The 144,179-nt window shown below is 42.4% G+C and overlaps 1 protein-coding gene and 1 pseudogene across 1 annotated transcript; both read right to left on the minus strand.

The window, feature by feature from the left end:
- Positions 1–18,846: 18,846 nt before the first annotated feature.
- Hhip (hedgehog interacting protein) lies at positions 18,847–111,722 on the minus strand. Its single transcript, XM_048440107.3, has 13 exons — positions 110,957–111,722; positions 105,282–105,474; positions 98,611–98,767; positions 97,576–97,777; positions 52,278–52,429; positions 51,638–51,811; positions 50,972–51,115; positions 46,971–47,092; positions 44,584–44,707; positions 43,373–43,503; positions 40,963–41,044; positions 28,201–28,349; positions 18,847–25,580 (listed from the first exon to the last, which is right to left on the minus strand). The coding sequence occupies exons 1-13, from the start codon at positions 111,233–111,235 to the stop codon at positions 25,387–25,389; spliced, it is 2,103 nt and encodes a 700-aa protein (XP_048296064.3). The 5' UTR covers positions 111,236–111,722; the 3' UTR covers positions 18,847–25,386.
- A 20,637-nt stretch (positions 111,723–132,359) lies between these two features.
- LOC125404263 (large ribosomal subunit protein uL6 pseudogene) lies at positions 132,360–132,918 on the minus strand (annotated as a pseudogene).
- Positions 132,919–144,179: the final 11,261 nt, after the last annotated feature.

Genomic DNA, 144,179 nt, shown 5'->3' on the forward strand with positions numbered 1-144,179 from the left:
AGAAGCCCTGTTCTTCAGTGAGTCCTCCTTGTTGGCTGGTGTATATTTTCAAAAGAGAGGGAAACGCCCAAAGAAAGAAAAGAATCTTCAAAAGCAGATTCTTGGAGAGAACAGAGCACCCAAGAAGAAAGCAATGGAACCAGAAAGGATAAAACTGTACATTTTCTGGCATGTGCAGATGTAAAATTTGCCTACATTCTTCTTATCTCCCAGTGTAGAAAATGATGACATCAGCTCCACAATTACCAATGTGCATTCATGGGACTTCCCAGTGCTTGCCCATACTATTCAGTGTAAAGAAGGTATGAAACACAAGGAAACAGTTTAAAGATTTATTTTTATTCATGCATGTGTCTGTGTATCTCTGGTTTGCAGAGCCCTTATCTTTTCAAGCATCCAGCTAGCTAAGGAAATAGTGCTTTCCGCGCCACCATGTCTATTCTGAAACAGAAAATTCTCTCTGAAAAGATCTCTCTCTGTCTTTCTGTCTCTCTCTCTCTCTCTTTCTCTCTCTCTCTCTCTCTCTCTCTCTCTCTCTCTCTCTGTGTGTGTGTGTGTGTGTGTGTGTGTGTGAGAAAGGAGAGAGAGAGAGAGAGAGAGAGAGAGAGAGAGAGAGAGAGAGATGTAACTGCCTCACAACATAACCAGGCTAACAGGCATCTCTACAAGTCGGGTCTTCTTGAATGGAGCTCTGACCAGGAGTAGCCACAGTCTGCCCCTGTAAGTGCTTATGTACTCTAAACAGGAAAATGCAGAATTAACGTGCCATGATTTAGGGCAGCCCACTGGTAGTGTGTGTGTTGAGAGAGAGAGAGAGAGAGAGAGAGAGAGAGAGAGAGAGAGAACAGAGAGAAAGGGAGAGGAGGGGAGAGAGAGAGAGAGAGAAATGGCAGAAGGGAGGCAAAGATCTTAAGAACAGGAGAACAAAAAAACTGATTTGACAGGTATTTCTTCTCTAACTTGAGGATGATGGTTCTTCTATTCATGTCTTTTTATTTCATGCCTAGGAAATCTTAATACTGATATGACAAACTGCAAGTGGTGTGGAAGATGAGAAAAGGCGAAAAAATCCTGTGAGAACATTGTCCTTTGTGGAATATCAGTTGGGGAGTTTGCGTCTCCAGATCCACGTTTCCAGAGTTCCAAGAAAGAGGCGGAATGTAGTGTGTCACAAGGGGCAATCTAATTCTCTTATCCATATCATTTGCTTTTTGTTAACTTTAGTAACTTAAAAAATTCATTCTTTGGCTGGGTGGCAGTGGTGCACGCCATTAATCCCAGCACTGAGGATGCCTATCTTTGTGAGTTCAAGGCCAGCCTGGTCCACAGAGCAAGCTTCAGGGCTACACAGAGAAACACTGTCTCAAAAAAAAAAAAAAAAAAAAAAAAGCAGATTCATTCTTTGGAAGCCGGGGAATGGCTCAGTTGCATCAAACACACGCTGCTCTTGGTCCCCAGCACCCCACATGGCAGCTGACGTCTGTTACTCTAGTTCTGGGTGATGTGACGCCCTCTTCTGGCCTCTCTGGACGTAGTGAACATACATACATGCAGGCGAACACATATACACATAAAATGTAAATAAATGAACAAAAATACTTTCATGGATCCTGCTTTATAAGCAATCATTTTAAGAATTTTTTAAAAAAAATTTGGAGTAATTTCAGAAAAGTTTCACAGATAATAGAGGACTGACTGACGCTCCCTGGCTTTTGCTTTGGCATCTACTTTACGACAGCACATTTGTGGCATCTAAGGGGCCAATGCTGGGTTTGCTAGGACAGAAATTCTAGACGTCTGGCCAGATTCACCTTCTTCAATTCGTGTCCCTTTCCTCTTCCTGGGCTCAGTCCAGGATCTCACAATAAATTAGACCAGTACTGCATGAAGGCAAGCAGAGGCTTGGGGGAAAGACCTACATCCATATTTCTTCAAAGAGGGCTGTCTTTTATTGGACGTTGTTCTGCTGACTGAGAAGTGGTTGCCCAGAGCACATTTGCCTGTTCCTATTGGATGGCATCATTGGCCAACCTCTAGCTGTGTGATCAGTGCACAAACTCCCATCTCATTCACAGGTGATGGGGGCCAGCTAGCATCAACGCTTCATGTGGGCACACAGGCATAGAAGGGGTGGTACTGAGGAGGGGTACACTGGCACCCCTCTTCATAGCTAGACAAGTACCAACCCCCACAGCATGAGGAACGGTGTCCGTTTTGCTGCTTTCCCAGTCCACCTGGTTCCGGGCACATAGTAGGCTCTCAATAAACATTTGTTGAATCCCCAAATGTGTGGAAAGACGAGAGAAGCTGCAGAGCTGTAGGGGCGCCAGCAGAGACAGGGAACACCACGGCTGGCGAGGCGAAGCTCTTTGGCTCTCCCCATCCCACCCAGGCGGCCTTGGCAGCGATGGGAAGGAATCCTCTCCAGTGGGGCAGCTCGGCCCTTTTCAGCCGCTCTGGTTGGAAGCCTCCCTTCACTACATCACACCTGGCTAGATTTCAGAGATTAATGAACAGCATCTTGTCAAGTTTAATACATTGCACCTGGGGAGTTTACTCTGCCGATGTAATCATAAATCCCCCGAGCTGTGGCTCACACCTTAAAGACTTCAATGAAGTTCTAGTGGGAACCAAAGAGACGGGAATCGCTGTAAAATGTAAAAAAGTGATGGTTTTGAGAGAAAACTGTAAATTTTCTAGGACATTAGGTTTCAAAAGAAGGATTACACACAGACTAAACAAAGTAGAAGTCATAAAAATTTAAAGACACCACAAAACATAACAAAAATAAGATCCTTTTCAGTTATGACAGAATTCTAAAAGGAAACTTACACCAAATTATGCCACCCAAGCAGAGCCATTAATTAACCTAATGAGAAAATATGTTCCATGTCCACGGCCAGAGCATGTCAAGAAGCCTTTGACATTTTCAAATAGGGAAGAGGAAGGAGGAGGAGGAAGAAGTGGTTCAGGAGATGGGTGGGAGGGGGAAGAGGAAAAAAAGGAGGCAGAGGGCAATTAAGGGATTTAAGTGACTTTAGCTGTTAGCCTACAGTCCAGGATCTCTGAGGTAGATTTGATAATATCCTCCATGACCTCCTGGGGAAGTTTCTGCAATGGCTGAGTAAATAAAATGAGGATTTCAAAGGCAACACTGGGGAGAAGTTGGAGTCAAGGGACCACAAGGAAAGACTGAGCGAGCATTTTAAGCAGAAGTGGGGCTTCTGGAGCAAAGAGGCGCTGAGTTTCCCGACAGACGAAAGTACAAATGGGGCTGCAAGATTTGTGTTCCGAGACAAAATGGGAAAACCCCAAATTCATTCGTTCAACCCCAGGCATGGCATTTAAAAGTCGGCGCTTTTCTATTTCTTAGTAATCCTGTGGTCTGTAAGGTCAATGTTGCTTATGTCTGTTTAGGTTCTCTCCTTCCTTCATCTATCTCCGTTCTCTAAACCCCTGGAACCTTTCCGGCTGCTCTTGGCGAGCCTCGAGCTCACTGTGAGCTCAGAGTGACACCCCGATAGTCCATGTGCTTTCTTTCTCCTCCTGAGAAATGGAGAAGTTGTCTTGAGGCTTGGTGAGATCATATGGGCAGGGTGCTCCGAGGCCTCGGATGAAGAGCGTCACAGTCGCCGAGCATGATATTCATCAGCATTATTCAAACTGCAGCCCATCGCCCACTCACAGCTACAGTCAAGACGGCATTAGTAGGGCTTTATGGATTTCTCTCCGAGATTACTCCAAAAGCCGAAACTGCGAAGTGGTCCCCGTTGTGAAAGTTGAAACCGGCGTAGAAATGAATGTTCCGCGCCAGTTCACAGAGGTCCCAGGTGGTGTGACGTGGCCTGGACAGGCTCCAGGTTCCACCTTCTCTGGTGACCTGTGGGGTAACCTGCCCTTCTGCACTTTCAGAGGTGATAGACAGTTAACGTGGTCTTGGCGGTTCTGAAAATTATGCTAAAAGTCCGAGGTCTGAGATGCTTTTCCAGTCAATGGTGGGGAGGCAGCATAATTATTATTAGCCTTATTGACCTAAAATGCCAGTCACTGTAGCAGGCTGGCTCTGCTTGAGCAGAGGGAAGTGAGTCCCGTGCCTGCAGTATTTCAGTCTGACAGAATACCCAGCTTCCGTACCATTTCCCCATGGCAGTGGGATGACGGGAATGCTCAGAGATGGGCCTGCACTTTAGGAACGCCAGCATCCTTTGACCTGGGCACTCCAGGTTTTAGTGACTTATCTTAAGCGCATATTATTCTGTACAAGGCTTTTGAATGAAGGTTGAAGAAATCTGTCCTTTTTATTACATGTTCATTCGTTTATTATATGTGTGACACACACACAAACACACACTCGCATGCATACATGTACACACACACACTGCAGTGCTCATGTGGAGGTCAGGGGACAACCTGGAGAATTTGGTTCTCTCCCTTCCACCAAATGGGTTTCAGTGATTGAGCTCAGATGGTTAGACTGGGAGGCAGGTTCCTTTAGCAACTGAGCCATTCTACTGGCTCTGACCTCATCTTTTAGATGGAAGTAATTGCTGAGGATTTTTATGTAACCATTGTCCTCTGGTGAGGGCGCTACCGTAGATCTAGAGCTGAAATCTCTACATCTGAAACAGCCTGACTGCAAAGCTTCTGCCTATGAGAAGGAAGTCTGGAGACAATGGCTGAAGCTCTTTGATCCCTCTTTGCTGTTGGATGTCAGTAACCGTGAGTCAGAATTCTCTGAGGCGTCCTTGAGAAAACAGCCCCCTAGGGCGTCCTCTAGAATAGGTGATCCTGATCCAGTAGTGTTAGCGTAGGGGCCAATGGTCTGCACTTACCACCAAGTTTCCAGGTAAAGTTGATACTGCTGGAACTGAAGTTATACCTTCTCCCCTCCCCCTGTGTGTGCAGGTGCACATGGAGGCCAGAGGTCATTCTCTCTGTCTCTGTCTGTCTCTCTGTCTGTCTCTCTGTCTCTGTCTCTGTCTCTCTCTCTCTCTCTCTCTGTGTGTGTGTGTGTGTGAGAGAGAAAGCTCACTCTCTGTCTCTCTCTGTCTCTCTCTCTCATTCTTATGTGTGTGTGTGTGCAGGTGCATGTGGAGGTCAGAGTTCACTCTCTCTCTCTCTCTCTCTCTCTCTCTCTCTCTCTCACACACACACACACACACACACACACACACACACACGTGTGTGTGTATGCAGGTGCACGTAGAGGCCAGAGCTCTACGTTCGGTGTCTTCCTCCATTGTTGCTCCACTTTAGTTTTGACAGTTTCTCACTGAACCGGGACTCACAGGTTGACTGACTTGTCAAGGATCTAGCTCTCTCCACCTCCCTCCACCTCTCGTTCTCCACCTCTCCAATCCCATATGCTTGGCATTTTACATGGGTGCTAGGGGTCCAAACTGAGGTCCTCAAGCTGAGCATTTTCAGCAGCCCTGGCAACTACTCAGGAATTCCTATGCTCAGACTACGAGATGGAGAATCTGAGTCTGACCTCCACCGGTTTGGTCTGTTCCCACAAACTTGGCACACAGCCTCACGCTCCACTCCCGACATACGGCACTGGAACCTGTATTTTTCACAACTCTAGGTGGTTAGTACAGATCCGGAGTCGAGAAGCAGTGCTCTGAAGCCTCCCGTGGGTTTCTTATGAAACCTGTGGGTTGTTTTAGATGTCCCAGGATGGAGCCTTCCAGCTGAAGACAACTCTGACTGTGGCCAGTGACCGTTGAGCCCAGGCTTCACTCATCTCCCTGGTGTTTTATCAGACAGTGAGCAGGGACCCAGATTGGCTAGAGAGCACAGACAAATGGCTCATGAACACTGAGAAGCTCGCTCCAGTACAGGAGCCCCAAAGTCCCAGAGGGCGGCATGCTAGGATTCTGTGGGAGCAGAATCCTGTGACCCACAGGGAGCCAATGGTGCTCACTGCACAATTCTCCAAATTCTCTGCAGCAGAAATGTCAATACTGCTCTTGGCAGAGCTGGCTGCGGTGCTGTGTGGAGAGGCAGGTGTTTAACATCAAATAACACTGTCTTGGACCTGAGCAACCCAGAGAAAAATGTAAATGAAATTTAAACAGTTATGATAAGAACCAGTCAACCACCCGGCCCACACCCCATACCCCTCACCCTCCCTCACCTGCCACCCCCCCCACCTTCCTACCACCCCCCCTTCCTACCACCTCTTTGCACACAGAGCTAGAAGCCTTCGGAGTCTCTTTAGATTTGTAACTGTTGTTAAAAAACAACAAATAAACAAAAGCCAGCTGTGACGGGATCTGATTAAATGAAGACTTAAAAGCCAAAGGTGTCACTTGGAGGGGTTGATCAAGATTTACAGTTAAGGGTAAGGTTAGATTGCAGTTTGCTAAATGTATACATTTTTTTCCTAATCAAATATTTAGTAAGTCTTTTGCTACTTATACTGTTCCAGACACTGAGGGCTAAGAACATGGAGAGTTCCAAAGCAAAACTCCTCAGGAAGGAAACTTACAGAAAAAAAGCCCAGAGTGTAAAGTTGAAAGACTTTAGAGAGAGATGTCCTGCTGATCAGGAGACCCTGTGAGGACAGAATTCCTCCTCCCTGAGGCCTGGAGGTGAGGGCCACAGCAATGTGGGCGGAAAATGGTGAGTGTGGTCATGTGGATACTTTCTCTGGATGCCACCCATTTGATCTCACTTTGGAAGCCTCTTCTTTGGGCTCCCACACATCAAGAACAGTGCAGAAAGGATGAGGGAGCCAAAGCATCTGGAGTGATGGGTGTGAATTTAAGGGTTCCTGAGTCTTTAAACAATCCCAGGGCTTTTCCTGCACTTACAATGAAGCCCAAAGTCCTTCTCAATTCCCAAAGACCTTATGTAATCACCTCCTGACTTCATGTCCAACTTCATTCTTCCTTCCATTGACAATATTGGAGCTATTTTGAGGCCATACCTATGCGCATTTTTTTTCTCTCCCTTTGGGTCTTGGTTTCCTCCTGGGATGCATTTCCGTGACTTCCTCTTCTCTTTTCCCTAGGCTGTGATTTCTGAGGCATCCTGTTTAGAGAGGTTCTTGTTCCTAGCAACTGTCCTTTGTCATCCTGTTTGTCTCCTTCATATCTGTTCTATTGCCAGTTTCCATGCAAGGAGAAAGCACTTTCAAACTGAGTTGTTTAAATCAAAAGCAGTAATTTATGCCCAGCTTACATTCCATGTGTTGGGACAGAAATTGAAGGTGTGGTCAGGTGCCTTCATTTTGGGTCTCCCACCCAATTTCAGTTGAGGAGAGTGGAGCTAAAATAATCTGAGGTTGGGAAGTCTAGGCAGCTTAGACACCCTGCGTCGTCAATCGCATGGTCTCTCCACGTGAACCAGTTTTAGCATCTTCATAGTTTCATAGCCTTAGAGCAGTCTAACAATGTTCACAGTAGCTGACGTCTTCCGCAGCCAAATGTTCCTGTGGGCAAAATCCAGACATTGCATTACTTTTTTGACCCAGCCTGGAAAGTCATTTACTAACATTTCTGATTTTCTACTGGCTCGAGTATATAGGTGAAGGAATAGAGTCAGGGCTAACTCTAAGAAATCTCTCTCTTGTGGTCTCACAGTCTCTAGCCCAGTTTTAGCATCTTTGTAAATGTTCTAGCTTCCTTTGAAATACACAGGTTTTCTAAGGCTCCAGAAGCCCATGCCATTCTCCTGCCCCTTGGAGTTTCCTGCTCGCTTCCTCCCCGTCTCCTGCGCTGAGTTCTCCAGTTCAAGGCAATGAGCATGTGAAAGAAATTCTCTGCTACCAACACTTAATCTGAGGATTATTAGTTATTGATTGCCTAACTATATATTAGTTACACTGCCTTGTAATTTTTTAGGTATTGGGTAAGGAGCAAGATTCTGAACATTTCCTGACTTCAGTTCCTTTCTTTAGCCTGACTTTCTACACATTTGCCACAAGTGTTTTGTTCAACAAGCAGAATCCTGTATGAATGACCCAAGGCAAAATCTTCCGAGTGGACGTTTGAATGCCGGTGAGGGGTGTGATGGCCACTCGAAGGGATGCTGTGCACACTCCTCTTGGAGCACCTTCCTAAGGAGAGTAATGGTGGATCTTTGTGTGGGAACTTCCACATGAGGATTCTTCACAAACGATTGCTCTTCTTCCACACTGAGACTAGGAGCTAATTGGACCGTGAAGTCCGCCTGACGGCCTAGAGTGCTGATCTTGAGAAAACATGGATTTCAGGTTTTCGTCTGTGGCAGCATTCACATGTGTCTTTGCACTGGAAAATCTGACTTTATCATAAGTTAGTTGAACACACTGTTTCAATAGAGTGCAGAAGCCGTACAGTTACCGGTCCAGGCTGCCTACCTTCAACTTTCCTAAATCTCAGTGAAGTAGCTTATGCACCAAACAGCCAAAGAGAGGCAGTGCTAATGGAACCGAGGCATTGGAGTTAGAAGCTGGAAGGCTGTAAGAAGGTGTTGCTTGCTGGCCCAGGGCTCCAGCAGGCTGCCCGTGGCATATGGTGATAGCAGGGAATCTTAGCAACGCCCAGAGTGACAAATGGTGTTGGCCTCATCTAACGGACTAAAGGAAAATCTCACCTGGAATCTCAGCCGTGACATAAGTAAGATCTCACCCTTTTCTCTTGACCCGGTACCCAAACACAGGACTTAAGTAAATAACCAAAGTGGACTGGATATAAGCCAAAAGTTTCACTTTGCCTGCTAAGTACTTTTAGACACTAATAACGTTTCCTTTGCATGTCTGGATATTGTTTCTCCTCTTGGATGCTAAGCATTGTGAGCCTGAAGAGCCTGCCTTGAATACCTTTATCTCCCAATAAGGCCGGTCTGGTCTCCAGTAAACCATCTATCAGTTGAGTGGCAGATTGTGCAAGTGTTCTTCACATGACTATGCAGTGAAATCAGTGTTTCCTGGCCCCGATGCTAGGTGTTACTGTGTAAAGGGAGAGACAAACTCTATTAGAAGAAGCCTGCAAATGCCCTCCTCTCTCCTTTCTCTTTCCATCCCTCCCTCCTCCTTTCTTCCTTGACTCTTTTTCAGTGTAGAAACACAGTGTAGGACCGTGTTTATTTTGCATCTGTTTTCTCCTAAACACCCTTCACACGTGTAGAGATTCTAATGCATTCAGTTAAATGTTTTGCTTTAAATGTTGTGTGACAGGAGGTTGGAGCTGGCTCGGTGTTTAAGTGCTTTCCATGCACACATATGGACCAGAGTTCAGATCCCTAGAAAAAGGCAGGGTAGGTATATTTATCCTACCTGTAACCCCAACATGTGGGGATCAGGGATGGGAACTCCCTGGGACAAGCTGGATAGTCAGACTATCCTAGATGAGCTGTAAGTTCAGCGAGAGACCCTGCCTCAGACACACACACGCATGCATACACACACACATGCATGCACACACGTATGTACACAATGCATACTTGCACTTGTGCACACACACACGCACATACATGAACAGGCGCACATGAAACACAAATACTCCTGGGTTGTACACCACACAAACATACATATGCAAAGCATGTAGTGCCATAGAGAGGATGATAATTAGTGGGGCCATTGCTATGAGATCCTAAGACAGAGCAAGTTGAAGAGAAAGACTTTAAAGCGTGCTTCTAAGGGGCTGAAGAGACAGTTAATACGTTTGCTGCTCCTGCAGAGTTTGGTTTCCAGCACACACACGTCAGGGGAGCTGACGCTCTCTCTGACTCTGCAGGCGCTTGTACTCACACGCTCACACCCCCACCCTTCACACTCCCATTCACATCATTTTAAAATAAATCCTTTTTTAATCCTATTTTTTTTTAAAAAATTAAATAACCTTCTAAGAGGCAAAAATATGTAATTTCTTACCATGAAACAACAGAGGCTGGTCTTTGCACAGAAGCGTGAGAGAGGATGTTGAAAATGAATTTAGACACTTTAAGACCCTGCCGGAACAATATCACAAGCTTTGTGAGGTAAACGCAAGGGAGCCTCCACATGACTGCTGTTTGATACTCAACATGCTTTATGGACTCTGTTTTTTTTTTTTTCCAAAGTTGGGAATGCAGTGCTTTTCAACCAGATAAGGGCAAACTTACCGACGAACTGTGCCCGTATATTAAACTCATCACCAGAAATAAATATCTGAGAAAGATGAAAATAGTCATTAACTTGGCAATCTCATTATAGGAGGCAACACAGATATCCAGGAATTTTAAGTAATTAAGTAATTGTGGCCTTAATTAGCTTACAAAATGCTAATTGGACCCATTTAAATAAACTTCAAATCTCCATCCCCTTTTCATCCTAACCAGAAAGAACTGATGTTAGTTCTTCTGCCTATGAGAATCTAGGCCAGTTTAATCTGTCAGACTTTTAGCAAACCCATTTTTGTGGATGGAACTCTGTCCTCAAAATGACTTCATTGTATTATCTCATTTGATATTGGCAAAAATGTGACAGCTATTGGTCTACTCATTCCATCAAAAATGAAATAAAGTAATAATGATGGACGCTGGTGTTTCAATGTCTCTTGAGCATAAAAAGACACCAGAAAGGCCACCACTTCAGGAAGCTCAGAAGCTAACATGACTTCGTCCACTACTGGTCAAGGATCTTCCTGCCAAACCAGCATCTGGTCCATGTGACTGTGAGACAAACTATGGACACAGAAGAGTTTAAGAAGACATTAGGTCAAGACTAGCACTTGACCTCAGTTTCCATCGTGAGGTCAAGGGCATGGAAGACTTGATACGCTATCCCATTGTGAGGTCAAGGGCGTGGGTGGAAAAATTGCCCTACTAATTCATTGTGAGGTCAAGGGTGTGGAAGAATTGCCTTGCTATTCCATATACCTATTATTTTTTTTGCTGAAAATATGTTCTAGAAGAAGAGCGTGTTCTCTTTGACGCCATCTTTTTTTTTTTAAAGTTCAGGTGTATTTAGTTTACACAAGGCTTCAGGTCTTTCTTCTTGCACATGTTCTCAGGAGAAAAGATGGCAGCATATCACTTAGCTTCACAATTCTCTATTCTAACTTTCTGGCAGTTTCTCTGTAAAGAGAAGTCATCTGACTCTGTCCTGGGAGCTTCATGAGTTGCATTTTAACATGACTCCCAGTTAATGGTTGGTGGGGATGAACTCTGAGAAGCACTGATTTAAAATGAGTACTTGTTAAGGGAACTGGTAAGGGTGTCTGAGGTTGAGGAAGCAAGGGGGTTTGGTTAACTGCGTGTACTCTAGTGGTAGTGAGGCCTGCAGTTCAAGGGTTTTGGCACTAGAGGGAGATATTGGGTTACATAGATAAATGAGTAAGCCCCCTCTAGGGAAAAGAAATGCCATCTTGAAGATGGGCTACATACGTTTGGTCATCCAAATTAAATGTATTCTACTTACTAATAATGGCTAACACATATTTACCATGAACTATATGCAGACACTATACTAGGCTTCTCACATAAATTAACTTATTGGTTATTATTTATTATGACTCTAGTTTAAGATGAAGAAATGAGAGTTTAGGGAGACTAGGGAATATGTTTATCATCACACATCCAAGAAGGGACAAGAAATAATGGAACATGGGTCAGATTGATGTTGCCTACACTGTGACCTTCCAATATGATTGTTTCTCTCCATAGCCCTTGGGGGCAGACATGTTAACATAAGCAACTGCGACTCTGTGAAGTGATAGAAAAATGAAGAACTGAGTTTGAATTGTGGGTATTTTAACTCTTCTTTCCTCGGGAGGCAGGTGACCAGAGAATGTGCCCGGCTCTGGAGCAGCAGTGTGAGCCTATGGGTTGAGGTGATCTCTTGGCAGACCTCTAGCTCCAGAAATATTTCATTGTGGTTCATAACAGTAGCAAAATTATAGTTATGAAGTAACATGAAACTAATGTTATGGTTGGGGTCACTACAACATGAGGAGCTATCTGAAGGGTCACAGCGTTCGGAAGGCTGAGAACCATTGCTCCAGAGTTTTGCTGTCTAATTCGGAAGCCTCTTTGTCACACGCGGTTATTAGGCCCAGGAAGGAGGCAACTTTCACTCTAAATGGACTATTTAAATGGCTTAATTTTCTATAGTTTGACTATAAAAAGGAACAGTTGATTCCATAATCAGCTGAAAAATTTTTGGGCATGATTATAGTATTGAGTGTATGTGAACCTATTTTTTTTTTTCAGTGAAAAACTTCCCAATTAGATAGCAGTCAAATACTTCTAATGAAAATTTAGTGTTCAAATTGAGATGGGCCGTAAATGTAGAATATGCAATTGTTTTTAAAGATTTATTATACAAATGTAAGGTGTTTTATTAATAGTATTTATATTGAGTATATGTTGGAACACTAGATGTGTAGTGAATTATAGAAAATAAACCATTAAATTTGTTTTATATATTTCTTCTTACTTATGGAATGTATTTAGTAGGTTTAATTACACATACACACATGTATACACATACATGTCATACACACAAATGCACACACATGCACTTTTAAACCTAGCCATAGGTATGTCTCAAATGCTCTTTCTAAGGAACGATGCTTCCCTAGAGCCAGATTGCCTGTGATAAGATCTTAATTACAACCAATAACTGGGGGAGTCTATATCCCCTTCAAAACGAGCTTTCTGGACATCTTTTTGACTTTCCAGATATATTTGCCATTCTGAGTACCATAATTATATCTTTGTGTCAAGACAGAATTATAAAACCTCCTTTTTGAAAACGCAGGGCACACTGGCCAATTCAAATGCTGGCCAAGATGTGAAAACACAGGAACTGCTGTTTACTTAAATAATATTGATAAATTGATTGACTGACTCCACCCCCAATCCCATGTGTGTGTGCATGCGCGCACGCATGCAAGCAGCCAGTTATCTGTCCTTCTGCCACGTGGGGCCCAGGAATCAGACTCAGGTCATCAGGCCTCTTTACCCACTGACGCGTTTCACTGGTTCAGGAATTACCTCATTGCTGGTGAGGGAGGCATGAAAAAGTAGAGTTTGGCAGCGTCATATCAAACTATATGTGCTTTATGGCCACACTCCAATAACTGAACTCTTAGGTATTCACCCAGAACAGCCCACAAACACACCCCCACAAAAACTTGCTCACAAATGTGTGTAACCTCTCTGTTTATAGTTACCAAAGTTTGCAAGCAAATACGGTCTCTTTCAGTGGGAGTGGAAATAAATAAATTGTGTTAGATGGATGTGTGGTGGGATACTGCTGGGCATGAATATGTAATGAGATGTTGAGTCATGAAAATGAGACAGAAGAAAGTTAAATGGGCACGACAAAGAGAAAAGTCAACCCACAGCAGCTTCATGCTGCATGAGCCCAAGTACAAAGCAGTCCAGAAAAGGAAAACAATGGAGATACTAACAGGCTGGTGACAACAGCCAGGGCTTGGTGGAGGAGGGTTGAATGGGTGGAGTCTTTGTGCAGCCGTGAAACTGCTCTGTGTTGCACTGTCGCTGTGGGTCCCTGTCACGCCCCATCTTCCAAAAGCCATAGGATGTGAATACCAAAAGCAGACCTTAGTGTGAACCATGGATGAGGGACACAATGTGCCACTTGTGGATACATTATGTCACTTGTCACATCCGTTGTGACAAATGAATTTCTGGGGAGCAAGTAGAGATATTGGTGCAGGCAGTGCATATGTTCAAAGGGGATATTTCTGTACCTTCCGTTAAGTTTTGCTCTGAACCTAAAATAACACTACAAAATACAATCTATGAAGGGAATGTGTAAGGAAAATTGGATGCTATTGAAAGTCTGACTTCTGTTTCCCAAGCTCTGCCTTTTCATTTAAGCATATCAATTTATGGTGATACTTACCTTTTTAGCTTTCTCCTCTTAGCAAGAATCCTTCTTCATACTACATCCTGCTGGCACAACTTAAAGCTAATCTCAATTGGGGGCCCACAGAAGTGGGTTCATTCCGCCTGGACCAAAGGTCAGAGAATTCAAGACTATTCCTGATCCTTCAAGGATATGACAGGGGGCTTGACCCAGAGAGTGGCTCCCTACAGGATGCTTGGTCTAAGCTGTGGTCACTTCACCTCCTGCCTAAACAACAGAATACTTAACTGAGGATATAGTTACTTGATGCTTCAGGCATCGAAGCAGGGAATTGCTCTGTTTGTTCTTTGTATTGTATTAAAGCAGTCTTTTGCTTTCTTTCCCCCTTTTTGGATTGGGGTATATAAGCAGATAGAAAATAAATGCAGGCAAATTCAGTATTCACTGGATTGCCCTCCTGATTCTATTCTGTGTCTCTGTTCTTTTTCTTTCATACCTTTGTTCCTCCTGCCTAGTATTTCTAATCCTCGTACCTCAACTCTGGAACATGCAATCCCCGTTGAGGCTGAACCCCAACAATCAAGCAACCCAGCAGAAGTTTAGCTCAGGTGCAAGAACAACTCCAGCATGTTGATATTGCATGTTTGTGGGATCGTAATTCCATGCTGAGAAGAACGGTCACTGTGGTGGCCTCTCTTCCAGGACCAGGATCCTGACAACTGTCACCAGCACACTGACTTGGTCCCACCACATATTCTACTTTGTGAGCCCAAGCCTGGAACCTACAGTTGCACTGGGCTGTAGTTCAGATCTGGAAAGGGATTCAAACTAAAGGCTTCGTCCTTAGCTTGGAGCTACTGAGTGCTTATCAAGGCTTTCCGGGGTGGGATGTAGTGGGGGATTTAGGTCTTTAGGGGACCCTCGGCTGTAGTTTTCTCTGACCTGTTATAACTGACAGAGGCAAAGTGGACGTGAAGGACCCTGGAGGGAGCTGTTGTTGCTTCTCTGTGACCACACCTTGAGGAAATAATAAGCACAGATCAGACACGATAGGACATGAGAGGGAATCAGAAAGAAATATTTAGGATGGGAGAAGCAATAGTAACAAACCCAGAGAAATCAAAGACAGACCCACAGAAGGGAGGAAGAACTGTGGGGGAGGGGTGGAAAGAAGAGGAAGATGAATAAGGATGTCCTTTAACATTATTTTACATACATTTGTCTGTGTGTGTATGTTGTGTGTGTATCTGTGTGTGTCTATGTGTGTCTCTGTGTGTATGTGCGTATATATTGTGTTTGTGTGTGTGCGCGTGTGCATGTGTGTGTGTGTTTGCATATGTGTGTGTGTTGTGTGTGTATCTGTGTGTCTCTGTGTGTATGTGCGCATATATTGTGTTTGTGTGTGTTTGTGTGTGTGTGTGTGTGTGTGTGTGTGCATGTGTCTGGGAAGCATGCTTGACTGTAAAGGCATGCTGACATTCAGTGTCTTCTTCCATTGTCTTTTCACCTTATTTATTGAAACAGAGTGTGTCATTGAGCCTGGGGGTTGGTGTTTTGCCTATTTCATTTGGAGTTGCTGACCTGATCAGGGTTTCACTGGAGTAATAGATGTGTCCTGATATGATGGGATTTTGTGTGGTGCTGGGAGTCCAAACTCAGGTTCTGAGACTTGAGTGAGCAGGCAGCTAACTTACCTAGGTGTCTCCCCAGCCCCAGCTTGGAAGGAACCTAGTTCTCTTCTCTTTAACAGAAGAAAGCTTATTCCCAAGTGTAGTGAGAGGTGTAAGAACACCAACTAGGTAATCCATTCGAGATCCAGACCTGGCATCTGCCTCTCACAGCCTTCCCCCAGGGTTCTTGTCAGTGTCCCTGGCATGCATGGTTCTGGTAGCTGGAGATCATGGAGCAGAGTGTCTAAGATAAGCGAAGCTGCCGTCCATGAAGCACATGGATTTTGCATCAAGGGGTCTTAATTACAAGGCTGTAAATATGTCAGAGGAATCTGACAGCACCTTATTAAATTCCAAGCCTGAGCTCAAGTGGCTTCTGATGCTGGCACAGTCCCCAAAGGAGCCTCACAGTCACTGCCAACCCAGCCTTTCGTTCCCTTTCCCCGTCCCCCTTCCCTTTTAAATTCTGTTAATTATAAAAAATGGTGCATAGGAATGAACTATAAATCAAATTATGAAAGCATATTAGAAACACTTCATTCACAGTGTTTGCCTTATTTTTATCCTTTCATTTCTTTGAAGGATGGTACAATTTAATCTCTAAAGACACCTATTTGAGTGCTAAATAGGAAAAAAAGGTAAATTTTAAATGAGACCCTAACTTGTGGCTGGTATTTAAGGTTATATTTCTCAGGAAATAGGATATCAGTTTCAAATATGCTTTGTGTGTATGTGTATGAGTGAGCATGTGTGTGTGCATGTCTGAGTGTTTGTATGAGTGTGTATATGTGTAAATATTTGTGTGTATGAGTGAATGTATTTGTATGACTGTGTGTATATATGTGAGTGTATGTGTCTGTATATATGAGTGAGCATGTTTACATGAGTGTGTCTATATGTACATATGAATGAGTGTGTATGAGTGAGTGTGTCTATGAATGAGTGTGCTTGTATGGGTGAGTGCACTCGTGCGCACACACATACAAGTGTGGAAGCCGGAGGCTAACTTGGAAGCATCTTTTGTCACTCTCTACCTTGTTTTTATGAGGTAAGATCTCCCTCTGCACCTAGTGCTTCCCTTTTCAGCTAAGCTGGCTGACGATCCATGTCTCAGCCTCTCCAGTGCTGGGGTTACAGGCATGTGTAGTCATGTTCCGGCTTTTTATGTAGGTGCTGGGATCCTAACTCATGTTACCTCTGAGCCCACTCCCCAGGCCCAAATGTCCTTTCTTTTCTATTTTTTAAAATGTAAGTGTAAAGGGGCAAGTGCATAGAAAAAAACACGCTGACTGTGATGCCCAGAGAAAGCTGAAGCTGGTAGTTGCATTACAAATACAGGCTGTGCAAATCTTCAGTGATGGCTACTGGCACCTTTGCCCTCAGTAGAGACTTTGGAAATGTACAAGTTCCATATTTTCCTAACCTCATTTTACTGTGCTCATACTGGGGTTCGAGAGAGCAGATTCTTATGACATACCATGTCTTCTCCTCCTCTTCCTCCTCCTCCTCCTTCTCTTCTTCTTCTCTTATTTTTCATCTATTTATTCTACTCTCATCTTTTTGTGGTGCTGAGGATGGAACCCAGAAAGGGGCTTGTGCCTGCTAAGCGAGCACCCTGCTGCTTAGCTACAGCCCTACCCTGCCATGTCCCATTCTCATTGAGGAACACCATCTTGCTTCCCACCCCTCTCCAAAGCACATGTTAACGTATGTATCAATTGAGATCTTTAAAATCAGCATGGAAGAAACTTTAGATGTTCACAGATTATGGAATTTCAAGCAAGGAATTCATTTAGCCAGTGATGGCAGAGCTGAGAAGCTAAATGAGGGATTCAGGAGGAACCTAGAGAGAGCAGGAAAAGCCAGACAGCTTCCATGTCTAGCTGTGTGCATGCTTTCTTAAAAAATTTTATTTGTGTGTGTAGCGTGATGGAGGAGGGTCATCTATCTATTGTGTTACTTTTATTGGTTAATAAAGAAACTGCCTTGGCCCTTTGATAGGACAGAAAATTAGGTAAGCAGAGTAAACAGAACAGAATGCTGGGAAGAAGGCAATGAGGTAGTCGCCATGACTCTCCTCTCCGAGACGGATGTAGGTTAGGACCTTTCCCGGTAAGCCACCACCTCGTGGTGCTACACAGATTATTAGAAATGGGTTAGATCAATATATAAGAGCTAGCCAACAAGAGGCTACAGATAATGGGCCAGCCAGTGTTTAAATGAATACAGTTTCCGTGTAATTATTTTGGGGGTAAGCTAGCCAGGATCTGGGCAGGAACACAGCCCGCCGCTCCTTTTACAGTAGCAAGTCTTCCAGGCCTGTCAGGGATTCAAAATGTGGCAAACACATGCAGGAGTCACGTGCTCTGTGTGCTGAGACAGGGGGATGTGCTCTAACAGCTGGAAGTAAAGTGACCGAAGGATGTTTCTGGTGCTTCCTGGATCCCTATGGGAACCAGCTAAAAGGTGCTTTCTTGATCTCATTTTGCCTGAACTTCTAGGAAGCAACCTAAGTTCTGGGTTGCTTTATGAATGGATCTTACTACATGTTTTATTGTCTTCGCAATAATCTTTTACAAAGGCTGCCATTCAGGAAGCTAGTGAGCTGTGTTTATTTAGAAACATTTATTGAGATAGGTTGAGATGGAAGTAGATTGCTCTTCTACTATCAGCTCAAATTCACTCATCAGTCTTTTGAAAACACGTATGTGTGATTATCTGCCAGATGTGCCCACATGTATCACAGGCACACCTGGCTCCTCTGGAAGTCAGAAGAGGGTACAGAAGCAACAGATCGCTGTGAGCTGCCGCCTGGGTCCTGGGGATCAACTTTGTGTCAGGACTCTCAACCACTGAGTCATCTCTCTAGCTCTACCAGTCGGACTTTTGACAAATATAATTCTGCTTCAATTAAGGTAAAAGCCACATAACAAGGCCACAGAGCTGTCGGGTACCTGCCTAACCCCTGTTTCCTGTCCCCACGTGCTTCTTCCTTCACTATGGGGCCCTGTATCACACATGTTCTTCTTTGTTCTCTGTGTCTTAGCTTTCACTTGACCAGTAATTCATACTTAAAAGGATTAGGTTTATTTAGGTCAGTTGTAACTTAGAACAAATGTATACCAATGAACTATCTTCTGGTGCCTAATATAGCTAACTGCACAATGAAACTGACCCTAACATTAGATATAATTTGGATGGGAAATAATAAAATTGGAACATAAATAATGACAAAAGACAATAACATTTACAAGCAGCTTGAGTATAGACTATTTCAAAACCAGTGTTTGTATAACAACCAGTCTGAAAACTTAGGAGAAACGTTTTAAAAGTTTAAAATAAAAACAAATTTTGAAAGGGCACATAACATGAAGTCATAAGATAAAGTTTAATACATTTGATCATGTTAAGACACAAAACACAGCCAATCTAATCAAATTTCAGGCATGCATTTACATAAATATATTAAATTAAGAAAAGACATTATACACTTAAAACATCCTTTCACCTAAAAAACATTAAATCCACAGATCAACAATAAAGCCAATTCTCTGCATTTACCACTTTTCAAGATACAGTTGTTCCGTTTTAAAGATAACACAAATACACTTGTTAGAATTTATATGCATTATACATATATTATATATTACATAGATAGTGTGTATACATATGTAGTGTTTGTACAGATAGATAAATATATATATACATGGTGTGTGGACATGTCCAGACACATAGAGATGTACTTGAGGCCATCTGTACCACTCATTGCTGCTGGGGTCTAAGGCTCACACAGGCTGGAGCAAGTTGGAATGAAAGTCTCTTTTGTTTTGGACATCTTAATCATCCCAGTGAACTTCCAGCCCTGTCCTTGCGGATGCCCTCGCCTCTCAACGGTGGGAGATTATACGAGGCACTTCAGCATTTATATTGCATTAATGAATAGATTGCTGGTTGAATCAAGGAAAACTGCATATTTTTACAGACCGATTTAGAGAAACCAGATTAGTTCAAATTCCGGAGGATCATGTGAGTCAGTAGCCGTGCATATTAAGTTTTAGAATGTTCTAGAAATCACAAATAGTTCCTAGCCTAGTCCTGATCCTTTCAACTTGCACCTGGGCTTCATATTCGTTCCTACTATCTGCTGCCTCTTATTAACAGAAACCCAAGGATGGATTGGTTCTGAAATGCGCTGTGACATATGGACAGACCGCTTTAACTGTCAATAACCTGAGGGGAATAGACAACTCAAAACACCAAAATATGTGAGAAGAATCAAACACAAAGTCACCCCTTAACACTTAACAAAAAACTTAACAATCACAGATAAATCCAAAGAGGACACCAGATTTTCCTATTACAATTCTTTTGTGCTTATGGTCACGACTCAATAATTTTTTTCACTGTAATTAGGTAGATTTATTTCAAATAGTAGTCTGTTAGCCTGTCCCAGAGAATCAAGTTTCCCGAATTCTACAGTACTTCAGTATGACTGCTGCTTCACGGCTCTTAGCAGCACGCAGGGTCATACACATCCTCTGAGTAGAAAAGGATGCGGGGGTATCTGACATCATCAGAAAAGGATGCGGGGGTATCTGACATCATCAGAAAAGGATGCGGGGGTATCTGACATCATCAGAAAAGGATGCGGGGGTATCTGACATCATCAGAAAAGGATGCGGGGGTATCTGATATCATCAGGGTGTCAGTTTAGCTTCTCCGATTAATACGATGAAATGAACCCTCTGAACATGGATTCTTAGTTCATTCCAGAAAAGTCATGCCCAGATTTTAAGATTATGGGATAAAGAAGCATCCAATGTTTATTCGGACACAGATCATACCCGGCCTAATCACACTTCATTCATGTGAATGGAAACGACTGATTAGCCAGCTTTCAGTTCAGAGAGAAATGTTCAAGACTGAATTTCTAACTGTGAAGAAAAAACTTATATTATTTGGCCACTGTGAATTTTCCATCATAATATATAGTGTATATATATTATTGAGATATAGTATACATATACTATAGAGAAAATTTAAATATATACATTAGATTATATATATTAGATGATAAAAAGCTATTCTTTTTACTTAAAAGAATGATAGCCAATTGAGATAATATACTATGTATAGGTATGTTTACTTGCCAGGACATGGACATATGTATCTTAAATCTATAAAGAATACATATTCAGAAAAGAAAACCCTGAATAAACAATAACATCTTACTTTGTGATGGACATGAAAAATTACCTTAGAATGAATGCTGAATTAGGACGATTTTTAAAAATTTTACTGTTGATTGACAAAAACAAATGAGAAGTTTTCGGTATAAGGCTTTTTATTGATGCAAGAAATCTATTACTTATTTGCATCTTTTCAATTGGCTGATACATGCCCTAAATAAATTGTATGGGAAACAAGGTAAATAATGGGTTGGATCTTGGCTTCACACTTAATAGAACTTAAGAAAATGCCAATCTCATAAATGAAGAAATCTCTCCAAGGCTGCTAGAATTTTGGGAATCAAGCATCTAGCTCCACTTCAGCTTCCCATGAGTCCTTTGTACTCTTCTAGAAGGCGACCTCAAGCCCATTCCAGAAGTTACTCAGAGGAGATGGCACCAAGGAAGACAGGCAGGACTTGCTAAGACCCATACCTGACAGGCTCCAAGACCTTGCTTTCAACATCTAGATGTGTCTTCTCTTAGACTTTGTATCTCATTTCATGTCATATTTCTAATCGGATGTGTGCCCCATTTGTGCTGGTGTGACAAAGAAAGACAGAGCAAATGCATGTCTCAAATATGGAAAGGGGAGCTTGCTGATGGAACTCCATCAACGTTCCCAGAAACAGCTCCACCACTTTCCCCAGGGAATAAAAATGTGTTTGTTTTCTGGTCATATAAATTTGGTTGAGTTCTCTGACATGCAGACCTCATGGCAGGGAGGGTAAGTGTCTGAGGTCATCATCACCAAGACTCTAGTTTCCTGCCAAATAGATTTGGAATAGTGTTCTTCAAAGTAGACTCTGTAGAGATGGTTGTCACTTTGATAGGAAGTAGCTAGGAGTGTCTCTCTGTCATCTCAAGCTTTCTACTACAGTGGCTCTCCTCGTCTTCCTAGTGACTTTTCCGGAAGACTGGCATGGGGCACCTACGCTGGTGGATCTGTGTGCTTTTCGTCATTTCTTTCAATGACCACAGTAGACCAGCCTGCCTGCTATTTCTCTACTCCTTAATGATACTGAATTTAAATCAGGATGATTCCAGGAGAGAAAACAAAAGAAAATAAGTCCCAACAAAATGTATAGGTATCTGTCCCAGGACAAAGTCATGACAGGCATACGTAGTGGGTCTGTTTAGGGAAAACCAACATAAAATTCAGGAGAGTGGAGGAAGAAGTGATCCAAGAGAGATGACAGAAAGATACAGGTGGAGGAGCAGAGAAGGGTGAGGATGGAAAAAACTTAGGTAACATTCTAGGCAGAGGCCCAGAGAGTAAAGTGGTATACCTCCTTGACTGCTATACTTCCTCCTCTTACCAATTTAACCTGGGCTTCTTTCCTGCGCTAAGAGAAGGAAGAGGGACTCCTAGCTGATTGGTGTGTGCTTGGAAGGACCTCAGCTGCACAGCCCACCTCCTACCTCATTTTCTCACCCTGAGTAGATTCGCTGGATCCTTTGTGGTTCAGATATTAAAACAAAGGTCAGAAACAAACAAAATGACAGTATGTTATTCTGTAGCTGTCCCCAAGACAGTCACTAGGGAAGCCACCACTACTCAGAGGTATGCAAATGATAAGGAAATAGTTTTCTAGCTGGGTTTTGTAGACATGCATAGATTTCTTGGCCCATCCTTCATGAAACTGATCAGTTAAATTGTAGGAACTTCCAAGTAAGCTTGTGAAATATCTTCCAATACCTTAAGTAAGATCCTAACATGGAAAGGTATGAACGGCAGCATTTTTTGCCATCACTCAGTTTTCTTAAGTGTCCCTCCTTTGCAATTTAATGATATTTAGTTTTCATATCATTGATATATGTGCTTTGAATTAGGGCAGAAGTTTGGCAACTGGTGGAAAGGTTATTTCACACTCAGCTGGTACCTGGAGCTTAAGCTCTGGGATGGGCAGGGAATAGTAGCTGCTTATTTCTTCTTTGTCATACACAACAGTCTTCACATAAACGACATTCTCCCGTTTTAGATTGTGTGCTTTGTTAGGTGGGTAGATTTTGACTTTTAAATGAATAAGCACTTATTTTTCTTAGCTCATACTTTTTAACCAATTCCCATCTATCTCTCACAAATCATTTGTGGTAATCCCCAGTCATACATTTAAAAAAAACTTCAGGGAAGAGGTCAAAGAAAATTTTGGAATTGGTCATGTAGTCTAAAACACACAGTCATCTATAGTCATTGTTATCTACTTTCCTCCTAAGGACAGAAAGAGAGGAGTCTAAAGACTGTTTGGGTTAAATATCCTATCTTCTATAAAGAGAATTTGGTATTACATTTGGATAACTCATTATAGGAAAGGCAATAGCATTTCTAAGTCACTTGAAAAAGAGCGATGTAAAACAGCTCCGTCTAGGTCAGAAACAATGCTTGAGTAGAATGCCTACCAATGGAACATCTTCTCTTTAAGATGTAAAAAGAAGCACTTGGGCTTTAAGACTTTGCTGGATTTCCAGGGGTATTCCTGTTGTGTTTGCTCAAACTGTGAGTGGGAGTATGTGCAATAAAACTGTACGATTTGACAGACTTAGACAGCTGGCTTCTTCATGAGACATTTGCATTCTGCCAATGTCACCCGTGCTGAATAAAGGACGATCTGATAGGAAGGCCCACTTACAAAGATGGTGGTCAGGGCAGGTTTTTCTTTCTTTCTTTTTTTTTTTTTTTTAATTGTAAACCTTTCTGTGACGGAATTCAGTAAAAGGACTATAAAGAGAAAGCCACAGAGACAAGGGATTGCTCTTAACCTACAGATGCAGGCTACTGCATGGTTCATTGCGAGATTTGTCACAGTGTTGGGCCAACGGAGAGCTGGTGCGACTGGAGGAACCACCCTTTTTCTGGGGTAAGAGGGCGATTTGGCCTCCATGCTCATTTAGTCCCAAGACTTCTCTGAATAGACTGTCAATTGAAGCTAAATTGTGCACAATTATGCGTGCACTTTTTAATGCAGGCTATTGTTCACTAAGCACCAAGATTTCTCAACCCATTTCCATTGATATGAGGTCACTGGAAGCCCAAGTTATCATATATGGAAGACAGGAGTAAGTGGAGCCAACGAAATGGTTCTATGTTGTGGATTCCTTAGAATTCTTTAGAATCCACAATGTAATTGCAACTCTCTCCCTTAAAACAACAGAGGACTACTGTCCGGGAGACTGCTGTTGTTGTTTCAAAATTAGGACTCATATTCCTGAGGATGGGGAGCCTGTGTGCAATATCATCCAGTGCTGAGCACTTACATGATTCTACAATTTGGATTCCAGAGGAATGGATGTCAGGGTAGAGGATGTGTGCTCATCACAGTCAGTAGTACAAAAACCCTTATACACTGTTAAAACCCAAACATGAAAAGATGGCAAATGGAAAACCATTAAGAAAAACGCCTGTCAGATGCTTGTAATTTAAGTTTAGAGTACATTATTTCTTTAAGAAAATCTGAACAGAGCATTTGTAGGAAATTGATCAAAGCAAGAACCAAAGGGTGTTGTCCCAGCATTGTGAAGGGAACCTATGCACTGAGAGTTTGTGTTGTCAAGAATGAAGATCCTAAGAATCTGCATTTGGCAGCTTATACAACCTGAGCTGGCTATGAACAAGCAGGCCATTCTCCATGGAGGGTGGATTCAGAGTGCACGTTGTAAGCTTTTAATCCCTCAGACTGACAGAGCGGCTGTGGCGAAAGCACTTCACGAGTGTGCAACGCTGGTGCTCTGGAAGGACTGGCTGCTTCCTCGCTTTTCCGTCCGACCAGGGTGATTACATGTTGGCGTAAGGACACTCTACTAGACTAGATCCACAGCACATTAGAGGCTATTTGCTTTCTTGCTCTCCTTCTTTCCAATTAAGCTGGTGAAAATGTAACTTTAGTATTTTACAGGACAGGGTAAAGGTGTCTCTAGGTGATGTCTATATTATAAAAATAAAATAAAAAATATAAATATGTAACACAAACCCAGTGCCTATTGTTACACAAAATATACAATAGAAGCAGTCTATTCAGGAAGATTGCTTTTTCGAATGGGTCATTCTGATTTAATCATAAAACATTTGAAAACCATCTTGAGATTAAGCTGATGTAGCTAGATTGATCTATCAAATAAAAAGGTAAATGCGCAACATTCTGTACTAGACACATCACCCGAAATGAAGCTGACAACCTTACATCAAGTTGCTTGTTCAGAAATTCACCAAGGAGTTTGGAAACATGCTCTCTTATTATAGACCTTTAATATAAAAATATTTCCACCACATTGCACAATAACATTCCAAAAGCCTACTATGGTTGACTTTAGTAATTATAGACAGAAATTTCCCAGGAACTAAAAGAATATCTTCTGATACCATAAACATTCTGTGAACTGCCATGGAACTTCTGTGTGAAGCACTCCACACTAGGAAGCACATATTAAAAAAATAAAAAAAACAACCCAAAACATCTGTTATACAACCTTGAGTTTGGGGATTGTGTGTGTGCACACGTGTGGATGTGTGTATGTGAACAAACGTGCAACATACACACGAAGTCTGCACATTTCTGGAAGTTGCTTTTAAGTTACTAAAGGAGAATGAACTCACAGGAGTGTGTAGCAGGAGGAGAGTCTCTCTTTTTAATGACAAGATCAAATAAATGCCCACCAGGAAGGAATATTCAAACTGTCCCAGAAACTATACAATGTAACTTGTAAGATCCAGCAAATAAGATGTCATGTCAATGATCTGATCCAGAATACCTGCCCTGGCAACTCTGCGGATGCTTCTGTCCACTTGTTCACACTGAGGACCAAGATAGCCTTTCTTACAGAGACACTTGTTCGGTCTCACACAGACCCCTCCGTGACGACATGCTGGCTCACATTTGGCTGCAAGAAAGAAAACAACATAGTATTTTTAATCTTCACGTCAGAAGCCATCCACGTATGAGGTCAAGTATTTGATTAATATGGAAAGGAAGAAAAGGAAGGCGGAAGACAGTCACAAGATGATGGGCAGAGGAATATACAAGCAGGATAGTTACCAGACAGGAAGTTTTTTAGGGGCAGGAACCGAGCTAAATGTCCAGGATGTTAGTACACTGAGAAGTAGGGTTCATGAGAAACTATTGTGGTCATTTGAAGAACTGGCACTAACAAAAATGTCAGCCCTTTCAGCAAGGGGCATTTCAACCAACAGCAATTCCCTTCCTTCAGGGTACGGCTGCATGGGAGGGAGAGAGGCTGGCCTTGAGAAACGGGACACCGGCTGGAGCACTTCCATTGCGACACTGAGATAAAGTCAGTTTGGGACTGAAGCTGCATGCAGTATCCGGCATCTGGTCTCCCTGGCAATCCCTGCTTCCCATGCTAAGATGGGATGAACAGGCACATTGGTCTCTGATTATGTCTGAAGTCCATCCTGGGCTCAGTGCAAGAGACTGGCAGAGGGCCTTCTGAACGATGCTCTTTAGGGCTGTTTTCTAGCATAGAGTCTGCTTATTAAATCATTTTTCTACTGTCATAGAGAAAGAGAACATAAAGGTTTACCACTAAAATGGTACGGAGAGACACAGTTTGATAGAGTCATTATTTGTCACTTATTGGCAAGTCTGGGGGTGGAGCCAACACAGATAAAATAAAATTCTTTGAATACATTTCCTTGTCAAGATTGGGATCACTTTTGCCTTTTCAGATACAGTATTGAAAATTCATGACTCTGGGACTGACCCATGGAAAAGAAAGCATAAAGAAAAAATGAAAATAATTTTCTCTTTCAAATTTATGGAAGATGTGTGAACCACCTGGGTGTATAAATAAAATTCTTTATTGGAGACATCTCAGTTTACTTTTATAAAGTGTTTTGCTTTTTCTTATTTATCAAAAATATTTAAACTTAGTCAGGAGAAAATCTTAATTGAGAAGATTCTATAGTAATAAAACAAATGTTAACCAAAATGAACATGTTTCTCTTATTGTGAATATTAAGACAAGACATTGTATAATGTATTGGTAATTTTTTCACCCCCAGTTTAAGCATGCAGCCCAGAGAAGATGCTCAGAAAATATTTTTTAACCTACATTTGTTCGAAGTAACATAGCAGTTAGACAAAGTGCAACGAAGCTAACAGAACTGGCTGCTGTATGAAGAAACAAGAGGTCAAGAGGAGCACATATCAAACACAAAAAAAAGTGAGGAACAATACTCGGGCATATGACTATAATTGCATTTGTACATTGATTCTTAATTTTGTGCTCAACTGACCAAGAGGGAGATGGAACTGGTCAACAGAGTGGATGTTCTTGTTCTGAATAGCTACCTGGATTCTGCTGGGTTGTAACTGTGTGTCTCTCACTTTGGTTTGTCGCTCTAATTCTAATCAGATGTTAGTAATGTTACTAAATGGCAAAAACAATTTAAGCTAAAATATGTACTGTCTATGTGAATCTCAAGTCATATAGTCAATTAAATGTTGACTGTTTTTGTTAGGCAATGTGTGAGAGGACAAGTCATAATTATAATATATCTTGAAACAAATATATCTTTAGAACAAAAAGCAGTATTTATGAGCCAAGAGAAAAAATATTAAATATTAATTTGGATTTTGGTTTTCATTGGCAGGGTATACTTTGGTGTGTGAGACCATACTGGTCAAGATCACTATTGATTAATGTGTGCTCACTCCTTGCTGAATTTGTATTTAAGTTTCTAAGTTCATTCACTTTTCTTTTTTATTTATTTATGTATCTGAGTGCTCTGTCCTTCTCTATGTGTGCAGGACAGAAGAGGGCATCAGATCCCCCTATAGTGGATGCTGGGAATTGAACCTAGGACCTCTGGAAGGGCAGCTGGTGTTCTTAACCACAGAGCCATCTCTCCAGCCCTTATTCATTTTTCTTAACTTCACACCGATTAGCATTTAACATAGCACAAAATGGAGGGAATCTCGCACGAAGGGCTGGAGCCTTGCACACAGATGTGCTTTGGTCCCTTTGAGCCGCCACACACTTTATGACGAGGCACAGGGGCAGAGCAGAGTAGAAGAGTCCTTAACAAGCGCCTAGATAATTGCGTTTTTCCCTTTCAGCCAGAATCCCCCCCCCCCCGAGAATCTCTGCTCTCAGCATGCCACAGTGAGATGCAAGCAGCGAAGCTAGAGTGGGTATTGGTGGGGTGTCTGGAAAATGCTTGCACTCGGCCAGGACTTTGGCAAGCACTAACTCTTTAGCAGGTGTGAACACTGCAAATGTAACTCTCTGTGGTGTGCTGTTTTCATTTTTCTTCTTTTGTGAAAGGCTCCAGTCATTTAAAGATCTTTTATGCTTATGATTAACTGAAATATATGAACAACCCATTTTAAAACAGGAAAGATTCCATTTGTACCTTCAGAAAGTGGTGCTGTAAAGCACCAGCCTCTTGTACACTAGACGGCTCTAGAAATTGGTGATGCTAGTTTCTCAAGCACCAAGGGCCACTTTCAGTGTCCCAGATGATAACAGAAACACTAACCAATTCTGCAGAAGTCTCCTTCCCAGCCTGGACTGCAGCAGCACTTGCCCGTGGGGGTGTAGTAGCCATTCCGACAGAGCCGGGAGCAATCCGAGGTCAGGGTCTGTGCAGGTTGAACCGTGACTCTGCATTCCTCAGGCATTAAAGGTCTGCGCCCCAAAACAAGAGGTGACATAGCACATCAGTTGAAAACCAGTATGATGAAACCGAGTGATCTTATAGCTTACCAAGGATGTTTGTTGCTTTCAAAAGAGATCTTTTTTGTCAAGTGATACAGTCGACTCACAGCTTCAGGAGAACAGAAAATCACACCAGTGATGTGAAGTAGCCTAAGAAACTTTATTACCATCAAAGTTCTCCCTAAAAATATAAGAAGAATAATACAGCTCTTTCATTTTCGTTCCAATTCTAGAAACTGTAATGCTAAATATTTAAAATTGTTATTTGATGGTATGTGTGTTTGTGTGCATGCATGTGCGCAGATACGTGTGTGTGTGTGTGTGTGTGTGTGTGCATGTGCCATGGCTGTGTGTAGGTTGGAGGCCAACCCTGTGATGTCAGGTCTCTCTTTTCACCTTTCCATGGTTTTGGGGATGGCGCTCATGCCATTAGGGTTTCTCAGTGAGGGCTTTTACTCCCTGAGCCTTTTTGCCAGAACTCAAACTGCACTTTTAAAAATAGATGGGCATGACTATTTTGAAGCTTCCTTCCACCCTGATCCATAAACACTTTTATAGATAGCACCTGGGAGTTCCTTCGTGTGATTGGCCAGGCTGACACTATCCCAGGGCTGGTTATGTCTGTCGTAGTGAACACTGGCTGCCTAAAAAATGGGAATGAATCCCTTCGGTTCCCTTCTCTTGTCTTTCTTTTTAATGGTTCTTGGGGTAAAACCCAGGGCTTTGAACACATTAGGTGCACGCTCTTCTGCTGGGCTACATGGCTGCACTTCTCTCTGCCCCCCACAGTCTTGTCTTTTGGGGCAGGGCCTCTTAGTACCTCTCTCTTTCTTGTCTGTCTGTCTGTCTCTGTCTCTGTCTCTCTCGTTCTCTCTTTGTCTCCATTTGTGGCAGGGTCTCCCCATCTCTGTCTCTGTCTTTCTTGCCTTTTGGGGAAGGATCTTACTGTAGTTCAGGCTGGCCTCAGATTCCTTTGTAGATTGGGCTTTAACTGGAAAACCTCTTGCTTTAGTCTCTCAATTACCAGGGTTACAGTTGTGTGCCAATGCACCCAGCTCATTTTATATTTATTTTGAGATAACAGCCTTCTGATTTGTTCTCCTTGAAAGATATCCTAGCATGCATGTGCAGGTGAATATTTATGCTACTGAGTAAAAATTTAAACTATTAACGCAAAGAAAGATATATAGAATGGAGATTTTATGAATTATATAATGTCAAATTAATTTATTGTATATAATAATTTAATTAATTCCTGTTATAAAGAGAAAGAGTGTTAATAACAAGCACAAATATATCATTTGTGATGTGAAACTTCATGCATTTTGCATTAATTGTTCTACACTGTTGTCATTTATAGAGAAAGCTAAGCCGTCAAAGATTTTTAATTATTCTTCTGCTTCCCTTTCCTTAGTTCTGGGCTTAAAGGTGTCCATCACCACACCCTGACCAACTGATAAACTTTTATGTCATCAACATAAAACTAACCCCTTTCATAAACCCCCCAAAATTTAATGTATTTTTCATTTATTTATTATATATATTATTATAGCATTATATATACTAATATAAATGATGTGCTTTTATATTAGCTACAATATTAGTACATCAAAGGCTAAAATGTTAAGGTCAGCACATCCTAAAGACAGGGATTTGTTTCCTTCTCCAGAGAAGAGGCAAGCCAACGTATTTAAATTAATCTCTAAGAAGATGTTTGATCAAGTCTGACGAAGATCTTTGGTAAAGTCACGTGCTCCTTCCCCTCCCCATGATGTTTTTACAGTTACAGCCTCCTCTCCAGTAAATAAACAGACTCCTTAACATGGACTGAAGTAGGAGGAGGGACAAGGTAGTGCATAAATACCGCCTAGCTATACCTAGAGGACAGCTAAGCAGAAATAGATAGTATTTATCCGTTATACGGTAACTAATTCGAATATTATTTTCATTGGCCTAGAAAACTGTGTATTTAGTATATAATCTAGAATCATTTGAATAGTTCTGTTCTTTTAAACAATCATTTTTTTAAGCCTCTGGGCTCTGAGTTCTACTGAATGAAGTTAGAAGTAACTTTCAAAACAGAAAATATAGCCAACAGGGTGTTTGGCCTTGCAATAAAAAAAAAAAATACATTGAGTCTATGTGTTGACAGCTATCCCCACGGCCCTTCAGCTTAATTTGAGTCAGAAAAACATATTTCCTCATCTCCTGACATGACAGATAATAAAACACTGAGGGGCTATCACAGAAAATTGTCCAACAGTCTGCAATTTATAAAATATTGTTTTCAGAAAGTTAAGAGGCATTTTCTCAGAAACTCGCTGTGGCTGGGTTTGTGCAGTGATGCCAAGGTCTGGACACTTCTTTGAATGAAAGGGACAATGGGAAGCATAGGTCATTTCCAACACACATTGTCTGTATTGAATTTCTGGGACCAGAAAAGGCCAGCAGTGGCTGTCTCTGGATAGTGGGATTTTGGATTTTGGGTGGTTTTAATTTAATGCCATTTAATTTAATGAATAAAAAAATAAGTTAATAGATGAAACATCTTCTGTCAGCGTGTGTTGAATCCTCTCTTTCTGAGTGAGTAGTGTTGACATGCATTTTGTATTTCACCAAAAAAGGCTCATTCTTAATTTTTTCAACAGTATACACATTTCAAAATCATTCTGTTATAAAACCAGACACGTAGACCTTAAATGCAGCTTATTTGTAAAATACTGACCCACTGGAGGTTTTAGCAGATTGGGTAGTTCCATGGCTTCTGTTGGTGACTTCCTGAAGGGGTGGGGATATAAGAACTGCCTCACTCCAGTCACTTACAGTCATGCGGAACACAAGAGAAAGTGTCTCCTAGCTATTGTCACATTTATGAAAACCGTTCCTCTTCCATCGTTTTCCCATTCTCAACAGTAAAGAGAAATCAGTTGTCTAAACCTTTGTTACAACAGTCTAGGCTCAGACGAACGGCAGCTAGCAGGATGGCCGGAAGAGTCAAGGCTAAGTAGCTATTCTAACTGGGGCCATTTCCTAACCAGAAGCAACTAATGCAGTCATTATTAATTAGTGTGTTCAGGAGCTTCCGGACAGAAAGCTTTGGAATCTTATAATTGGGTGGAGTCTGTTCTCGGCAGTCATCTTGCTATGCCATAGTTTAGTGGATTCCCCAACTGTGTGATACCCTGCAATCACCTCACTGCTCCCTGTGTCTAAAGGCAGTCTCAACTCTTCTGCTTCAAGAGGGGTACGGGAGGGAGGCTGCTTACGATGGTGTAGATTTGCCTGTGACCCATTTGTGTAAGTCAAGGCAGAGAAATGACCCCTGAGCGCTGTGCTATCCTGTGAAAACCTTGTCTCAGTGTCATCTTCCAAGGCCAATGCACACATCAATTGCTTTTCTTCCTACAATGGTCTTCAGTCGGGTTAGTCAGTGCGACATTTGTCCTTTTACAGGACACTCATGAGGCTAGAATTCTAGAGAGCAAAGGATTGACAGCAATGTGTGACTGTCCACAGACACTGTGTAACCCATTTTGAAGTTGCCCTTGACAATTTATCAGTTTGGTTGGGCTGTGAGGGCTCTTCCTCGTCTGGAGCACAGTCATAGTCCAGGTTCAACACAAAGATGGACTCTTCCTGTGTGAGCAGGAAACAGCCATCTTCTTGGGCTATGGGGTCCGTGGGAGCAGGAAGAGGTGCTGTTTTTGGTTTTGTTTTTGCTTTTACCAGCGTTCTCCTCTTTGGAGCATAATGAGATCCTGAATGCTTTTGAGGCCCTGAGCATATTCCTGTTTCCAGTCATTCCCGAGCCACTGACATGTGCTCCCGGGGAGAGGAGACTTGAGTTCTTCAACTCAAGAACAACTATAATTTTGCATAGGTCATATATGTAATCCTATTGCAAGTTTTTAGCTTGTACTGTGTTTCCTAAAGCCATAATTTAGATAGCTAGGCTCAATGTTCTGTGTCATTTCTAAACAGCATATAGAAATTTCTCTTCAGAAATACATTGAACAAAATAGGTTTGGGCAGTCTGAGGGTTCCTGGGGTCTAAAGCTTCTCCCTCACAGCCCAGATTCACCAGCTTTCCTGACATGCTCACTAAGAGGGCTGAGTGGCACTAACACCTATTAATGTGGTGACAGTCGGTCACTACTCAATCCCACAGATATCTAAAATGGCATGGGAATCTCTCATTTTTTTGTTTGTCTGTTTTTTCAAGTGTGGTGTCACACACTTTTAATCCCAATATTCTTTGGGAGGCAGAGACAGGTGGAGCTCGAGGCCAGCCTGGCTTACAAAGAGAGTTCCAGGACAATCAAAGCTACACAGAGAAACTCGGTCTTGAAAAAACAAAAGAAAGAAATTGTAACCTTTCTTACTCTTGGCAAAGTAGTTAAAACTGAATGATAATGTCATTTGCTTTTAGATGGGAAGACAAGCTTATCAAATTACCTTAGATGTTTGATACATTTACAGCCTCCTGACTCTAGACAGTTATAGATTTATCGTAGGATTGGAGGTTGGGAGAGAGTTTTGGCAGTTCAGTTAACAGCACAGCTAGAGCGGGAAGCTAGCTCGCTGCCTTCGGGGAGACTGGAAACACACACAACCAAACTGTGATGGATGCGAAACTCTGAGCTCAGGAGGAAGGAAAAATCAAAGAGCCAAATCAGGGTCCCCATGGGAGTGGGGAAACTCAGATTTTATTTTCACCTGATCACTAAGGCAACAACTAATGATAACGTAATAAGAATAAAAACAGAATAAGAATGTAAGATATTCAGGGGATTGAATACTATCAGGTTCTAGCACCGAGCCAGAGGGAGCTGGTGGGTGAAAGGAAGATATATTAATTTTAGAATTGCCTTTAAGAATCTTGAGCTCTTAGTAAATGAATCCATTTCTGAAGGATAAAATTTTCATTATTCATACTCTCCATTTTAAGTATTTGTAAATAGAAGCCATTTGTAGGTGACAATTTAGTCAAAATCTCATGGCAGTTGAATAGTTATCATAGGGACTAATGGTCCAGCATTCAAAATTGATAGATTAAGAAAGACTATAACGGAAAAAAATGGGAAATTCCTTTGAATGTTTGGTAATATGTCAAATTTATAGGATATAGGGAATATATATGTGAGTGTGTGTGTATGTGTGTGTGTGTGTGTGTATGTGTGTGTGTTCTCACCATAAAAAAATCAGTATGAGAGCTAGTGGATATGCTAATTAGTTTGACTTAATAATTTCACATTACTCACATAATTATAAAAAATCAAGTTATCCCTACAGCTTTCTTTATTTCTTTTCTTTTTTGTTTTTTGTTTCTAGTGGTCCAAAAACGCTAATGGAAAATTTCAGAAATGAACCAGTAAAGCTTTAAACTCTGCCATTCTTGCATGTTGTTACAAGTTTTCTGCTTTGCTGCGAGTCATTGCTGCGACTCTCTCTGCTCCTAACCTCTGCGTTAGCCTTTACCAGGGGCGTGTGCTGGAGAAATAAATGTTCGCAGGGTAGATGCCTCTGCAGTTGCAGACACCCAGTAGGGTTCTTGAAACAAATCCCCAAGGGTAAGGCTTGGGGTGTGTGTGCACCATAAACAACTACGGTTCTTGTTGGTCAGTGAATTATGTACTAACAGATCTAGGGAAAGCAGTTTAGATTCATTGTGATGGCTATAAAATCAAGGAAAACCTCAAGAGGGGAAGAAGCAGAATTAGGTTAGCATTTTATAAATATAAATCTGTCATCATTTTAAATAAAGGCATGATTATTTTCAAAAATAGGACCCAAACAGTATTTAAAATAACATGGACATATTAGTTTTTCTTGGGTTATGCAAGACTTTGCTGTGAAGCAGGTAAAGGTTCTATGCAACACTGCAGGGGATCACACATGTCTATCTAAGTCTGCCTGTAAATACACACATGTATACATGTACAACACTGCAAGGATCACACATGTCTATCTAAGTCTGCCTGTAAACACACACATATGCACATAATCAAATCTTGTTAAAGTTTGAGAAAATTTTAGTCATATCAAAGTTGTTACAATAGATTATGCAACCATGATAATCCATTCATTAGAAGTTTTTACCTTGATTTTGTCTATTTTTAAAAAGAAAACATCTTCAAATTTTCAGATGATCCATGGCAGCTTAGAAAGATTTGTGGGGCCAAGGACATTTTTTTAAAACCACACATGAAATGAACTTTATCAGTAATGAAAAGAAATGCAGGGAGATAAGTGTACACACAGCTTTGGTTATCTGATATACATAATAAAAATAATAGCAAAAATGTGAAAAATGCTTGCCTGTCTTTTAGACTTCAAATTGACCATGCTGGATGGATTTTTATAGGGCATATACTTGTTCATGACCCCTACTGTTAAGAAATTCTGTCCTGTTTGGGAACTAGTCCCTTGTGGATCCTGTATCCCAGTTAATAGCTACAAGGTCAATGGAGCCGCTAAACAGTTTGTATTACTGTCAGGGTGGCCACGAAAACACCACCTGCCACAAGAGGACTTGGCAGCTGGGTCAACAGGCACTGTGGGAATTTATCAACTTAGGGGGCCACTTGCATAAAACCGACTGATGAATTGGGACTCCACTGGCGTATCGGACCAAAGCTGCTCTATTATGCAGAAGTTTCTGGAGGATGACAGCTGCCTCTGGACTCCCAGACATGTGCAAAGGGTAAATAGGACTGGCTTACCCTTGTGATTTTTTTTCTTTAAGCAATACTTTAGCATCCTGCATAATGAGAAGTGGGATGAAGGGGTTAAGAAAAAAAATATCAAAACAGGGGGAGTAAGTGGCACCTCGTGGGCATGGAGAGGCAGCAGAGAGATAGGTTTTGATACTGGTCACATAGGAGTTTGGGGACACAGCCTTCTGAAGGATGACCTCTCAAGCTTGGAATTTGTGTTGCTAATTTATAGATCTCTAAAAGGGAAAGTAGTCCCCGTGTCATGGTTGGAGAAGAGCTAAGCAAGGTGTTGAAATACAGGAAGAGTGGACTCAGAGAGGGGGAGCAACAGGCACAGCAAGGCCTTCCACCTTCCTGGACAGTTGGCCCTGGGAACATCTCAAAGTCAAAACAAAGGCATTTTCGTTTGAGTTCGTTTGAAACAAAATCGGAGTCCTATGTTCTACAGCAGTAAAACTTCGAAGTCACTTAACTGTGTCAGAATTTTGGAGTTTCCACCATTGCCAGAGAGTGTTTGACCCTGATTCTTTTATATTTTATTTATTTATTCATTCAGTAATTTATTTGAGTGTGCGGGGGTTTTATGTCACTGCTCCTATTTGGAGTTCAGAGAACCGTTTTGTAGACTCTCCTTCTGTCTTTAGATTTATGGGACTCGAACTCAGGTATCAGACTTGTGTTGCAAGTGTCTTTGCCTGCTGAGCCATCTCACCACCCCCCACCCCAACATTTGGTTAAGTTTGAAAAGTTCAGAAAGAGCAAGCACGTAAGGAATGACGCCCTGAGAGCATTTGTTCAGAGCTTCGCTAAGCTCCATGGACATCTGCATCCTAATTTTAGAAGTGAGAGAAACTTAAAAGTTGAGAAATCACCTGAAAATGATTATGGAATTCCAAGAATGAGGTCCTACAAGACTAGAGATTAGAATACACTTTAAATACACTATTCATCTCACGTCAGAAGCCGTGGAGCCAAAAGGCAAGAGGCAATGGTCATGGGCAAGTCTCTGATGGGCCCAGGACACAGCACAGAAGCAATCTCTGTGCTGTTCAGCTTCAAGGAGATCCGCTGCCCAAACTGTATGCTCAGTGCGTCTGTCTAACCTGTCCCCTGGAATATCAGCTAATGGAGCCTCCAAGGGGCACATTGAACTGAGTACAAGAGAGTTTGGGGACCCAAAATTGACTGAGCTGTTGACTTGATCCCTACTCCTTTCTGACATGAGAGACAACTTCCCAGCTTTGAAGATATCCTTGAAGTGGTTAGTGTTTTGGCATAAGACAAATCCTTTTTTTTTTTTTTTCTGGTTTCTCGAAACTGGGTTTCTCTGTCTAGCCCTAGCTGTCCTTGAACTGGCTCAGGCTGGCCTCGAACTCCTGACATCCACCTGCCTCTGCCTCCTGAGTGCTGGAATTAAAGGCGTGCATCATCACTGCCTGACTTTTTTAAAAAAAATAATATTTTTATGTGTATGCATATTTTGTCTGTATGTGTATCTATGCACCTCATTATGATTGGTACACACAGAGGCTACAAGGAAGGTATTGGATCCCCTGGGACTGGAGTTACAGACAGTTGTGAGACGCCAACTGGGTGCTGGGAACTGAACCCATGGCCTCTGGAGGAGCAGCTAGTAAGTACTCTTAACCTCAGAGCCATCTTTCCAGTCCTGACAAATCCACTCTTGTCCTGTCTCCCCAGGGAAGTCTCTTCCCTAGATAGCTCAGGGAAGCTGGCTGTTTTTCATTATAACTGATGACCACTTGGAGGGGAGAGGGGATGGAAGAAAGGCAATGAGAGAGGCAACACAAACACATATGAGTACAAAATGTATAAGAAGCCCCATTATTTTATACACTAACTTACAAGTTAATTAATTAAAATTTAATGACCTTTACTTTTTCTAAAACACCTTCTTTTAAGGAGCCGTTACACTGTAAATAATTTAAAACTTACAAAATGATTCTTCAGTTTATAGCCTTAGACCAAACTGTCCTTACCAACTGGAGTGACAATCCCGGGACCTCATAAGTTTTGCCAAATTTGGTTGAGAGTTATTACATTTTATTTCTAAGTTCATGTGTGTGTGAGTATGTAAGAAAATAGAGCATAAATACTATGATAAGTATGTAACTTCCATGATATCTTATATATAGCAAATTGCAATTTACGACCCTCTTCCAGGGTCATAAATCAATTGGCATATGAAAGCTATTTTAAAACTATTTTAACAAGTCTAGGGGTTTCTCTATAAGAAGACAGAGAACTTAACTGTTCAATCTGAGTTAGACTTTTGAAATAACAAGGAATAACCATATCTGCATACGTACGAATATTTAAATTTGGTGATGTTCTTTCTTGGGTTTTAGAAAAATACTTCTACTCTGCCTGAACTCTGGAGCATGCCTATGCTAACAATGAACTTGTGTTGCTCCAAATAATCCTGTCTGTCCAGAAGGGTCTGCTTATATAGCAGTCCGTCTGGGGAAAACACTGTAATAATAATCGCTGGTATTCACACCAAAACAGTAAGAGGCTCGCAACAAACGCTGATGAAAACACTAACTTCTCACACCCGCTGTAGTTAGAATATGCTGCTGTCTGTGTAGGAGGATGGGGTCTTCGGGGTTCTATTACTTCCCCCATCTCTGCAAAGCAAACACAGATCTTAACCCTGGCCCCACACATGACATGAATCACCAGAAACAGGCCCGGAATGAGAAGCCAGGCCTTTGCGTATGTCACTCTGAGACCACCCTACTAGAGGGGAACCTAGGATCACAAAGCCAAGGTCACTCATGGCAACCCTGATAATTAGATCCTAATAATAGATTAAAGGTGTAAAATTCACCTCTACTCACCGACAGACTAAACAATCCAGCTCAAGAGAGATTTGAGCGTGGTGGTGGTGGTGGTGATGGGGGGGGGGGACGAGCAAGGTGTGGGGGATGGGCAAGGTGGGGGGAATTCATTTCCCTGCTAGGGGAAGCTTCAGAAGCTGATCAATCCCGACAGCATAATGGAGCAACAGTGACCATTGGGAACTAATTGCCACAGGAGCGGGTGAAATTCCTTGCCTGTGCTGCAGGTCACTAGCACACTCTCTGTCACTAGTTCACACTGGCTTGCTTTGTATTTGCAATGTTGCCAGTTTCAGCACACTCTTGGGTGTCTGATAGCTTTCCATTTCTTTTTTCAAAGAAGACACCGATTTCACACATAAAGAGGAATAGCCGCTGCCGCTGCGGATGGAATGGCAAGCACGCCTCTGACTGTGAAGGAGGGAGGTCACGCTCTCGGTGAGCAGGGGACGGAGACCGCTCCCCGTTTCTCATGGTTCGCCATGCTGTGCGGTGGCCAATGCTAACCTGTAGCTTTCTCAGGAAAGGGAATGTTTTATGGTTATAGAAAAGGTGGTCTGACCAGTCACTAGCCCATGACTTTCTCAGGAAAACACAAACTGACAATTTACAAACGATTGTAGGAGCTGAATGCCGTGGGCTAACTTTTCTGATCCTTAAAATTGATTCTCTTTAAAAAGACTTGGAAGGAGTTTGAAGTTTGCAGCATGGTGCTGGTGAGTAACGAGTACTAGTTAGGTTGCCACTAACTAATTGTATCTATAAGAATGATTAGGGTCTGTATGGCTAAAATCCATGTGGCTGCATATAATTTTAACAGTTTCTGAAAGTTCAGCTCTCATATTTGAAAGACATGACCGATAAAAGATGATTGTAACATCAGGAAAACTGTTCGTGCCAGCATTGAGAGGGGTAGCTAGGGAAGGAACAGCAGCAGAACACACACACACACACACACACACACACACACACACACACACACACGTATTTTAAGCATATATCTTTGTATGCTTGTTCACATGTATGTGGGTATATGTGTGTATGCACGCGTGTGTGGATGTGTGTGAGGAGGCCAGATGCTAACACTGAGTATCTTTCTTGATCATTTTCTACTTCATTTACTGGGACTGGGTGTCTGAACCAGGAATTCACTCATTTGTCTGAGCTAGCCAGACAATCTGCCCTGGGGCAGCCTTGGGTCTTCCTCCTCGCTGTTGGATAATGTGTAGCCACCTCGCCCACACCACATTTATGTGTGTTCTGGGGATCTGAATTCTTGTCCTTGTGCTTTCAAGGCAATATTTTACCTACTAAGCCATCAAAATATACTCTTTAAAATATAAAAGCCTCCAACCTTCCTTTTGCTGAAGCGAGTTTAGCCCTTTAGTTTTTCTTTGCTCCGTCAAACACTCTTCCTGAACGCTGGGAACTGTCAGTTTTGAAACAAGGCTCATTTGTTGAGCTGTTAAAATAAACTATCTTGTTTATCTAACAAAAACCATGCTAAGAAGGTCGATGTCTGCTAGAACATGTCTTGTTTTCTCAAAATTAAAGGTTTTGGTGCTTTTCTAACGTGAGAGCTGAAGCCACTGTCCTCGCCTGACTTTTTTTTTTTTTTTTAGTAAATTTTATTAAATTATAAAAGTTTCCATTTCCACAAGTAGATCCATATCTATCACCATGCACAAAAATCAAGTCCAAATGGATTAAAGACATCAACATTAATCCGTCCACTTTGAACCTGATAGAAGAGAAAGTGGGAAGTAGTCTACAAGATTTAGGCACAGGAGGCCTCTTCCTAAGCAGGACCCCAGCAGCACAGACAATAAGAGAAACAATGAATAAATGGGATCTACTGAAACTGGGAAGCTTCTGTAAAGCAAAGGACACTGTCAGTAGGACAAAAAGGCTGCCTTCTGACTGGGAGAAGATCTTCACCAACCCCTCATCAGACAAAGGTCTGATCTCCAAAATATACAAAGAACTCAAGAAACTAGGCACTAAAACTCTAATTAACCCAATTAAAAAATGGGGTACTGAACTTAACAGAGAATTCACAACAGATGAACTTCGAATGGCCAGAAGACACTTAAGGTCATGCTCAACCTCCTTAGCGATCAGGGAAATGCAAATCAAAACCACTTTGAGATACCATCTTACACCTGTCAGAATAGCTAAAGTCAAAAACACCAATGATATCCTATGCTGGAGAGGATGTGGGGTGAGGGGAACACTCATCCATTGTTGGTGGGAATGTAAACTCGTGCAGCCACTGTGGAAATCAGTGTGGCGGTTTCTCAGGAAACTGGGAGTCAACCTCCCTCAGGACCCAGCAATTCCACTCTTGGGAATATACCCTAAAGATTCCCGATCATACTACAAAAGCATTTGTTCTACTATGTTCATAGCAGCACTATTTGTAATAGCCAGAACCTGGAAACAGCCTAGGTGCCCCTCAATAGAAGAATGGTTAAAAAAGGTGTGGAACATATACACATTAGAGTTTTACTCAGCGGTAAAAAACAATGACATCTTGAATTTTGCATGCAAATGGATGGAAATAGAAAACGCTTTACTGAGTGAGGTAAGCCAGACCCAAAAAGAGGAACACGGTATGTATTCACTCATAAGTGGATTCTAACCATAATTAAAGGTCTTTGAGCCTATTATTCGTGATCCTAGAGAAGCTAAATAAGAAGATGAACCTGATGAAGATTATTTAGCTATCCACCAGGAGGTAGGAAATAGACAAGAGTCCCAGGTAACCTCGCCTGACTTTTAACTGGGAATACTGATTCCACACATCTAGGCCAGCTCTCTGAGGACAAGAATGATGTGAATGAGCTTTTCATACACTGTCAAGGCCAAGTGTAGTCCTCTGTCGTGGGAAGGGTAGAATGTTCGCTCCAGCCTAGCACAAACTGTGTCACTTCTATAACACCGTTGAGTGAACTAAACTAACTGGAGAATGGATATTGAGTGGATTCAAAAGGAAAAAGAAATTACCTTTTCGGGTCTATGATCTTGTAGAGTTTTCCATTGTGAGTCTGGGTCATACTTTTACTGCTTGATAAAATGTAAACTTCTCCTGTTGAAAAGACATAGTACAGAGTGAATTCACAGCATGACATCATAGCCAAGCAGATGCCGTGGGTCTCCCCTCATTCTCAGGAAGATCCTCTGCCTCTAGGTGTGACAGCACCTCACCTCACGCATCTGCCTCTGCACTGTACCTTGAGCCCAGTCACGTCTTCCCCATCCCCAGACGATTCTTGTTCAGGAGGACATTGTTCCTCACCTGGACCATAGCCAACAACCTCCTCCCTGGAATCTTTGGTCTCTCCCTTGGTTCCGAAGGTTTATCCTTACCCAGTGATTCTTTTCAAGAATGAAATGGCTTAAGTTAGGTCAAGCAGAATTTTCTTGCCTTCTCTTGAGGTTGCTTGGATAAGCCCCTCCCTTTGTTCTTTCCTCATTTCCACCCCCACTCCCTTCCTGTTCCTCTTGTTCCTCCCGTCTTTCCTTTCTTTCCCTTCTCTATCGTCTTTCTCTCCTTCTACCTCTTTCTTGTGAAGTCTAGAGACAAACTCAGAGCCTTGAGTGTGTTCTAGCCAAACACTCTGCCCCCATGCCCACCCACAGCCCTAGGCAGTCTCAAAATTATTGTCTGCCAACAACATCTGAACTATTCTACAGAGCAATGAACAAGAGGTGACTCTCTTGAGTGGGGTAGAAGCACATCAAAGAAAAAACTCAGACATAAAATGTATTCCCTCTGGATGTTGGATGATGGTGGCATGCAGCTTTGATCCCTGCACTCTGGAGGCAGAGGCAGGCGGAGCTCTGTGAGTTTAAGGCCCTACAGAGCTAGTTCTAAGACAGCCAAGACTGTACAGAGAAACCCTGTCTAGGGAAAAACATGCTTTCACTTCGGAGCAAAACAAGACAAATACCTTTGCTCATCCTTATACCCCAAGCTTCTCATACACTGCCTATGCAGTTAGGGAGAGTTCCCTTATTCATCTAAGTGGATGTATTCCACTATGTCTTCTGATTTCTCCCATTTAAGGTACAAAGAAAATCAACCTGGACTTTCATTATAGAGGAATATTCTGACTTGGGAAAGAAATATTCTTTCTATTCCTTCAAACTCATTTCTGAGCTGAAGGATCATAGTCCTCATGGACTTTTATGGTGTAGTTGCGTAAAATCCCACACAAGCTACACTGAACTCTGTAATTTAAAGCAGTGGAGAGCATGCAATACCACTTCCCCATTAATCATACTCCAATTACAACTCCCTTCGGCTCATCAGGATCCGTGTTTCTTTCTTTCTTTTCGTTTCTAGTGGAAGGAAGCTTGATTTTAGCTCCTGGTTTTAGGGATTGCAGTATGTGTTAGCTTGGCTCTGTGACTTGGGAGATATCACTGCAGGAGTGCATGACAATGGATACCCCTTGCCCTCACAGCAGTCAGGGAGCAAGGATACAGAGAAACAAGGTTCTGACTTGAGAACAAATCTGAGGGTTGGAGAGGTGGCTCTGAGGTTAAGGAAGCTGTGTTGCTCTTGCAGAGGACCTAGGTTCAAATTCCAGCAGCCATATGGCAGCTCATGATCATTTATAAACTCTAGTTCAGGGGAGCTGACACTGTCTTCTGACCTCCTCAGGCACCAAGCATGTATAGGGTATACATACATGCATGCAGGCAAAACAGCATAAATATAAAATAATAAAATAAGTCTAAAAAACATTTTTTAAAGAGCATCAATTTCTTGGCATTGAAGCTCACCTGCTAAAGGTGCCACCACCTTCCAATAGCACCAGGACATGGTAATGAGGTCTTCAACACACACACAAGCTCCATATATTGATAAACATGCCAAAAATACTGTTGCATGGATGGTCAGTAAGATAATTTCTGTTCTATGGGCAAGTCTCTCTAGCCCTCAGATTATCTTGCACAAATTTTATTCTCAAATGGGCAAAATAAATAAGCTAACAATACAGAGGGTAAATTAGCTTCAGAATCTACCCTTCTAAAATGTATTAAAGAGACATGGACAAGTGGGACAGCTTTTCTGTTGGAAATAAAAGGACCGTCACAGTGCGCAGTGAAAAGTGACAGTAGGGATGGAGACATTTTCCCTTTGGAACTTAAGTTATTTCTTGGTTTTGCTTGTTTTTTCTGCTTTATTACTTTAATATTTTCAAAATATAAACCAGGTATAAAGATCCTTGGGGAAGGTTGATGGGAAGGAAGGTCTAACTGGACCATCTTGGGATTCTGTGGAGATCGCCTTTGCTGTGGGTACATTTCCAACAAATGAAAGAAGAGACCGTTATTCTAGGGGGCAGAACAAAGTTTGCCAAGCAAGGAGTGAAACTAGAACTTCATGGGGTAATAGATATGGTACCTAATTCATCTTCTCCAAATCCCAAGATGTGGCCTGAAAAGTAGCCTCGACAGGAACCGCTGGTGCCCAGACAGAGTGGCTTTTCTTGCCATTGCTTGGTCACTGGACTTTGCTGGAGAGTTAAGAAATTCCTGGAACAAAACACACCACAACCTACAGTGAAATGCAATAAGGAATTGTCAAACCAGACTGTGCATCACTTCTCAAGGGAAAAATACACTCTGTCCTATATGGGAACACTGTGAAAGAACTAGATGAGGATACAGGACTTCAAGACAAGATGGGGTTTGGAAAGGGCAATGAAAAATCCAAGTCGGAAGCTGGGCAGTGGTGGCACACGCCTTTAGTCTCAGTGCTTGGGAGGCAGAGGCAGGCAGATCTCTGTGAGTTCAAGGCCAGCCTGGTCTACAAAGTGGGTTCCAGGACAGTCAGGGCTGTTTCACAGAGAAACCCTATTTCTGGGGAAAAGAAAGAAAGAAAGAAAGAAAGGAAGGAAGGAAGGAAGGAAGGAAGGAAGGAAGGAAGGAAGAAAGAAAGAAAGAAAGAAAGAAAGAAAGAAAGAAAGAAAGAAAGACTCAAGTAGGAGAAAGCCGCTCTCCTTCCTCCGTCTGGAGAGGACTCTTCCCAGGCAGGCAGGTCTCAACCTCAGGCTGTGCTGCTGAAATCAACCTGACAAGGGTGGGTGGAGCACAGGGGAGACACAGCCAGTCCCCTGTCTCTGCGCAAGCCAAGCATGAGTGCCAACAGCATGGTTTCATCAATTCCTTATAATTACCCACCAGGAGACCTGGAAACTTTAGGCTACATTTTCATTTTGTAGTAGCTACTTCTGTAGGTGAATTACATGCACAAGGTCCTGAGAGCTTGGCATGACCAAAATTCTCAGTCTTTCGGAGTAATTTTTCAAACAGCTTTCACGACTCCCGTAAAACACGTTTTAGAATTAGGTTGAGGATAAAGGGAACAGTCAAAATAAGTGGAAAGTCCCTCACAAGACTGCTTTGCCTTCAAACATTGTCCCATAGAACTGATGGAGTCTACTGAAGAATGTTTTTCGAAGCATCTCCTCAATTAAACTTCCAGATGTGACGAAACACAGGAAGTCATAACATTTGCGTGTGTCCAAGGTCTGACCTGCGGGCCACAGCTGCTTGAAAATATTCTGGTAGTGTGCCAAGCAATACAAGAAACTGTGGCATTGGGAAACATACCCATTGCGATCTCCAAACACGTAGCTTCCGTATAGTCTTTCAGACTGGCAGCCTCTGTAGATGAACCCGCCAACCAAAGGACCGTTACTGAATGGCTTGAATTCTAAAAGTGATGGCTCACTTTCTGAAAAGAAAAATAGCATTAGAGCAAATAAAACATTCTCAGAAGTAAAAGTGTACAGACCAATTAATGAGAATTACAATAATTTAATTCCAAATTGGGTTTCAAAAAGCAAGACATAGATTCTTTCCAGGTATACTTATAAAAATAATGAAACTCTGTTAAAATAGTATCAAACCATAAGTTTAATGAACTGAAAATGCCCACCAGAAGCTTGCTATTGTTATCAGCCAGGAGACACCAAGATTCCAACACAACTCAAATCCAGGTGTTTCTGTTGTTTTTGTTTTTCGAGATAGGGTTTCTCCATGTAACAGTCCTGGCTGTCCTGGAACTCACTCTGTAGACCAGGCTGACCTCAAACTCAGACAGCTGCCTGCCTCTGCCTCCTGAGTGCTGGGATTAAAGGTGTGTGCCACCACCACCAGCCAAATTCAGCTATTTTGAAATCATGGTTATTTACTACAGAACCAAAATACTTTAAAACTTGAGTTTTGAACAATAAACTTCTGTAAAAATGGTTCTGCTTAAGTTTGGTAAACCAAACAGACTTATGAAATTATATAAAATGTTTAAAAAGTTTTAAATGTTCGCACTTTAATGAAAACTAAAGAACAGCACATAAAGGTTTTCTAAGCCCACATTTACTGTATTCGCAGCAACAGTTTCTCAACAAGTGGTGTCTAACTCGTGGCCCTGCGATAGCTTTGGTCAGAGAGCTCTAAGGTTGATAAATCCAGCGTCCGGATGTTTCTTGCATGTGGCCAATTCACCTGAGGATCACTTCTCATGCATTTATGTCAGATCAGCCACAATCAGAGGCACCTTGTGGAGGCGCTTCTGGGGCAACACCGTCCTTTTAAACAGTTAGCCTGTTCTCTCATGCCTATGCTGAAACTGAGCTCGGAAAACACAATTGTTAGGTGCCCCAGAGCGGGACAGAAGGCGTGACTGAATGACTAAGGTCATGAACACTGAGGTTAGGCTGCTGAAATCCATCCTTTCCTGTTCAATTCTGTCTGACAGTTAACCTTTCTGTACCCCGGTGTCCCCCTCAGTTCAAGGCAGCTGTCACAGTGCCTGTCATTTTCAGTAGTTCTGTGAACGTCTTCACAGTGGGAGCTGTGTGCATTTCGGGTGTGTTCTAAAATATGAAAAATAATGTTGTTATTCCTCTAACTGTTTTGTCTGGATGTTGATGTAATTAGTAGAGTTTAGTTTAATCTCATGGTATAGGCAAAATCCATTGAACTAGTTAGTGTCTTGCTAGATGTTTTTCCAAACAATGTTATTATTATTTGATTTGATTTTTTAAGGTGTACATACACACACACACACACACACACACACACACACACACGGAGGGAGGGAAAGAGGGAGAGAGGGAGAGAAGGAGGGAAGGAAGGAGGGAAGGAAGGAGGGAAGGAAGGGGAAAGGGAGGGAAGGGGAAAGGGAGAGAGGGAGGGAGAAAATACCTAGGGGAAAAAAAAACCAAGTAAAATAAGCAGATACAGCATGGACTCACACAGCTGCCCCATTCCTAGTGCTAAAATAAACAGCTCTGTTGAATGAGTAAATAGAAGGAGCAATCAATTTAATAATCTCAATCTACTGTGCTCCTTAAGTCATAATAGTGCTTACTATCATGCCGCCTTCAAAAGGAGTACTCACTACAGCATGGAAAATAGCTGCGTTTCGGACTTCAGTATCCAACTTTATGCCCTAAGTTCTCTGTAAATATTCCAGTGATCATGTTATTAAAAATAACGTTCAAACATTTTATTCCCATGACTTGTTTTTACAAGTCAATTACTTTGTTTTCTCTAAAAGAAACCCATTTTAAAATTATTTTTATTAGAAGCATTATTTTCCTAATTGCTCAGAATGTTCAGTAATTTCTTACCTTTAAGCTTATTTCTCTGCATATAAGATGCTAAGACAAGTTCCCCCATATAAAGGGAAGAAAGAGACCTTCCTCATCCTGAGTCTCAGAGGAGCAAAATGCAAGCCACTGACTTCTGAGACTATTAAATGATTTGAACCTACAGGGAACCGTGCACTCCATGGGAAAGGCAATTAAGCAGAGGAGCCCTCAGGGCTTGGAGGAGTCCTTGAACCTTTAAAATGGAGCAATTTACTCACTGGCCTGACAGAGGCCACTGTTTTTATGCTTTCTTGAATGCTTATTATGCAAACACTCTTTTTCTCCAATTAATATACCAAAACCAATCTTCACCTTAAACCATCCTCCATAAGCTTGACTCACCGTAATCTCTCCCTTTTATTATCTGTAGGATTCTGGCTGATGATCTGTTTTTCCCATTGGAATCTGAGCAAAGTATTGTTAAGTTGATGTTTATGTCAGTGGGATGTCGATCCACGGCACATCTACATAGTAAAGGAGACAGATACTCATTAATCTCTACCAGGGTCTCTTCCTGACATAGAAAGGAGCGCTCTGTGGGCTGGCTAGGATCCTAGGAGCAATTTAGTTGGGATGTTCTTGAAACCACTGAAGGAAACATCTGATGTGTTTGTTTACCCTGCTGAAGCTAATGACCTCGGGAGTGTGTTTCTTAATTTTTCTGGCTATCTTTTCTCTAAAGAATGCTCTCATCATCGTAAAGACCTTTGTTAGCCTATCAGGAAGGATTACCTCATGCATAACACATTGGCAGAGTTTGGAAGTATTAATCAGTGCTCGTCAATTCATCTACGACACACAATGGATGTAATGTAATGTATTAGCCTTAGAACCAGTGCTCTTTCCTACTTGGAAAACTAACTTTAAAGAATTACATATATTAATATACTGTGTGTGTAGTGTATATGTGCACACACGCGCACCATAGTGTATAATGTGTGGAGGTCAGACGACAATCTGTGGAAGTCGGTTTTCTTATTTTCCTTCTGTTCCTAGGAATGAACTCAGATGTTACTTTGGGTGGCATGTGCCTTTACCCACCGAGCCATCTCACCAGTCCCCGAATGATCACCTTCTGATATACTCAGGGAGCTAGAGCGCAACAAAGCATGCTCTGCAGTCCAGGGACTGAATCACAGCTGGCATGCGCACGCATGGAGCCCGGGGTCTTTTACAGCTACCTTGTCGTCATGTCCTCCATACCTAATGTGGAGATCAGAATCTCCCTGTGGTTCTAACCACTGATGGAGTTCCACAGGGGTCAAGGGGCACTACATCCCTGTGACCTAGTCTAGGTCTAAGAGGTCACAATATTTCCGGCATGCATAAGTGATTAGGACTGGAGAAAGAATGAAGCCTGGTGACAACATATGAACGTCTCAAAAATGCAAAACAACAAGCAAAACCTTTCAAAAATCAATCAAACAAACAAAAAAAAACCCAGGCTTTTTGACATGTTGGGACCATGTAATCTTGTTCCAGGGATGAGGGGGTACCATTCTACGAATCATGGGATTCTAAACAGTCTCCTTGGCCTTGACCCATTAGATGACAGTAGTGTGGTCCTGCCTTTACCCCCTCTCATCCCAATTGTGAAATCCAAAACTGTCTCTAGACATTGTCAAATGTCCCCAGCGGCAAAAACATTCCAGTGAAATTGCTGTTTGGGCCAACAAAATACATTAACTACTTACAAACCAAACCACTGGGCTTTAAATAAATGAAAAATGTTAAATGGTAGGGGCTTCAGAGATGCTAATTCCGTTACTAAAATAAAACAAAACCACTGAGGGCTCCAATCAGCCCACAGCTGATAAAGACGCAGGAGCTGGGGCAGCTGTCCAGACAAGACCCCCACTGTCCTCAGCGATTCACACGCCAGCCTGCCAGGGATGTTGTGACGTAACGAGGAATGTTAGTCCGCACCGCACCGGCTGAGGTGATTCCTTCAAGTAGGTTTTTTTTTTTTTTTTTTTTGAAGAGGGAGAGAATTTATGACAAAAAGAAGCTTGACTCGTTTCCAACAAGAAGCAGCGAATGTGCTGACAGAGGCGGCTTTCCCTGAGGCGAGCTGCTGGTGACTGTGACTTCTCCAGCTTCGCATGTGGAAAGGAGGCGGACGTGAAACGGAGTAGGTGGGGCTAAGATGGTGGGCGCCTGTCCCCATCCATGGGTCTGAAAGCGGCACAGAGTGCGTACCACCCAGAGTGGCTGCTGCCGTCAGCACTGCTGTGCCAACATCGTCTCATTAGCTGTTCACTGAAAGTCATTCTCCTGGGGATGGTGACAATGGCAGGGGCCTATGTCAGTGTGGGCACAGGGCTTACCTCTGCTCTTTGTACCGTATGGTCACATTACTGTGAACCTATGGCTTATTCTTGAAATTAAAAAAGAAGATGTTGGACTGGGGAGATGAATCAGTGAGTAAGAATGTGTCTTGTGCAAGCAAGAGGACCTGAGTTTGATTTCCCACCATCCTCAGAAAGGTCAGACATAATACCAGCCTGTAACTCTAGAATTGGAATCGTGTGTGTACGCATGTGCGTGTGTGGCGGGGAGGACGGTGTTAGAAAAGACAGAGCTTGCTGCCCAGCCAGGCTCACTGAAATATCAGGCTTCAGGTTCAGTAACACATCTGTTCCTAAAAATAACGGAAAGAAGGAAGGGAGATGGTTGGGGAAGACATCTGACTTCCTCCTCTGTTCTACCTTCTCCACGTGAAAGCATGGGTGTGTATACACACCACACACACACACACACACACACACACACACACACAAAGTTAAAAAGGTGCTCAGTTACCCAGAACACCACAGGAGTACCTAGTCTAGCACCCTGCAGGGGGTGCGTACTTCTAGCCAATAATGGTTTTAGTTTCTTTTCTCTTCATTAAATCTTTATCTGTCTGAGAGTCTCTGCAAGGAAAGCAGAAAACAGACGGAATTTTTCTCTAGCCTTCGGTTGCCAGAGGAAGCAGGGCTCCACGGCGCAGGCATCTTGCCACGCGAAGGGTCTGGAAAGAGCCTCATCACTGAGGCTTGGACCCCCAGGAAGGTTGCAGGACCGCTCTGGAGGGAGGGTGGTGACTCAGGCCGCTTCACTTCAAAGTGCTGCTTTGTGGTGTGTGCGTTCTGAGCTATAGGAATGGAATGTGACAGTTTCCTCCACATCCTGACCCCACCGTAAGTATTCCCTGCTGAACAGATTTTAAGATCTGTGGAGATGCCAAAAAGGAAATGAACTGTGGACTCGGGCTTTGATGGAGGGAAGATGAAGGGCATGAGGGATTATAAAAATAAAAAGTTTGAGAAATATTCACCTTGCACATAGTGAACACTTAATAAACATTAAATAGCAATAATAACTAAGCTAGTAAATGAATGAATGTGGCCACATACCCCCTAGTCTGAATGATAGACCAGACTGGAAGGGGTTTCATCAGAGAATTTCTGTTATAGGTCATAGAATTTTTAAGGTGCCCGAAACCCTTCATTCTATAGACTTCTTTTCTCTTCTTTATGGTTCATTATAGTATAAGCAGAAAACCGCCAACATGAGTTCTGTTAGTAAGTTTTTAAAGCATGAAAGACATTAACATTTACCTCAACTCCTTGCAAATTAACACCCCACCATCTTGTATTAAGTGAAACCATGGCAGTTCTTACTGCCGTGGTGTGAGGCACCAGGTACCACTCTGTACTTCCCCTGGGACTCTCTTCTACCATCCTGACAGAGCCCTTAGAGCCCACTCGTTACCTACCACGTCTGTGTAACACACATGCCATTGTCTGAACACACCTGTGAGGCTCACATCCTGGCATCCCAGTGCCCTCGACAGTCAGCGGGGCAGACGGGACCACTAGCGGCTGAGAGCATCACAAGAACACTACTCTCGGCAATGGGTTCATGCTATTGTTGTGAGAGGGGGTTGGTGACCCCAGGAGCGAGTTCCCCATAAGAGGATGAGTGTGGCAACTTTTCTGTCTCCCTCCCTGCCCTTTGCTCTCCCCTTCCACTGTGAAAGGAGGAAGCAAGAAGGCTCTCAGCAGACACTGAGCAGGTGCTGCTGGCACTGGAGCCTCAGGTTGCCCAGAACCAGAACTGTGAGCCAACAACCATCTATTGTTTGTGAATTACCCAGTATGTGGCATCCTGTTGAAGCAGCATAAAACAGACTAAGCCAACAGGAAAAGAAAACTTAGAGGTATTTAAAGGAAGAAAGCCAAAGGGCATCTAACAATAGTTCCTCTACATTTTTTCTATGAGCTTGTGTTTTCCCTTGCTCAAGCCTTTTTTTTTCTTTTTTTTTTGAAAGTAGGGACAGGATAGGCAGATGTCCTCACCTGCCTGGATCATGGAGCCCATGGGCAAATACTTCTGGGGGCTGGTTGGTGCTGTTGAAGTGGGGGTTGCTCCGTGGTATGGAGTAAGGCACGTTGCACATGTCGGTGTCCACATCCAGCCTCAGCACGGAACCTGTGAAATCACTGAGAGGTTGAGGGCAGTGAGTACTTCACGTTCGGGCTGTGTGTTTCACCAGCGCACATGGGGTGAAGTTGCTCTAAGGAGAAAGAAACCATCCCCTCTTTGGACTCAAAATTGCTTGAGTTCCAAATTCCATATGGCAAGGAGTGAGACCAGGGGCAGTTTGGCCACAGATGGAACTGGCCGAGGATGTGGCATAGTATACTCCTTGCTTTTTTTTTTTTTAAATCTGTCCTTTTTCATCTTTGCTAGGCTATGTGTTCTATGTTCTCAAGACATTAGTGTAGGGGAGAGTCTACTACCCAGCTGCTGGGCCCAGAGGAAGAGGTGCCCTTCCCAGTGCTGTGTGACCCAGGGCAGCCTCTGCAGCAATAACTTTTAGGACAAAGCAAAGCAACCCTTCAGCATAAAATAACCACGTGTTCAACCATCAGCCATAGTTTCTAGTTGCTGGCTCAGGTCCTACGTCCTGGCATTGGAAGTATGTTGATGCCAAAGAGTACTTGTTGGTAAGCAGTCTGTACCTTAACCCATCCATCTCCTCCATGTCATCCAGCGTGATCATACCGTCCCCAAGGATGATGTACAAAAACCCATCAGGACCAAAGAGCAGCTGCCCTCCGAGATGCTTTCGGTGGAGCTCGGCAACTTCCAGAAACACCCTGGCTGTTCTCACATCAACTTGATGGGGATTTTTCCTGCATGAGGGAAGGGACAGTGCCATGAGTCTTCAGGTATAACGTAAATTCACTGGAGAAGCAGTGTACAGATACAGTTGGAACACAGCTAATCAATTATTCTGAAAAAATACTGAAATTTTACTGAATTATTGAATTACTGAAAAATTACAATAATTTCTGCATTTTGGAAACATCACTAAAGTTGAAGATAATTGAGGAAAAGTACCAAAGATATTATTTTACTTAATTTCCCTTATATATATATATATATATATATATATATACACACACACACACACATGCATGCACACAAATACATATCTACACACAAACACATACATGCACATGTTTTAAGCCATGAGAAGATTCTGCTTTAATTATTACCAATTCAAGGCAATCATTTCTAAATAGTTAGTGAAGAGATGAAGAAGAGAAAGCAAAGTGGCAGAGTTTGCAGGCTTCCAATCAAATTAGTTAGGGATACCTGGACACTGTGTATTCCACAACCCTAAGGATGTGGTCATGAGGCCCGATAGCCCACCGTTCTTGGTTGGTGGTATACGACACATACAGCTTTCCGTTTCTCTTGTAATTGGGATGGAATGCAAGGCTTAGCAGGCCTCTTTCATCTCCTCCCTGCAGTCAAATGAAAAACACAAAGAATTGTGAAGTTAATTATGTTCTTTATTGTGTTTCAACTGGGACCCCCGAAAAAAGTCTTTCTTCTGGGTAATCTTTGCCCAACCTTTTTCCTTTTCTTATTTGCCTACTGCACAGAAAAAGATTATAAAACAGTTCTCTATGTTAACAGCTCTCTTTAAAGGTTAAGAACAAGACAATTGTCTGTGCGGTTATCTAAGTACTCTTAGGCCATGTTAGTCGAGAGATTTGTGCAGGTAATCTTGGGAAGCTGGGCAGAGCAGAATTCTTCACTGGGTTACTAGGTTGCTTGTAGTGCATAGGAGACAAATGAAAACACTTCACAATCAACAGCTACTTCTAATCCAGCTCACCAAAACCTAAAACACAGTGCTGGCTGCCTGTCCCTTTGTCTTCGCAATATGTTTAGAAAGCAGTTAAATTGCTTGTGTAATGCATAAACCTTTGCTTCACCCGGAGGCATTGACATCAGTTGTCACAGCGATGGTGGTCTGCACATCACAGCTAGGTAGCAGCAGCCTCGGCCATCTATACAGAGAGGAGGTGTTTTACATGCACCCTCACACAGAGGAAAGAAGGGTGAAGAATGAGGAGAGCAAAAAGAAGGACCAGAGTGGGGGTGGGAGGAACATGAGAAAGGAACGGGATGCTAAGAAATAAAGGAAAAATCTCCAACAGCCCTCCTTTGTTATTGCATGAACATCAAGGACTGTGTACATTAGACATGCCAAATACTAGAGCAATTAAAATGTCATCATGTTCGGAAATAGAAAGGCATTTTATCTTCATTTTCTGCTAATCCAGCTTGTGGAAATTCAATATGGCCTTAGCATTTGCTGCATCCCATGGGTAGTCTAGGAGTGCCCGTCCTGGAATGAGAGCATCTGAAATGACGTAGGTCAGAGACTAAATTCCACACTCTAGGAAATGAGTGAATGTTCTTCTCTAAAGCCTGGTGCGTTATCCACTGCAGTGACATCCTGCGACAGAAACTGAATTCTACAATTGCTCATCCCCTATTTATGCTTTTAGCATTGCATCTGCTTTGACAAAACATGGTGAGTAATTAGCTTCTGAAGTATTAAATGGGGGAAAATCGGTAATATAAAAACTTCTTTGCAGGGTCATGGTCAGCAATGGTCTACTGTCAGTCCCTTTCCATAGCCTCTGTCACCAGCCCAGAACAGATCTGGGTGCAATTTGTATGGTCCATCAATCTGAGAGCATAAAATTTTAGGCATAAAAGTTCATTTTTAATCAACTTTGTTTGATTTGTTTCCTGGCTCAGAAATAAACGTGCTTGGCTACATAGCATCCAAAGTAGAAATATGCAGACTTTGAGAGTTGCATAAATAAAACACTGGCTGGAAATGTCCGGTAACTACTGACTCATTTATTCAAGTGTTAACCTTTTCGCACATCGCCATATGCATGATTTTAACTTTAATCATTAGAGTCAGATGCTAATGACTATGATTTATGAATGCGCCTCCGTTTTGTGATGATGGTTTTAATGCGGACTCTGTGCTGGTGTTCCACTCCACATCATTGGGAGACAAATATCCCTTGGCTCTTAGAGGACTCAGAAGCTGAGATGTATAACTCAGATCTGGATGCAGGGTGTCTGCACACTTTAACCACTCTGACAAATTGCAGGAGGAAACCCACAGGTGGGATTTTGTCTGTGATTGATTGTCCTCCCCAATACTTCTCTCTAAAACTATGGGACAGGCTAAGTGCTGCCTGCCTGCTTCCCAGGCAGTTGTGGTCACCGTAGGAAGCTTTGGTTGAAAGCAGTCCTGTGTCGCTGTTAATCAAATAGTCAGAAACACAGCCCGGAGAGGAGAGCAGTGTGTTTCAGACTGAGCTGTTGCTTTTCAGGGACGAAGGAGTGGCCATTAGCAGGCAAATGGAAGGGCCACACACAAATCGACAAGCAGGAGTATGCACTGTTCACTTTAGAAACACATGACTTACACCCATGAATCCAGAGCACCACAGACATTTAGCCAAGCGCCAAATCCAGAAAACAAATGAGTTGTAAATGAGAAGGAAATAGATAATACATTTTTTTAAAAAAAATCAAAAATTTGAACATTTTTCAAGCTACACAATTGACATTTGATTAATTTAGGACATAGGATCTGCTCTTTTCAAATAACCTTCTGGTATGAAGTTGAATTCTGATTGGTTTAGAAACTTGACTACTTAAGTCGTTTCCAAGAAAAAAAAATTTCATAACTATATTGGTGAGAAAATTTCATGTGTTGAATAAATCTCATGGTTGTCTCTAATGACAGCCAACACTCAGGCATTAGGAAAGTCTGTTAACTCCTACTGAACCAGGAGACTGAAATATTGATAGGTGATTCACCTGAATTAGCTTTTACAGTGATGTTGTCTAAATTAAAATACTTTATGAGCAAATCATGAGTGAGCTCTCAAATGGAATCCTGCTTTTGAGGTCTGGCTTGCTCCTCGAGGTCTGCATGAAGAAACATGTTGATTGACACTGAAAGTGACTTCATGGCAGAGTCAGGGGTCTTCTCACACTGACGCCATCAGATATGTCAGGTCTCAGGTCCCTGACATGGCTCCCGCTCTAGGCAGTAACAGACACTGTCCCAGCATAGAGACAGTGGAAGACAGGTCCCCAAGACCTCTGTTCCTCCTGTGATCACAAGCCCTTTCCACCCAAGCTTGAACTGTGTGGGTTCACAGCCTCCTGTTCTCTTTCAGTGCCGGAGCCCCGTTTGCCTCCCCGCTATTGGAAACCCCACTTAACCACTTTTAGAGGCTCAGCAGGAAGAAACAACCAGCCTTTTGTCGACTTCACGGACGGTCCTCCTCACTCCTCTCATCCTTCCCCTCATGACGGGTGGCTTTAAGGCTCAGAGCTTACGGAATGGAAACCATGGGCTCCCTCCAGAAATGCTTGGAGGTAAAAACTGTTCCCGGGAGCATCTGAGGAGAATGAATTGTTTAAAGATGAGCTGAGTTGACTCAGGGTACAAGCACACTCACTGAGTGGAGGGTGGAGGGAAGCCTCATAGTCCAGGGAGCTGGGCCATTTAGAAAGAGACTGGCTTCTAACACCATGCTTTGAAAATCTATTAGCCAATGTCCAAAATGATGATCATCACCTGTGTGCATGGCGGTGACTTTCCCCCCTTCAAATCCTCACATTGAACTTTGGGCTTTATGATTAGTTACAGACACTTTGTATGCAAGTTGTGCTTCAAGTAACTGTGCACACTGTATCATGAGACCCAAACCAGAAGCTCACAGAGTGAGATACTTCTGACATTGCAAAACAGGGTTATCTTATGCAAAGCCTATGTGTGAGAGCTTTCCAATCAAGCTAAAGAAGGAAGGAAGGAAGGAAGGAAGGAAGGAAGCAAGGAAGGAAGGAAGGAAGGAAGAAAGGAAGGAAGGAAGGAAAGAAGGAAGGAAGGAAGGAAGGAAAAAGGTTACAAGAAAACCCTCATGTTATTTTAAATAAGATCGTGATAGCATGTTGGGCTTCAGGTTGGACAAACTCATCACTCTGGCTAGAGTCTGGTGCCTCGGGCTAGCATGCTAGGCTCTTCCTCAGCTCTCAGTAGTGCAGCAAGTCTAGACAACCCCACGCCAACCACAAATGGATACTCAAAACAGGATTGTTGAATGAGTTGAAAACAATGTCCTTAATCTGTTTGGAATCTTGAGCTTGATCCATGTTTCCAGGTACATCAGAAAAGCTTCTCCAGGTCCTTCTGGTCCTTCAGCTCTGGGGAGCCGTCTCATGGGGCCACAGTGTAAGAGATCTGCACCCTCAACTGAATACTGAAGATTTTAACAGACCGGCTCTTCTCTTGTAATGTTGGGATAAACTTTACCCTTTGGAAAATATCAAAGTTCTAACAAATCGTGTTAGAGTGTTCTTCTCTGAATAATATATGAAATGTCCATTTGGAAAAGAGAGGTCTCCCTAAAATGATTATAACAGAAAATATATTTTTCTCTTCAAGGGAAATTTTGAGGTATTTGTCTTTCATTGTGATGTCATCTACAGAAAGCATTCTCTTTATACTTTTTAGAAACATGTTTAGACTTACTATCTTTATTTTGTGTGTGCAAGTGTTTTGTTTGGGTGGATGTGTGTGTATGTCAGAAGAAGGCACTGGATCCCCTGGAACTGGAGTTGTGGATGGATGCTGTGAACCAAACTGTGGATGCTGGGAACCAAACCCAGATCCGCCCAAGAGCTCTCTTCCCTGCTGAATGATCTCTCTAACTCCCTCCCTCTACTTTCAATATGGGGTAAACTTAGCTTATTCTGAGTCTTTATTTCTCCTACATTTGCTTCCACCTCCTTTGGGGGCTGCAGGCTTCAGTGTTTTAGGACCATGCAATGTGGAACCGGAAGCTGGGTGCATCACTCCTCATTTTCGCATAGTTTTTCTTCAGTGTTCTTTGATATATAACTAACTGGACTTCAGAGCCTTTTTTCTGGAGCCCTCATCGTCTGAGGTATTCACAGTGTCTAGGGATTAGGGCGAGGTACCTTTGGGGCAGGGTATTATGCTGACTGCATGGACATTTTAATTTAGTTTTTAAAAAGGCTCCTACAGACGGGAGTGATTGCAAGTGCCTATAATCCCAGCACTTGGGAGATAGATGCAGGAGGATCAGGAGTTCAAGGCCAGTGTCTGTTAGATAATGTGTCTGAGACTGGCTTGAGTTATCCAAGTCTCTTGTTTCTAAACAAAGCAAAACTGAAGCAAGAAAGAGGATCCCAAGCACATAAGACTTAGCCTTCTGGAGTGTGACTTCACCATCCATAACAACCTATGGCTCTAACAGCTAGGAAACATAAGTACACCTATAATCAAGAAATCATTACTGCCTTGATAATTAGGAACTAACACTAGCTGAGGAGATGTTTATTGAGTTGGTGTCAGATTTTGCTTGGCAGTCAGGATAAGGCCTCCTGGTCCTCAAAGAGCAGACATGGAGACAGGTGTCACATTTCTACCACGGTCTCTGAGACGCTGACGTTTCTCAGTGGTGAAACCATGCTACGTCATTAGAAACGGGCATTTTCAAACAGTAGGAGCTGCAGAGAGTCCATAAACAGTTGGGCCATCTTTTCACCAAAGGTTTATTTTCTCACAGACTTAGCAGCTCCAAGACTTAGTAACAAAAAGAAAGACCTTGACTTCTGAGCAGCTAAATTATGTGAAGAATTAGGCAAGTTTCTCCAGGTGGTAAGGCCATTTTCTTACGTGACACCAGGGCATAGAAGGGAGCGACCGCCTTGGGTAAAACTGTTGTTCCCTTAATCCCAAGGGAATCTCTGAGAATTAAGAGCGGAACAGAACAGTGGCATTTTTAAGCATCTCTAAACCGTGTCACGCTGACTTTCCCACTTCCTTTACCAGCTGTCACTCACACGTCTGCTTCACGCTACACAGAATGAGAAGGAAAGGAGGACCTGGCAACCAACATGGCTTCTTGTCTGGAACTTCCTGCTATCCAGAAATGAGAAAACAAGTGATTTTTAAACTATATTTATTTATTTGTATATTTCTAGAATTGCCTTCCCAAACACAATAGCAAATTATATCTTCACAAAGCTCACAGCTGGAAACAAGACACACCTGTCTTGGTCTGGATGTGAAGATTCAACAGGGGTCTCAAGGGTTAATGCAAATGTCGGCAGAACTGCCTTCTTTACTAAAGTCTCTGGGGATTTGGTCTCCTCCTTTCCAATTTTAGCAGCCTCTTACATTCTTAATCTATGCCCCCTTCCCTCCATCTTCAAAGACAGCAATGGCAGGTTGAATCTTCACACACCCATCCAGTCCTCCCAGCCTCGCTTTCTGCCTTCAGAAATTCCTGAGTACCGAAAGCCTGCCCAGATATCCTGCCTAGGACAGACTCCCATCTCCGTGTGGGTTAGCACTGTTGATCCCTCCATAACCGAATTTTCCTTTGACAGTTAGGTAACAAATTATAAGAATGAGGACATATTTTGGTCAGGATCAAACCACAAAAACAGTTTAATCTGCCTGACCCTAAGCATTTAAAACTTAAGTCTTTTTGGCCATGGCCTCTAGTGGTGAAATTTATTTACATGGTCACTGAAAGGTACGGAAGGAAAGTCTATCATGGTACACCTATTAATGTAGCTGCCATGGTAGAAATAGTCCTGATGATCTCCAGAACGAGTGAGAGCAGCCATCGGAAGTGAGGGAGAGAGAGAAGAGAGTTTTACAAACAGTGGGCAAATGAAACTTGTGTGCATATGCTAATCAGAAGCAAAACTCCTGTGCTGTGTGGGTCGTCAGGACACAGGAGATACTACTAAATATGGGAGAGCTGGCCTGACGGGAACTCTTAGCATTTTAGGCACCTAAAACTGTGTTCTATATTCTTTTTCTTTGTTCTCAGTTTTGAAATATGCTGTAGGGCACTTTTTTGTTTTTTTTTTTTTTTTTGCTTTTGTTTTGTTTTACACCTTCTGGAAAGGGTCGAAACCACTGCCTTTCAGCAGTTCTTCCATCCCTGAGGAAGAGCCAATTGCAGAGGGATCTTGAATGAATTTTCCGGAAGGAATACATGCATAATAAAAAGCACAATTTGTCTTTGTCTTAGTTCCTGACTCAGAGCCCCAAAACCTCTTGGAACTTCCCAAGTGACAGGAGTGTCATTTTACTTATAAAGCAGTCTTTCCACTCTACCTGAGCTGGAGCTAATGGCCTGACTATTGGGAGCCCCTAGGTAGGTCAGCTGTGCCGGCAGTGGCCAGAGAAGACAACCACATGTCCGGGGAATTCTTCCCACCCTGAGTGGGAGCTGATGACTAAATTCACTCACCAATGGCCAACAATTTAATCCATTCTGTCCATGCAACAAAATCTCCATTAACACCTTGTGGGTTTTTGAGCTCGTTCAGTCGGTGAAGTGCTTGCTGAGCAAGTGCGAAGACCTGAGTCTGAATCCCTGGAGCCCACATAAAGCTAGCTGTGGTTCATATAATCCCAGCACTAATGTTGCAGAATAAGCAGAGACAGAGCATCCCCAAATGCTTGCAGGCCAGCACACAGTAAGAGACCCTGTCATGAAAATGGTAGAAGGCAGGGACTCACATATGAAGCTGTCCTGTGTCCTCTACATGCATCCCTGCCCACATTCCCATGTCCTCCTCCAATCATACACATACAGTTTAAACAATAAACCAAAACCAAACCCCTCCTCAACAGTAGAGTCCAGGGAGGGAAGTGCTTTCACAGAGGGCGTGGGCCATCCACAGAACCCTATCTTCTACAGTGTTCAGCTTCATGGCTCCTACATGTCTCTTTCACATTTGAAACCTATGGAAACAAGTGCATATTCAGATACTGAAAATTTATATCACAATACTTTATGTACCTACGCTTGGGATTTATTTTGTGTTGAATTTATGCTTGTCAAGTAGAATTAAACTATGTTTATACTTCCAGATCTCTCCCAGGCTGCATTTGACGCAGCATAGGCATTTGGAAAATGAAGGCACTGTTCCCATTTCCATGTGCATGCCGTGGTCATCTGCCATAGTACTGCTAATACATGTGCCATAGGAATTTAAGTTATGCCAGGGAATGACCTGAACACTAGGGCTGTTTGGCTCAATATATATCACATAGTAATAATTTTGAGACATTCCGAAATTCAGTTTGCTAAAGCATTTCCAAAAAATGAAAGGCTTCAATACGGTTAAGCTTTGTGATACACATATTTGTAAAGATAAAGGAACAAAACAATAAACTTACAAAAGAGTTAACTCCTCTCAAAAAACAGTGCTACACATTTTTCTGAAGAAAGATTTTAGAAATGTTGGTACCATTTAAGGAAAGTCAAGATCTTACTCTGTGATTTTAGGCTAAAAAAAATAAATAAAATTCTAAGGCAAAGTAAAGGAACTTCATGGGATTGAGAAGTAAGGGGAAGTGAGAATTGTTTTGTCAAAGGAAAACATTAGAGTTCACTAAATTATTCTGTCATGACCTACAGGCGAAGGACACGTTGGATCTTAGGTATTTCTGAATGAGGGCGTAAATTGGTAGCTGAATGTATGCTTAGTCTGCACAAAAGGCTCTGTGCACAAAGAGCGTGTGTGTGCACGCACATACACACACACACACACACGTGTGCGCTATTTTTAAGATAACCGTAAAAGGGTAAAATATTGGGTAATTACATTGTTAAACACACTGAATGTCAGTTATGTAAAATAGGAATTAGAACAATTCTCCCTGAGGCTGGAAACTTCTTGAAGGTGTGCTCTCACCTCCCTGGATAGACATGTCCCAACAGCAGCCTGCGCTGTGCCCTTACCATGTCCCAGAGATGGCATCAGGAACTCGCGAGGGCTAGTTTAAACTCTACAGCAATTTTAGGGCTTGATGCAATTTCACTGGTACCCTTGTTTTTTTTTTTTTTTTTTGGACAAGGGATTAATGAATTTGTTCAGAATGTATGATGAGAAATGGAAGAGTAGGGCTCATCTCTGCTTGGAGCACAAAAAAATGAAAACCTTTGTCATAGTCTGTGACCAGCTATTTCCTAAAACGAAGGAGGCGTGGGGCTGGGGCTAGCTTTTACTTGCTGCACTCACTGCCCAGGAGCTGAGGTTTTGAAATCATCTGGCTTAGGTTTATCAGTCCTACAGGGGAAAATGGTGAACGCTGTATCTTAGTTATTTTAGCTAGTAGGTGGTAGTTTAACTGAAGTCAGCCATTTTTTAACTTATGCAGTCATGTATGCATCTAGTTATCTTTTAATAATGCTCTTCTCTCTGGGAAAATAGTAATTAATTTTTTTAAATATAGACCTTTAAAAGTCAAAAGAGAAGGAAGCTAGAATGTCAACTTTGTTGAGATAGAAGAAACAAGTGAGGCATTTACACAGAGAAAGAATTGTTTACATGGACAGAATTAAACATGAAAAATATTTACATTGCTTATTGATTTTATAATACCGAAGGGGTATGAACCATGAAGCAGCAGAAGAAGGCACAAGGCAGGTTTACCTGAGTTTGTCTTACATTTGTTCAGCACCTCCTCCCAAGTATTGTACAATAAAACTAAGGTTCTGTGACACCCTCCCCCCAGCTGTCACTCTTTATTATCTTTATTTAATAATGTAGTGCTATATTGATAAGAAACTAGCAGAGAAGAACAAGACCTGCCTTGCATCATTTCTGTGCTATAAATAATCTTAGCAAAGCCAAGTGAAGACTGGCGGTTTGGTGCCATGGCTGCTGTGGTGTGGAGAGATGTAGGCACTCAGTTCCTCAGCTCCTCAACGCCGGTGGACACCATGGCAGAAGGACCCACAGACCTAGGCTCACTTCCCCTGCATCGTTATTTGTTCTTGCTATTATTCCCCCGTTTTCAAATCCTATTCCTTCACTGTTTCACAGACTCTTCTGTGAAGAAGTAACCAAAGATGTAAAATGATTAAAGAAGCAACCCATTAAGCACAAGGGGAAGAGCTGTGTCTTCCTGATTTCTTAGCTGGACTGTTCACACAGACTAGTTCCACTGACTCCTCAGTGGAGTAGGACACTCATAGATTGTTTCATGGTACAATTTGCTTGGTCATTTGATAGGGCCTAGGGGTTCATGCAGCATCTCTTTGAGAATAGCCATCCAAGATTTCTCAGAGACTTGGGAAGATAAAGAATGTCAAGCCACCGACCTCCAAAAGCAATGCTTGAATTGAGCACAGCAAGGGCAAGGGCAGAAAGAAACGGAGGTTCCATGACTCATCCAATCGTTCTCCAGATAAAACTTTTAGTGGGAGAATGTGATTTTGAAGTAAAGAACGTGAAGCCTCCATTTATTCTTACAGGAAGCTGTGTGCTATGGGGAGCAGTCTTGCCTTGCTTGGAGCCATCCAAAGGACTCCTGGACTTCCCAAAGCCGCAGGCATGGAAAGACAGATTTCAATCTCTATTCAACAGCGGGCCCCCATTTACTTTTGATAAATCCTTGTCTCTCTTCTCAGGAAATGTAGGTGGATGTGTTAACAGTAGTTTATTAGTGAGTTGTAGGCATATACACTGGGCCATTGTAGGAATTTAGTTGAGCTTTTAAAAAATAATATCACTTAAAATAGTATGAATTCTAAAGTTAAACACAAAGCAATTTATTTAGTAAACAAAGAGAAGATTTGGAGCCACTCTAACGTGGCTGTGTTCTCTGGGGAGAATGACAGTGAATCCCAATGGTGTCTCCTACACATTAGAGATGAGTCCTCTATAAAAGGTGCTCCCAGGCCTGTGGTGGAAGAAGACACACTTCTGATGTGGCACATAGCTCTGAAAATGACTTTTGAACCATATTGACTAGCATAACACACACTTATTTAAGCTCCATACTTACTAAATTTAGATTCCAAGTTGGATATTCAACAATAAACTGAAGAAGACTGCGAGATCCTTCAAGGCAGAGGTGTCATCCATGGAACAAATTCACATGTCAGAATATTAGATTATGTAGCAGAATGAAATGAACATTGCTTGGTTATGATTGGGTAGGATCAATTTTGCCTTCTTTCATTCCCTCAGGGACTCTCCTTAGGACCATTCTCAAAAGTATTAGCCGTTAACAAAAAACCTGTTAGGTGGAGCCTAGTGTGTTGGCTGATGCCTTTAGCCCTAGTGCTCTGGAGGCAGAAGCCGGTTCACCAGAAGGATCTTTGGTGAACATGGTGAATTCAGGGCAGTCAGCGAAGACCCTGTCTGTTCACAATACTGGGCAAATGGGCAAATCTTATTTGTAAACAATTCCTTTGAGATAAAGGAGAAAATTTAGAAAACATGCTAACTTCTTCAAACTTCCTTATATATTTCCATAGATACATACATATGTGATTCCATATATTTGCCATTTGTGTATGTATATACTTGTTTATGTATTAATTTATTTAAAGCAGAGCTTCACTATTAACCCAGAGAGGCTTGTAAGTGGCTATGTGGTTCACACTGTCCCTGTACCCATAACTCTGCAGCCTCGGATTTCCAAGGCTGTGTGAGTGAACAAGCCTAGGTTCAAGTTCATTTTATTTCATGGGTGAAGTGTCGTTCCATTGTCTTAATACTTGAAGCTGGTTTTTGTTTGTTTGTTTTTGAATAACTTAGTCTATAATAAAGACAAACTGTTAATGAACTCATAGGCATCAGGGATGTTCTTTCATAAGGATGGAATGAAAGTCAGTTTTTTGAATTATTTGGAATATTAGATTTTTATAGTGAGAATGAATGAAATAAAGAGAGTGGGGAAGATGCATTCACCGCTAGGATCTCTGAGGCAGGAAGTCTGGCTATTGGGTTTTCAACATTAGACGCAACACTATAAAGTATATTTCTTTCATAGTCTCATGTGATTTATATCTGTGCAGTTTGGAAAATATTTTTTTCCTGCCAGAAAAGAAGAGATTTAAGGCTTTTTCAATAAGGGCAAAAAGAAAAATCACAATATAAAAGATAAATGCTCCACTCTAGCAAAGGGTATAAAGATTGCTCTTAATGAATCTGACTCTTCGGTTTTATAAAGCCTGTTTTTATGAAGTGCGGCTGATACAGTGGTTGTGCAGCCAGAAGCGTTATCTCCCATCTACACACATGACGGCGATCTAAGGCTCGCGCACCTGGCTTTGCTAGTCCTGCCTCAGCGCTCTCTGCCATCGTGCATCTCCTCCTGCGACTCTAAACAAGAGCTCCAACTGGCTTCCATGAGAACAAAAATTGAGCAATTAAATGAGATTATTGCTTTAAAAGGGAGCCTTGAAGAAAACAACCCCAGCAGTTTAGACCACCAAGGAACACTAATAAATTTAAGGAACTATGAAGTTCCCTTCAAGTGACCTCTCTTGAAAAGTTATATAACAGATTGCTGGAACTTCAAGGCCACATAAAAATTATGGCACTTTAAAAATTATTTTCTGAGTTAGAGTTTGAACAAATATGATTTATGTGTCAATTAAATTTGCAATTTACCAAAGTAGCAAAATCAAATTGCTTGCTCTTTGATATTATCATGAAGCACCATTTTATAAAACAATCAAAATGCAGGGTTCTAGTGAGAACAACAGAAGGAGCAAAGAAGAAACATTCATTTTTATACAGCTTCATGTTGACTGGCTTACTGCAAATATCTATGGTGTGCCTCCTATATCTAAATTGAGCAAAGGTGGTTGATATTTTATGTCTTATGTACTTATGTTAATTGTTCTATTTTTATGGACTTTTTTTGGTGACACAGTCTCTCTGTGTAGCCCAGGCTAAACCCCTTCTGCTTCAGCTGTACACACCATCAATCCTGGATTAGTATTTATGTATTTATACTAATTCTGGAAGAAAGAAATAATGAATATTTGCAAATAAATGCATCTTTAATATGTGTGGAAATGATATGTATATTAATTTGGGAAAAGTCTATATTAAAGAATATAAAATCATGGTTGGGCAGTGGTGGTGCACGCCTTTAATCCCAGCACTCGGGAAGCAGAGACAGGTGGATCCCTGTGAGTTTGAGGCCAACCTGGTTTACAGAGTGAATTCCAGGATAGGCTTCAAAGCTACCCAAAAAAAAAAAAAAACCTCAAAAAAAAAAGACTATAGAATTAGAATAGAATTCATTAAGAAAGTCTAAAGGAAGGGCTTAGATGTTTTCTTATTTCTTCTTATCACTGTTAATGTGTGTGTGGTGTGTGTATGTATGTGTGTGTATATATGTTTGTGTATGTATGTATGTATGTGTGTGTGTATATATGTGTGTATGTATGTATGTGTGCCTGTGTATGTATGTATGTATGTATGTATGTATGTATGTATGTATGTATGCTTGTGTATGTATGTGTGTGTATATGTATGTATGTGTGTATGTATATTTGTGTATGTATGTGTGTGTATGTCTGCGTGTTTATGTATGTATATGTGTGTGAGTGTGTGCATGTGGTGAGGAGAGAGAAAAGGTGGTATGTGGGAGCATGTGAAGGTCAGAGGACCACTTTGTAGAACTGGTTCTGTCCTTTCTCATCTTTGCATGACTTCCAGGGATTGAACTCAGGTCATCAAGCTTCTGGAGCCAGCTCTTTGACTCCCTGAGCTATCTTGCCAACCCTTAGGTTTCCTAAGTTTTTAAAAGAACCAACGGGAGGAGCACAGAGTCTTTACTTGAAATAGAAGTTTGCTGTCCACTGTCTTCACGGAGTCCGCCAGTTCTCAGTGGGAATGAGTACTGCTTCCTGTAGTTTCTCAACAGAAACTTTACTTTGGATTGCCGGGGACAATGTGATGTGGGACCACAGGACCAGTTTGCAGGAATTTTTGACGTTTTAATCACATGGCACCGCTCTCAGTTTACCGAGGGAAGAATTAGTGACAGACAAGCAATTATTTCTAGTATGCTCATTTTTTCACACATGAGGCAATCTGGACAAAACTGAAGAAAATGGATGCTGTGCATTCTAATTCCCAGCATCCCATGGGGAGGAAGAAGAGTTTCTGCTACCAAATCACATTGCAAATATGGTGTTTATTTTCCTAGCAGGCACCATCTCCTCTTTTCAATGCCCAGGGCCTCATTCATGTTTATTCTCTCCGGGCTTACAGCTTGCCCTGGGAGTCCAGCCCTTCCTCAGTCATCTGTGTGATGAGGTAAACCAGTTGCTTCTACAGCCTGGACACCAGATTCCTAGTCATGCATATTGCCACACTGAAGGGCATGAATTCGGGGTTCAGCACCAAAGTTTACAGTCGGCTTCCCACTTACAAGCCTTTGATTTGGGGGAGCTCTTAGAGTCCCTGTGTTTTCAACATCCCACAAACAAGGGCATTGGTTATTTCCTACATTGTGAATTACTGTGAGGTGGTTCACAGAAAGACCAATGGATGGCTTTGACACATTCTGGGGCTTAGTACAATTTCAAGTTATTCTCTTATGCCATGACCTGGGCTAGTATGTTCTAACTGGGACATCAGATTTTAAGGAAAGATGGTTAGAAATAAATGTGCAATCAATTCACTTTTAGAAAGAATTCTACAGGAAAAGTATAGACTGTTATGGGAAGGTGCACTAGGACTGGGGTCAGTTTAGTCTAAGGGCTCAGGAAAGGTCTGCTGGGATTGTGCATTCAGGCTGAAGCTTGACAGGAGAAAAACTACAGCCCCTGGCAGAGAGGCACCTCGTGGAACAACAGTTGTGCCTGCCTGCGAGCCCTCGCCCTTCTTTGGAAAAAGAGAAGGCATAAATGTGTGTGTGTTCCCCACTCTCGCTGTTAGGTCGCGGGGAATCTCAGGCCTGTGAGCATGTGTGAACACAGTGGAAAGAATGCGAGTTCTAGCAGAACTTTATGGCCTTAACCCTTGCCTCAAGGCTTGCAGGTTGTTTAACTTTGGAACAACAACCCGTCCTAAGCTTTTGGTTCTTCTTCATATTGCATTGCCTTTGTAAGCTCCTTTCACAAGGCACCCACCGTACACAGAAAAGAAAGTTGCAGCGTCTAGCACTTGGATCCCTTGCTGTCAGCATTAGTCAATCAGTTCTGCTCCTCTCAGAAGTGTGGGACGGGTTGGTCTGTATCTTAAGGGTCAGCTCCCACTTCCCTGAGAAGTCTAGACTCAAGGGTTCTGCATGTCTTTCTCTTTTCTTTCTAGTACTTTCCACACAATCCTAGGACACCACTCAACTCTCATCATGTTGTGTTATTTGTGTCTACCAGTCTCCCTTTACATAAAGAAAGAGTCTCGAAGGGAAGCCACATTTTATTCTGTGACTGTATCCAAGACGTAGCAACTGGGTGCCGCAATTCTGGGCATGCGGGTAATAATAGCATGAATGAATAAAAGGCGGTAAAATCTATAATTCTATTTTATATGTGTGTGTATTTTATCCCATTTTTACTTCTCTTTTAAAATATAGCCATGTCAAATAAATCATTTAAAAGAATTTATTAGTTAAAAAAATGTCAACAGCAGTTGTACTCAGCTTTAAACCTGACAACTACAATAGTGTCTGGCATGGCAAGACATGCCAGTAGTAGCGGCATGGGTGTCATGAGGGTCAACCAATTGCTTTCCAGTTGAATAAAAGGTCTGCTGCCCTACAGGAGGAAACACATGCCTGGTGCTGTAAATGTGGCCAAGAACCCATAGGGAGCTCACGGCCTCAGGGTGGCGGTGGTGAGCCCAATGCTACTATTCTGCTAAGCAGGTATACTACCAAACTGCCTTCCACATTCTTTATCTCTCTATCCACGGTGCTGCTCTCAGACCACGGTTAATGGATAACTCGCAGCTGGTCAACATCAGAGAATAAGTTTCAGTCATAAATGGGGCATCTCAGATCTTCCCTAAGGCTGAGGAACTATCCAGGAGAAAGAGGGAAGTGAGAGCGGAAGAGGAGTCCCAGAGGAAGCAGGAGCTCTGTGCTTGTGACCTCAGAGAGCACCTGACATAGCTGTGTAAGGCCAAGCCGGACGACATTCCCAGATGGGATAGGAAGAAGTTCCGGAGTCCCCACCCACTGAGGAACTATGGATGGCTTCCTGGGGAGGATACTCAGCTTTCTTTCAGGGTGTGGCTCCTGGGAGGCTGACTTACTCTCTGGATGCCCCACATCCAGGGGCACATGGGCAGCATAAACTGGGGTTGATGAGTTACTAAAGAAAAAAGAAGAAGATACAAAACTGGGGGCGGGTAGAAAGGTGGAGCTGGATCTGGGAGGAGTTAGGGGAAGAAGTTAGAGGAAATACGATTAAAGCACAAAGTATGAAATTCCCAAAGAATTCATAAAGCAGTCTAACAAAAGAAAAAGCATGGAAGCAAGGAGTTAGTAAGAACAAAGTGTCAGCAATTCCAACTGGCTTCTAGTGGAAGCAGTGTGTTCAAACTTCACAAACCAGTATGAAATGCCTTTCCCTGACAATGGAGAGGGCTCAGAAAAAAAATATCAGTGGGAGTGAAAATATCAGAGAAAACCGGTGTCTAGAGAAATGTGAGGAGTTCAGACAAAAACCAACAGTCATCATTTTGCATTCTAAAATTTCACTTTGCTTCCTTGTTGTGTCTTATGACACAATAACAATAAAAAGAACTGGCATAGTAGAGCGATCCCAGAAACGCTCCCTGGGACTCATGTCCCCGGAAGACATTGTGTGAAGTTTCATCCCAGAAACGCTTCCTGGGATTAATGTCTCCAGAAGACCTCATGCAAAGTATTAAGGGATAACACCAGACAATTTGTTTTTCTTTATAACGCCTGGTCTAGAGCTTTAGAGCAAAACACTAATAAAAGCCAGTCATCATTATGATGTCATCAGCACAATTTCCTTAGAAATAAACCAGCAAGTACAAAAAATATTTATAATGCACGACATCATCTATATGCCTTTCCATTGCTCAGAGCTTGGATTAAATTTAGTGGAGTTTTCTGTTTGTTATAAGGAGCAGTTTGGTGTGAAAGCAAACACATTACTAACAGCCCTGGGAAATCAAACTATCTCTGCAAATTGCATGTGCACAGGTGTGGTTTTTTCACAGTAGACAGAGTTAATTATATGACTCAGTCCAGAAATTTATGAAAGGTTTTTTTCCCCTCCAACTTTTGCACCTCAAATTCTTGAGAAGGTGTTTATCCATCACTGAAATGAATTGTGTATATAAAAATCAAGCTTTAAGTGCCCACTGATGGGGCATAGATCATGGGTGACACATCACGATCTTCTGAGAAATGAGCAGTGTTTTGAATGCGATGTGTTTTGGATGCTCCCCCTTTGCACCCACAGATTCACTGTCTCACAGTAACATAAGCAAATTCACTGTCTCACAGTAACATAAGCAGTGTGGTAGATGCAGGGGAGCTGAGTTTTGTGCGAATGTTCTAGCATGCTGCTTCTCTGGAGACCCTGTCCTGATGTTTCCCAGTTTCTTACTGTTTCACCTCTCAGGGTTCACTAGCACCTACCAGTTTCCACAGTTTCTTGGACATTTAATGATCTCTTTGTGATTAGTCTTTTTGAAATACTGAAACCAACAGAGTCAGAGAATAAAAGAGAAAAGAGCCATTTCTTCTAGTCCCTTTTGAAGGCAGTATAACCCGACTGCCCCTCCCAAACAGTAGAAAGGCCAAACTCTGTGTTCATTTAGGATGGGAAAAGTCTTATCTGGGCACAGGTGAGACTTCTCCCCAGACCTGAATGAATTCAACTGTGGGCTATTTGGGAATTAAAACAAAACAAAATAAAACAAACCAATTAATTGTGCAGAAGGCCACCCTGTCAAACAATCATGAGGCTAGTGGCTTTTCTAGCAGACTCCACTTCCCGAACAACTCCCCTTGCCGACCAAGGCCAGATCAAGGGTGGCTGGTTTTCTGCCGCAGCAACGTGCTGTTTGTTCTGGGATCAATCCACTACTCTGAAAGGGCAGAGGCCGCCCGCAGCAAGGACGCCGTGCAGTGCGCCTGTGTTCACTGACGCAGTGTTCCTAGAAGAGGTCACACTGGAAGTCAGTGCTGATTTGGACTGAAATTTCTGCAGATGCATTCAGAGGCTGGGTGTGGCCCGAGTATTGGCTTGATTGTATTTGATGATTGATGTCAGACCGACAAGAGTTTAATCTTGGTCTCTCTAGTTACTGTACTATATCCACTGCTGGGAAGATCTCAGCTTCTCTGAACACAAGTTTCCTTGTCTATTAGTCGGGTTGGGTTGGTACAACCCAGATAATAGGACAGTGGCAAGGGTGCAATGAAGGACCTATTAGAAGATCTCTGGAATACAATGGTATGCTCTCGCACCTTATAGCCACAGACTGTATACTCCTGGGTTTCACATGTGGCACAAGGCAATTCCTCATCTGATGTGGTTTAGAGAAGCAGAAAGATTTAACATTCTGGTTTAGTGCATCAACACACACACACACATACACACACACACGCACACACATGCACACACACATGCACATACATACATACACACCATACATACTCACACATGTGCATACACATATTACATGTTTACACACATGCTTGCACGATTGCATAGACTCAAGCACTCATCAACATACATGTACACATACAAATATGTGCATACGCATGAAAACACACACACGTGCACATATACAAGCACAGCGTAAAGCAGCATCACATTGGACTCTGATAATGCTGGGATGGCTCTTTACTACATTACGAGGCTCTTTACAGACATTACTAGGCTCTTTACTACAGGTCAAATGAACATTGGAGTTGCTTGTGTGAGAAGACCCAGGGCATCTGCTTCATCTAGGCCAGTGGTTCTCAACCTTACTATACTGTGACCCTTTAATACAGTTCTTCATGTTGTGGTGACCCCCAGCCATACAATTATCTCGTTCCTACTTCATAACTGTAATTTTGCTGCTTTTATAATAGTAATGTAAATATTTTTGGAGATGAGCTTTTGCCAAAGGGGTTGAGACCCAGAGGTTAAGAACCTCTGGTCTAGAGCAAATTTATTTGGAAGCAGAGAGTTGGGAGCTATTGCCTCCCTATCCACAGAGACTCAGTGAAGTATAGCAGACGTTTTTGGGTTCTCCTATAGAGGGCTGGGATGTCCTCTGGGAGGTTGGTGGAGTGGAGCAGACGGCAGCATCAGGAAGGGGGCTCTAAGCTAGGCCAGGTGTGCGACCTTCCCATGTCTCTAGGCCACACTTGCAGGCCCACATGTTCAACCCAGGAGTGTCAACCCCATGGCCTACAGGTTGCAAGAGCATATGTAGTTTATGTTGTGTGACATATAATGTGAGCTATCTTGGGCCATATACTGTGGAGGAATGGCTGCATCAGGATAGATGTGTCGAGGGCTGTAATTCAGACTTCAAAATTTTTAAAAAATTACATTTCTTATTTCTTTCATAAATGAGGATCAAATTCAGGTTGAGAACCTTGGTGGCAAGTACCTTTTACCCAGTGAGTCATCTTGCTGGACCTATATACAGTCTTTTAAGGTACTGGACTAGAACCACCCACGGGGTCCTACCTTGCATAGAAAGTGGTCATCCTTCTCTCCCCAGGGTCGTCTCCTCATTGGGAAGTGATGCTCATTGCAATGTAGCTTTTGGTCTGGACACAGGCTACTTTGGGAGCTGTCCCACCCATGTCTGTAATATCCGAAAGCTAGACAGCAATCATAAATACTAATATGTGCATCATGAGATTGTAACCGGTGAGACACGGGCTAATTCAAAGCCACAGTGCACGGAGTGATGATGCTATTGCACATTACCAAAAGCATAAATTACCCTTGACCTGAAGATGAAACCACTTTCAGAAAATCTGTCATGGATCCCTGAAGAGATAAGAGCAGGACATTGAACAAAAACCATCTGGGACAAAGTACAAGCAAAGCATCCTTCCGTTAGCACGTATGCACTCATGCATGTTCTCCAAGCCTCCTTGTCCCTGAATGTAAATTTCAGACTAGGCCACACCAGAAGGCTGACAGGCATGCGCACGGTTTGGCTGTAATGATTCTGACTGGTTGGGACTGGCAAAAGACTCTCTCATTTCCTCCCCCCACCCACACTGCACAATCACTTAGTCCTCAGACACATTTTAGTAGAATCTATGTCTACAGCTTGATAGTCTCAGTTGTCACTGTAACTGCCCAGTGCCATCCTTATCACCGGAGAGCAAATGCCCCCTGAATCATTTCTTGAGGACTGTTTTCATTTTCTCTTTATTTTCAAAATTTCTTAACATATTTTAACCTTCCATCCCAATTTCAATAGCATCATTAATTTCTGGCCATCCCTTCACCCCACTTAGCTAATTTTTTTAAATGACTGACTAAAATGTACTCAGGACCATAGATAATAAACTTGTATCAGCATAGATTATAGTCTTGAATAATTTTAGTGTGTTTTTACTGATTATTATTATTATTTTCTAATTTTGCAACATTTTCCTAAAGACCATTTCTCACTAATTTCCTCTTGGAAATTCTTCTTCTTTAGGTTTGGTGTCATAATGATACTTTTTGAAGTCTTTAGGGAGGATACTGAACTTAATTACATCATAGCCACTGTAATTTGGTGGGCCAGCCACACTCGCTTCCTCAACCCAGCCATACATGACTCAACCCAAGAGCAACCTCCACGCTTCAGCAGCAGGCTGCTCCAAGAAAGCAGTTGTTGACGGCATTGAGAAACGACTCCTCCAAGCCACATCCCAGGGTAATGTTCGGTTGGCAAGAGAGGAAGTCTTATGTAGTTCAATGGGGAAATCTGCCTCATGCGACCACCCATGAGGGCAGCAAAAATGAGCCACCTAGTGAAGGTGGTCTTTATACAAAGGTCAAATCGGACTTACTGGAAACTTTGGGTGGATTGGAAAGTCTGGGCTTAATATAGTGAACTGCCTAATTTAAGGCATGCTCAAATTTTACCGTATAAGTAAAGCTTCTTGTAAGATCAATGCATGCCCCATGATGCTGAAAAGGTGATTAGAGGAGGAAAAATGAAACAAGATGGCTTGTGCAAGGTAGTACTTCCTAATTTTGATACAGCCCTTTCTTAGTTTTTCTGCCCCCTCCACACTTCTTTCTGCGCATGTGTTGTGTGAGTATGTACGTGCGTGCGTGCATGTGTGTGTGTGTGTGTGTGTGTGTGTGTGTGTGTGTGTGGTGTAAACAAATGCCATATGGATATGCCAGAAGGGGGCATTAGATCCTACATCTGGAATTACAGGCAGTTGTAAGCTGAAAGACACGGACTCTAGGAATCAAAACTGAGGCCCTCTGGAAGAGCAGAAAGTGCTCTTAACTGCTGAGCTCTGCTTCTGATTTTCCTGAGGACAAAATGGAGCAGAAGAAGGAGGTGGGAGAGCAAAAGATGCCTTAGCCATGGCATTGCTTTATTAAGCCTAAGATGCTAAATTCAAGTCATCTAAAATCTCCCAATTTAAAAATGACTTTGATCTTAGCCATTTTGTAGGCACCCCAAGAGCATTTTAACAATGTCATGTGTCACAGACAAGGAATTGCAGTTTTTAAACCTACAAAAATTAGAGTCACAAATGTACTGTTTTGGGTAGCTTCGGTTCTGGTTTACAAACAGTTAAACTGTCCAGACTCTCCTGCATCCTTCAGAGTTCTATAGTTAAAGATAAACTAAGCAGAGCCCTTTCACTATGCTTCAACTGCTGAGCTTAGACAGAGGAGGAAATTCCAAAACTGTACTTTTAGATAAAAATGTCAGTTTTGTGAAACAAGGGTGCTACAGGACGGTGTGCAGGTAATGGCGTGGGTCCAGTCCTGCTCCTTAGGTGACACGGGGACACCGCAGATTGAAGAGAGATGCTTGCACAATCTTCCGTAGTGCTGTAAGCTACAGTCTATAGAGAAGTCATGCTGACATTGTGGGCTTCCTGGAGATATTGCTACTCTTTTCCACTAGCATAGTGGTATATTCACGAAACCAAGATAATTAATGGAAGATTGTATGTATATTACATATTTATAATTCTATACATGTGTATACATATACACACATTTATGCTGTATATATATATATGTACTAAAATAAATCATATCCAGGTCCTTTAGAGCTGAGAGTCACAAAGTACATTATAAGTATTCACGTCACGTTCTCTTCTTTCTCTTCACCAGCAGCCATTATAAGCAGTCATATAGGATGACAGGATGACTCACCAGGAAAATTCCCTGCTGCCCCAGGACCCACATGTGCTCTGACCTCACACATGCACCATGGCATATGCTACCAAAATAAATAAGTTCATTTTTTGTTTGGAGACAGAATCTTACTATGTAGCTCTGACTGTACTGGAATTCACCATGCAGACCAGGCTGGTCTTGAACTCACAGAGATCTGTCTGCCTCTGCCTCTCAAGTGCTGGGCTTAAAGGAGCACATCACTATAACTGTCTGCAAGTTAAAAAAAATCCATGGTAATGATGTTCTAAAAATTTCAGGGCCCTAAGAATATAGTCCATAAAGAAATTTGGATTCTTTCTGATCATACTAAAATGTGTAGAGAAATGCTAACATTTTTATAGTTTCCATAATTTTGTTCAAATATCCCTTAAAATGTTATTTTAGTGTCTTCGAAGATTTATGACAACATGACTTCAAAGAAGAGTATATTTGTTACTACTTCCCTAAAGGGCCAGCAAGTGAATATTTAGGATTGAGGATTTCCTCAGAATGTACTGAATCTCTACGGCAACTACTCAACTTTGTTGTTGAGAACAGAAGTTGTCATGGGTATCATGTAAGCGTCCCAATGAAACTTTATTTAGAAAAGCAAGCAGTGAGTCAGATTCCATCTGTAGTCTGTTGACTCCTAATTAAAGTCATTACCACACACTCCATCTTAAACATCCTTCACATTGGTCCACAGACTGTACTATCCACACATGTGGAAGTAGCTGGCATAATTTATGACAAATCTTATTTAATTGTTGGACTATAGTCTTAATTTCCAAGAACCAACCATTGTAACCATGTTTGGTTAATTCTTGAACATCCCTAGAGCAAGAGAAAAGCATGATTGGCATTAGTGTTTTAAAGTCCAAAGCTTCAAGTTCAGAAATGTCTCAGAAGTAACCAAAAGGAGGAGGTGTATCGCTGTGAGCAGGCTTTGAGATTTCACAAACCCACACAGTTCCCAGGTAGCTCTCTCTGCCTTATGACGGTTGTTGCAACTACTGCTCCAGCACCATGCCTGCCTGCTGCTGCCGCACTCCCAGTGATGGTCGTGAGCTCACTCTCTGAAACTGGAAGCCCCCAAGAAGTTGCCTTGGTCAGGCATCTGATCAATGAAAAGTAACTAAGACACACAGGACATGGTTTGGACATCTATTGATTCTGTCACAAAGCTGTGACATTTTTCATCACGCATCTTTCAGTTTATCAGTTTTAATGAAGCTATTCAGTTAATGAGAAGTTCCCATTTTTTTAAAGGCAGATGGAGATTTTATGTATGTTACTATTTTCCAGGTTAAGACAGGGAACAATGAGACAATCTTGCTGTCTTTAAGAAACAGATAAATGGAGAGACACTTGGATCTGTTCATAAAGCAATCCTGGGACACAAACTTTAAATGACTCCATTGTCTTCCTCCCTTTCTCTTCCCAATATTCACATCTTTACCAAAAGTCTCACACCTAACTCACCATAATGTATCACTAAATAAAGACGCGTTTTCTGGGCTCTCCCCAGTTTTAATGGTTCATTTATCAGATGCCAAGGAAGTCAGTTGTTCACCAACTCTACCAATGAACAAAACAATGAACCACTGAGTGGCAACCCTGTACCAAGCTACTTTTTGTAGAGTTATAGAACACATGGACAATATCTACACAGAAATTTCTAGAAAACTTATCCAACTAAGCTGAATGCCATAGCTCTTGTTGAATTTTGCTCAAACAGAAAGTGGCTTTACAGCCACCATCTGCTAACAATCTTCTGTATCTCACTACAGCATCCATGGGTAAGAAGATAATTTTAAAGAAAGTAATCTTATCATTTTACATGATCAAGGGGCAGAATATGACAAGGAGTCCCAGCAGTGAAAATAAAGTTGAAGGTCTAGTTCCTTCAGCTTTCCATGGGAATAAATTAACCATCTCCCTTAGACGGAACGGATGTGACAGATAACTTACATCATGTATGCTGACAGAAATAGAGAAATTCTTTCAGAAAGTCATATTGACAATACAGGCATGCTTTCAGGAAGAAAGATCCATAAAGGGAAAAAAAACCACTGTTGCCATAAAAAACAGTAGTCCTACTTAGAACTCATCCACATAAGGGCTGGGAAGATGGCTCAGTGGATAAAGTGTGTGTTGTCCAAGTGTGAAGACCTGAATGCAATTCTCCAGGACCCAAGCAAAATCCAGATGTGGTAACCTATGCCTGTAATCTCAGTCTTCCCCAGTGAGATAAAAGGGAAGGGACAGGGATATCCTGGACACCCACAGGCAGAGCCTGTGTGCAGCAGTGAACAAGAGGGACCCTGAGGCAGGACATCATGGACACCCACAGGAGGGGAAGTCTGTGAACAACAGAGATCCTGCCTCAGAAAGGTGCAAGGAGAGAACTGATACCTGATGCTGTTCTCTGACCTTTGCACGCACACTATGACATGCATATAACCACTCTCACACGCAGGAATATGCATGCACACACATACACACTTAACTACACAAGAATATGCACACACTCATATACACATATACATAAACACTAAACAAAAAAGATAGATGTTTGGTTTTGAATGTTTTTGTTTTTTAAGTAGATTTAGCATTAATTCAAGAACATGCTTAAATGTGACAAAGGCTATTACTCAAAAAACAAACGAATAATTGAAATATTTTTCCTAATGGTTAGAGAGTAAATGAAAACACACATCTCCTGGGTAGAGAGTCAAGATTCGTGCTTTTCAAACTTTCTCTTGTTTTCACTTAACCGAGTAAATAAGAACAGATTTTACTAAGAACATTAGCTGTCTAGCAAAGGCATGCTAACTGACTCTGGGGATCAGAACCACCCAGCATATTTCAAAATGTAAAGAAATAACGAACACATTACACTCAGGGTAGCTCTCAGTGCATTAATCATCCCATTACAACTAAAGACAAATTAAAACGTGTCAAACTGGTTTGCCAAAGTTAATTAAATTGCACATGATGGAACCCAGTATCATTAGTTAGAAAATGGGAACCTCCAAGCCACAGGGTACAAAAAAATACCAAAACTATGTTACAATACTGCATTTTTTCCCGAATGGTTCTTGTTCTCTATGAAAGCCTTTTGGGGACAGCTCTTTACATTCTCCCATTTTTCATGGAGGTTTGACTGCAAACACCATAGTGACTCACTAACAAATATGATTAATAGACAGACGAAAACTAGACATGTCACGAAGGCCTTTCAAAGTGAGAAGACTTTCAGCGGTATAGATATGTTTTATCAAAACTTCTGCCCACTTAATTCTGGCGATGGCCCATTTTCCGCAGCTGAGAAGCTTTTGACTGCTTGGAGGTTCAGCGATGCTTTCTTGTGCATGTTGTACTGTGCATCAGATGTGGGCGTCTGGACTACATGACGATAAACATAAGGCAGATTAAGGTTAAGAATGAGTACTGGATACACACCAAGGAAACGCGGAGTCAGACATCCTGCATCAACTGAATGCTTTAGTGGGTCGCGCTGCAACCTTGGATTTGTTAAGCTAAGCCTTAGAAGAAAGCCCAGGAGGAGCTCTACGGCGAGACCAGACTACGCCTAGGAAGAAGGTCAGGACCATTATCAAGAATCTTGGGTCCTGAGAAGGAGGTGTTTATCTTAGATTTCAGCGGCTTAAACTTTCAAGATCCCGATCCAAACTAGACCGGAACTGAATTTGAGGCTCCTGACAAATCTTAGCAACAACCCAAGATTTCTAAATGCACAATGATCCGAAATTCAGAGCCAAAGAGGGCCGGCTCCAACAGCACCCTCAGCCTATGAGGGTGCCAGCACACACAGGTGTGTAGACACTCACAGACACATGTAAATAAATCTTAGAAAACAAAGTCCAACTCAGAATGAATGCGAGGTGCTTCTGGTAACGCTCGCCTATTGTGCACTCTGTGACTTTGCTGTAACATTGGTTGTGAACACACGGCACGTGTACTTTGCACAGCGCATGCCCGCACACTTCCAGGTGCTAACCAACACTGTAACATCTGGAGTTTTCTCTCTCCTAGGAGTACTGTATTTTAGTTACAGAAAACAGAAACCTTGGACATTTCCTACTGTCATTCCTCAGCGTGAAACTATCAAATTAGTTTATCATTGGGTTGTATTGTATTTGATTATTTTATTTAAAAACTGCTTTTTGAGATGCCAAATTGAGTTTCAAGGACAATCATTCAATGAAGTTTGGGTTGAGACTGGGAGAGCCCTCCAGTAGTTTCTGAAATGGCTGACATATTTCTAATAGCTTGTATTATGTATTTATGTGAAGTTCTATTCTCAGTATTGATACTTATAAAATCAAAATATCAGTCAGCTCTGAAATGGGTCAAAGGTACTCATTACCCTATAATATCAAATATTCAGACAAGATATTTTTGATGTAAAAATAAATAAGTATGTCCATTGTATTAGTACACAATTTTGCTTTTGTCTTTAATAAGTAGCAGAATTACATAAAAATTATCTTAAAATAAGTTTTATTTGTACAATTTTGTACTATACCAGTAGTTGTGTAATAATGTCCTGAATGAATAGGTGTTGAAAGTGGTTGAAGTTTAATAAGCCATGGTTTAGGCTGCCCAGTTGCCTACCCTCTTCTCTCCTCATAACACGCAGGTCTGAGCTTGAGCGTGTATTCTATGACCCTTGCTTAGAGGCTCTATCACTGGCTCCAGGAAAGCATCATTGACTCAGGCCTAGCCAAACATTGAGAGCACAAACCACCTGTGGTTTGAATGAGAATGCCTCACCTCCCTCATCATTTGAGTAATTGGTCCCTGGTTGGTGGAAATGTTTGGGAATGGTTAAGTGTAGCCTTGTGGGAGGATGTGTGTCCCTGGGGTTGGATTTGTATGCCATTCTCAGTTCTCTCTCTTTCTCTCTCTCTCTCTCTCTCTCTCTCTCTCTCTCTCTGTGTGTCTTCCACTTCCAGATCAAAATGTAAGCTCTTAGTTATTCCTGTCCCCATGCTTTTGTTCTAACTCTAACTCTCTTAAATATTTTAAGTTTAATATTTAATATTTAATCTCAAATACTTTAAGTTGCCTTGGTCATAGTGTTTGGTTATAGCAATAAAAAAGTAATTACGACACATACAAAGTGGAACAGGAAAGGTATGGCTTACGTGTGTGTGTGTGTGTGTGTGTGTGTGTGTGTGTGTGTTTGTGTGTATGATGGGGACCATTCCTTACTGGGCTTGTCTTGGTTCTTTGGAGGAAAAGCCAGGATTTGCTACACTCTTAGAAGAGTCTGAGATTGCTATAATCTGTACTAGGAAAGGTGAATTTGAGGGATGTTGGGCCTCATGAGGCCCAGGATAATTTCCTGAGCCTAACTTGAGTTGGCATGAGGCCTAGTGTAACTTCCTGAGCCTGACTCGAGTTTAGAGACCTGTCTCTGGCTACCTGACGTAGGCCCGCCTCTGCCCAGCTACTGCTAATGTGGCAGAATATTATTAGCCCTTGTTCCTTGCTCCACCTTGGCCCATTCCAGGCTTCTCCACCCCTATCACAACCCTATAAAAGTCTCTGCTTGATACCATTAAATGAGTTCCTGTTTTGACAGACTCCTGACTCAATGGGTATGTTTCTCTCTGGTGCCCAGGGGTAAAGCTGAATCACAACACTCACTATCACATTCAGCCATTCCCCCCCCCCCCACCTGCTTTCTGCCAGAGAACCCAGCAGTGGGGAAGTAAAATCTTAACTAAAATAATTAAGCCCATTTGCGTTGAATTTCAGTTTCTCCTTGGATTAGCTCTGCATTCAGTTTTTTATTCAGTTCTTAACCCACCTTGCTCCCAGAAAAACTATGAAATCACATTCATGGAGCAATTAGCACAGCCAAAGTGACGCTTGCTTCAAAAGCTAAGAGGGTACAGAGGCAGACACTGAACTGGGGGTGACCATATTGTTCTTACTGTCTACTGTAGACACTCAGAATCTCAGCAGAGCGTATGGGATGGACCACACATCTCCTCTCTGGCCTCAGCTTCCCCATGCTGCCCCACGTCTCCTATGCCCAAGGCTCTTTCTTTATCTATGTCTGTTGAGGAGTCTCTTACTAAGGAAGACAGTCATTCTCAGACAGATGGAATCACGTTCTCTTTCTTCTGGAATCTCCCAGATTTCACTTTGATGTTAGGAGACACCAATTGTTTTTAGAGTTCGGATTCTGTTTCCTCTTTCTCTTTAGATCTGAGTCCTCCCCACCCCTACCCCTACCCCTGTGTGTGTGTGTGTGTGTGTGTGTGTGTGTTTCTGTAATACAGTCTGAGACGTTGCATCCCAAATTCAAAGTCCTGGTTTTGGGAATGGTTTCAGAGATGGGCCGTTTTGTTGGGCATCTCCCAATATTAATACAACCTCTGATCCAGGTCTTATGGTAACAGTAAATCTCCAAGGAATGATAGCATGGAGTACTCTGCAATGGATAAAATCATCTGGGTATTTTCAACAAAAACAAGCACACACAATATCTGCTTAGACAGTCCAAGCTTGGGCATCAGCAACTTGATGAGACATCTATTTTAACTATTATTTCCAAATTGACTTTGAGATTTTGAGCTTGGTTACCATTTTCTCGAGTAAAATCTACCCAGTGTTGTCAGAGAGTGATGTCTATTGTCTCTCTCGAACGTGAAGATAAATATTGGGGAGGAACATCCTATGTTCGGAAGCACATGACTCTACTTACAATGTTAAGGTAATCAATTTAATGCTTTCTCATCATTTAAAGACTGTGCCTGGGTTAAGAACTATTTGGGGTGGCTAACTTGGCAGTGATTCTGTGTGGCGGCATGTAAATAAAGTTTAAAGCTGCTCCTGAGCCAGAAACTTCCATTCCAGAAAGGTATTGGCCGATCTATTTCCTTCCCCACTGCGGCGCTATTGAACTCACTTTTTTGCAGCTCTGACTGGGAACTGTAGTTCTGCCTGAAAAGGTTGACATGAGCTGCACACCCTGTGCTGCCTGATTCACTGTACTACACACACACACACACACACACACACACACACACACACCATTCAATGATATGACACACTTATAGAAAATAAAGCCAAGTTATAAATGTCTGCATGAAAGAATTTGAGATACTGGTCCCTCCTGGGCCACAAGAGGAAAATTAGATATTCAAGAAGCTGAGACAGATACTAAGTCTACAGAAGTTATGCCCTAACCAATAATGGGAAATGAATAACATTTTGTGTTCTATAGCATATAAAAATATTATTTTGTAATACTTTTAGTCTGATTTTTAAAAAATCTAAAACAATATGAAGTCCTGTGTTTGCTATCCCACCAAGGCACCATAACATCTTACGACAAAAAAAAAAAAATAGTAAAAGTATTAAGATTTTTCTCCAATAGCTTAATAGTTTGTGGGATAAAAAGCCAGAACACAATTCTGACATGCTATCTTTATACATGTCTCCTGTTTCCTATAAATGATCGATCATCACAAAAACTTCAAATTAGGAAAACGAGAGGGACAGACTTCAACGCAGCTGTCTCCTATTGTCACCCAAGGCAGCCACAATTTACCCCAGTCTGCTCCAAGCTCACTTCTAATTTCAGATCATTCGATGTTCAGTATTCAAATTTAATCACAGAATCAGATGTTCACTATCAAGTTCCATCTGGAGGCTAAGTAAGAAGCGCGCAGTGAACACGTCTCCTGGTATATAAGTCTCTTCTACGACAGCCAACAAAGCAGCTAACAGCCAGGCAGCAATGTGGAATTAGTAGTGGGAAGGTCAGATAGTGTAAAAGGCCAAACCCCCTCCAGGCAAGAAGACCCCACCCCCTCACCCCACCCCACCCCCTCCCCGAGTCAGGGCAGTCCTGCTTCCCTAGGGCACATCATAAAAGTAATTTACTGACAACTCACCTTACCAGGGGTCACTGGGAGCTTCAAGTTTTCTGGAATTTACTTTTAAGAGGTATGATTAAGTGGGGACAACCATTGGCCCCAAAGTATTTATGCTGAGAACGAATGTCTGTCAGAATTAAATTCTCTGTGTGTGGTGGTTCCAGACTTAAAAAGATGTGTGCCCTGATGAAGAGCACATATATTCTATTCACCAAATTGAATCTTAGAATGAATATTGGTTAATTGATTTATTGGGACTTAAAAAAACACTGCAGAAATCCCAACAGACAGCACTGCCTAATAAAAAGAATGCATTGGCTAAGTTTATTAAAGCCTTTTTGAACTTTCCTGTTCCAGTCTCTTCCCCTCTCACTCCAGGGAAAAATGCATTCACATGATTTCAAAGGAGAATGGAGATGCCATTCAAGGCAATCCAAGAAAACCAACTTAAAAGAATATTTGCAAGAAAAGCTGTTTTGTGACTGAAACAAGTCTCCCGCCTTCAGTTTTTAAAAATAATTTAAATATGAAAATTTTGGTTTAATATTAGGCAGAGAAGGATTTTGCACATTAGAAAAAACTGTTTAAAGTTAAACGACATGTGCATGGGATGAAATTAAAACAGATTATTTGCTCTGCATGTGGGATATAGTGCTAATCTAGCCAGGGAATGGAGATGAAGTGAGCACCCGGTGGCACAGTCCTCCTCTCTGTAATAGCAGGGCCGCAGAGCACAATTTCAAGGAACACCCACAATGAAAATTATTCTTTCCAAACAAAGAATTGTTTTGGAATAAGTTAGGTCAATTGGCACCAAGGGAATCCTCTCAAAGCAATGCTGAGCGCAGAAACCCTTAAGCATGTAAGCAGAATCAGCAAGCACCACCCTGTATCCCCTTCAGCGTCCACAGCTCATTTACTCTGTCCACAGCACAGTTAACTTCTGTATTCGCCGAGCAGGTAGGAGAGACTGCTCCTTGTAGGTTAACAGACAGCTTAAAAAGCTGATTAGTTAAGCTGAGATTATTTGTTCAAATGCCAGTGAGGAGGGAGTCTACTGAGAATATTTGCAAATACTCTACTTTTGAGAGTGAATTATAGATATTTCAGAAATAATTGCATTATTGGGCAATTTAAAAAGTCAGAAACTCCTAACAACAGCTCATTTGCATCTTACTTATGAGAAATGCATACTTTTGGATTTGATTATCATTTAATCTTCTGTGTATCTGGGCTTGGGACCCTCTTCTGTCTTTAATTGTACCTTCCTTCCCCCAGAGGAACGGGTATCTCAACCAGTTGTGAGTACCAGTCCGTGTTTTTATGAGTTAGCATTTACAAGAGGTAAACACTGGACGCCCATCTTTACTGCAACTGATATTTCCCTGTGATCTAAAACCTCTTCCCGGATCCCATAAAACATTTTAGGTTGCTAAAACGCTCAGTTTAAAAATTGCACCTTAAGAGTCTTGGGAAGGAAATAGAAATTCAGGAAATGCAATGCATCAAATGTTTGTATCTGAAAAGTATCTGAATATTTCTCTATGTACCAACCCCATAACTGGAGAGACTGACAAGAACCATAGCTATTAATGACCCCATTTCCCAGGTTAGTAATTGAGGCTGGCAGGGGCAAGCTGGTGAACCCATGGGCACAAAGCACTTTGAACAGAGCTGGAAGTAGACAGAAGCTGGCATTTGACCCCAAGGCCTGTTTTCACTTTCTCCCTTCTCTGTCTACTCCCAACACGATTGTTACTGATCTTGTCTTTAAAAAAAGATCAATTCGGATCATGCCATTCTTCTGTTTGAAGCCTGAAGCAATCCCCCTTTTCACTGTAAGCAAAAAGCCCAAGACTTTCACAATAAGACCTAGTGTGATCTACGGTGTGTTTCCTACCCCGCCAGCCCATAGCTGCCCTGCAAACTCTCTCGCTCTCCACGCTGTCCCTTCCCCCAGTACACTAAACCCTGCCCGTGGAAAGGTCAGTGAGTGTCTTCACCTTCAAATCCAGGTTTGGACAATCACTGTGTTGCTACCCTGAACACTTAAGACATGACCCTGTTAGTTGAAACTTGAAGTCTCAGGTCGGGCTGAGGTATCACAGCTTTGAGCAACAATGACCACACAGAAAGGTGGTTTGTATTATCTGACAGCATGTGAGGTGCTCAGTGAGCTCTGCCTGAGGGAGTGTTGCCTTAGGTTTCTTTTCTGGATCATTAAATCAGAAGAAAGCAAAAACCATCTTCCCTGAGGCCAAGCCAACATAGATCACATAGGTCACTCTCTTGGCCATAATTCTCTTATAACTTATATGGCTTTCTTCCTTACAGGATTTTAGAGCCAAGAAGCCTCTGTGGTGTCACATCGTTGGCTAGCCAGACTGGCCAGTGATCTTTGGGTGTCTACTTGTCTCTGCCTCCCCAGCATTAAGATTGACAAGCTTGAGTCACCATACCATGCCTGATCGAACTCAGGTCCTGTGTTCGTTTAGCAAGCACTTTATCAACTGAGGCATCTATTTAGAAGAAGTTCTAATAACTGATCCCAAGGAAAGATGAACATCTTGTCATCACATCTAAGAGACTGTTTTTCTCCATTTATCTATTATTTTGCCCAGATACAAACACACACACACACACACACACACACACACACACACACACACACACACACACACCACACCACACTCAGAGTCAAGAAACTGAAGAAAAAAAAATCCGAGAAAGAGAGGCCACCTTGTAGGTTGCAATTAAGGAACTATCCCAACTATGGTAAAGTCTTGGTGGATCTCACAGAAACCTGAGGTCAGCCCCAGGGTGATGGGTATAAATACGTTATTAGCATCCTGGGGTGATCTGACCTTTCAAGTTCCTGGAGACGTAAAGAGAAGCTGTAATTGTGACACAGGCCAGGGAGGAGAGAGAGGCTGAATTCAGTCCAGGACAGTTGTTGATGACTTGTGACAGATGTTTGGTGACCTGTGTATGCCTGGGGGTTGGGGCAGAAGTGGGCTCAAGTTCTGCCTCACTTTTCCTGAACAGGTGTGTTCACACTCGTGCACAAAAGACGGTTGCTTCCTCCCTGCATCTTTCTCAGGAAGTCTAGCATTTAACGGGAATAAATGGGCTACCCTTTTAACCCTCTGAAGAGCAGCACTCCCTGATTTTATCTCCAACCTTGAGCATCTTACCCTCTGCTGTGGATGCAGCCCCCGCCCACCTTCTGACATTGTTCTCACAGCTTCCAACTGCTGGCTCGGGGACTGCTTTGCAGATGTGGGCCCCACCTAGAAATAGCCCGAGGACAGATGTCTCTGATTTAGGTTCCTGATCCTGTTTGGATCAAAGGTGCTTTAGGCTAAGAGGGTGGTTTAAAAACAGTTTATTAGAATTAAAAAGAAAAAGTAAATAATTTGGCTAGTCTTTAAGAGAAAGACAACTTAGCCACAGTTGAATGTTTGAAGTGAATGTTCTTTTCTCGGGAATTCTGTAGCCATGGATGAAGCTGCATGGTTCTTTCTGACACAGCTTTATTTCTGTGTTAGCTTCAGCTTTTTAGATTCAGCTCTATAATCCAATTAAACAATTTCAGTTGCTAGCAGTGAGTGCATTAGTGCTGGTCAACTCTTTTCCTTGCTTAGCCGTGTGTCCGGGGATAACAGGGTAATGAATACTACTTTAAATTATTTTTCAGAGCTTTTCTGTGATTTGAAGTTTCAATCTGTACACTGATTAGGTGAGTAGATGAGGCTAATGATTAAACTCGATGCAGCATGCCCAAGCAGAGCGAAATGGAAATTTGCTAGATAAGAGGAATGACGTCTTAGCTCCTTTGTGGTGTAACTTTGAGCACAATTGTAACTAGGTGCGTTGTCTCTTGGTCATGAAGTCACATGTGGATAGAAAATGGCATGTTTCAGAAACGTTTTTTCTAAGACCTCCTGCATAATTATCACTATAAAACAATCCTAATAAACAGGTACCTAAACTCTCAAAGCACATTTTGATTGAAAACAGGAACGATGATTTTTATTTCTAACCAATAATCAGGTTTTAAAAAATACTTCAGATACACCCCCACATCTGATGATTTCAGTATTATGACAGTTTGGCAGAATCTCAGATTTTACAGTCTTAAAAAAACTAAATACTAATTGATAAAGATCATTAATAATTACATTAAGGCAACAATGCAATAATTGAAAAATATTTTGTACATGTTTGGTGTAGATAGCAAATACATTGATAGACTGTGCATATATATATATATATATATACATATATGTGTGTATATATACATATATGCGAGAGAGAACCCTGAAAAGCCACATGCCAGAGATGCAAACTCAGAAGATGATCACGGGAGTACAGAAACATCAAAGTGAGGATTTACTTATAGACTGAGGTGTCTTTTAACACACTGAGCGAGAGTGATGGGGACAGCAGCTTCTATAGTCAAGGTCTAAGAGGGAGTAGCTAAGGCCATTCTTTTTGTACATTCTTCTACTGGGCATCCAGTCCATTTCATTGCAGTAACTGATATTTGTTCCTATTGCTTGGCTGTAAAACATTCTTTTAAAGGTTTTATTGACCTGATTTAAAACCCAACCAGTTGAGTAAAACAGTCATTGTAACATGACATAATACGTTAATTTTAAAGCAGCTAGAGCCAACGACCCCACCCTTTCTGACAGTCTAAACCTGTGCTCTGAGCACTAGCTACTCAAGGGGAAAAGTATGTGCTTCTTAGTTTTCAGTCTCAGTGTTTCCTTCACAAATCTCACGATTTATTGACTCTATGGCAGACTGACACAAAGCCCGCTCCCAAGTAAAGACAGAGAAGATACTACGCTATTAGACTAGCCAGGTTGAGAAAAATTACTATGAAAGCAGCAGATTCTGATGACAGGTCAGGCTCCTGGTCAGCTGCACAGTGCTTTGTCCCCACCACCCATGTACTCTGAGGACTCCCAGAACCCTGGGTCTACCTCTGCATCATCTAGAGTCCCCCAGAATCCTGGGTCTGCCTCTGCATCATCTCGAGTCCCCCAGGATGCAGGGTCTGCCTCTCCATCATCTAGAGTCCCCCAGGATGCAGGGTCTGCCTCTCCATCATCTAGAGTCCCCCAGGATGCAGGATCTGCATCTCCATCATCTAGAGTCTCCCAGGATGCAGGATCTGCCCCTCCATCATCTAGAGTCCAAACGAGAGCCTACAGAAATGAAGGCATTGTTTTTCTCTCGTGTCATAGTTCTCTTCTGAATTTTAAAGATTATTTTTAACTATGTATGAATCAGTGTGTCTGTGTGTGGGTATGGGCACGTCAGTGCAGTTGCCCTGGAGTCCAAAAGAGCATGTGCATATCCTTGGAGTTGGAGTCAGACTGCTGGGAGCTGCCGGAAGTGGGTGCTGGGCTCTGAACTCAGGTCCTCTGTAGGAGCAGCTCCCGGAGTCACATTCAAAAGTATTTTTTTTTCAAAAGGCACATCCCAGGGTTGTCATTTTTTTGGTAAGGAAAACTCTATATGTATCTGTGTAATTTTATTTTTGTAGAACCATCATTTAATTTTGACACAAATGATAACACCCTTGGAAACTTTCCAAACATATCAATTGAACATCTTTTAAGGGAGAGGTGTTTTAAAACCATAAAGCAGAGTTACCAGTGGTCACTAGAGCCCCAAGTCATAGCAGGGGCTGCCATCCTTTCCTCCTGGGCCCTCTTTTTATGCAGATCTTGATATTAGCTCAGGCTTACAAAGCACTTCATGTTTATATGAGTTGTGCCTGCAGCTATTCCCTGGTACTTTGTGAAGACACTGAACCAACGAGGAGCATGCCCAGCCTGTCCAGCGCAACAGCCAGAAGCCAAACCTCTCTGCCTGATTCTAGGTCCTAGGCCCTTAGCCCCGCAGCCGACCATCAGCAGACCTGCTCCAGCCCTTCTTCTGGAGTAGGATGGCTCATCAAAGCCAGGAAAGCAGCTCAGGGTCATGGTTGGAACTCAACAGTGCTCAATCTGCTGCTGAAATCTGGCGGTGGTGCCTGTAGCTGTGTTATCTCACATAGTTTACTTTTGGGGCCCAGTGTCTTTATCTGGGAGATGGCATATTAATAGCTCCCCACAGGGGTCCTGTAGGGACAGCAGAGGTAATCTATGTAATGACTTAGGGAAAAAGTGCTTAAAAGGCAAGATCTGAGTATCTTTGTAGACATCAGGGCTTGCTGGCGGATTACAGCGTCAGGCTACACTGTGTACTTAATATTTGCTACAAGGGTAGATCTTAGGTCTCACACACACACAACATACAAATGCATTGGATATCTATAAAAGGGAAAAGGATGCTACCATCGACCATTTACAACGGCTCTGGTGGTGTGTCTTCTTCATGAGGTCATAGGCCGTGGGAGGCTGACACCCAACATCTCTGAGCCGTCTGCTCTGCTCGTTCTAATCAACAGTCTAGAGGAGACAACAGACTCATGCTCAGAACTGATATCCTTCAAAGGTGACAGAGACTGTGTCTAGAGTCCATATTTCTTGGAATTTCCTCATTTTACCTAATTACTCCAGGAGTTATCAGATTCGCGATTTCCCTTGAAATCTTGTGTAAATAGGAAGACATCCACAAAGGAACTTTCCTCATCCAATGCATAGGAGCAAGCATACTTTCTCTACTCAGTCACCATGGGAGACACTCTAGCTTAAGACAGGATGCATGAGGAGCCAGAATTTACAATGAAACTGACTCAGGGTGGTATAAACCACAGCCCACGTTCTACTAGCTACAAAGGTCTTCTCAATGGGACAGGTAGTTCATGCCTTGCCCCATTTTCCTGCTTTGCCTGCCAGGCTAGCCGCCCATGAACTAACCGGGACTGCCACCTCTTCCTCCTTACAGAGGTTCTCAGAGATGCCTCTGCTAGCCGTCCGGCTCCACACGGCGCTTCCGGTATTGGAATCCTATGCTTTCCCAGAGAGTGCTCATCCACTGAGCTATCTCCACAGCACCTCAGAAAAGGTGATTTTACTGCAGCATTTTAGATCATTTCGTGCAGGAAGAAGTTTCAGAGTCTGAGACTTCCCAGGGTGTAAGGGCTCACAAAGTCTCTGATTTCAGATTTCCATTTCAGATTTCAGATTTTTGGATTTGAGATGCTCAATTTGGAACTTTTTGTTTTATGAAAAATACTAGGTACTAGATTTCAAATGAGATTAAATTAAACACTTAAAAAATGAAAACAACATTGTTTTCATAGGGCTCAGAGCATTCTGATGCAAAGTACCAGCAATACCCAATAAGGTAAAGACATTGCCTTATTGCAGTAAAGACTTTGTTTACATTTTAAACAAATTAAATCAGGTCTGGGACCAGATTTCTAAATAATCAAAAAAGAAGGTGCTTAAAAGTGAGTATTTGGGGAAGACAATGTCTACCACTTTTTGTGGTTATTAAAAATATGTTTATTTCTGCCATTATAGCAATTCTCTTTCTGGTGCAGTTTAATAACTTATAGGTAGTAATTAATATGTCAAAAACTTTTAAAATGAAGCCGGATGTGTTGGCTGATATCTGTAATCCCAATCCTTTGGAAGACTGATGTAGGAAAGGTACAAGTTTGAGGCTAGCCTGGGCTACAGAGACCCTATCTTAAAAACATATAAAAAATTATAACTCTTTAAATAACAGGCAGTGTACAAGAACCTCTCAGAATGGTAATGCCCCCACTGTAATGTTTTACAAATATAATTTGCTGCTCTCTTTCAGCGGGATGTGTGCTTTCCCTCGAACTGAAGCATGGGGAGTGATATTTTCTACGCATGACCCAGTCAGTCACTGCCGCGTGGACACAGGCATGCGAGCTGTGTTCACAACGCTACTGGAAAAAGCAGATCTTTTCTCTCTTCTGCTTTGAATCCTACCACACAAGCATTAACACACTAACATTTCAGGGGCTGCCATAAGATTCCAACTCAGTGACAGAAAACATGAAAATTCTGAAAAACTAGAACATCCCCCAGTGTGCAGACAGCGAGCACTTGGATTTCAGCAAACTCCAAAAGCTGGTAATTCTGAGCGTGAGTTTCAAGGCAGGAGCTACACAGACAGGGCTGGCCCCTAAACACTCTCTGTCATCCTCCACATGTTCCTGGGACTGCCGGGCACTAGGACTGGGTATCTCAAGAGCCCTATCTCAATGGGCTCAGTCACCCGGACAATCAGCAGCTTTCAGCCTTATGTCCTCCCTCCCCCATCAAAAGATCGCTTCAAAAAGCATCTTTTGAAGGGAGGATCCAAGTAGACAGAGGGGGACAGGGGTCCAATGACACTTGCTCCAGTGACAGACAGGTCTTTCAGCTCCGATGCATGTTGCAAGCTGCGAGCTGAGGATGTGGCCCTCTCTGTCCACTGACCGCTCATGACAGCCACACGGTGAGTGATGCCTGCCAGGTCCCTGCAGGGGTGAGGTGCAGACTGTTCCTTCCTTCCTGCACATTTGCAAGGCCATGGCTGACTTCTGGGTCCCCAGAAGTGTAAGCTACTCTGGTGGGATTATGTTAGAGTACTTTTCAGGGTCCAGGTCCTTTGCAAGTAGGGTTTACAGAGACAGCAGCAAATACATGAACACTAATGATAACAATTTGGCAACTAGTCAAGCACCAGATTCCAACATGGAGAAAATAAATAAAAATAAGAACATAATGGATCTTTTTAAATAGCACTTTTTTAAAAGTACTTTTTCAAAGCTTGATGTCAGCCCTTGAGATGGTTCAGCGAATCAGGGGCGCTTGCTGCTGAGCTCAGTCTTCAGGACGCATGAGACAGAAGGAAAGAACTAACTTTCAAAAGTTGTCCTTTGGCCTCCACATATATGTGCATGTGTACATGCACACACATGAACACAAGCATGCACACACACACACACACAAATTACAAAAATTACAAAAATTACAAAAAATACCATTTCTCAAAACTCTGTGTCAAGTGTTTTACATGACCATAGTTAACACATCCCCTCTCTTAAACAGGACGAGCCACACGCATAGCATAGGGGAAAGACAACTGACACTCTGCCGTTTGTTCCCAGTGATGCTGGCGGACGCAGAACCTGGGTGTAGATCGGGCACAGAAAAGAGTCTCATCCTTTGTGAAACTGACCAACCATTAAAACGACGCGAGAGAGCGTTCTGCCTGCGCCTGACTCTACCCATCCTTATTTGGGGTCAGAAATTTGAAAGCTCTTGGGTCAGTATGACAAGGGAGTGTCCATTCTTGAGACCTGTTGGTCTGTCATCTCTGAGTTCAGACAGGGAAAGCTGCTTTTGAGCTTCAGAAGCTCTGGTTCAAGTTAGAGAGAAGCAGCTTAAACACCCCACAGGCCGGCCATTAAAGGGCTTTTTGGAACAGAGAGTACTTGGACCATGGGACCAACAGTAATGGTGTGTGTGCACGAAGACAGACAATGCAGAGTTTGGTGTCTGTTCCCCAACTCTCTCGTGTTAGGGCGAGTGAAGGGCTCAGACACTGCATTTGAGACTGATTCTTTCATTGTAACTTCCAGGATTACTTCCCACAGAACACTTTCTTCCTTAGCTTGGTCTTTGTGCATTCACAGATCACTGCTGTCATGGGAACCGGACGTAGTCAGCCCCCCAGGAGGCTTCGATCTCACTCTTGCTGTCCGCAAAGCTTCTACATACAAGCACAGTGGCACACGTCTGTACCCTCAGAGCTGTGTGAGCAGAGACAGGTGGATCCCTAGAGCTCATTGGCCAGCAAATCTAGCCAATCAGTGCTGGGTGAGAGCTCTCATCTCAAAAATCAATGTGAAAAGTGATCAAGGAAGATACCAATGTCCTCTAGTCTCTGGACATGCACACGTGTGCAAGTGCACCTGCGTGGCACAAGTGTACACACCATACACACACCAGAACCCAAGTGGAGAAGAGTTGTCCCTAGCACCTCAGTTATTGATTAATTGTAGACAGCATTGATTACAAACAGTTACAAGGACTGGCGAACTTTAAGATCAACTGGGTTCAGCTTGCCTTTATTATGGGCCAGAAATCACTATCTATTCTAAATTGATAATTAGAAGAGAGAACATTCCAGAGTTCTTGTAGCCAGCACTAACTCTCAGAAAGTCTTGTAATCAGGAATTCTTCTTTATGTCTAATTTGATTTATTCCCACAGGTCATTAATTGATGTCATGTGGCTTAGCTCTCCACTGAAGTTTCTATAATTTTTATTTAATTGGGCTTGTGGAGGCTGGGTTGGAATGTATTATTAATTCTGAGATCTGAGTGTTGTAGCTAAATGACTTTATGCCACCACTCAGGATTTAACTGAAAGAACAGAAAAGAAATAGCATGTCATGTGACTTGTGAAAAGTCTTATTGTATCATTTATGCAGAATAATTGTAGTTAAACACAAAATTTGTACATAAGTTTGCTAAATATCCCTGTTATCAAAGAAGTCTGAGAAGTATCTGTGAAATATCTTTGTTTCCTAAGTCTCTGAGAGACAATCAATAACAAGTAGTAGTATAATTCATGATCCATTCATAAATGTGGTGGCATCCACCCCATTATACCGGTAGCAGCCTCCTTTTAACACTTTCAGTCCAAGGGTTCCCCAGAGAGAAAGATAGAGGCGCATACAGCATGAATTGCTTTATCAGAGTGTGGTCTCATTCCTCACTAACCACACTCAAGACTCTCAGGGACAGATTGCTATCTCTGTGGTACCATTAGTAACAAACCCTAACAGAATTTAAGACGCCACCCTTTAAGTAATGTCCTATCCTTTCGCTGGGATAGTGGAGTCCGAAGTTTATGTTAAAACTCCAGAAGTTCTGGGGCTCCTCAGGAAACTCAGATGCCAAAGTCAACAGAATTTCTTCATGCTCCGCAAAATTCCCGGAGACTCCCAGTACAAACACAGTGCAGACCCCGAGACTGTGATGTCCTGCCTTGGGCAATTTTATTGCAATATGAAATGTTTCCCTGCCAAAGCAGAATAGCCCACTGGATCGTTCATTCAGAATCCCAATGAACACGTGTCATTTGAAATAGAAAAACTTCAAAGTAATTGTGACTTTAAAGGGAGCCAGCTGTTCTTTAGGCAGTTCAATTGAAGTAGAAATAAGATGATCACTTTTACTACTTTGTGCAGCAATGTTTCTGGGGTTCTGAGCCTCTTTTTACAGCTACTTTTGATCATATGTATCTCTTAAGCCCAAAGTTTTTCTGAAATAGTGTTAAAAAGCAATGTACTATAACTTTAAATATTTGAAGGTATGTTTTAAAGCAAAACTGAGAATGTGTATTTATGGCATATATTCTACTCGGAAACATTTTTTATGAATGAATATTAAGAGAATAATCATCGGCCAGAGTGATACATGACTTTGCTTACAGTGTTGAAACTAGAATGATGGAGCCATCCTAAAAGATGAATTAGAAGGAAATAGAACATCTAAAAGGAAGTTTTTAATGAAATTTACAAAGTGTGTGTATGTGTATGTGTGTGTGCTTGTGTCCTGGTGACCAAGGAGGTCAGACCTGGGCATCAGATCCTCTGAAGCTGGACTTACAGATGGTATTGAAACAATTGACCTGATGAGATCAAAACTTGTGTTCTCTGGAAGAGCAACAAGTGCTTTTAACCACTCAACTGCCACTCCAGCCCCCAAAGGCAAGGTTTTGAGAAAAGTTCCCAAATCTTAGGAAAGTCCCAAAATACAGTAGAGGAAAATATGTGTGTGTGATTTGGTTTTAATGTTATTTAAAAGTTGCTTAGGATAAAAACTAAAAAATTGTTTCTAAAAAAAAGATCACTTAATTTTAATATAAAAAAACAGAAGGAGGTGTGTATGAACCTAAACTGCGGTTGATTCTAATCAGTGGAAGGACAAAGGATGATTCTAGCATGTTCGCTCCATGTCTCCTGAGCAAGTGCACATTTCACCCGTGGGAGGAAAGCCACCACTGTGAGTAACAAGCATCCTAGTCACTCCTTATCTTTGCTCTGCAGTGACACCTCAGAGAGCTACCAAGACCCATGTCAGAGAATATTGATTGAACACAAGATATTAACCCATTAATGCTTGTTTTAGATTACCTGCTGTAAAATCTAGGGATGGTTCCTTTGGGGGAAAGTTGAACTATCAAAGTCCAAACAATAACTCATTCAAACAATCTGTCTTGGTGTCTAAGATGTGTCATGTCAAAAGCCTCCACCTTTCCCCTTCCCTTCACCACACACACACACACATACACACACACACACACACACACACACACACACACACACGGGCGCACAAGCTACCACAAGGAGTGGTAGCTGGAGAGATGGCTCAGCAGTTAAGAGCAATGGTCACTTTGTCAAAAGATCCAGGTTGATTCCCAGCACTCACGTGGTGGCTCAAAACCATCCTAACTCCAGACTATTTCTGGCTTCCACAGCCCCCAGGCATGCATATGCATGTGGTACACAGACATACACGCAGGCAAATCACCCATACATATAGAATAATAAGAAACTTTAAAAAATAACAAAAATTGAGAAAAATAACAACCAAGAACAACCACAGGATTTCACTGTCTAATGCAGAACAGCCGTGAATTTAGGATCTTCCTGCCTTGGCTACCCAAACGCTGCGCTGCGATCACAGACGTGCACGAAAGGAAAGGTTTAATCTCCCTCCCAGAACTGAAGATTGAACCACACGTCTGCCTCATAGCCCTCTTCCCAGCATTCTGTTCTGTTTACTCCGCCTACCTAATTTTCTGTCCTATCAAGGGGCCAAGGCAGTCTCTTTATTGACCAATGAAAATAACACAATAGACAGATAATCCTCCTCCATCAAGTGACCTCATACATACTACGCTAGCCATCTATACAGAGCGACAGCCCCAGGCCCAAAGGAGATACATATATATCATATTAGACACATCCTTTACTATTAATCTGTGGGTGTGGACATGGATGTGGCTGTGCACTGGGACAGATAGGGAGGCAAAGGACAATGGCCAGGAGCTTGTTCTTCCCAGTCTGGGGTTCAGGGCTTGTATGGCATTGCCTGAGGAGGCATCTTGCTAGGTGATTTGTTTATTTTCTTTTGCTTCATTTTTATGGTATTGGAGATTGAATCCAGGACTTCACACATACTAAGTAAGTGTGCTCCCACTGACCAACATGCCAGCTTAAGGGTTACTTATCCCACCAAGTATGTCTCAAATGATCAGCACATCACAAGTCCACATGGTTACAACATGTATAGGATCACTGTGATCTCACTGACCCCAGCATCACCGTGTCCTCACTGACCCCAGCATCACCGTGATCCCAGCATCACCGTGACCCCAGCATCACCGCATTCTCACTGACCCCAGCATCACCGTGACCCCAGCATCACTGCGTTCTCACTGACCCCAGCATCACTGCGTTCTCACTGACCCCAGCATCACCGTGACCTCTCTGACCCCAGCATCACCGTGACCTCTCTGACCCCAGCATCACCGTGACCTCTCTGACCCCAGCATCACCGTGACCCCAGCATCACCGTGTCCTCACTGACCCCTGCATCACTGTATCCTCACTGGTCCCAGCATCACCGTGTCCTCTCTGACCCCAGCATCACCATGATCCCAGCATCACCGTGACCCCTGCATCACTGTATCCTCACTGGTCCCAGCATCACCATGTTCTCACTGACCCCAGCACCACCGAGACCCCAGCATCACCATGTTCTCACTAACCCCAGCATCACCGTGACCTCTCTGACCCCAGCATCACCGTGACCCCAGCATCACCGTGTCCTCACTGACCCCTGCATCACTGTATCCTCACTGGTCCCAGCATCACCGTGTCCTCTCTGATCCCAGCATCACCATGACCCCAGAATCACCATGACCCCAGCATCACCGTGTCCTCTCTGACCCCAGCATCACCATGATCCCAGCATCACCGTGACCCCTGCATCACTGTATCCTCACTGGTCCCAGCATCACCATGTTCTCACTAACCCCAGCATCACCGAGACCCCAGCATCATCATGTTCTCACTGACCCCAGCATCACCGTGTCCTCACTGATCCCAGCATCACCGTGACCCCAGCATCACCATGTCCTCACTGACCCCTGCATTACCGTGTTCTCACTGATCCCAGAATCACTGTGTCCTCACTCACCCCTGCATTACCGTATCCTCACTGGTCCCATCATCACCGCATTCTCACTGACTCCAGCATCACTGTGACCCCAGCATCACCATGGCCCCAGCATCACTGTGTCCTCACCGATCCTAGTATCCCTGTGGCCCCAGCATCACCGTGTCCTCACTGACTCCAGCATCACCGTGTCCTCATTGACTCCAGCATCACCGTGTCCTCACTGACCCCTGCATCACCATGACCCCAGGATCACGGTGTCCTCACTGACCCCTGCATCACCGTGACCCCAGCATCACCGTGTCCTCACTGACCCCAGCATCACCATGACCCCAGGATCACCGTGTCCTCACTGACCCCTGCATCACCGTGACCCCAGCATCACCGTGTCCTCACTGAACCCAGCATCACCATGTTCTCACTGACCCTAGCATCACCGGGTCCTCTTTGACTCATTTTGTTTTTTAACCCAGAATTTACTGAGCAGATATTGGGAGTGTATTTTTCCTCCATTGTTCCTTCTGATTTTGGTGGTCCCCCCACTGGGAATGAAGCACAAATCAAGGAATCCATATCTCTGAGTCTCAAAATGTAAACCTCGAGTTCTGTTTCCAGGGGAACAGTGAAAAGCATAAGCAGTTCTTTCCGGAACTCAGGACTTTTGTGTCACTGACAGCCCCGAGCTGGTGCATGTGTCTCAGTCTCGGCAGCTGCAGCTGCTGCGCTGCCTCCGCCGCCAACAGCGTCTGCTAGTCACGTCGTGTGGGCTTCAGGACAGTTTCTTTACATACCTAGGGGATTTGACTGGAGAATTCAAACTAGGAGTGGGAAAGAAAGTGATGGGTATGCTAATTGAGTAAAAATGTCTGACTTACCTGTAAAAACATTGTACAAAGATGTCAGTACAAGAAACATTTTTTATGGCCCAAACAAATAAAAGGCATGAGAAAAGAATCAACTACAATCTCCAAAATTACATCTTTGTTGTACTCAGAAATGTGGATATGTAATATGCAATTTTATGCCCAGTAATTAAGACCTAAAAGCAAAAGTTATTTTAAATATGAACACTATATAGGGACAAAATACCACCTGGTTATATTTCTTAATAGTCAGTAAATCAAACAAAGATGTCATTGTCCCTGAGTTGTAATTGTTGCTCTCTTAAGGCATCTCCTTATTTTCTCTTTCAGATATCCTTTATTTTATTACAAATATAAACCTCCAGTGAAGAAGAAAGCATTTAAGATAACTCCTACACAACCAGAACAAAATAAAGAAATAGAAAAAGCCAACCTTTATTCCACTCTGAACAAGTTTGTGAATGTTCAAGTAAGGCTCCTTGAAAAGCTCTCCTTCTGGAGTCAGGATCCTCACGTAGCCTTCCTTCTCTAGAATGAAGAGGCGATGAGAGCCATCCCCACTGTGGACGGCACCCACGGGCTGCCGCAGCCCACTCACGACCTCCTGCACGCAGAAGCAGTTGTGTTTGTGTTTTCTAAACAAATCAGAGAAGACCAGTCAGCTCTCCTGATGGAGGTGCACACGGATGTGCACAGTATACGTCCCCAAATGTATTCATTTCCTCAAACAGATGTGCACAGTATACTTCCCCAAATGTATTCATTTCCTCAAACAGATGTGCACAATACATTTCCCAAAATGTATTCATTTCCTCAAAGAACCAATGGTTTTGAAAATCAAGAGGGGCTGCTAAGACAGGTAGCCTATAATAGGATTATTTTGGTTAATTCGTATTATCTTTTCAATGGAAAATAACAAGATATCCGTTTCTCAGAAGTAAAAGTGAAAACCCCAATGGTTTATTCTGAAATGTCATTAGCTCATTATCTCATCTTTCAGTGACTGTAATTAAAATTTGTTTTTCCTCACAATAATGAGTTTTTATGAGAAGGCATTTAAGGAGAAAGTTCTAACATCCATTTATATAAAGAAAAACTGATTTGCTAATAATAAACATGCTGAATATTTCCATGGTGCCATAAAGCTAACAACAATCATAAAATCCAAGTTGAACACTGTGCTTATAAAATTCCCATGAGTCATGGAGAAGCCAAGCTCATAACATGGGATTAGGAGTCTGAGTACTAAGTGCATTTAAGCTGCGATGCTGGAGGAACAAAGCACTAAGAGGGAGAGAGAAGTTAGTGTGTGTGCAGGCTGTGCATCTCGGGCACAAGCAGAGAGAGGCCGTCCTGTCAAAATCACCAATTTGGATTTGCTCATTTTTTCTCTAAGAGTAAAGAGGAGAGAGAGAGAGAGAGAGAGAGAGAGAGAGAGAGAGAGGGAGGACCGTTGAAGTGTATGGACCTGCTGAGCTCCTCCACCTTCTCGTATTCCTCCATTTGGTCCAGGTAGTTAGATGCTGGCCCTCTGACTTGCTTTCTTGGGAAATCTGGAAAGCACAACCCGCCATCTTTTCTCGAATAGTAAAAGCAAAACTCATCAGCAGTTGTTTGAAGAAGCCCTTTAAACAGACACGGAAAAAGACTCATTAGAACCATGAAGTGTTCTAGCAAAACCAGCTCGTTTGGGCATCTGGCCCTAAGAGGGCTTTTAGAAAGTGTGTGAATATTCACAGGAGAAAACCAGGCGTGGCACTATGAAAAGGCACCGGCGAGGGGTTGGGGTTCCCTTTTCTTCTTTAAACACATTTAAGAATTCTAGTAAAGTGTAATCTCCTTATGCGGGGTACATTAAAAAGATTTACTTATCCATTCGTATGATGTGTATGTGTGTTCCCTCATGAGCTTACATGTGCCATGTGTGTGCAGGATCCATGTGTGTGTCTGTGTTTATAGACAGGTGTGAGCTGCCAATGTAGGTGCTGGGAACTGAACCTAGAACCTCTGAATGATCTTTACAATGAGGGATCTTAACCACTGAGCCATCTCTCCAGCCCCTGGGCTAACTACTTGAAAGACTAATGAAAGGCACGTTATAAAACCCATGGTTACTGCATTTACTCTTCTCAAGCCGCCTCACTGATCACAGGAAGTATTTATGAGCTCACCCCATCACTAATTAGTCTAATTTTCCTACAGTACTAAATACTTTCCTAAAGAGAACACATGACAACTAGAAAAGCGATAGTCTGTTGTTTGCCAGTCGTCTAATACAATGCACTGATGGAAGTAGCAAATATCTCCATATAGAATTAACGACTTACTGTGCAGTCTTTAAGCAAGGAATTGTTGCTAAGGGAAAGCCTCTTATTTCAAATACTTTGAACCTTTTTTTTTTTTACTGTACATTTTTCTCTAAGGGACAATGATAAATATATTTAAATGATTTTCTATCTCTTTAAGAAGAAAAACTGACACACCCCTGGACCAAAACAAAATCACATGGTGTACTGACAGGTGATAAAATAAAGATAATTCTTCTCTTTCATGTTAAAATTGTTGGTGTATCTGTATGCTTGCGTATGTGTATGTGCGTATATGTGTATGTGAACATGGGTATGTGTGGATGTGTGTGTGCTCATGTGCCTGTGTATGTGAGCACAGATTTAAGTGTAGAGGTCAGAAGTCAACATCTGGTATTTTTTCTCCTCTTTAGATTTTGAGACAGAGTCTCTCATCGAATGTGAAGCTCACTGGTTCCATGATACTGGCTTGCCAGGGAGGCCCAAGGAGCCTCCTCTTTCAGTCTCCCCATCAAGAGGGTCATAGGCCCACTCCTCTGTGCTCAGATGTTTACATGGATTTTGGGGATTGAACTCAGGTTGTTATGCTTGTATTGCAAGCACTTCGCTGACGGAGCCATTCCCCAAATCCACAGAGATGTTTTTGAAAGTACAGCTCTCCTTGAATATAAACTTAAAAGCTTTAGACCTGAGGAAAACTATAGAAAAAAATTGAAATCTGTAGTTTGAGGTAATAAGATCCTGGCTTTATTGTGCTTGTCAATAAGATCGCTTCTGTATTCTGGAGACTTCTGCTTTCTGAGAATGTTTCCATCAGGAGCTGGGCAGGGGAAATAACTGCTGAAGTGCCTGTCCAGCGACTCAAAGCCCAGGCTTGATCTTAACACTGCAAACAAACAAGAACAAGCAGCACAAACCCTGCTCGATCTGTGTTCACCAGAGTCAGGTCAGGTGAGAGCCTTTGTTTGCAGGAGGAAGGATGCCTCTCACCTCCTATGTGCACCATAGTGAAGAATCGGATTTTACATAACAAATTGGACTTTTCATTATGCCTACTAGTCTTGGGATAAAAGTATCAGGTAACTTAGTCGGAGTTTGAAAACTATTTAACAAATTCAGGTTTTGCAAGAATTTCTAAGAACAAGATTTGGAGCTCAGCCAAGCAAGGCTTATCGATGGAGTTTGCAAGACACTCAATGCTCATTTCCAGTGAGCTTGACCTGGGTCAGTCCAAGCCTCAAAACAAATCAATCTTAGGGTATAAAAGTCCCACACGATAAAGCCTGGGATACATTTTGACCTCACGTTTGGGTGAAATGTATGACTTTTAAATTGCCAACAGAGACTTCAAGAGCAATTCCTGTCTAGTGTGTTGGGAAATATCTTAAGTTGGGGAAGAAGGCCAGGAAAAAAGTGAGTGCCCTCAGGAGTGTATGCTGTCAGGAATGTGTGCACACAGGCTCCAGTGTGTACTGTGTGTGCCCTCAGGGGGGTATGCACACAGAGGTGCAGGGTACTGTGTGTGTCCTCAGGTGATGTGCACACAAGGGTACAATGTGTACTTTGTGTGCCTTCAGGGGTGTGTGCACACAGGTATGCAGGGCAATGTTTGTGACCTGAGGGGGTGTGTAGTGTGCACTGGGTGTGCCCTGGGGAGTATGTGCACACAGGGAAACGCTGTACTGTGTTGGCCCCAGAGGGCTGTGCATGCAGGGGTGTATGAAACCGTGTGTACCCTCAGGGGTTGTAGGCAGGGGTGCAGGGTATGGAAAAGGAGGCACGGCAGTTCAAGGATCCTCCTAAGGAGAGGCAATGAGGAGGTTTCCTTCCTTTGAAGATCCACCGACATCAGACATGGAAAGGAACATAGAGTTCGCTCCTCGTTGGAAATTCACTACAAAAGACAACCTCTCTCCTCATTCTTCAATGGCGAAGCACCCAAGTGAAAATCAAAGGGCTAAAACCAAGTCTATTTGAGCAAAAATAACAAAAGGAAAATTCAAGTTTGCTTTAAAAGCGATTGGCAAATCTGCAAACTGGGAGCATCTTGGAAGGGAATGAATGGAACTGTGGCTGGTTTCACTTCTAAGAGCACTGCAGGCTGCAGATATAATATACAGCGGGAAATGAGAACTCAGTTTTGGATCGACTATATTAACTTTAAACTAGAATGCATCTTCGTAAACTTTGTGTACCCAGATGCACTGACTCTTGACCAAACACACACCTTTAGCTTCTAAGAAGTCACTGGAGAGACTCTTACTGAAGGTATGTGTTTAGCCCAGCAGGTCTACAAATGCAGAGTATTCTTGCAACTGCTCTATTTGTTAAACCCTTGGTTAAATAACACTTAAATAATTAAGTGTTCAGGTCTGTAGCCATTTTCCAGGATGGTGAATCCAGTGCTGCTGTCCCACAGAGAACCATATAAAAATACTGACTCGGAAAATAAATACTGTGTTGTATGTTCCAGCTTCATTTCTCATGATGTATTCAAGGGAAGCTATAATTTCCCTAGGTTCATTCATCATGATACCGAGTAGGGGAAGAACCCCTGAGTCCCTGAAAGGAAGGCTTTCAGTATATCCATCTTGTCCCTCTAGCTTTCTCTCCCTGGGACTAATAAGGCACACGTGGTAGGTATCTGATGGAATCAGAACTGGAGAAACTCAATGGACTCAAACCCTTGACCTTGGCCTCATTAGCCACAGGATTAAACCAATTGAACTAATTGGGTGCAGACCTTTCACAACAACTGGAACCTACTGCTGGGACAGGACTGTCTCGAAGTGATAAAAATCATTACGCTAACAGGTACAAAGTATAAAGCTATGCCGGTGGGTGTCTCTGTGTGCCTTTCTCAGAGTGTATTATACCAGCTTTCATGAATGAAAAGGATCTACTCTGCTCATTCAGACTCAGGAAAAGGCCCATATCAGGGTATGTATGCAACTGAGCACTGGAGAAATTGTAAACAATTACCTTCTCAGAAAGTCCCCAAGTGGAGAACATTTTGATTAATAGTCTAGAGTATACTCTATCTGACTACTTTTGAATCTCTTTTCTAATAAGCAGAACCTGATTGTTTTTTAATTTAAATTTCTAGAAATGAACTCTTTATCAGTTTCCAGGAATGCTCTAACACGGTCATGCTTTCTTAAGGCCAAGGCGACGAAGCACTTTTTTTCATGGTTTGAGCAATATAGAAGGAAAGGAATTTCTGAAATTGCTTTCTTATGATCCCATTCAGAATTCTCCTTTTTTACAAAACCCATTCCTTGGGCTCCTCCTCTCCAGGGTTTTGGTCTGTGGAGAGGAGAGCACTGGGAGGAACAGCTGAGCGGCCTTGATCACACTCCCTATGAAATGGAATCTCCAACTAGCTGTTCCCCATAGGTTTGCAATTCTGGGTAGGGCAAAGCATAAGACAGACTTAAGGTGGAATTACCCAGTTGTTCTTGCGACCATTTCTAAAGCCCCAGTACTTTAGAAGAGTAGACACACTTCTGGGCTGGAGGCAAGGTTGATGGGTGGACTCCGGCCTTGTTCATCACAGTTTAGGAAAAGGTGGCCTCCCTCCCAGGGCTCTAACTGCCTACTAAATCAATGAACATAAATGCTACGAAAGTGGGTTATTACAGCTCACTTCTGACACAAATATTTAAAATGATTATCAGCATGTGACCTAGGAAGGGCCGATTCTTCAGTTTGTTGCTAAAGTCTCTCTGGGTTTTTAGGCAGCATCCTGACTGCCCTCTCTACCTCAGGAGTGGAGCTTTCGTGTGGTTATCTTTCCAGGCAGCTGGGTGGCCACGGAGAGCACTTGACATCTTGATGCACTTCAGCAGTTTTACACATACACAAACTTTGTAGAAAAATAAATGTGTCATTCATCACCACATATGCTGATCTGGGAAGTGATGCGCTTGCAGTTCGGGCTCAGAGCTCTTTGCTGGCCTCATTCAGTTGATCTTGTAGACTTGTTTTGTTCTTTTGGATGCTAAAATAGCTTTGAATATATAAAGACCACCGTGGAAGAGTCTGTGAGCACAGCATGTTGTATTTGCTGTGAAGTGATAAAGGAAACCAAGAGGCCAAGTGCCGGGATCACTCCTAACTAAGCTTATGAAGGCAGAGGTCTACAGCTACCCCCACCCCAAGCTTTCCAATCTGTTATTGGTCTCTGTGGGCCACGGAGGCTACTGGGAGCTGCTCCACTTTGCATTGAGAAATGTGATAAAGGGGGGAAAACAGCTAGCTTAAGAAAAGTCAGAAATACGGCTACAGTTTATAAAAACAACAATATTTTCACATCCATTTGGTTTAGGTACATGTCATGCTATATGCAGAGGGATCAAGCAGACCTAAAGTATTTATTATTTATAAGGAAGTTTTATTTTTTTGTCTATATTTTTGTGGGTCAAAAAATTTTTAAGATGTATACAGCACTTTCAAAGAATTATCTGAGTCACATCCTACTGTACTTACAGCTTACCTCTTTCTTAAATACTATTTAGTTTTATATGTGGTTCACTGCAGTGATTGGTGTGTGAACTTGGAATAGCTAAAAACAATCTGTCTAATCTGTCTTGTTAAATTACGTTCTTCCTCCATGGTTATTCTTCTAAATAAAATACAACTACACAACTTATAAATTGTGTGTGTCTGTCTGTGTGTAGGTGCGTGTGTGTGTTCAAGTGTAGGATGTGTGTGTGTGTGTCTGTTCATATGTAGGGTACATATGTGTGTGTTCTTGTGTAGGAATTTGTATGTGTGTGTTTGTTCATGTGTATGGTGTGTGTGTGTGTGTCTCTTGATGTGTGTGGTATGTGGGTGTGCCTGTCGGTGTGTGTGTGTGTGTGTATGTGTCTGTTGGTGTGTAGGGTATGTCTGTGTGTGTCCTCAGTCATTCTCAGCTGCACTGAATCATACAAATACTGACTCTGAAGCAAACTCCTGTGATCCCTGCCCTGGGTTAAACGTGTGTATGTCTATGTCGGTCTCTTTTTCCCCTTCACATGGGTGTTGAGGATTTGGACTCAGGTCTTTATGATTGTGTGGCAGGTGGTTTATGACTGAGCTTCCGTTCCCCAGGTTGCAGACTTCTGATGATGCCCATGTCGGGTTTATCTCTTTATTAGAGTCTGAAATGTGATGGTGACCAGGTATCTTTCTGTCACCTCATGCAGAAGAGTTTCTGCGGCCATTCTGCTGCCTTCTCTTTATACGGCTTGGCTAAAGCAGGAGAGTTCTTCTGGGGCTCAGTTTTTCTCCTCTGTCCAGAAAACACCATTTTATGGTGTTTCTAAGGTGTCAATTAGTCATCCGATGTGAAAATACTTGGTTAGATGTTATTTTGGGCCTTCACAAATAGTCACACTTTATCTAAAGATATATCTTAAAGCCAGTGGGCACCCTCTTATCCCATACCTGCTGTGGATTGGAAGCAGTGGCCTTGATAGCTAAAAAGGTTCCAACAAGAAATATCTGTTGGTGCTGGGTTATAATTCAGCGGGAGAAAAAGAAAAGGAGGGTTTACTGATAATAACTCAGCACGTATAAAGTTATACTGACAATCCAATGTGCAAAAAACTTACCATTTGTATTAGTATTTAATGAGATATTAACTTAGAACGAAGTTAGTGTACTGTTTGTCACTGAAATTGTAATACCCTCTTTCACAATAATAAAACATAAGACTTTGGAAAAGTCAACTATTAAGTAAAATAAGAATGTGAAACACAATTTACAACTCCTATAAATAAGCCTTAAAGAACAGTTATCTTATAAGGACACCTGGCAATGTTTGAACTTATGTATTTTTTCCTTTTACCTGGAATATGGCCCCGACAAGTATAAAAGAATTCTTTGCAATAGTCTTTGCAGAGGAGCGGAAGTACTAGATCCCCATCCAGGACATCTCTCTCGGGCGAGGAGAACAGGCTTTGAGAGTGTGGGGAGCAAGGGGCGCATTTGATCTCCTCCAGTAATTTGCCACACTCTGTGTTGTTGGTGGCAGAAAAGATCTGAAAGCCACAAATCAGAAACACAGCTTGTTAGTCATGAGAAAAATGAGCTTTGTTGGGTTTTCTTACCCCCCCCCCACTTCGATCATGTGAGCAGAAAAGTCTAATTCAGGAAAAAAAAGGATGACTGTGTCACAATATAGAGCCTTTCAAAAGAACACACCTATCTTTAAGGTCAGGGTGGAAAGACAAAGGTCAGAAGGGAACACACGGAAGTACTTCTTGCCTTTGCAGATCCAAGGGTGTGATTCTGTCCTTGTGCTGTTAAAATTAAGATGTTTATGGACTGTTGAATGGTTGATTCATTTATTCTACCCCAGAGCATATATTGAATCATATTTACCTTGAAAATTCTACACCGTTATCCAACTGTGTCCAAAGTGTAATTTAAAGACATGGCTTATTTGTATCATGGGTAAAAAAATCCATTTAATTCCTAAATCCTCTAACAGGCTTTCAAAACTGTACTTAAATAGCATTTTGGTAAATTTCTGCTTGTTCCCAATATGCAATCAGTACCACGCAAGTTCCTACACTTGCGTGTTCTATAAAAATATTCCAAACTGAACCAAATGGGCTTAAGACCCATTTTTAATATTCATTATATCTTAGCCAGGAAAAACTTTCTAGCTGGGTCCTTAGACATTTTATATGCATGAATAAACACAGGGTTTAATGAAAGTGCTTTTGTATAGTAGGTAGTGAATTTTCATGAAAAAGAAGACTTTTATTACTATTCTTACAATGATATGCCCTTTATTTCAGTAAGATTAATTCTGGAGGATTGATGATTCCTTGAAGTTAATAACTTGTAGGTAGACTAGATCTTAGCATCAGTATTCACTTAGAAACCTGACTTGAGGAACCCTTCAATAAGTATAGAGGACAATATCAGCCTAATATATGGGAAATAAAATTAATGCTATCTAAATCAATTACTGATCCCCCTCCCCACCACACTACAAAATGCCATAACATGTATGAATTTTATACTGTTTCAAGCTAGGCATCTGCTTAAGTATTTCTCTGGAACAATGTATTAAAATTAAAAGTTTGAAATTTTAGAAAATTGTTTAGTTCTCCAAAACAAGTATTTCTTTTATAAGTTGAGCTAATTTGAGTAAAGAATCTAGCCTCTGTTTTTCTGGATTATGATATCACAGGGTCATAAAAGCCCTACATCAAAAGGACAAGGTAACCTAAAAACAAATTGCATGGGGTATTCAGCAGTTTAAAGAGGCTGCTCAAGTTCAGAAAAAAAAGATGTGCATTATAACTACTTAGAGTATTCAAAAGTTATCAATCATGGTTGCATTTACATTTTAATTTTTATCAGCGTGTTTAAGTGACAATTGCTTAAATGGTCCAAGTTTTGTAAAAGAAAACATACACCAGATACTTAGGATTTGCATTCCAAGAATGTTTTCAATGTCTTTTATTGTCCAGCCTGGAAACCTCACCAGATCTATTCAATATGAATAGTGCTCAGCTTGGTTCTGTTTATTTCACATACAGCAGTCCTCCAAGACCTAAACAACTGCCGGAATCCGAAGCCAACTCCTGCTGCCTGAAAACTGGGCTGCAATTACCTTTGCTTTTATGGAGACTATTCGTGCTTCTAGTTTTTGTTTTTGTTTTTGTTTTTTTTAAATAGCGGACACAGAAAGGTCCCATGTTCTCTCCCAGCTGTTCTTCAGGGAGAGCTTGCTTTTAGTGCCTAAAGAATTCTGTCTTTTACAATTTTTGGAATGTGTCCTGCCCACAAGATTCCCCATCAAAAGTTTCACAAATAGGATTCAATAAATTATCTGAAATCAAGTAGAATAGTATTCTTGTTAAGGTTTGCCGCTGTTCCGGCCCAGCAGGATGGTAACATTTTACTCTGTGTGAGGTCCGCAATATAAACACCTATTTGAAGATAGATAGAGCCATCATTCTGGCTTTGGCTTCAATGAACCAATAGTCTTACTGAAGTCAATTAAACTGACTCAGCCCAAGCAACAGCATCAGTTTAGGCAGATGAGTTCTGGTGTGTGTGTTGGGGGGGGGGGGGGATAGAGATACCCCCGTCTTTTCTTTCTTTCTCCTCTCCCACACGTGTATGCCAAGCACACAGGTTCTTAACGTAATGCCTCACATTGCCGTGAAACTTAAGAAGAAGTTTAAGTTAATTTCCTGTTGCAATTTTTAAAAGCCAAATACAAAGTCATCAAGTTCTAGTAGTTTAGTTAAATAGACTTTGGAAATCGTGTAAAACTCGCAAACATGATTACAGCCAGCCCAGAAAGGACCGAAGCTGTGGCTGACTAGTCTGGAACATTTGGCAGCTTGTCCTTTAATCCTCAGCCACGAGAAAGTGAAATCTGGGGAAGAAAGGTAAGTGCTGGGACAGAAGAAAGCCCAGTGCTACAGCATATCAACGGAGAAATCAGCATAAACAAAGAGGGTAAAGAGGCACCCACATGGGTTTCATGAAGGGATAAAAGTAGAAAATCTATGGCGGTATGTTAAGATGCTGCCTTAAGATCACTTGGTCCACAGAAAAGCTATCTCTAAAATATCCTATGCCTACAAGACTGTTCAGCTGTAGGGCAGAACACACGCGCCTCTGGACTATAGTGCTGGATTATGTCACTAAAGAGTTCAGTTTCAATTTTAGGCTAATATGTAAATAGATCATTGTACTAAGGCAGCTGTTAAAGGGACCCCAGGATGAGTTATTTGTTTAGTTGGATGTGTTCAACAATAGCCTTTGTCCCGGCAAGAGCCAGAGCAAACAAATGATTGGAAAAGGGCACACTTGAAAACAATTACTTTTCACCCATTCCTTGACAGCTTTGGCTGTGAAACCACCAAGGCAGAGAGAGAGAGAGAGAGAGAGAGAGAGAGAGAGAGAGAGAGAGAGAGAGAGTGCAAGTTAAGTTTTAGAAATGGGGTATTTCGGTGAGCTGTAGATTCAGCTTGGCTAATGAGAAATAGATACTTTAGCATGCTATATTTGGAAACTGCAGCAAAATTTCTAAGACAACATAACCTACTAAATTTTGGCATAACTTATGTCTCATCGTAGTTATTAATCTCATTACATTTCTTAACATTATTAAAATCTACAGGAAACTCAAACATTAGAACATAGTATGGAGTCTAAGGAATTGAACTTAATTTTAGTTCACTGAAGAAAGTCCGCTAGCCTATGAACTGGATTTAACTCCTTAGCTGAGCATGCTCAGTCTTCTGACCTTTTTCTTTCTATTTGTCTTTGAAATTTCTTCTCTGATGAAATGCTACTGTAGTACTTTTCTTGAAAAGTTGCAGAAATGCAAACCTCTTTTCTGGAATTTTTTGTAAACAACAACAACAACAACAAATGACTCAGATGGTGTGTGCCAGCATCTGTCCTGCACACACATTTATGAAATAATACCCTAACATATGTTATAATCTAGGAAGATTATGGGGGAAAGGGAAACACTTGTATTTAAACTGTGAAAGTTTGAGAACACAGGTCAAGAACCCAAGTCTCTTGCCTTGGGTACCTGGGGTACTGTTTGCTTGTGAGTCACTCGCAATAGAGGGGCAGAGCCTGCAGAACCCAAACTGATACATTTTCCAAAGGAATTGGAATTTGCAGGAGACTGGAAAAGCTTAGGCAAGAATATGCATAGCTAACATGGCAGACCTTTCCTAAAGAATTGCTTTCCTTTTTTTTCTCTTTCTTTTTTAATTGTAGCTTCTTTTAAGAATTACCAACTCCCCTGTTTGCCCCTTTGTCCCTTCTCTCCACTATAGTAAGAGCAAAGTTTGCATTCCACGTTTCTGGAAGAGGTCAGTATTGCAGGAGTCTCCGGATCCTCGTTATAATCACAGCATACACTACACACAGGGACCCTTCATGGTGAGTAAATATTTCTACACCTTTCTCTGAGCTTCCCCTTGGGGGTGGAGGGGGCTGGGGACTCCTGGTGAAGTCTTTAGGATGCTCTGACTGAGCTGTTTCTGTAGCTTCATTCAATTAGGAGGCTGGGGCTTAATGACATTGTTGCGGATAAAATGCTGGCGTATCTGTTCCCCGCATCTCAGGCTACTGCTGCATATGGTAAGAATAAAGAACGGGCTGCAGCTGAAACCTGCGGCAGGACAGCTCTCACTCATCTGGGAATAGAACGAGTTAGACAAACGCTCCCTCAAAAGGCATGGACATTTGGACAGAGCTGAGGACTGAAAGAGAATGATGTTCTCTAGTTTCACCCATTAGTGAACCAACTAACAAATACAATGGTGGTGTTGTTAGTCTTTGGCCATAAGCAACAGGGACGCTGTGTGTGGGCAGCAGTTTAGTGGGGAGGAGGATAAGTCGACCCCTTTTTGTCCTATTGATTTTTTTCCTATTTGCATGACTTGAGCAAATTAAATGATGCAATATGGCTTTTTGTTACAAAACAAAGTGAGAGGTACCACCCAGACACATATGTTGATTCGCAGGAGCTGTTTACATGATAATAGGGTGAAATCTACCATGAACTGAGCATAAAAATTAGATTCAGCCTGGGCATTTTTTTTTTTTAATGCCTGGGCCAGCAAGAGTGGAGCACAAGTTTTCCGAGTCTCTCAGACCTTGACAACTGCAGGGTTGTAACAGAGGAATTCTTAATTAAAGTTAAAATGGGCAAAGACGGGGGAGCAGAGACACCTGATTGTCTATCCCCTGTGAAGTGATTGTTAATGACAGGATCCCACAGACGGCACACAGCCATTCCCTGTAAAAAATCTCATGCAGAATCAAGACCAACGACTCACACTGGGCAGACACTTCTTGGCTAAACTAATCAACGCATGGGAAGTGCATATGTCATCACTCATAAAAATGAGTTTCTAGACAAGATCCTTCTAGACAACGCTGTACCGACAAAATCCTGGCTTTCTAATGTTACAAGGCGGAAAAACCACTGAGCAGGAGACTCCAGCAAAATCTCCCAGCTCTTAACGCACCAGGAGTTCCCTTCCGCTGGTTTAACCATTGTCATTCAAGCTAGACTCTTCAGCAGCCTGGGCTTGGGATCATAAACCAACAGTGCCTCGATAACCTTCAGAATCCAAGCCGCTCTCTAGTTAGAGCACGTGGAGAAAACGTAACAAATCTTTACTACCCCAGAAAAATAAACCGGAAACCACAGCCACCCTAATTTACAGTTCCATCTCACCAAGAGCTCGATTTGATCCAAAATATACTGTTAATCCCGATTTTTTAAAACAGATTTACCCAGCCCAGGACGCGGGTACCACACGTCTCTCTTGAGATAGGCAAGTTTGACCAACGTCTCCCACAACGGACTCCAGGGAAGGGAGAGTTATCTGCACACCTCCCAGGAGCACACACCGAGAACACCTAGCCATCATAGAAAAGTTATAGGAGCTATCGAAACGAGTTTGGCCTCTCTTGCAGCTACCAGCATCTCAGCGAGCCACCTCTACAAGCGCCTACCTTGTTCTCCAGACGCCCCAATGCAGTACTGTCACTCTGCAGGCAGCAGGATACTCGGGGGTAGAAGCCACCACACAGGATCTCTCCTCCACTCAGCAGCTCCAGCTGGGTCATCATCCGCCTGTCTCTCCTTTTCAGGCGCTTCGGGGGGTTCCCATTCAGGCACCTTCTTCTCCTCGCTCCGCTCCCTTCGCTCCTTTCCCCAAACTTGGCATCTCCTTCAAAAAAGCCCAGCGCCACGGCCAGCAGTAGCAGCTTAAACGAGAGCATCTTCAGCATCGTCTACCCGAAGCAGCAGTGGCAGGACGCGGGAGGATGGGAGAGCGAGGGGGGGAAAGCCACTGCCCAGCAAGGGCACTAGGGCGCAGCTCCAGGGGAGTGCTGCGGGGTGGCGGGACGCTCCAGGGGCAGAGGGAGGTGGCGGGGGAGAAAGATGCAGAGCGCTGCAACTTTGCCTTAGGGCAGCCGGAGCCACGAGATAAAGTGCAGATGACACTGTCCGCAGCCTTGCCAGCGTCAGTTGGGTTAGGGGCTTTCCACAGCGGCTGGGAAGTGGGAGGAGAAGGAGTTGGAAGAGGAGGAGGAAGGAGAGAAGAAGACAGTCATGGAACTTCGCTTGTCCGCTCAATGGGAGTTGTTTAGGTGAGACAGTAGCAGGAACCGAAAGGGCGGCGGCGGCGGCGGGCCGGGCGGAGGCAGGGCCAGCGCTGGGCTCCCGAGGATGCTGAGGTCTCCTCTGTCGGCGGCTGCTGCTTCTCACACAGCCTCTCATGTTTCGCTCCCTCTTTTCTTCTTCTTTTTAACTAGCGCGCGGGGAGGTGCTGCCACCGCGCGCCCCTTGACGTCACCGCCGCTCGCGCGCCCCCGCGCGGGGTGGGGGAGAGAGGAGGGGGCAGCCGGCCCGGGAGCTAGCGCTTGCTGGGACCCAGGGTGGCCTCGGGCTGCGACGGGGCGGGGACCAAGGGGGGGAACAGGAGGCAGGACAGGGGACGGGCGAGGGGGGCGGGGAGCCCTTAGCCTCCGGGCCTCGGAACCCAGAGCGCCACCGTGCCGGGGTGGGGGTGGCCCAGCCGCGCTGCCCAGCCTGGGCCAAAAGTGCCTGGGGGCGTCGCTGCCGCTCTGGGCGACCAGGCTGAGGCTCCCGGACCCTGTGAGTAAGAAGGGACCACGCGAGGTGAGAAGGGAGGGATCTTTCCCTGTCTTCGCCCACGCTGCTCTGGGTTTGGTTACCTAGCCCAGGAAGAGTTGGACTCCGTGGGCTGGAGAAGGCAGCTGGAAGCTTGTCCGTGCCTTTCCTTCTCCTGCAGGCATGACAGTTGCAGCTGGTCCCCAGTGATCCCCGAGATTTAGAGACAAGAGAAGGATCCAGATGTTGTAGGTTTTTGTGTAGGTTGAGGGGCCACCCACGGGTAAAGATAATAGGGTTCGGTGTCTCAGAGCAGGCTACAACTGAGTTCTTCTCCAAGAGGACTTAGGTAGGACAACCTTGAGGGGCCACCTGTAACCTCAGACTAAGTCGCCTGGAAGACACCTGTAGCTTTGTGTGCATTTATAAAGTACATGAGTGCGTGTACACACACACACACACATGCACGCACACACGTGCATAAACTTTCTGGTGTGTAAATACAGAGGAGAAAGAGTTTAGTCTCTGAAGCAAAGTGCAGAAGCACAACCCTACGTAGCTCCATATGTACGAATAAAATCCGCTTTCCCCTAAGAGGACAAGTTCTGCCTAGAGCGATGTTGACGTTATCAAGAGCTGTGATTTCATGTTTATGGGAGGCTCACAAGTTGCCACTGGGATAAGCCTCCCAGGAGCCACACACGAAATGTGCTTTGTGTCTATTTGGATACTAAACAGGGAAGCTGATTTCCTGGTGGATGACTTTTGATGAGGAGATAAGGCTGTTTTTCCCATTTTGGCAATAGGGGAATGTTCACCATATTTGGACACATATTTCGCCAGCTCCTGTGAAAGTTGGTGGCGGTTGAGGCTGGTAACTGACTCCTTAGAAAGTGGTATCAGTGGCTAGGTGAGCCTTGCTCCTTTCAACCCCTGATTTCTTAATTACAGTTTATATGTGAAGTTAGAGTTGCTAAGCAGCGCAAATGACCTGTTAGAATAAACCTAAAGTCCACTGAGACATTTGACCTACCCCTTAGCTAAAGCAAATGCTGTGGGGCCAAACTTAATCCTTTTTCCAGACACCATCATGCACTACTATGTACATTGACACCATTGTCCTGCACCAGTGTGTACATGGGCACTGTCATGCACCACTGTATACATGGGCACTGTCGTCATGCACTATGGTGTACATGGAAACTGTCATGCACCACTGTGTACATGGGCAGCATTGTCATGCACCACTGTGTGCATGGGCACTGTCATGCACTATGGTGCACATGGACACTGTCATGCACTAGGTGTACATGGGCACCATCGTCATGCACTACTGTGTACATGGACACTGTCATTCACTACGGTGCACATGGACACTGTCATACACTACAGTGCACATGGACATTGTCATGCACTAGGTGTACATGGGCACCATCGTCATTCACTATGGTGCACATGGACACTGACATGCACTCCTGTGTACATGGACATTGTCATGCACTAGGTGTACATATTATTGTGAACATACCCTAAGTTCACATGTGGTTTATCTAACATTCTTCCTGCTTAGAAATCTTTGATGATAAACTAAATCCCACTAAGAGTTTTAAGCTCTCCCTTTAGTAGTTCCTGAGATGAGTTCTATCACAATCAAGCCACTGGCATAATTCCAGATGATTCAGATCCTAGAACCTCATTTAGAATGTGGTCAGGAATTTATTCCTAAATTTTTGTTTAATGTCTTTCCCTAAAATAAAGATCCTTCTAAAATCATATCTCAGTGGTTGGCATGTCCACTGTGAAATAATAAAAGGATTTAAGTAGTGTCAGGCAGGCCTTCCTGCGCAGTGCGCTCCCAGAGTAAGGCCACTTAAAGTAAATTAGTACTGGGTTTTACAAAATGATGCTTCTGTTATAGTTTATGATCCTAAATGTCAAAATGCTGATCACTTATAATTGATCAAAGGAGACAAGCATTTTTCCTTCTTTTCCTTTTGGGACAAAGTCTCGTGTATCTCAGGATGACTGTGTACTTTAAGGATAGCACTGAGCTACTGATCCCTCTGAATCTACTTCCTTAGTGTTGGGGCTACAAACGAAGACCATCACGCCTGCCCGAGGCAGTGCTCAAGATGCAATCTCAGGGCTTCCAGAGACTTAGGATAGAACCAAACACAGACGTGAACACGACGGGCCAAAATAAAAACGAAAGCAACAAAACAACACACAACGAAATGATTCCTACTGAAGTTCTGCTATTCTCATAGATTGAGGCTTCGGCTGTCATCAGACAGACCACCTTTAACACACGATGGGAGCAGGTACGAGGTCTCCATTGAGTCCCTGATTTTGGAGTTCAGGAAAACTTGCAGAAGAAGGGGAGGAGGAATTATAGGAGCCAGAGGGGAGAGCAAGGTCTTTGGAATCAACTGAACAGTGCTCATGGGGACTCGCAGACACTGAGGCAGCAATTGCAGAGCCCATATGGGTCTGCACTAGGTCCTCTATGGTTGTTGACTTGGTGCTTTGGGGAATTGACAGCGGGAGTGGGGGTGTCTCTGACTCCTTTGCCTGCTCTTGGGACCCTTTTCCTCCTAATGGATTGCCTTTCCCAGCCTTGATATGAGGGTTTGTGCCTGGTCTTATTGTATCTTGCTGTGCCCTGTTGAGTTGATGTCCCTGGGAGACCTGCTATTTTCTGGGAGGAGATGGGCCATGGGAGTGAATTTGGGGGAGATGAGGCAGGGAACTGGAAGGAGTAGAGGGAGGGGAAGCTGTGGTCAGGATGTATTGTATGAGAGAAAAACATTTTTAAAAATTGCAGGGTTTCATACATGCAAACACTCTACCACTGAGCTACATTCCTTCCCTTGTTCCATGTTGACACATACACCTGATCCATGAGCAATTCATCACGAAAGGCAAACAATCGAGTTCCTTATAGGACACTGTGCTTATTCCTTGTAGCACTGATACAATTTCTTTCTTTTTTGGTGGTGGGGGGATGTTTTTGGTTTTGTTTTGTTGTTGTTTTCAAGACACAATTTCTCAGTGTAACAGCCCTGGCTGTCCTAGAACTCACGTTGTAGACCACACTGGTCATGAACTCACAGAAATCTGCTTACTTCTGTCTCCTGAGTGCTGGGATTAAAGGCGTGTACCACCACTGCCTGCTTTGATACAATTTCTAAACAGTACCTGACTCTTGTTTTGCAGGTGGACGAACTTCTGATATTTTTCCCCAGAAGAGAAATTAAAAACTTTGTGTTTGGTTGTTTTTTACTCTTTGTTCTTTTGGGGGCCCACCACCCAGCTCCCAAATAAGTCACAAGGAGGCTTTATTCTTTCTTATAAATGCCCAGCCTTACCGTAGTTTGCTTCTAGCCAACTTTTCTGAAATTATCCCGACTACCTTTTGCCTCTGGGCTTTTATCTTTCTATATTTCTGTATACCTTTCTTTCCTTCTTACTGTGTGGGCTTGCCATGTAGCTGGGTGGCTGGCCCTGAAATCCTCCTCTCCTCCTCTTCTCACTCCTCCATCCCTCCCATCCCCAGATCTCTCCTATTTATTTTGTCTGTCAGTCCTGCCTTTCTTTTCTCCTGCCTTGTTATTAGCCGTTCAGTTCTTTATTAGACCAAGCAGGTGTTTCAGACAGGCAAAATAACACAGCTCACAAAGTTAAACAAATGCAACATAAAAGAATGCAACACATTTTTGCATCATTAAACAAATGTTTCACAGCATGAACGAATGTAACACATCTTAAAATAATATTCTACAACAATCTAATTTCTTGGGATTCGAGGATCAACACTGGGGTGTTTCCTAAGATTAAAGCCTTGTTGGAAGTTGCAGCAGGGGAGCAGAGCCCTTTGCACACCTAGACAAGTCGGAAGGATCAGTTTCAGCCATTATGCCTTGTTTAAGAAGTGTGAACATGCTGCATTGATTTTCATCCATGCATTGCTGATAGCCATCAGAAACTTTATCATGTGTGAACGAGCAGTAAGCGCCAGATCCAGGAATTAGACGCTTCTCTTTTTGATCACCCCGGCTGAGTCTAATTTGGTCTTATGTACGTTACTGTGACCACTTTCAATAAATGTTACACACTGGCCATCTTACTTGGCTTGACACTTTTTAGAGGTTTCAAATGAATTAAAAGATCTTTTCCAATTAAATGACAGACTACAGTGTGACTCCACAGAGAAAGAGCACATATCCTTTAACAATTATAGATTAGTGTTGATCCAGCTACAGGGCCCGGCGCAAAGGCAGGGTAGCCAGCTGGATTTATTCAATCTTTCTTGCTACAGTTAGTCCCTGGACCAGTAAAATGGCTTAGTAGATAAAGACCCTTGGCCCACATCTGATAATTTGAGTTTGATCCCTGAGACCTGAATGATAGAAACGAACCAACTCCCACAAGTTGTCCTGTACCGCAGCATTCATCGGCATGTGTGGGAGTTTGTGTGTGTGTGTGCGTGTGTGTGTGTGTGTGTGTGTGTGTGTGTGTGTGTGTGCGCGCACACACACACTGTTTAAATCAGTACCTGTGTGTCAAACTCTGCTCTGGAATTTTCTCTAATGGAGGAGAAAGATAACACGAGATACAGACTGTACCAGATGTCCAGGAGTGCCGGAGAGAGAAGAGATCATGGGAAGGAAGGCACAGGCCTCGAGAGGAATGACCATTTAGAAGATAGGAGCAGTGAGCCACATGGTCGCGGGGCCTCAAGAGCAGGAAAGTCAACGAAATGAAGTAGGCAAGCTTGGTGTGCCCAAGGTTTAACAGAGGCTTAGCTCTCAAGGGTAGACACCAGTGAGTGACAGAGAATGACTAGAATGGGCCACAAACTAAAGATCTTAAAACAACAGAAATTTACTGTCTCTGAGTTCTGAGGCTAGAAATCCATTATTAATCTGATATCCAGGACCGGTTCCTTTTAACTGCCTGGGCTTTTCTCTAGCTTCTGGTAACTTCCATCACCCCTTTCCCCTGTTTGCAGGTAGTGATCTCTCTGTGTCTTGCTTGTGGGTGGGTTTATTTATATCCAAATTTCTTCATCTTGTGTGAACATTAGTTATGTTAGTGTCCATGCTAATAATACTCATATGTTAATCATCTGTGAAGATGTTATTTCCACGTAGTGAATTACACGGATACTGACAGTGCTTCAGAATCTTTTGGGAATTGGTCTTCCTCCCTCCCTCCCTCCCTCCCTCCCTCCCTCCCTCCCTCCCTCCCTTCCTCCCTCCCTCTCTTTCTTTCCTTTTTTTCTTTTTCCTTCATTTCTTTCTCTTTCTTTTTCTCCTTCTGTCTTCCCTTTTCTTTCTCATTCTGTCTTTCCTTCCTTCCTTCCTTCCTTCCTTTTTTGCATATTTTAGCTACTAACTATATATATATATATATATATATATAAAACTATGTATAGCTGATAAATCCGTTGATGAAGGGACAATGACAATGTTTTATATTTACAAAGTGGAATATTATTGAACAGATAAGAAAAAGGAAATCATGAAATTTGCAGGTGAATAGATGGGACTGGAAATTATTGAGTGAGGTAGCACAGACCCAAGAAGACAAATGCTGAGAATTTGCTTTTGTCTCAAGACATTAGTTTTTATCTTCAGATTTCATTTGAAATTTCACAGGTGTCAGAAAATTATTAAAGGGTCATTGTAGGAACCATCAAGGGAGGAAAAATCTCACTGTTATAAAGGGTTAAGGGGAATAACGGAATAAGAAGGGTTCAAATGGAGTTGGGGATGGGGGCAGGATTAGATGGGAATACTGGGAGAAATAGACAACACTAGTCATGTAGAAACCTGATATGGAAGAAGCTCCTTAAAATATATACATACACAGCAATAAAAAGAGTCAAAATGAAGTTAACCTTTAATGAGGTAGCAATGCCCTTACCCATATTCCATAGGCTAACAAACAAAAAGCCCAATGTCAGGAATGGGTTGCATTTTTATAGTTATTGGTCAGTGAACTCTCATAGACCCTGCCCCCAGCATTAAAGTGTATTGACGATGTTCGTGATTACTCTCAGAAATGTTGCCGTAAGACCTATTGCTGAAGACACTATACACTTATATCCTAGGACACGAAGAAGTCAAGCTGGTGCTCACCCAGAAGCTTCATTCCCTACTGGCTAGCCTTTCTAGGTGGGAATTGCTATTCACACTACTGGAGGAGATAAACCAAGCATCATGCACTCAGCTGTGAACCCTGAGAACTAAATAATGATCAACCTGGCAAGGCATGCACACTGGTACAATATTGACTCAAACATTTGTAAGTAACCAACTACCTTCTGATTGGGCCTAAGTCCCAATACACAAGATAAACCCCTTACCTGGCACCATGATCAGGGTACGAATCTGTGGCAAGACAGGTTAAACAGGCCCAGGAGGAGAGCCTGCTGTCACAGTTCTGCTAAAGAGACATAGTGGTAAACTGGCTCCCAAGGACTTAGTGTTCTCCCTGTTTAATGCATCTCTTAATCCTCGCCAGAAACGCTTCTGTTTGCAGTGACGGTAGGATAACCGAGACTCTCAACTGGTAGAGAAGCAAGAATAAGGAGCTATGGAATGTTCATCCTCACTGGGGCGTACAAGGAAAGTGTTTTCCGGACACACAAGTATGCACACGTGACCTCACAGCCGTTGTGTGTGACAGCCCACATGAGACCGGCTGAAGCTTTTCTGGACACACAAGTGTGCACACATGACCTCACAGCAGTTGTGACAGCCCACGTGAGACCCACTGAAGATCAATAATCCCAGCATGGAGAGGGGAGGTGGACAAGAGAGTCCCATCCCTAGCCAAGGCGCTATTGGCAAGTTGTAGCTAGAGAGAGAGAGAGAGAGAGAGAGAGAGGGGGGGGGGGAGGGAAACTCTGAGTGACTTAGTTTTCTTTGAAGTTGACCACCCTACAATGGAAGGTCATACAACCAAGGCTATATAAACATCATACTTAATGGATTAAAAAAATAAAGAGGCAGCAAGTTAGGTGAGTAGGAAATGAGGGTGAACGTGGGAGGAGTTGGAGAGAGGATGGATGTGACCAAACACATTGTAAGAACTCTGAGACATAATGAAATGTAAGAAAAGCCTTGGAAGAAGCAATTCTTTGCATAACACAAGATACAGTCCCAGCGCATGACGGAGACAGCAGCAGCGCTCTCAGCAGAGAGGGCTCGTCTTGTTCCTCTTCCTTTGGCCTCTGACTTTTAGAGAATTTTATAATATAATGTAATTTTAGGCATTATTACTGCTTTGGCCACATCCACTGATTTTGAAATAATAAAATTTCTTTTCCATTTCATTCAAAATATGTTCTAACTTCCCCTCCCTGTCCCAGCCACTGCCCAAGCTCTTTGAAACAGAAATTATTAAAAACTGTCTGATTTAATTTTCAAATACTTAAGAGTTTTTTTTTCTCTAAAGACATTTTGTTATTGGTTCTAACTCGATCTCATTGAAGTCAGAATATATTCAAGATAAATTGAACTTGCAAATGTTTGAGTCTTTTCTGTGGGCAGGAGAATGTCTATCTTGGTGAACATTCTGTGTACAACAGAAGAGAGTACGCGTTCTCCTGTGGGGAGGTGTGCGGTCTAAATGCCGGTCAGGCAAGTTTGGTAGGTGTTGAAGTCTTCTCTTTCTTATTGATCGCACTGTCTTATCAGTTCTTATTGGAGTCATACCGACTTCTAGAGTGGAGAGCTTCCTGCTCCCTGTTGCAGATCCTACCAAGTTTGTTTTGTATTCCTTGAAGCTCTTTGCTTATCTGTGTAAATGCTTATGATTTACCTCGTGAATGGACACTCCAGCTATTATGAAAATAGTCTGAATTTCGTTATCAAAGGTCAAAATTGCTTTTGTTTGCCATTAACATGAGGTATCTTTTTTCACCCTTTTTCTTTTAACCAATTTTTTTATTTATTAAAAACTTTCTGGAAGCTGCAGGGTTGGGCTTTGCATATTTTTACCCATGCAGCCACCTACAACTCCTGGTGAAGATGGCTAGAGTCTTTATATTTGAAGTGACCGACCACTGAAACAGTGGATGCAGAAACTCTCTTCTCTAAAATCTGGTTTCTGTTTGTCTTATCTATTTATTTACTCTTTTTAATACTTTGGATTATTAAATATTTTTATTATGGTAATTTGTCTCGGTTACAAGCTTATTTTTTCCTTCCCTTTCCTTGATGGCCGTTTGAAGGATTAACTTATCACATTGCATCTTCAGTCGCCACGACACCACTTTATTAAGAAAATCTTAGAATGACAAACTTGTATCCTTTGTGTCTATGAAGGGTGGGTTCCAGAACACTTGCAGACACCAGAACTGCGCAGGTCCAAACCTACTTTATTAAATGGTGCATCATTTGCATGTGGCCTGTGCACACTGTTCTGTGGGCTTCCAGCCACCCTTCGATTGCTTGCGTAGCTCCAGCAGAGTAAAGACTGTAAGGGTAGGTGTCACACGGTGTCGTTTAGGGGATAAGGGCACATTTAGTATAGAGACGAGTACTTGCAATGTTATGAGTCTGCAGTGGCTGACTCTCCAGAAGCAGAATGCATGAACAAGGAGCCTGTGGATTCCAAACAGCTTTCACACGGCCACCAACCTCTGTGCATACACTTCATAATGATAAAAGATATGATTATGGCTTTTTTTGCACAGATATTTGTCTTTTGGGACTATTTTTAAATAGAATAAAGTTGTGGATTTTTTGTAATTTGCCGTTATACTTGATTAAGTGATGTTAATCCTTCACTAAGTTAATGCTGGTGCCTGGACTTGTGACTCACTGTTACTGCCCAGCATAGCAAGTTAATGCTACCCGTATCCCCAGGGAGAGAAGAAAATCAACAACTGAAAGCTTTTTCTGAGTTTTTATTTCACAGCACCATGAAGTAAAGCAAAACAAAACAAATGGTAAGTCCAACCGACCTATGTCTAAACGGAAGAACGTGAGACAGGCAACAGTCAGCCTAAAACTCTAGACCCAGTGAAAAGCATCTCAAAAGGAAAGGTAAAATAAAACACATTTTTCCATATAAAAGATGAAAATAAGATCATCATCTTCAGTCTTTACTACAAGAACTCTGGCCACATTCCTTCAAACAGGAAGAAACCACATCAATCAGAAATCCAGATATACCATAAGGGCATATTAAAGCATTAATATTAACTTAAGGAGGGATTAATACAGCTTAATAAAGTACAGTGGCAAATAGCAAAAAAAAAAAAAAATCTGCTTAATAAGGGAGAACCAGAGAGCTTTCTTACTGTATTTTCTTTTTAAGGGGACCAGGAAATGGCAGCTGTCTGCATCCTGGAAAGGGCCCTCACCAGAACCTGACTGAGACCCTAACTTGCACTTTCAACCTCTAGAACCATAAGAAACAAAATTTTGTTCTTTCAGCTATTTGGGTGGCTGAAATAATTAAGACAGATTCTAAAGGTAACTTTTATGATGATGGGCGCTTGACATTGTATTGCCGTACATTTAATTATTGTCAATGCCATCTTTCAGCTATAAAGTGCAGCTAATCAGTGGGACTGTTTGGTTCTCTTTAGTGTGTTGCTAAGTTTTTCTGGGAATGCAAAATCAACTTTAATGAAGGATTATTTCTTTACTATTATGACAGTTCTAGATACATTGCTTGAGTTTTTTGACTTAGGTCATTTAAACACACACACAATCATCTATCTATCTATCTATCTATCTATCTATCTATCTATCTATCTATCTATCTATCTACCTACCTACCTACCTATCTATATACACATAAAATATGATATGTCTGGTCTAGTCACCAAGCCTGTGAGTGATTCATTTCAATTAAAAATGGATTTATTGCTATGTTATGTATATAGATGTTTTGCCCAATCTATGTGTACCACGTGTGTTCAGTGTTTGAGTGGGCTGAAAGAGTGTTTCAGGACCTTTAAAACTCGAGTTACAGCCTATTGTTAGCCATATAAGTGCTGGGAATTAAACCCTGGGTCCTCTGAAAGAGGAACAAGTGCTCTTAACCACTGAGCTGTCTCTCCAGCCCAATGTTTACTCTTATTTATCAAAGAAGATGCAGCGTATTCTGAGAGGTTTTGGCTTTTCCCATCCAGGTTTTCTGTGTGACCTGTCTTCTGAATGGTCACCTGCTCTGAGACACTCTGTCCTCTCTGTCACAGAGTTGTCCCTTGGAGACAGAACTTTTCTGAGACCTATGTGAGGCCCCCAAAGCCCCTTCCGAGCAGCTCTTTCTGTGTCCTTTATGGATGTTTGGCTACATGCTTCCCATAGGGAGGGCCCACTACCTACAGGCTTCACAGCCTTCCAAAGAGCACCACTAGCTGGGACCAAGTGTTCAAACACATAAACCTGTGGGAACACTTCACATTCTAACCACAACATTTTACCCCCATCCTCTAGATGCTTATGGTCATTCCATAATGTGAAATGTGTTTCAAGGTCCCCAGAGTCTTTAAGATCCCAACAGCACTTAAAAGTCCAAAATTTTCTTTCCAAAACCACGGCAAGTTTTTAACTGTGAATCCTCACAAAATCATGAAGCAAATTACCTACTTCCCGTATCTAAAATTCCCATTCGAGAGTGGAAGGGGAAGAATAAGGAGACCAAAACAAGATCCAGCAGGGAAAACACTAGACCTTGAAGCTCCATGTCTGGAATCCAGGGCTCATAATGGGATGATCTGAGTTCTAGCAGACTCCGGCAGTCCCACCCCTCATGCCTTCTTTCTTTGGGTCACCGTCACTCTGCACCTGTGTATGTTTCCTTTGCAGCTGACCCAGGGTTCTGCCATCTCCAACACCCTGCATCTCCATTGCGATACAGACTTTGACAACATCAGAAAATCTCAGGCCCTTTTTGCAGGGAATCTGATCCTACTACGCATGACCAGATCTAAATGGCGTTCTCCCACCTTGGTACAAGCCTTCAGGAGCCACTGTAAAACTAGTTCTGTGAAGGCAATACTGCCAAGACCAGCTGCCTGCCCCTACTTGAGATAGAGCAGGTCCTCTAGACTCAGCTGCATGGGCCTCTGTGTGCTGACCCTGAGGGAACACTCCTGCTGCTATTGGGCAGGGATCCTCCCCAGTGGCATTTTCAGTTTAGGCTCTCTCCTTTCAAAGACACTTGCATTTTTTTTTTAACAAGTTGACACTTCTGATGAGTGGGTGGAGTCTTGCTTTGAGAGCTTTTCTATTCTCACTGTCTGGGGCGCCAGGCTTCCCTTTAAGAATCACAGTTATTTCCATACCTTCCTTGGAACTCATTCACATTCCTTTCCTCACCCAAGCATCCATTTTCCATCTTCCTGCTTCACCTGTTGCACCTGTTGCTCTCTTTGTAGACCATGGTGAGAGCGGTGAGTAGGAATGACTCAGCTAGACTGGGATCCTGTTTGGAAATTTTTCTTCAACAAATCAACTAGCCCATTACTTACTTATTCAACCGTATTCAAGTTCTCAGAATACAGGCAGAAAACAGCCAGCTTCTTTGATGCAAACATCCTCTAACCTAATTCAAGAAGGGAAACAATTCCTTTTGGCAAGAGCATGAGGTTCATATCGTATCCACACTTTGGAAACTGAGTGAACAGGAACTGGGGACGGGAAGATCAACCCTGCCTCCAGCAACCTACTTCCCCCAGTGAAAAAAGTTTCACAAACTTCTGAGACAGCATCCCCAGCTGGGGACAAAAAATTTAAACACATGAGGCCATGGGGAAATATGCTGTATCTGAACCACATCATCTACCCTGTGCCCTCACAAAGGGATGCTGATGTTGTGAACTCATCTCAGTCTTTTCTCTTTTTCCCTTCGTGATGAGTCGTGATCCTGACCTCACATCCCCATCTTATACCTTTTAGCTTTTTAGTTCTATTCACTCACAGACCAAATTATTCCTTCTTCCCTGCCCTGCTCTGCCTCAACCCTGGGAGTCAGTGTCTCTCAGTGTCTCTAACTTTTTATTTTTTTTCTGCCTTTGACATCAAGGATTTTTTTTTTGATTGGGCTAGATGGTTTGTGACTTTATTTAGAATACAAAATAAAGAAATTTTTCTGTGTAAAAAGTTTTTTTATGCCTCCCTGCTATATATTCTATCTGTACGGAGGGAAAACTCTGCAGCAAATGGCCCAAAATAAGTATCTGCCCCTTCAATCTCCCGTCATGTGCTGCCTGTTATACTGGCACCATGGAGTCAATGACTCTACCCCAGGCCTGGGGGGCAGGAGTCTCCCTCCTTGTCTGTAGCCCACACCACCATCTATTCCGGAGTGTCTTCGCCACTCTGCCTCAAATTCCACTTGCTTTCTAGCATGATGCAGTTCAGCGCTGGCTAAACTCTGTCCTCCTTGTTTCTCTGTTCTGTGCTGACCTCTCGCTCTGTACACTGCATTTCTTATTTGAATAGGATCCGACGAACAAGAGGAGAGGAGCCCATGGGTTTGTTGTACCCGTTTGTGGTACTGAACTTGTGCCAAACAATAGTGGATAAACTTCAATATTATCTCCTTCTCTACATAAAGAATTTCTTTTTCAGTGCTGCAGATTTACCAAGAGCATTGAATCTGTTAGGCAAGATGCTCTTCCAATGGAGTATTTATCCATAGATAAAGTATGTATATATGTATGTATAATATACATATATGTATATAAAAATATGCTGGTATATATATAATGCTTTCATTTTATTCTTTCATTGGTACTCTTGACCAGTTCTTTTAAAATTGCCTCTTTCTGCATCTCAGGTCCCATATTGACCTAGGGCCCTTACCCATTTACTTTCTGTCCAGTCTGATGTGCTGTTACACCTCCGCTTTCTACCCTTGGCTGTCTTCTCATTTTAGGATACTGAGTGGGATACTGAGTGGATGTTTCCACTTGGATAGCCAGCCAGTCTTTCAAGCCCAGGAAACTAAACGTACTATGCTCCCTTCTAACCCTGCTCCTCCACAGACAATGCCAGCTTCTATGAATGGAAATTCTATACTTCTAACCATCAGTTAGGATGCTGTCTTCATTTTCTTTTAAAAAATATTTGTGTGGATGTGTTTGTGTGTATGCTAGTGTATGGCTGGGGGAGGGAGGGAGAGAGGGGGAGGGAAAGAGGGCTGTGTGTTTGCATTTGTGTAGTGATGCACACGTAGGGGTGAGAGGACTGCTTTGGGGTGTCAGGCTCGCCTTCCATGATGTGGGTCCTGGTGATCAAACTAAGGCTGTCAGGCTTAGCAATAAATGCCTTTATGGTCTGAACCATCTTGGTATGATTTTTACAGGAGCGATTCATGGTTGCTTCCTATTATATCAGGAAGCAAAGCATATGAATGTTTCATTTTTCTTCTTTTACAATGATAAGATTTTTAGCAGCTTTGCTGTTATACTAATTTACTCACTGGAAAGAATTCCTCTGAGCTTTCATGCAGCGATTTCAACATCTGCCAACGATCACTGTCTAGGTACACAATTGGGGGAGTGCTTATACCTATTTATTGCATGTGTGTTCATGTGTGTGCTCAAGAGTGTACAAATGAACGTGTGTTCCGATTTGCACGTGTGTCATTCCTCAGAGCAGCTGTCTGCTTGGCTCTTTTGAAACAGGCTCTTTTCCCTCATTATGACCCAGGGCTTGCTAATTAAGCGGGACTGGCCAGCCAGGGAACTCCATGGGTCTACTGTTCTCAACTCTCCTCTTCTTGCCTACAGGCTTCTACTACCACTGCGGGCATTTTATGTGGGATCTGCATATCAAATTTACATCCCTGTGCTTACTTGGCAGGCACCGTGGGCTGAATATCCCCAACCTGGATTATCCTTTCTCGGGAGCTCTAAAACCTCTTACGTCGCTATGCTTTTTTCCCTCTCTCAAATCTACTCCATTATGGCCATGCAACTATATTATTTTCATGGCACTCCTTTCAGTTACATCTTCCGTGCATTTATATTCCAAATCAATCCGAATTCTGTAGGAAAGTATAGGTATTTATCATCTGCTCCCCGCTGATATGTTTTTTGCTCCACATTTATAAGTGCTGGAAGTCTCCTGAACTAGATTTCTTATAGTAGGGAAGTTACAACTATTCGTTGTATATTGTGGCAGCTGAAGAATGAGGATAGACAAGCACACTTATTTTTGTGAGTCAAATTGTCTGTGTATTCATTTCTTGCATTTGAAGCACTCTTCGATGGCATCCTTGTCATGCAATTCCTTGCCGTAGTCCTTAACCCATACACAACTGCAACCAACCATTTTGCACAGCTTCGCTCCCAAACACTTGTTAAAGCCTACCATTGCCCCAGTTTCTCCTTGTCATCCAACTTAATGAGGTTGTTAGATGCTCAGCACAGAGCAGCTCAGTCAGCTTGACTTACGCTGGATGCAGACACACAAAGATGGGCTAGACACCTGTCAAAGACTTATGGTCAGATGTGAGCACACAAGTAAGGGCTAGACACTTGTCGGAAGCTTACAGTTGAATACAAGGACCCAAAGATGGGTTAGACAGCTATCCATATACCATGTGCTATGACATCGTGGATGAGGCTGGTCTTCAGTACTTCTTAGAAAGCAGTGTTGCTTTCCACCACACCTCCAGCAGCAATACCTTCTGCAGCTATAGTGACGAATTATACCTAGGGCCAAATTTCGGAAGCATCTGATCTTCCAAGTCTGTTATTCAGTGGCAGGGGAAAAGTCAGGCACATTTTTTTAAAAAAGCTGTGGTGTACAGGCCATAAAGAACTAGAGAACTCACTCAGGATAGTGTTTTCTATTTCCATCCATTTGCATGCAAAATTCAAGATGTCATTGCTTTTTACCGCTGAGTAGTACTCTAATGTGTATATAATCCACACTTTCTTTATTCATTCTTCCATTGAGGGGCATCTAGGTTTTTTCCAGGTTCTGTCTATTACAAATAATGCTGCTATGAACATAGTTGAACAAATGCTTTTGTAGTATGATAGGGTATCTTTTGGGTATATTCCCAGGAGTCGTATTGTTGGATCCTGGGGTAGGTTGATCCCGAATTTCCTGAGAAACCGCCACACTGATTTCCACAGTGGCTGCACAAGTTTGCATTCCCACCAACAATGGATGAGCGTACCATTTACTCCACATCCTCTCCAGCAAAGGCTATCATTGATATTTTTGATTTTAGACATTCTGACCGGTGTAAGATGGTATCTCAGAGTTGTTTTGACTTGCATACGGTATGTACTCACTCATTAGTGGATTCTAGCCATAAATAAAGGACATTAAACCTATAATTCGTGATCCTAGAGAAGCTAAATAGGAAGGTGAACCCAAAGAAAAACATGCACTTATCCTCCTGGGTATTGAAATTAGACAAGATTGCCAGGCAAAAATTGAGCCCTTGGGGGTGGGGGTGGGGTGGAGGTAAAGGGAGATGGGGGGAGAGAGAAGTGAGAAGGGGAGAATGGGGAGAGCTTGGGGAATGGGACAGTTGGGTTGGAGGATGAGTGGATATGGGAGCAGGGAAATGTATATCTTAATTAAGGGAGCCATTTTAGGGTTGGCAAGAGATTGAACTCTAGAGGGGTTCCCAGGTGTCCAAGGAGATGTCCCCAGCTTGTTCCTTGAGCAGCTGAGGAGAGGGCACCTGAACTGGCCCTATCCTATAGCCACACTGATGAATATCTTGCATATCACCGTAGAATCCTCATCTGGCAATGGATGGAGATAGAGACAGAGACCCACATTGGAGCACTGGACTGAGCTCCCAAGGTCCATATGAGGAGCAGAAGGAGAGAGAACATGAGCAAGGAAGTCAGGACCGCGAGGGGTGCACCCACCCACTGTGACAGTGGGGCTGATCTAATGGGAGCTCACCAAGGCCAGCTGGACTGGGACTGATAGAGCATGTGATCAAACCGGACTCTTTGAATGTGGCTGACAAGGAGGGCTGACTGAGAAGCCAAGAACAATGACACTGGTTTTTTATTCTACTGCATGTACTGGCTTTGTGGGAGCCTAGTCTGTTTGGATGCCCACTTTCCTAGAACTGGATGGAGGGGGGAGGACCTTAGACTTCCCACAGGGCAGGGAACCCTGACTACTCTTTGGATTGGAGGTGGGGGGGAGGGGGAATGGAGAAAGGAGGAGGGAAATGAAAGGAGGGGAGGAGGTGAAAAATTTTAATAATAATAATAATAATATAAAAAAAGAACTAGAGAACTTTGAGAAAACTTTGACTACATCAGCAACAGAAATTTGCCATGCTTGGCTCTAAGGAAAAGTGTACTGATTTCACAAAAAAGGGAACTCGGGGAGGATCGAAGGATAAGGCAGCAAGACTCATTTGTCACCGATAAATGGTACGCTGATCAGGACTTCAACGTGAGCGATTGCAATTTAATTCACATAAACTAATCTTAATTCCCTAACTGACCAGTTTTTATTGTATTCCAATTATATTGGATTCAGCAGCAGCAGCAGCATATAAAACTCCTAGAACAGCAGCACTGGCTAGCAGATGCCACTACGTGAACGCTCTCATGGAGCTGTGCTCAGGCCTGAACCACGCCGTTGCAGTGTGTGCCGTGACCGACCTTCTCACTACCCCCACAGCCTCCGGTGTCCCTCCAGCCCTACCCTCCAGTGCTCTGCTCATGCTCTGCTGAACTGACGTGCTGTGCACATTTCCTGGGAACAGTGTCAGGGGACAACTGACACCTGCTGTAAGGTGGTGGGCTTCCTGGGGTGGCTGTCTCTTAAGCCAGTGTCTTGTCAATTTATACTAACTGGAAGGAAGTGACCTGATTTAGGGGTAGTGACTTAATTCATGGTTTTTATAGCACACGTGAGAAGTTTTCTGTAGTAACGTCAATTTCCTATGGTACCCGAACTAGCCATGGTGCTGTAATTTGCTAATACATTTTCCTTCATTTGATTCAGTTCGAAGGATGACTAAGAAGACTGGAGGGGGTGCAGGAGTAGCACTTAATTACAAAAAAAAAATGAAAACAGTCTACATCATGCATTCACCTCGTAACTAGAACGATTGAAACTGAGATGATTCAGCAATTAATGATTGCATCAATTAAATGAACTCAACTTGTCTACAGCCCCCACATATACAATGTGAGAAAATGAGACAATTACTAAAATATGGAAGACATGACAAGCTCCAAGAACAAAAACCTAGATACCGAGTTCATTTCTTCTGTGGCACTGGGGGTTGTGGAAACTAAGCGTTTGTTTCCTTGACTGTGCCTCTTATCGAGACCACCCTGCAGCAAAATTTAAGTCCTCAATGCATATCTACTAATCATTCAGCTGAACATGTAGTTAACCTGCTGAGTCAAAATTTATAAATGAACATTTAACCTTTGATTGATGAAAACATATTTTATTCCAGGATGGTTTTAATTAAATAATAATATGAAAATATTAGGGTTTATCCAAAACAGGCTACATTAGTCAAGATACAGCATTAATCATCTAGGATCCTAAATTGCATATAATTTTGGTAATTAGACAATCTAGCAGAACATTTCTTTGAAAATATAAAAGATAAGTGTATTATAGACCTGATTGGATCCAAATCTAAATATATGATCAGAAACATTTAAATGTCAAAAAATCCATTTAAAACATCACTCGGAGACAATTGTCCTGAAGAAGATGTTGGATGTCACAAATAGTTCATGTGGCTTATGTGTATGTTCAGTAGTATTTGGCTATTTATCCTTGAAGAAGATAGAGACATTTCTGAATCTCCATTTTGAGAAACTAAAACAAAGCATAGCATTTAAAATTTGTGTATCAAACAAATATTCATTAAACTCAAAGCAGCAAAATAATCAATGTAATAGCATGTGATAAAACTAAAACGTTATTTGAGTGGTGTAGTTCAAGACCACAAATTCTGCTTTGTTCCACAACTCATGAGTTATACATATTATTTTATTTTCAAAGTGTATGGCTTACTTATAAAGAAATTCTTCAGTGTTTTTATTTTTTTAAAATGAGCATAAATTTTATGTTCTGCCTCAGGGCATGAAATTCTGCAAACATTTTTCATTTATTAATGGTTGCAAACACCTGGGAATTTTGTAGACATTACAGATGTTTTCATATGTGTAAACTTAGAATAAATGTTGAATATAAGGGAAAGCTTTCTAAGTTTCAAATCCATTTGTGTTTCATGTGAGCGGGAGTTCCATTAGAGTCAGACTTCTGGTGCTTGAGTTTATTTCCATTCCATGAAAGATGACAAGGGGTAGTGGTCGGGGACACAGGTCAGCGCTCCAGCTCTTGCCTAGAACGCACAAGGCCTTAAATTCTGTCCACAGCACGGAAAAAATTCTTTCCATTTAAAATATATAAAATATCTATATATTCTCAAATATCAGCCAATTCTTGAAATGCATTTCTATAGTTGTGAGTGTAAATTATATAATGTTAGGATTCCATATCCTTTAAAATGTAGTTTTTCTCATTATTAAAGAATTGAAGAGCAGATCTCTGTGAGTTTGGGGTCAGCCTGGTCTACAAGAACTAGTTCCAGGACAGGCTCCAAAGCTACAGAGAAACCCTGTCTCAAAAAAAGAGAACTGAAGAATTAGGTTTTTCTTTCTTATGAGAGCATATTGAAAAATTTATCGAGCCAGACAGACTTTGTTTTCCTGTGGAAAAGAATTCTGCTTTAATCATGGCAACTGCCTTGTTGATTGCTTTAAAGAGACAACTCGACAGGATTAAATTCCTAAAGGAGAATAGGCTTATTCTCTTGTTGTACATGAGGTTAGCCCCAAAGCTGGCACCAACTCTGGAGATCCAGCAGCACCCCAGGGCCTTTGTTCAAGAGTGAGAACAAGTCTTGAGAGAAATGTATAGACCGGGATGGGGAGATGGCTCAGTGGGTAGGGGCACTTGCCATGTAAATATGAGAGCTTGGGTCTTAATCCCCAGGACCCACATAAAGATCCAGGCATGGGCACATGTGCTTCTTAACCCCAGACTCCGGGTGGAGGAAGAGGAGGACAGACTCCAGGACCTTGCTGGTTGGCCAGTCTAGTAGAAATAGTAAGCTGTGGTTTCATGAGAAAATAAGGCAGTGTGTGACAGAGGAAGGTACCCAATGTCTTCCCTGGTCTCTCTGCATGTATGTGCATGGACACGGATGGACACACACACACACACACACACACACACACACACACACGTTATAGTCACATAGCTTGATGTTCTTGTGGGTCTTCTAACAGTGGGAGTGGAGAATGTCCCTGACTCTTTCACTTACTATTTTCCTTCTTCTCCACCAGCCTTGAGAAGAGGTTTGTGCCATGGTAAATTGCTATGCTACGCTTAGATAACATCCTTGGGAGGCCTGTTGTTTCTGACCGGAAAAGGAGGAGTAGACTTTGGGGAGATAGGACTTGGGGGGAGGGGCTGAGAGGAGTGTGGGGAAGAGGAAACTGTGATCTTATAAGGTAAGAGAGGAAAACAAACAAAACAAATGAACAATTCCCACTAGTAGGGTCCCATTTGCACATTTTCCCACAGACTCCATTATTTTTGGTGACTATTTGGTTGAATGACATATCATTTGTAGTGGTTCTTGGTCATATTATTTTTTCATAACTTAGCATAGAGTCTGGTACACTGTATGTGACTGGTGCATATTGAGTATAGAATAATTGTGACCTGAGATGAACACAGTGAAGCTGAGTTTTTTTAAAAAATATTTATTACGCATATTGTTTCTGAAGTTTAGACGGACAGAATAGAGCATTAAAATGTGAACTAAATATCGAGATTCAGTTGTTAGAAGTAAGACATTAGTAAAAATGAATATTATCAATTCTTATTAACTGTAATTGACAGCAATTCTTGGGCATGTGACTGCATGTGACTGCATGTGACTGCATGTGACCTCATGAGACAGAAGAGACTGACTTCACTACTATAGCTAGCAAACGAAGCAAAACAAAAAAAAGTTAAACAACTTTCGTTGGAATATGTGAAGTAGAGATAACTGTTAAATTGCCGAGGGGATCTGAGCAACCTTATTCTTCTATTGTTGAGAATTAATCTCATAACAGATATTATTACCGAGGACAACAAAAAGCAGATGATTTTTTTCTTTTTTCTTTCTCTCTCTTTTTTTTCAATAGAAGTCTTTGTTCCCAAAGACATTCTAAATTGTACTTATAATCCAGGATTTTGTTTTTGGAGCCGGGTGACTCAGGTCCTACTTATCAGCCTGCTGTACTGTTGCTTTCTAAGACACATAGAAGCCATCCAAAACCTTTTTTGATATCCTGATTTTCGATTGTTGTAGTTTGCTGTGTCAAAGGTACTAAATTTGAAACAAGTTCAATATCATTTCCTTCAAGGATTAATTCATCCTTCTGGGCTTGAAAACCAGACCACGCAATGTCTGTCCTCATCTGAATCCTGTGGATGCATTTTTTACCCCCAAAAATTCAAATTTCAACCAAAGACCCCTTCTCCTGAATAACAATGTTGATGGAGAAGCAAGCTCACACAGGTGTTACCTTGTAACAGAAACACTGCACAGCACCCTTGATTCGGTTCTGAGCTGCTGCAGATGGTGCCAGTAGGGGCAGCTCCTTGTTTCCCAACCATTTGTCAGCCTGGGGCCTCCTCTTTATCTTAGCATAGAGACTCAGCTCTACACTGATGTGTTTGAAGTCCCTCCAGAGGGTCCCCCTGGGGCCCTCCACTGTAACTTTGCTGTGGACATCTTCTGGAATGTCGACAATCTGACGGCTAAGAATGGTCTTCATTCTGTCCGCTGATGCGGCAAAGAGAGAAAAGCAGAGTCTTGATATTTCAGACCTTAGCAGAATGGTAATCAAGGCAGCCATTTATTTTCATAATTTTTGAATGTTTTTTAGAGATATGCATTTTCCCCAAATCTATTCTTATTTCAAGTACAGAGAGGCACTGGATCTATGTGTATTTCTCCTGCTCACCGTGCTCACAAAAACCAATTTAAAAGTATTAAACTGTTTTTAAATACACAAGTTATAATTTCTTTCTTGTTTTGGCTTGGACATCAAGATGATGGCTTAATAATATGTATTTAGAAACATTCCCTTTAGCTATATATTTCTGGAAAAATTTAAGAAGTATTGGTAATAATTCGTGGTATGTTCGTTAGAGTGAAAGCCATGAAGCCATCTGGCCCTGGGCTTTATTGGTGGTGAGGGAAGGTTTTAATTACTTGCTCAGTCTCTTCATTTGTTGTCTCCTCAAGTTTTCTGGTTCTTCCAATTCAACATTAGCGTTTTCTAGAAATGTGTCTGTTTCTTCTTGGTTATCCAACTCACTGGCTATGACGGCTCACAATAGTCTCTCATGGTCCATTTTATTTCTGAGGCATCTGTTATAATGTTTTCCCCTTATTTCTGATCTTATTTATTCAGTTCTTTTCTTTTTTCCCTCTTAGTTTAGCTAAGGGATTGCTGATTTATTTATTATTTTTAAGGAACTCACTTTATTAATGTTTCCCCTGTGGGTTCTTTTGTTTTATTTATTTTTGTTGTGATTATTTCCTCCTTCTAACTTTGTCTTTAGGTTTTGTTTTATTTCTTGTTTTCTTTTCCTAGTCCCAGAAGTACAGTTCTAGGCTATTTATCTGAACTTCCTTTCTTCTTTTGGTTCACTGGGGACAGGATCACTTGTCACCCAGACTGGCCTGGCTTTGCTGTATAGGTGAAGCTGGGTTTGAACTTGTAATCCTCCCACTCTATTGCCTGAGTGCTCTTATTATAACTGTGTGCCAGGCCCATTTCTCTCTCTCTTTTAATGCAGATGGATGCTCATGGCTAAAAATGTTTCAGAATTTCCTTTGACTACATTCCGTAGATTGTTTTGGGGTATGTCATCTCTCCACAGTCATTTATTTCAAGATGTCTTTAGTTTCCCTTTGGATTTCTTCTTTGATCCATTGATTGTTCGGTAACATGGTGTTTAGTTTCTATTTATTAATTCCTTTGATGTTAATTGGTACAAAAATCCTCAATAAAATATCCACTTGTATCCATACCATATAGCAAAGAACACGCATAATTGTCAAGTCACTGGCATGCAAGGCTGGTGTAAAAGTTGGTGTGATGCAGCATGGTGTCAGATTGAAAGAGAAAGCCACATAATCATCTCAATTTGATGAAGAGAAGACACCGAAGGAAGCCCAGCGTCCTTTATTTTTCAATGTTTATTTATGTGTTTTGTCTGCATGGGTGCCTGTGCACCACATGAGTGCCTGGAGCTGTGGAAGCCAGAGGTGTCAGCTTCCCTAGAGAGGGAGGTACAGATGTTTGCCAGGCACCATTTTGGTGCCTGGAATTGAACCTGGATCCTCTGAGGGAACGGCAAGAGCTCTTAACCACTAAGCCACTTCTCCATCCCTTTAGTATTCTTTCCTGATGAGATTCTTAACAGTTTGTTTATAAAGGAAAATTCTTCAACTAAAAAAGCACATTTATTAGAAAAAAAACCCTACAGCTGTAATCATAACCAATGGGTAAGATTTGAAAACATTTCTAATGACAAAGAGCCAGTAGAAAATGGAGATGCCTGCTCTTACCACCCCTGTTCAATAAAGATTTCAAGGTAGGAAATAAGACCAAAAAAAGAAAAATGCCAAGCACCATAACTGGCAGAGGAGCAGATTGATCTCCTTTTGTAGATGACCATGAGCTTGTATGCTAACAACACCAAAGATCCAACAAAACATTTAGAACCAATAGATAAATTCAGTAAAGTTTCAGAATATAAAAATTCTCATACAAAACAGTGGTATATCGGTGAATATTAACAATAAACTAACTGTTAATGAAATCAAGAAAATAATCCCATTTAATGATAGCATAAAAAACTAGAAATTGAATCTAATTGAAAAAGTGAAAAATTTGTTCACCAAAAACTATAAAATATTGGTAGAAGAAATTGAAGAAGACTCAAATAAATAGGAAGCTATCTGGATCAGAAGACTTGATAGTGTGAAAATGTTCCTACTGCCAAAGGCAACATACACATTCTGCACAATTCCTATCAAAATTTCATTGTTATTCTTGACAAACATAGAACAAATATCATAAAATATATGCTAATCTAAGAGACCCCAAACGCCGAAGGCAATTCTGAGAGGACAAACCACATTGGAATCACTAGACTTACCTAAAGCCCCATGGCATTAAAAACAATATGGTAGTAGCATAAAGGCAGTAATATGAACCAATGGAATGGAATTGAAATTCTGCTGCACTTACATGTCAACTAATATTTAACAAGATCACCCAGAAGACATAATGGGAAAAGCTAGATCTTCAGTTAATGGCGCTGAGAAGTAGGGGATGGTGGTTCATGTCTGTAATCTCAGCACTTGGAAAACAGATAGGAAGGTTGCCATGAGCAGGTGCCAAATGGGGCTACATAAAGAGCTCCAGGCCAGCCTATGCTACAGTGTGAGACTCTGTCTCAAAAGACAATGAAGGAACAAGCAGAAAACCCTCAAGACAGAACCAACATGAAAAAATAAAAGAGTAAAGAAACAGTGTAGAAGGCTGGGTGGTCGTGGCTCACACCTTTAATTCCAGCACTCAGGAGGCATAGGCAAGGTATCTGAGTTGGAGGTCAGTCTGGTCTACAGGGTGAGTTCCAGGACAGCCAGGGAAACAGAAAAATCCTGCCTCCACTCCCCTGCCCCTTAGAAGGAATGGTGTACAGAAGAACTGGGTTCCCACCTTGAACAGAATCAAGTGGGACTCTAGCATCCGTGGAAAGGGCGACTTAAAGTTTACACATCCTATACGTGAGACGTTGCATAACAGTGATTCTAGAAGGGAACATAACAGAAAAATCTCCTTGACATTGGTTTTGCAACGGCCTCTAACAATATCACACCAGAAGTAAAATTAAATAGGACTGCATTAAATTAAAACTTCTTTATTGTGAACCAACTGAGACAATGTAAAGGCATCCCAAAGAGTGGAGAAAGCATTTGCAATCTGTGTATCTGGTGATATATTTATAAAGAGCTCTTACAACTCAATACCAGAAAACAATGCAATTGAAAACTGCAGGCCAGCGAGATGACTCACTGTGGAACAGAGGCTGCCGCAAAGACCAACAGCTTGAGTTGAGCCTCAGGGACTCTCCCAGCGGAAGGAGAGAGCCAGCTCTAGAAAGTTGTTCTCTGACCTCCTTGTGCGCTGTGGAACACACACACCACATACCACACACACACACACACACACACACACACACACACACACACATTGGTTGAAACATTTAAAAGGTGGACTATACATTATGTGGAGGTACAAAAATGTCATGGAGCAAATGATCATATCTAATTAACATATGGTAATAAAAATGGTCAAAGAGCCTGAACAGACATTTCTCCAAAGGAAACTCAAAAATACCAACAGAAGAACAGGTACCTGAAAACAAGTACTTATTTCAGGGAATGCAAAATAAACCCAATGAACTCCCACCTCTCCGCGAGTGCAGCTATCACACCCTACAAAAGGGAAACCAGTGGAAGGATGGGAGGAATGTAGATTACTGATGCAGCCTCTGAGGACCAGCAATTTCTCTTCAGCAGCCATACAGAACAGAATTCAAGTCACCATCACACCCCTGGTGGTGACGCATGCCTTTAATCCCAGCACTCAGGAGTCAGAGGCAGATGGATCTCTGTCATTTGAGGGCAGCCTGGTCTACAAAATGAGTTCCAGTACAGCAGGGCTGCACAGAAAAAAACCCATCTCCAAAAACAGCAAAACAAAACACGCAAACAAAAAACAAAAAGGAAAGAAACCACTATCTTGTTAAAACATGCACTGTCATGTTCGCTGCTGCTTTATAGACAGCAGACAAGGGAAGGAAATAATATTAATGTCTGCAAGCAAACTAAATGAATACCTTATGTGTAAAGGTGATCTTTGCTGGTGTATATGTCTATATTCTTAGCAGCCTTACAAGGCTGATGTGCCTACAGTTCAGTCAGAGAAAATACTCTCCGCCAACGCAGCCCCCCCTTACTCCACCAGGTACAATGGGCGCTGCAACTATGTCAAGGGAATGGTTTCCAGGTCTTTGTCTATTTAAATATTATTAATAATTCCATAAAGAAATACCTCACAGTGGATATCGCTCATATTTACTCAACTTTTGCACATTCGTATCTATACTTTCACTATGCATGATGTAAATGCTAGCGTCTATTAATAACAGCCTTACAGTGAGGCTACCTTGAAATGTGTGCCGTACAGTGATGGAAGCGGGCTCCAGACACTTCCTTAGCTGACCGCGCTCAGCACTTGCTGCTTAGCCGCCTGTGAATGTCCATATACAGGAAAGGAAATAGTGGTGCATTGCTCCTAACACCTGAAGAGCAAGTTCAGCATGACATCAAATCGAGAACTCACTGCACAATTAGATTTTTATTTCCAGTTTGATGTCACACCAATATTCAGAATATTTTAGAGGCAAAATATAGGCTCACAAATTCAAAGAAGCAGGGCTCAGTGACCCCTTAATTGGTCCTCGAGGAGTTGGAGGAAACTATGAAAACCAGAAGAATCTAATTTATTTTTATTTTTGCTTATTAATACAAGACAGCTAACGTTGGGTTTTATATTGCTGCACGAACCAGTGTCACTGTGAATTAGAACAAAGAGGAAAACCTTCAGACAGCTGAGGAGTTGCTGCTTCTTAAAAATTATATTGCAAACATATGTGATTGTTTTTAATGGATAACTATCTAAAATGCATATTAAAAATAAGCAAAAAAGGCTTAGGCATGCCCTGAGAGGGACAAATGGCATGGATTTTGAATGATAAATAGTTCTCAGAGTAAACTTCATTCTGTGTATTTGAGGTTTGCAGCATATTATGGGATAAAGGCTGATTCACTCGGGGAGTTGATGAATGTATCAGCCGTGACTGTTACTGTGTGACGGGAGAAGTGGAAATGGTTGCTTCACACCGGCCCTGCCTACTCAGCAGTCTGTCTACAGCGGTGCTCCGGCTGTGCCTTCCATGCCCAACGCTCTTGACCTGCGCTTCCCCCAGGTTTTGTGTCGTCAACCCCACTGTGCACATTTAAACCCTTGGGCGTTTGAAAGGAAAACTGAATAAACAAATGGCTTTCTTGGCAAAGAAGCAGAACAAAGCGCAAAACCATTTCACACAAGCAATGCCAAGAGCCGTGAAGGATGGTGCCGATTCCTGCTGCGCCAGGTCCTAGTTCCTTCCCTGGAGAGTTTGTCCTCCCATAGACCTGGAAATGAGAGAGGAAATGAATGTGCCATCCCGAGGAGACAGCATGGGAACGTGCTGAGTTAGTGGTTTGGATCCTAAAGTCACACAGAGAGAATTCCTTCACTAGGAAGTCAACTAGGGTTTGGTTATATACGTATTTCATTAACCTTTACTTTTTTTTCTTTCTAAGAGGACATTTTCTTTTCCTTGCTCAGAAAGAATAATGTCAGTGCTTTACAACCCAGACTTAATGTGAATAATCATACTTTATGAATAATTTTTATATTTTTCATGTCAAATTAAAAAAATGCCAAAGAGACAAAAATCGTAACAGCTTCTATTCCATATCTTTCTGGTATACTGTATTCTTAAAAAAATATATAGCATTCTGAAGTCAATGAAGTGAATAATTGTTATTATTGGAAATATTTGAATATATCTTATGTAAATAATATGGTGGATAGCTTTGGACAACCATGATTAATTTTAATTATTGATAATTCAGAACCTTCCAAAAGAAGCAGCTTTGAATACTTGAGAATCCTGAGAAATGAAACCGTTTTCAGATGATGCCTTTGTCCACAGCACCTTGGCCTCTGTTGAAACAGCACTCAGAACCGGATGGTGGGCACAACTGCTCTGAGTGGTGTGCCACACTGAGTGACAGGGTTAACTTGGACGAGGTTCCATGAGTTTCTGCAGCAGGCTATAAAGTAGGTGAGCTTCGGACACTGGGAGAAATCAATGGGGTTCATGTGTTACCTTTTGTCAAGGAGGTTGGGTTGACTGTGTTGTTTTGACTTTAGGTGTTCTGTTTATCCCATGCTCAGCTTTAGAGTTGGTGGAGGCTGCAGGTCTGTCAAGCATAGCGTCCATCCCCAGAGTTTCATCTCGAACGCGGTAGTTGACTGAAGTGGCTTGTAAACGCAGCTGAAGATGACCGAAGGTCATGTCAGCTCTTCGTTGCTCTATTGTCACAGGGTTGTCCTCAGCCCGTCAAATAGTCTGCAGCTTCTTCCTGACAAACGCAGCTTCTTCGGAGACCTTCAGTTCAGACAAGAAAAAACTCAAGACTGCAGGGCAGGGCCTGGCATGAGCTCCGCACAGCTGTGGCAATGACTCAAAGGCGGTAACAGGCACTAGCAAACTGTAGAAGGTCTCCACTCGCAGTGATACTGTGTACTAGTCACTAATGAGTGTGCGAACTGGGTGGAGGAGTTAGAAACTCACATCTTGTCTGGTAATAATGTGGGACATGAGACTGAAAGACGCAGAGACTTAAGGGTATACAATAAAAGGAAGCCATGAGTAAATACAGAATTCAACTTTTTTTTTTTAATCCTACTGCAATCCACCATCATCCATTCTCTGGTTACAGCAGGCAGAGCTTATTATATATATATATATATATATATATATATATATATATATATATATATATACTAATGTCCTTCAACATTAACTAAGTATCCTTGTCTCTGCCTTAAGAAAATACTGTTACCTCATGTTCTTCTTTTATATATTTGGGTGTGGCCATAAAAAGATAGAAATAACAATTTTAAAGGAGAGGAGACTGATGATCAAGACTTCGCAATTGCCAACTCAATAGAAGAGGGCAGTACTGCTTTCCTTAATAGCAAAATTAACACACACACACACACACACACACACACACACACACACATACACATATACACAGAGAGACACAGTGACTAACAGAGATTTCCATTTGGAGGCTGTATGACACCCTAAAACTCACCTTCACCTAAGATGTCACCACCAACATCATCACCACAAAAGGAGACTCAGAGACACGGGTGTAACATGAGGGCTGGCTTGTTGGGGTATCTGTTCCCGCCCGGTACCCCACAGCTGGCAAGTCCCAGAGAAAATCAATCACACAGAGATCTCTATAAGTTATAAAGCTGATTGGCCCATTAGCTCAGGCTTCTTGTTAACTCTTATAGCTTATATTAACCCATTATTCTTATCTATGTTAGCCATATGGTTTGGTACCTTTTTCAGCTGTCAGCTCACATGTTGCTTCTTCAGTGGTCTGGACAGGAATGGCGGAGGGAGCTTCCTGCTTCCCAGAATACTCCCAGTCTCTTTGCTCCACCTCTACTTCCTGTCTATTTTTCCCACCTATTCTTCCTGCCTGGCCAATCAGCATTTTATTAAAATGTGATTGACAGAATACAAACAATTCTTCCGTACCACACGGGTGACAACATACACTCATCTTTTTCCTTTGTAATGTTTCCGAGCAATGCAAACAGTGAGCTGTTGATGTTTGGAGAGGGCCAAGAGGAAAGCAATAATACAGAGACAACCATGATTAGAGATACAAAGGCTTTCAGAGCACTGTTTGCTCTCTGGGACTAGTGGGCCCTGTCTCATCTGATTTATGGCTGTCTCTTTATGATGATTATATTTTTCACCAATTATCAGAAGTCTACATCAGTATTAGCTGCTTGTCCTATTGCTTGGCTCAAAAGGCTAACAAAGGCATGTTAAGGAAGGAAAGAAGGGAGGGAAGGAGGGAGGTTTTTTTTTTATCTTGCAGTTCTGGGGATGCATCATGAAGGGGAAGGCATGGCAGGAGCAGGGACATCAGGTCACATCGTGTCCAGAGTCAGGAAGGAGAGATCGATTCTTCTACTTTAAAATTTTTTTTCAGATGTATCTATTTTGTTTTCTAAGAGTTTAATCTGCATCTGAGTGCACAACAGGCATGCTTGGTGCCTACGAGAGTCAGAGGAGGGCCTCAGAACCCCTGGAACTGGGGCTATGTAAGACTTGTAAGCCACAATGTGGGTACTGGAAGCCAAAACTGGGCCTTCTGTGAGTGCAACAAGTGCTCTTAACTACTGGACCATCTTGCAGCCCCACTTTTTACTTATTATTTGGTGTGGCATCTCAGTCTATGGCATGGTTCTGTTTGCATATAGGTGGTTCTCCCAACCTCGGTTAACCTAATCTAGATAGGCCCTCATAGCCATGTTTAGAGATTGGTTTCCCTGTTGATTCTGTATCCCAAAACGTTGATAGTCAAGATTAACCATCACAGCATCCTGAGGGATGCAGAGAAGTGACTGAGGGATTGGTGCCCCAAAGCCCAAAAGCCAGAGTTTTGGGATCCTGCCTAAGGACCTGCTTGCTCTGCAGATGCCTGACTCTGACAATGGCCATGTCCACCGAGGGAGATTATACTAACCCATGACCTCCCCAGCTATCAAGCATCACAGCTCCACCTGAACAGTACAACAACCCACTAACCCTGTAAGAGCTAAAGTATCAAGAAGGCTTCATTGTTGTGATTGTAGGGAAGTCACACTTTGCTGTAGTTTAAATATAATTGTCCCATAAGGTAATAGGGAGTGGCACTATTGGGAGATGTGGCTGTGTTGAAGTAGATGTGGCCTTATTGGAGGAAGTGTGCCACTGTGGGGGTGAGCTTTGAGGTTTCCCTTGCTCAAGCTATACTCAGCTCACTTCCTGTTGCCTGCAGATCAAGATGTAGAATTCTAAGCTCTTTCTCCAGCACCATGTCTGCCTACACACTGCCATGTCCTGCCGTGATCATAATGGACTAAACCTCTGAACTGTAAGCCAACCCAATTAAATGTTGTCCTTTATAAGAATTGCCATGGTTATGGTGCCTCTTCACAGCAGTAGAAACCCTAATTAATGCACACTTGAACATTAGGATACCTTGGAGCCCAATATTATTACCACAGCTGTGATTATTAACTATGATTTGCTGGTGCCTTCCCTGCATTCTGAATCTTTCAACAAGTCTTGGAACTTCTGAGCTTGAAATGACTAACCTTCAAAGGATAAAGGATTGAGGGGTGAGAAATGCACACTGCCATTGTTAGGTCAGTAAAGCAGAGAGAACAATACCAGTCCACTGACAGATTGTCAGGATCAGATAAGACTTTGCCTGTGTAGGTTCTTAACTCAGTCCTAGAATACTAACAGGTCTGTCTGATACCCTTTTTCAATTCTATCCTTAACATTCATTGATGTACACAGACAGAAGTAATGGTGATGATGGTGTTCTTCGTTCTTCCTCCTCCTATTCCTCCTCCTCCTCCTCCTCCTCCTCCTCCTCCTCCTCTTCTTCTTCTTCTTCTTCTTCTTCTTCTTCTTCTTCTTCTTCTTCTTCTTCTTCTTCTTCTTCTTCTCTTCTTCCTTTTCACACTTGTGACTTCTCTTTGGAGCCCTTTGGTCAATTCTTTGAAGAAAGTCAGTTGTCGTGGTGGTCTGGCCTCCATAGGAATGGCCTCCATAGATTCATGTGTTTGAATACTTGGTCTATAAGGAGTGCCACTATTAGGAGGTGTGGCCTTGTTGGAGTAGGTGTGACTTTGTGGCAGGAAGTGCAGGCTTTGAAATAAAGGGTGGGCTTTGAAGTCTCAAATGCTCAAGTCATACCTAGTGGCTCACAGTTCTCTTCCCTTTTCTTGAAAATCAAGATAAAGAATTCTCCAATGCCATGTCAGCCTGCATGATGCCATGCTTACTGCCATGATAGTGGACTAAACATCTGAAACTGTAAGCCAGCCCCAATTAAATGCTTTCCTTTATAAGAGTTGCTGTGGTCATGGTGTCTCTTCACGGCACTAGTAACCCTAACTAAGACAGTTGTGCACCAGGCACATCAGAAGCACTCGGTGCCTAGCTGTCCGCTGATTTTCTCTCCTCTGCTTTGCCGTGGCTGTTCGCAAATGACTTCTTCATGCCGCTTTCCACCACTGCTTTGCTAACTGCTCCAGCACCTGGAGAAGCCATCATCGGCTCCAGCAGCCTTTGGTCTCGCTTGACTGGGTCTCTCAGTCTCCTGCTGTCATCAGTCCCATTAGTGGCCGTTCCATATGACGCAAAGGGCAATATGGGCGTGCGTTTCTCCCGAGGTGGCACGGCAGCAAAGACAATGCAATAAATCCAATGTCCGAGGACACTGCGAAGGAGAAGCAGTGACTCCGAGAAGAAGGAACGCTCAGGTCAGGTCATCACAGTTTCCTCCAGCAGCGGCGTCGCCACTATTTTACTCCTTGTGGAAGCGATATCCTCAGAGGGGAAGAGTCGAGGAGGTAGGGTGATCTTGATGAGCTACGGCTGTGGGGTGTGTTGGAGTTCTGTCACTCTTTTGTCTTCTGGAATGTCTCTTGGAAATTATGATACCATTGGTGAAGAATCTGCTAGCAATGCGAGAATACCATGTGTGGGGTAGGTCATCTTGTTTAAATTAGCAACACCCTGACAAAATGAAATTACTTTAGAGCGGAGATGGTTGCCAAGCATGAGTATTTCTGGTTAATTTACACTTAACTCATTCAAAAGATGGCTCATTAAATTTTGTTATTCATTGAACCCAAAATCATCTTTCAATTTAAACTTGGAGAGAGTACTAACAGTTATGGGCTTTCCAAGACTTCCTTAATTGTTTTTCTTTACCACAGGGTTCCTTAATATGCAAAGAGAAAATTCAATCTCCCAGTCATAGGTCATATTCTGAGAAAACATTTGATTCAATTACATTTCATTTTGCTGTCCTGAACTTCTTATATTTTATCCACACAATACCAACAGCTTCTGCTTCCCCTTTGATGCTTTCTGGATAATGTGCCACGTTGCAATCTCGCCCTAAACTAGCCTGAGTTCACGATTCCTGCTTGTGTGCTGCCACGTTTTCCACCATGATAGTGAGCTTCACATTGTTTGAATGTTCCTTTCTTTCCTTGTCCTTTTTAATGAAGGGAGATAC

Source organism: Myodes glareolus, chromosome 22 (genome assembly GCF_982192425.1).
Source record: "Myodes glareolus chromosome 22, mMyoGla1.1, whole genome shotgun sequence".
Taxonomy (NCBI): domain Eukaryota; kingdom Metazoa; phylum Chordata; class Mammalia; order Rodentia; family Cricetidae; genus Myodes; species Myodes glareolus.

What these genes read in the sequence shown, in the direction of transcription:
- Hhip (XM_048440107.3), bottom strand. Translation starts at nt 111,235, where the DNA reads ATGCTGAAGATGCTCTCGTTTAAGCTGCTACTGCTGGCCGTGGCGCTG. An exon ending in GAGGAGATGGATGGGTTAAG is followed by an intron (nt 51,116 to 51,637) that starts GTACAGACTGCT and finishes TCAACCTCTCAG; the next exon opens with TGATTTCACAGGTTCCGTGC. An exon ending in AATAAAAGGGAGAGATTACG is followed by an intron (nt 44,708 to 46,970) that starts GTGAGTCAAGCT and finishes TTTTCTTTTCAG; the next exon opens with AAAGTGAGCCATCACTTTTA.